The sequence below is a fragment of the Eublepharis macularius genome, chromosome 7 (genome assembly GCF_028583425.1).
Source record: "Eublepharis macularius isolate TG4126 chromosome 7, MPM_Emac_v1.0, whole genome shotgun sequence".
Classification (NCBI taxonomy): Eukaryota; Metazoa; Chordata; class Lepidosauria; order Squamata; family Eublepharidae; genus Eublepharis; species Eublepharis macularius.
Window position 1 is genome coordinate 85,495,381 of NC_072796.1, and position 144,179 is coordinate 85,639,559.

General features: G+C 41.8%; 1 protein-coding gene across 3 annotated transcripts; it reads right to left on the bottom strand.

Annotated features, from left to right (window-relative positions):
- Positions 1 to 14,473: 14,473 nt before the first annotated feature.
- PCMTD1 (protein-L-isoaspartate (D-aspartate) O-methyltransferase domain containing 1) lies at positions 14,474 to 106,506 on the bottom strand. Of its 3 annotated transcripts, none has more exons than XM_054984950.1 (7): positions 106,237 to 106,506; positions 74,319 to 74,742; positions 72,571 to 72,673; positions 28,995 to 29,166; positions 26,653 to 26,673; positions 19,563 to 19,686; positions 14,474 to 15,919 (listed from the first exon to the last, which is right to left on the bottom strand). In XM_054984950.1, the coding sequence occupies exons 2-7, from the start codon at positions 74,623 to 74,625 to the stop codon at positions 15,549 to 15,551; spliced, it is 1,098 nt and encodes a 365-aa protein (XP_054840925.1). In that variant the 5' UTR covers positions 74,626 to 74,742; positions 106,237 to 106,506; the 3' UTR covers positions 14,474 to 15,548. The 3 variants fall into 3 exon arrangements, with proteins under 3 accessions (XP_054840925.1, XP_054840926.1, XP_054840927.1); XM_054984951.1 differs by lacking the exon at positions 106,237 to 106,506 and adding an exon at positions 105,868 to 105,936; XM_054984952.1 differs by lacking the exon at positions 26,653 to 26,673.
- Between the last annotated feature and the right edge of the window lie 37,673 nt (positions 106,507 to 144,179).

The following is a 144,179-nucleotide window of genomic DNA, read 5'->3' on the forward strand; positions in this document are numbered from 1 at the left end:
CTAAGATCCCTGATTAAAAGGTAAAAGAGGTGAAATGTGATCTATCTGTAATATGCACAAAAGAAAAAAATACTAGAAATATAAGCTACAGAGTAAGTGGATTAAAAAGTGTAGAAATTAATAAAAGGGAATCTTGAAGGTATATGGGGCGCTAATTACATATACAATGGCTTTTTATATCTAGACGGATGATTATGTGTCTTGTATGTGAATCTCATAAATGCTTATGGCCTGTTGTAATCCCTCCATATATATTATAAAAACCCAATAATTTTTGTTTTAAAGGCCCCCTCTTACGGCTCTTACATGGAGGATTCTTGAAAGTGACATCAGCATCAAAGGTTTCTGCAAATTCTTTTGCAAAGATAACTGCTGCTGCATAACTGCTTTCTCTGTACGATTTGATAAACTCCCTCTATATTTCTTCATGAGGGAGATAGTAGTTACAATATCCATTGTAAGGCATTCCATAGCCTTACTTGCAATATTCACATGGAACAGAATGTCACATCATACTACAAATGATATCAAGAACTTGAAGTCTAGCAGTTGGTCTGCTAGACACTGTGCTTCATGGCAAAGACCTGCACCTGCTTGAGACAACTGCTGCTTCCATCAGAGCAGCATAAACTTCCTTTGTTGAATATTGAATAGGCTTCACACTGACAGTGGCACTTCCCCAGCAAGTGCCACTTAATTCTTTCACATAAGATTGGACACATTTTCTTTTAGTATCTGTTACTATTGAACAGAGGCAGAAAATTAGGACAATGATGCACTGTAGCACACCAAAACGAGTAATAGATTCCTTTGATAAAGATTATGTATTTGAAACTACCGTCTAGAAAGAGTGTGACTGCCCCAGGGTACAAATGAAGCTCTTTGGTTCAATGTAAGTTGTCTTGCCTGAACACCTTTCTTTTGACCCTTCATGTTGGCTCCATTATCATAACCTTGGCCACAGAAATCCTTAATGTATTATCCATGTTGTCTTCCTTCAGTGTTCTCAACAAGAGTTCCATAAGCCCTTGTTCAGTTGATTTGTGAACTGCCCTGGATTATAGGAAATGTTCTTTTACGCAAATTTTGCCTCCATCTTCATCCACAAATCTCACTGTAAATGACATTTTCAGAGGAACTTACATCAAACAATTATACTCCATAGTAACAATTCACACAAAATATTGACTTCTCCTTACTCTCTTCCCCATAAGATTTCCCAGTATGATTTTCCTTCACATATAGTTCTGCTGAAGGTACATACACTGGGAACAGTAATATAAAGGCTAATGAGTAAAAACAGCAGAAGTGTTTGCAGTGAAAAGTGATAGCCGACTTTATTATAAAAATGGTGGAAATTTTCTTAGTTGTATATATCTTTTGAATCAATGTTATGAATCAGAATAGAATTGATGAGGAAACAACAAAAATCTTCGATTATTTCTGTAGAATTTTAAAAATACTGTACTTGACAAACTGGGACCCTCCCGATTTAGAAAACAACATAACGTTTTTTTCCACATTAAATGCAAAATGTATACATTAAACAACTTTCTCACTGAAAACCAAGCAATTATGCTATGGCTGCATCTGCAAGGTGCTAATTTTCTGTTGCTTTCATGCAACCAAGAAAACAAAATTCACTTTACCAGAGTAAGCAAATGAAATGGAAAAGGGTGCTGTTAAAGAAAAAAAGGCAGAGCCAAAGGGGAGGGGCCAAAATTGAAGGAAGTGCAGCTGGAGAAACGTGCTGTACCAGTTATACTCTATATGATCAGGGCCCATGAAAACCTAGAAGTTCCCCTGATTAAAACAAATCAAAGTGAAGGCTCTACTGCCTAGAGGAACTTTGAAGAACACTTGGCTTTTTCTTAAAGAAAACTGAAAATATGCTTCCCCATGACTAAAAATCAATAAGGCAGTCATTTTCAAAAAAGGTCATTGTCAACTTATCTTGAGCTCCAAAGTTCTTCTGAGAGCACTTAAGGAAGCAGTGGTGAGACCTCTTTTTAAAAAAAATCTTTGGAACCTGCTGACCCATCCAGCTATCGCCCAATTTCAAACCTTCCGTTTCTGGGAAAGGTGATTGAACGGGCAGTGGTGGAATAGTTGCAGGTTTTCCTGAAGGATTCCTCTGCCATGGACTCATTTCAGTCTGGCTTCTATCCAGGCCACGGGACGGAGACAGTGCAGGTCGCCATCATAGATTATCTTCGTAGACAACTGGATCGAGGTGGGTCGCCACTGCTGGCGTTATTAGATCTCTTGACAGCATTTTACACAGTTGATTATGACTTGTTGACCTACCACCTCGCTGATGTGGAGATATGAGGGACAGCCTTACAGTGGCTTGTCTCCTTTCTCCACAGTCGGGGACAGAGGGTGGCGCTTGGGGAGAAATTATCAGCATGCGACTCGTTAGTGTGTGGTGTCCCATAGGGGATGATTCTCTCCCCTCTCCTATTCAATCTCTATATGCATCCCCTCGCACAGTTGTGCGAAGTTTTGGGCTGGGTTGCCATCAGTATGCTGGGTTGCCATCAGTAGATGGACAGCCAGCCTGACTCAGCCGTGGAGGTATTAACTAGAGCCTAGAGCTTTGGAAACCATAGCTGGATGGGTGAAGTAGAGTTGACTGAAGTTGAATCCTATGAAGACAGAGGTCCTGTACTTGGGTCATGGGCCAATGGGTCTGAGGATCTGGCTCCCAACCTTTGATGGGTTGCCACTTGTACCGGCATGAAGCTGGATACCTCTCTATCAATGGAGGTCCAGGTTGTGGTAGTTGTCCAATCCACCTTTTTCCCTCTTCAGCAGGCCAGGTAGCGTGTCCTCTACCTTTTGACCCATGACCTAACAACAGTGATCCATGCAATGGTCACCTCCAGGCTGGACTATTGTAACTTGCTCTATGCTGAGCTTCCCTTGGGTGTGACCTGGAAACTGCAGCGAGTAAAAAATGCTGCTCTACATGTCCTAATTGGTACAGTATATAGGGCACATATCACTCCCATCTTGCAGCAGCTACACTAGCTCCCTGTGGAATTCCAGGTCAGATTCAAGATTTTGGTCTTGACCTATAAAGCTCTGAGTAGACCAGCATACCTATGGGACCACCTCTTGCCATATGTACCCCAGAGAGCACTTAGAGCTGCAGATAAATACTTACTGGTGGTCCCCAGCCCTAGGAAGGCTCATTTGGCCTCTACCAGAGCTAGGGCCTTTTCAGTCCTGGCTTCCATCTGGTAGAACTCTGTCTGTTGATTCACAGGCCTGCCAAGATCTTCTATCTTTTTGGTGGGCCTGCAAGACAGAGATGTTCTGCTAGGCATATGGTTGAGGCCACTCCTATGCTACCTGGTAAGCTTCCCTGTCTAGAAGGAGCCAAAATGTCATCTTAGTCTCTATTTAAACAAACTTGAGCCTGCCCCCTCTGTCCTTCTCCCCCCCCCCCCAGTGTATTAGAGGCAGGGGATTGCTGTTGGTGAAGACCACTACCACGTGACTGTACTCTGTGATTTTATGATTACATGCTTTTAATATTGATTTTAAGCTGTATTTTATGCTTGATGTAACCTGCCCTGAGCCCATCTGCGGGGAGGGTGAGATATAAATCAAATAAAACATAAACAAACCAAGTAACTTCCCATTTGGACTGGTTGGTGCCAGCTCGGAACTGATCTGTTTGGGGTTTCCCTCCCTCCATTTTCATGAATTTTGGTCCATTGCGCACACATTGGCTGTACATATGCAAATGCACACTGTTCTTTTCAAGGGGTGGGGTGGGGAAACAAGGCTCTGGGGCAGCTGTTTTCATACTTAAAACAAAAGCAGTATCAATCATTAGCCCCTGTCCTAGTCTAAACCATTGATCTGCTGAGTTCTTCTTCAAGGACAGTAATACACACACACACACACACACACACCAGATCCGTAGAAGGCAAGTGTTGGCAGGTGAAGCAGCAGCAGCAGCAGGGGCATTCCCAAGCAGGAGAGTGCTTCAAGAAGTGCAGTGCAGCAACATTAAAAACAAGCCCGCTTCATGTTCACTTTTTTCTACAGTGCCAATAATATATTACCTTTGCATTCTACTGTTGCCTGTTGGTTTCATGTTTCCTTGTTCTTTGTAGTTTTGTTCCCACAATAAGGAGTGAATCCAAATCCTTCCTTTTGATGCTCAGTGTTTCATGGCCAAATGGGACATTCTCACTGCCAATCTTCTCCATTACCCAAGTACAGGCAGGCAGGCAGGCAGGCAGGCAGGCAGGCAGAAGGATTGGCTTGAATCCCCCCTCCCTGTTCAAACAGATCTGTTTAACCCATAAGTTTTCTTTTTGCTATGGGGGCAGGCAGGATTGTTTTTGAAAGGGGTTTGCCATTTGACTCAGAAAAAAAGAGCCATGAAAGACTATGGAAGCAATCCTAAATAGGTCTACTTAGATGTCTCAAGTTATTCAATAGTGCCTACTCCCAGGGAAGGATCTTTCGAATTGCAGCCATTGACTGAAGTTTTCCTTCCAAATGTTTCCAAAGCTGATAGGTGAGGAGGGGAGGGGGGGGGGTCTCCTCTTGGAAGGACCTGACTGTCAGGGAGGCAGAGAATGCCTTTTGCTGGTAGCTATGTGGTAGGGGGATGCACTCATGCACATTGGACTCATTCCCCCTTCCCATGAATAGATTTAACTAATAACATAAGTTCTTGCTCCCCCTCAGATCCGATTAGCACTGTTCAGGAAAGCTGCTGCCCTGCGAGGTGAGCCCATTGCCTGCCTGCTGCTGGAAGCTACAAACCAAAATGAAAGACACAATTTAGTTTCCCAGATTTGGTTCAGTGTCCTGGAAACTGTTTTAACAAGGTGAACCAGTAAGTTCTGGGGGAGGGGGGGTTGGCTCATTTTTTCTCATTATTCACACCCCTAGACCCAGCTCTGCCATGGAAGCTTGCTGGGTGACCATGGGCCAATCACATCTCTGAGCCTACCTTCCCTCACAGCATTGTTGTGAAAATAAAATGGATGAGAAGAAAATGATGTAAGCCACTTTGAGACCCCACTGGAGAGAAAGGCGAGACATAAATGAATAAATTAGTTATTTTAAGCTGAGTATCCAACTATGAACAAAACCAGACAGTAAATGTGCTGTTTCTCTCTTTGTATTCTAGAGATTTTTGCTACATAGAGATCTGTATGCAAATGAATTATTTTTCTATGCTGCCGTTGGAAGATACCTTAGCTTTAATTATGCAATAATGCTAATGTTTAGAATTTCTTTTCTCCTGTGTAGTAATACTGCCCTCTAGTGGTTTAACGTGTTAATAAATAGAAGCTGTTTCTTTTTTGACAAATAGCCCTTTCTTTTACTTACCGGATGAAAGATCATTCAAAGTGTTTTATAGCTTTTTCTCCTCTACAGTGTTCAAGCTTAAATATTAGTAACTTCATTTTGAATTTACTAATCTTTACCCTAATATGTTGGCAATCTTTATATTTTAATGAGCACATGTAGCCAAGACACAGCTTGATGAAAAGATTTGCTGGCACAAAATTGTTCCTATTCTAGTATGTCGCAGAAATTTTCGCATCTATTTTTGGTACTAATATAAAAGTAAACCATCTTGCAGAATAATATAAAGGTCATAAAAGTAATTCTTCTTAGCTTTATTAGGAATTATCCTTTGAGGTGCCAACATAATGGCATCAATTTGTCCAATTTTTCAGAGATTCCAGTTTCAGGCACTAGTTTGCTCTTCAACATATATTGACTTAGTCCCCTCAGAGTTTTTCCACAGATGGAAGGATTTCTGTGCAAATTTCTGGTCTCCTCTCCCCTGTGGTAGCAGGGGACCCTCAGGAACCAGATTTCAGGGGGCATTTCAGGACGTTGTGGGAGGGAAGAGGTGAGAAAGTTGCACTCAGTACATGGGAACCCTTTCCCCTGTGGAAAAACTCTGAAGGATCTAAGCCATTAGTAAGCCATGGTAAAGGCCTTTTCTGGCAATCATTTTGTAGCATAATAAATGCCCACATTACTAAACAGATTATAGAAGATCCAGTGCCGTCCGGGGAAAGCTTTTTACCAGAATTTACACTGCTGTGTTTCTGGGAGTGTGTGGCATACTCCTTACTGGTTGCACTAATAAGGCTTTTATGGGTTATCACAAATGAAATGGATGCTTAGTGCTTATAACATCACTTATGACAAGTAATACAACTTGTGTTCATTAGCTATCTGTAGAAGGTAAAGTAGCTAGGAGGGAGAAGCTACACAATTAGATCCCTCTCACCTGCCCAATAAACTGTTTACTGTGTGGTTTCAGGAGTATATAACCTAATTGCTTAGTTCCCCAGAACAAGTTAGCTGCAAATGTTATAGACTCTTGTAAATCAGCACAGGCACCAGTATTAACATTACACCTTAAAAAAACAATTTTAGATGGGGTCTTTTTGGCTAACCACATGCTACCAACTGTAGCAACCCAACAGCACTGACCTTCCCCTTTTGAAAAAAAAAAGTGCACATAATAAATACTCTCTGACATCAATATTTAGCTTGTCTTTAAATGCAGTACATGATTGAACAATACTCCTAGATGGTAAAAGAGACCACATCAGCAGAACTGATCTACAGTTTTATTGCTTCTTTTTTCTGTAGGAGATAGCTCCTCCAAACACCTTCTTTCCCGCATGATATGTCTCAAAGTGTCACAGTCTGCTTAGCTATTAGAAACCAAACATATTATCCATTATGTTATCCTAAGACTTGGGCAGAGCATAGGCACATGGACTTCAGAGATTTTTGACGCATCAATAAGCCTCATCAGAATGGGGCATTAGCTGGCAACCAGCAGAATTCTATCATAGAAAGCAACACAGGGCAATTATTCAGAAATAAAGATGTACAAAAATAATTTTCAATTGGTGGGTAAACAAAAGAATCAGAATACTGACCGATAAGCTTTTAAGGGATTATATGTTTATGAGATAAACAAAAAAACCCTCATGATCTGATTTTTGAAAAATAGAAATGTAAGGAAGATTAGCTGATACATTTCTATTCCAAAACAGTATTTACTTTAATACTGTCTTCTGGAAAATTGCTGGTCTCATGAGAAAAATGGAGCACCCTTATTTATAGAAAAAATGTAATTTATTATACATAGTTTTAAGCTTAAATTAATGGAACATTTTTCTTGATTATCATGTCAGAAAATACAGTGCAGAAGTTTAGAAACAACTTTAAAACTTTATACTATTTATGCACTTGATGCCTACCAACTGCTAATGTGCAATCACAACTTTATAAACAAAGCTACACCATGATATTCTTTAATATCATGTTACAAATCTAGTTCTGAACAAAATTATTTCCAGCAACTGGTCAAAAGGCTTGCAATCAGCCAGTTGTAGTGGGTACAAAAAGGGCACTAATGGGAGTGACTCAGCAGATCATGTGTGGCAGAGATGCCACATGAGAACTGCCAAGGTTCCCACAAAGAAACATTGCAACTAGCATTTCTGCAGTGTGTCCACTTGCTGCCAGTCATCACATGGTATATGGATTGAAGTGGCCTTCTGATTCTGTATAATGATAGGACCTGTTTGTAAGACTTATTTCATTCCATGTAGTAGCCGCTAAAGCTTTGCTTGTGCCTATTGGCTGTATGATGCAGGGGTATGATGGCTGTTGATGGCTGTATGATGCAGGGGTAGAGTCAGAAGATCAGATTCCTCCTCCTGGACAGGAAGCTCATTATGCCTAACAGTATGGTGATTGGTCCCTATCTGGTGAATAAAAGCTGAATAGCAGGGCCACCTGCAGAGAAAGGGTCTCTGCTTAATGAAACGACACCTCAGGTTTACAGAATAATTATAAATAAACCAAAACAGAAGAAAAAGAAATTCAACCTGAGGAGGACTGAACATGTTCCAAAATGAAAATAATGTTGAAAGCAGCTGTCTCTCAAAGACATCCTTGGGGGAGCAGCCTGCTGTAATCCTGGAGATCTCACAGAACCCCAAAGGGGGATAGATTTTGGAGAGCAGGCCAGGATTTTGGAGGGTAGGCCTCCACATCCATGACTCCTCTCAAGCCCTCATCTTATAGTAGTCTATTTTCTTTATTATGCATGGGAGATCTTACAGCCATTCAGACCTGCTGTTCTTTGCAATGGACACTGAAGGTGGAATTACCAGTGATCCCATCTGTTATTGTTTCTTCAACAAACAGTATCAGAAACGCACAGACACTTAATTGCAACCTATTTCTACAGTATTCACATCCTCAGTTCCTCCCACTGCACTTTAAAACAAACTATTTGAAGAATTTAGTACAACACAAAGCTTGGATTCTCAACCTACTTATCTACATAATCTCCGATACCAATGTAAAAAGAAAAAAACAGATGGTTAGATTGAGAATGATATATACATCAGGAGACTGTATGTGATAGTTATTCTTGTTAATTTATACAGTGGAGCCCTGTGTTCAGACACACAGAGCGAGTCAATGTGAGATAGGCTAGGGGGTTTGTGCATACCTAGGCCCCTAAATATTCAAACAGATTTAAAACAGACATATTCCCCTAAAACTCAAAATACACTGGAACTACATCAAAGACAAATAAGTGGGTTCTAGATCAAATAAAGCCTGCATTTCCCCTAGAAGCTAGAATGACTAAAATGAGGCTTGTGTACCTTGGTCACATCATGAGAAGACTCACTGGAAAAGACAATGATGCTAGGAAAGGTGGAAAGTGGTAGAAAAGGAAGAGGACTCAAAAGGAGATGGCTTGGCTCAATAAACTAAGCCACAACTACCAGTGTGCAAGATCTGAGCAAGGTTAATAAATGATCTGATGTTTTGGAGAGCGGTAATTCATAGACTTACCATAAATTGGAAGTGACTTGATGGCACATAACACCTCCCACGAAAGGATATGTAAGTACATTGACCTGATGATGCAGCAAACACTGGCAGAGAACAATGCACACATGTAGCACACATCTAGTATTTAAGTTAAGTGGAAGCAAGTGGTAAGACAAGATACCAAGGGAAGTAAAAAGGGGAAATTGGCATCTCCCAACAAATACCTGCTTGATTTTCTTGCTCACCAGCTCCACTGAGATGCAAGGCAAGAGAATACACAACAGGTGACAGCTACGTTTTGAACTCTTTCTCACAGCAGCCTCCTGGGTCCTCTTGCCTGTCAGGTACAAAGAGAGCTGCTGCATCCTCTTTGTGTAATATAAGTTCTTCCTAGCTTGAGCAGAGGGATTGCTCCCAGTGAGATCCACAGAACTAGGAAGCTCATTTTGTTTCAGCCTCTTCCCCTCTCCCCACCCAAAGATAATTTTTCATGGGTATACATGCTTGCAAAACTTAATATTTAGTGCTTTCCCCAACTGCTGAAGCAGTTACATAAACCACATATTTATACAGAGCAACATACATAGTGCAAGAATACAATGGAACACAGGAGCTGCTCCCTCCACCTACATGTTTGACTTAAGGGCACAGAGTCTATAGATGTAAAAACTGTACACCAATAGGTTTCATCCTTGTTATTGGAAGCACTGATTTTCCAGGGTTCTCAATTATGCGGACAGATACTCTCAATGCATATGGCACTGGGCACGCACTGTGTTTACCAGTGTGGCCACACAACCTATACATGTACAGTTTGTATGCATGTAGACTGTGTGTTTGTGTTGTGATGGATGCACAAAGAAAGTAACAATACCTAATGTGGAATCTTGGACAAGTGTAGAACCAGCATACACAATCTTGCTGTTCCCTTATATAGGCTTCATGGTATACATGTCATAACTATAATGCTATGTTCATGCAGACTTTTTATGTTAACTTGCAAATCATCACAAATATATCAGGATCTGCTAGGACACTGATTTCAAAGCCACTGACATTTGTATGAAATTTCATTGACTGTAGCATTAGTATGATTTTTTGTAAAAAGTGATATTTATTGTACTTTATATTTTTATACTATTGATTATAATTTAATAAACTTAACTGCCTGGATGAAGAATATATGTTGAAACGGGTTTATTTTGCTGGCTTCCCATCGCAGTTATTATCAGCAATTGTTTATATTCGTCCTTGGATTTCTACAGAAGAGTGTTCTACAAATAGTCTTAAGAAGAATGTTATACGACTACATGATGCTTTTTGCACATTGATTGGACTTTTTGCACCGTTTGTTAAAATTTATATAATGACTATTGGTTATACATAGTCTACTGGAGTGGTATTATATTTCATGGTTACACTTTATACCATTTAGGCTGTTATAAAATAGGCATTAACACTTTGGATGTGAATATAGGAATATTTATATAGCACTTTGCACTTTAACTTTGATAGAGTTAAAGTTAAGAATGCCTTATTTGATGCTTGCCTTCAAATTGCCTTCAAATTGTAACTTGTTTTCAAATTCTTGTATATGCCATTTCATCTGTGTATATATAATACATTGAAAAAATATATGTTATCTCTTTAAATTGGAGCAGTTAGTACGTCACGGCGTCTGTCTTTTGGTTTTTACTGATATTCTACAAGCAACGGCTCACCGACTTACCAGGGGGAGGCAGTTTGCAAAGCTGTGGGGATGAGGGCAGGCAGCAGAAGCTCATGGTGGTGGCCCAGCTTGGGACAGCTCCTTCTGGCCCAAGTGGCATGGAGGGAACTTATCTCTGGGCCAGCTCTCGGCCAGCCAATGAGGGTGGTGGGCCCGGTCAAGGGTGTACCCTTGCCCCTTTAATGCACAGCCCCAGGGCACCTCATACTCTCACCAGCGCATTGCGAAGGCAGTCAGCTGATATGTGGACAAAACAAGAGGGGGAATTCCACTTCCAATACAGGGATACACAGAAAGAAAAGAAGTGGAAGAAGCACAATCGTAATTACAAAATGCAATTATATTCCACAAAATTGCAATTGCAAACTCCACAAACGTGCAGAATCACAATTCTTCCGCTACAATAGGTAATGTGATACAAAAAATTCAAGCCGTAATACATGTAGGCAATAGGCTATGTAGAGGTACCAGTCAAAAGTCCAATTGAAGACCAATCATGGTCATGTTAAGTAACAGTGTGAATGCGTATACAAAAGGCAGTGCTGCAAGCAGATAATTGGTGAAGTAAGTGGATGGCAACGAGTATGAGCCGGCAGTCTTTCTTCGCTCGTTTCAGACTGCAATGTCTTTCTTCAGGCCACCATATCTGGAAATAACAATGCACAGTAATACTACAATTATCATGCCAATAGCACAAGATGTTACAAAATTAGACACCATTCAATTACTTACATCAAGGAAAAATTTTTCAGTCCATTCAATTCCACCAGGGTACCGCATCCATAATACCTTAAGTTATCCAATGTGAAACACGAGCCCTCCTTTCCCATATAAATACATCTCCTAATAGGTTAATTGAGACACGCCCAAATTATAAGGGTTCCATTGCACTTTTCCCCGTTTACCAATTACATATATTATATATAGTTTTTAATAAATATTTCAATAATAAATACTTGATAAGAATATTAAAACTTTTAGAATGTAGTATATTTTAAATGGGGAAGGCACCTAGAGAACCGGCGTTTAAGGGGAGGGCGAGAAGATTAAAGGGAGGGGAAAGGAGGAAGGAGAAAAGGAGGAGGAAGGATCATATAAGAGAACTTAAAGGGGACTATATAAGGCCTATTGTTATATTCATAAAAAGGATGAAAAATCGATGTCATGATTAAGGCCACGGGGAATCATAGTATTTAATCGAAAGATCCATCTGATTTCTGCTTGAAGGAGGAACTTCACATGATGTTCAGACTTCGATATCGTTTCCAAGACCGAGAAATGAAAGGTTCTGTCATTAAGATGTGTAGAGCGGAAATGTTGGTATTTTGTATACGCATTCACACTGTTACTTAACACGACCATGATTGGTCTTCAATTGGACTTTTGACTGGTACCTCTACATAGCTGATATGTGGAGGCAGTGAGGGGGATGTATCATCTGCCACCCCGACATTTCCTTCGTTTGGCGGTGTTGTACCATCCTGACGGTGTGCACCTGTCCAGCTGAGGACAGGGCATATGATTACAGGATATTCCGGATGGCCTGAGGTGTTGCTTGAAGCTTTTGGAGCTTTGGTGGGAGCCATTTTGGGGCTCTTGTGGTGGTTTGGGATTGGGCACCCTTCTGTTTGGGGTTAACATGGCCTTCATGCTCTGTTTGCCCATAGTGAGGATCCTCTTATGGGATCAGGGCAGCGAAGCAGGGAAGAGACAAGCCCAGCTCTATAGCTGTCAAGACATGCTCACTCCCTGGTGACAGGGGAACCACGCAGGTGTATGCCCATGTGCTTTCCCACGTACTGTCATTCCATGGTGCCCCACTTCAGGCCAGTCAGCCGATCAGGGATACACACCCTATGCACTGCCAATGCTCTATTAAAGCTGCAAGCAATAAAGTTGTGGCCTTTTATACCTCCCATACATTGTTGCTGGGTCTTCTTCCTCCGCCTTAGCCCTCTCCCCTCATGCTGGCAATGCAATCTTGCTGTTCCCTTATATATACTTTATTGTATACATGTCAGAACTGAAATGCTATGTTCATGTAGATTTTTTATGTTAACATCGCCCTTCCTATGGAAACAAGTGATGTGGACACGAACCATTTCAGACATCTAACCTATATGATTTCTTCAAACAGATTTTACTCAAGTGGCATGAGATCCAGTTACTACGTTACTTAAAACTTGTCAGCGCTCATTATAGGGAATCTTTGTTTCTTTTACTATGACTGTTTTGTATGCTACAGTGCTAAGCCCTTCCACTTTTTCTTATATTACACAAGAATATATACATACCTCTCTGAAGATCAAACTGCCTGAAGAATCAGTACTGTGAACAATTAGAATATCATTTACATCTTTTAAATGTGCAATTTTCAAATTGAACAAATCATTATGTGATGAAATCAATCAATAAATGGAGCACTAATGAGCTTTAATCAGCACAAAACCACCAGAAATATTTTGTTGTCATTATGTCAAAAGGTTTAATTTGGATTCAGTTTGCATTTTTATACTTTTATTTAAAAGTAAATATAAATTCAAGAATGTAAAATAAATCCACAAACACAAAAGAAGCATTGTTTCTGTGACGCCAAAAAATTACATAATGAATAATTACATAATGACTCACTTGCTGTCTATCTGAACAAGAATACAACAAAAGGGAAAATGCTTGAAGTCTATTCATCAAAAGCCACCTGTATAAAGTTTCTCCGTAAGGAAAATTATTTAATGTTTGCACTCTAAATGAACACAGAGGACATTATATGACATTCCAGCATTAGAAGATGCAAGCTGAATTTCAGAAGCCCTAAAATTTCATTCTATTTGAGATAAAACAGATATGCAGTATTTCCCACAGATCGACCTTTAAAATTTCTGCGATAATTTCACTGTATGGGAAACTCTGTTGGTTCTTAAGCTGTGAAACAAAACAAAAACAAGTATGTTTATTAGTATAAAGTAATTTTCAGAAACCAACTCAACATGTTGGTTAACACACCAAAAAAGCTTCCTTTTAATTAAGCTGAATTTTCAGTCAGCTAGGCAAAGCTTAAAATAGTAATTAAAGTAGGAAACCTAAATAATCCATCGAGTCCAGTGAGTTGGATCTAACGTTTCTGAGAATGGAGCAAGTTTATGGATGCGATTTTTATCAGTTTCCCGGTCCCCCAAAGCCCTCTGAAAATCTGCTGCTGAGGGTTGCAGGAGGGAGACTGCAGCAAGAAATAAACCTACTTGCTTTTCCTCCCTCTGGCTCAGGTTGAGCAAGTGTCACAAATCTGAACTCTGCCTATGCAAGAAGGATATTCCTGTTGTCACCATTCTTGTTACAATCCACCATACTGCATGCTATCCTATCCAGGAAAGCCCATCACCCTTAGCAGTGAATTTATATTGTAAGCAGGGCTGATGAGACAAGAAGCCAATAAAGATAATTTTAGTGAACTCACTCCGCCCTCAAAAGCATTGGATTCAACTCTAGTTGATATCACAAAATATGACTAGGGTAGAGTCCGAGTTATTTCTAACTACAAATAGCAGGTTGTGAGACTACATGAATGCTCAAATGTCCTGATTTTATTTTGCTTTAAGGATTTTCCATTCTATATTCATATAACCACAACAATAAGTTTTGCAGTTTTATCCATAAAGGAATGCTTTAGATTGGGCCCTAACTGATCAGGATAACTTAACAGCAGTTTGTACAGCACGTCTTGAACTCTATACTATCCTCATGGATATTTTACACTAAATATTAAAATGATAAAGCTAGTGAAAATTAGACTCTCCATCATGCAAAAAGATAAAACACTTGCAAACAATATCATTAAATACAAACAAAAATTGGCAGCCGGAACAAAGTAATCAAGCAGTGTCAGTCCCCAAGCTTGCAACTCTTTATTAATTTCAAAAAGGAAGAATATTGATAGCAAATATAAGAACCTTGCCTTATCTGAGATAAATAAGGAACAGAATTCACTTAAAGTGCACCTGCTGAACAAACCTTTAAAAATGCTACTATTACAACTATGCAAACAAACAGTACTGACTATTTTTTTTTTACATATTCTACTCCATTTAAGTACTAAATATAGTAGTTGAAACCTAAATTACAATCTTCTATATATGAAATATTCTTTCAGTACCATGAAATTTAAAAAGAAACTACTTTTCATAAATGGTGAAAAGTTGAGAAATCTTCACAAGTATCATAGGTTGGTGCTAATGACATAGGGTTGAAGTACTTTAAAAAAACATTATAATCAACATTTTTTTGTTAAGGCTCTGAAAAAAGCAGCCACTTTTCTTGAGATCTTTTGGCAAGAGATATAAAAGAAAGTGTAGCAGGGCTGACTGACATTTCTGATTCTGAACATTTATACTTTATTAAAGCCAGCTCATTCAGTGTCTGCACACAAAGTTATTGCACTCATGTATTCCTTGGAATACATTTACATCAAGAGAGTAACAATGATTGCAACATAGCCATGGTAAAATAAGAAAGGGTTCAAGTTCAATATGAGATGAGAAATGTTTGCATGTTTAAAAAATTTCTTAAGAGAATTTAATGCAGACATCCTATCGATGTCTGAACATTTTTGTTCAATTATTCACAGATACAAAATTTCACTAATGTTCTTCAATACAAATTTGTCAGGGCAAAAAGTTTTATCATGCAAACAATTAATTAGTGCTGCATACTGCTTTGGAATATATCAGAGTTAAAAGAGCATCTTTTTCAAAAGGTAACAAAAATGCATTTAAAACAGGAGTCTACTGCTGAATGCAAGTCCCTGTAGCAAAGTTAAGACAGGTTAAGGTTCATTTCATCACTGCAATTCGTCTTGCAGAAAGACAACTGGTATTTGTCCACCTATTTCTTAGTAAATGCTACATTTCAAGAATAATGGAACTATCAAGTCAGCATTATCACTTCTACTTTAAACAAGTTATTTTTCTCTATAGTATGTCAAGTAGGCTTTTAGTGATTCAGGGAGTGGTAAGCTCATTATTCTTTCCCGCAAGAGATTTTGAGGGGGTTCTTCGGGTTTCAGGACTTCACTGTGATCTTTCTCTTCTTCCTCTCTATTGTCTTCTTCCATCTTTTCATCTTCTTCACTATCTAGAGGCTGAGGAATGAGCTGATTACCTACAAACACATAGGTGTTAATCCTGCGCCTACGGCATCTTCTGCGTTTGCGTTTTGGTGGCGGTTTCTGAATAATGCCTTTGGCTTGCAACTCCTCATTTATATAGTTTCTAAGAGTGCGCCTAATATAGATCCGAGCCAAGTCCTGTAGATTTCTAACAGCACAGGGAGCTAAAAGAAAAAAGGAAAAATTATAATTGGCCCCTAGGTCAAGCATAAAGCTAACATAAACAATAATATAAAAAGATGAGGAAAACGCCAGTTGTTAAAGACACAGAATTTGGTGCCTTTTGCTGTCCCTCTTAGCCAATCACAATGAGAAAGACAGTCTACGGAGTCCTGTTGAATTAAAGCAAAATAGATTATTAAACAATGGATGAGCAATCCTTACATGGAAAGTAAAGGGTCTCCTCGTGCTCAATGCTCATCAAAGCTACAAAAGCAGTGCAAAGCAATTAATACCTTTTGGCTAATTATAATATTTGTTATCTTATTGGCTCGCAGAATCCAGGGGTCAAGAAAGGAGGCCCTCTTTCTTGACACCATCTGTCTAGGGGTACTCTAATTGGATGAAGCAATCCAGGTCAGCCCCATAATTGAAGAACTTGCAAGATTGCAATTTCTTTATCTGTCCTTGGGCTTGTTTCTCTGAAAGAAGGAAGAACATCTTCCTTTCTTCTGGGCTCATTCCTGCCCCCTCTTTTGCTAATGTTACTTGTTCAACGGCGCCCAAAAGTCACTGAAGCCGCTTCTTTTTGCAACCTTGAAGCCTTGAAGCCTGCAAGGAGCTTGGAAAGGAATGTGGCCCCCAGTTCTGCCGCCTCTCTCTTTCCCAGCCTTGAGAGAGATGTTGCTAAATCCGGCTGACTTAGTTTGCAACATTTTGCATTAACAATTCTTACAAAGAGCTTTTTGTATTAAAATCATATAGAATAATATAACATATGTGTGACATCTCTAGAGGTGCATCTCTACATCATGTTGCAAGCATTATACTGTTAGTTCTCAGTTCTCACAGCGTTTAACATGTTTAACATACATTCTTCTTTGGTCCTTTGTTTCAAACGTCATTTTCTTACAGGTTGCATTACAAATACTACAATAGCTCCTGGGCATAGAAAAAGTGCATATAATACTGAACGGCACAGAAATGGTATATAAAATCTCTTTCTTCAAATCCATATTCCTCACAGTAACACTGGACATTTTGAACTTAGTATTACTTTAAGAGGTAAGAACTTGTATGCTAAGAAAGGCATGCAAGTTCAAGTAACACTTCTTAAACACTGCAATATCATCTATATCATGACTCCCCAACCTTTCTGAGGCTGCAGGAACTTTTGGTATTCTGACACAGGGTAGTGGATGCAGCCATAAAATGGCTACCATGGAAAGCAGAGCCAGCCGCAAAATGTCAGGGAGTGAGGTTATGCATAACTCTAATAGAAACTCTTCAATATTTAAGGCAAAAGCTCTGTTTAACAGGATGCCTATAAAAGGACCATACTGTTCAATTTTCTTGTATTCACACAGCTTCCGTTCAGTTGCACAGTGAAGATTGTTATGCCGTGCTGAAGGGACATTTTGGTATTTGGACCAAATTCTATGGTTTCACCTTAGCGTTTTGCCCAAATATCAGAGCATCTCCAGCATCCCCTGGTGACAAACTGATGTCACTTCCAGGTGCATAGGGAATGACATTAATATGCCAGGATGCTGCTGATTGGCCACCCCCAATTTCTCACCATTTTTTCCCTTGTCAGCCAGCTGAGTGGCTGCAGGAAGCACCTGCTGGCAGTCGGAAGAATGGTAAGCCTGATTCTGGGGATCAGCTCTCCATTCACTCCCTCTGCTTTCCAGTTTGCTTTGGAGAATTCATTGATTTGAAAACAGACATGCAGTTTGAAGTCTGAATGTGTTCTCTCCCCTTCCTTATACGTATGTGTATATGTGCATCATTCACAAAGAAATACTGATATAATTGTGCAATCACTTCAAGATTCCTTTTTTGACAGTTTTATTTATTGCACATACGTGCTCATGTAAATCAGTAACCTAAAGAGTGGGAAAATGGTGGCAAGATGTACATGTGGACTAGTCTCAACAGTGTCTGAAAATCAAAAACAGAAGAATGGCAAATTGCTAACACTTCTGGGTACAAAATCAGATGGGGTGAATTTTATAAACATCCCTCACCTTTAGCAATTTAAAAAGATAATAAACAGGTGAATGCAGCTGGTTTTTGTTCCCCTGGGTTGTAATTTCCACTCAGTTTCTTGTCAGAAGAAAAATATTAACCACCTATTGTTAAGTGCAAGACAGCAGCTTGAGTCCATACAAAATTTTCCAATAATGGAAGGAGAGGTATAATTATGGCTGCAGCCCCCTCATGCTATTCTCAAGGTTTCCTGTTCCCCCAGAGCAGTATCTGGGGGAGATGAATGGGCTGCAGCTATCATGCTATTTCAAACAATCTTTGTTTCTTGTTTTTCAGGAAGTCAGTGTCATATATTTAAGTAGGGAGAGGTGGTAAATGCAGTCTTGAAATGAACATTTTTTTTTAAAAAAAGGTCAGCATTAAAGATGGGCACAAAATGAACCACGTAACAAAATTACATACGGGATGGCTGGTCCGTTTGTACCAAAACATGTGTTCCATTAGAATGCGTGTTTACGGAACAAACAAATTTTTACAGCCATTACATGGCCGGGTACGGAGTTTCACAGACCCCACGCTGGTTTCAGACCATTGGCTGCACCCAGCGTGGCGTCTGTGAAACTGACAGCCACTGCACAGGAGAAGGGGGCTGTCAGTTTCACAGACCCCGCACTGGGTTCAGCCAACCGTCTGAAACCAGTGCAGGGTCTGTGAAACTGACAACCTCTTTTCCTGCTGCCCAGGCTGTCAGTTTCACAGACCCCGCGCTGGAACAGCATGGGGTCTGTGAGATGACAGCCTCTTTCTCCTGCTGCTCTGGCAGCAGGAGAAAAAGGCTGTCATTTTACAGCCCCCGCGCTGGAACTGGCACGGGGTCTGTGAATCTGACAGCCCGGGCAGCAGGAAAAGAGGCTGTCAGTTTCACAGACCCTGCACTGGTTTCAGACCGTTGGCTGAACCCAGCACGGGGTCTGTGAAACTGACAGCCCCCTCCTCCTGTGCAGCGGCTGTCATTTCACAGACCCCATGCTGGAACCGGCGGGGAATCTCTTTTCCTGCTGCCTGGGCTGTCAGTTTCACAGACCCTGTGCTGGAACATTCATAATAGATCCCCCTACCCCCCAAAAGCAGGGATAATTTTGGGCTGCTTCAAGAGAAGGAAAGCAAGGAAGTTTACTGAAGAATCCAAGCCAATACCAGGAAATACTCAGCAGTAATTTGTATTTGTGCAATAAAGTGTGTGTCTTAAAAAAAAAAACATGAATTGAATGATACACATCTAATATTTTCAGTGAAAAACTAAAGAGAAAATAAATTAAGAATTAAATGTCTTACCCAAAAGTAACAGACAACTTGTACCTTATCAAAAGAGGTAAAAGCAATGAAATGTGTATGACCATTAAATTTAACACATTTAAATGCAACGTGTGTAGAAAGGAAGAATGCTGTACTGGCTTCGGGGGAGAAAGCGGTGCACATATCATTTTCCAATGGACTAGAGGTGCCCTTAATGTTAATATTAAAAAAGAGCCATTGGAACTCAGCTGTAACTAAGAATGCTAAGGCATTCTGATACACTTTTGTTCAGGCATATTGACAGAAGCACCCTTCTATAGCAAACAGTTAGCAAACACAAGGGAAAGGCATGATACTTACGCAGTCCCACTGTATCATTTTTGCTGTTGTCACTCTTGCTTGGTTGCACAAGTGGAGCAAATGAAACAGCAAGGATATTTTTACTTTCCCAAGTATTTTGTCCAGTTCTTAGAATTTGGGTTAGCTGCATGGAATCATTGAAAACGATTAAACAGAATCACAGTAAGATCAAACAAACAGTTTTCATCTATTCCGATTTAAATTTTTCACACTGTCTCATTAGGCTTTAGTTTAGGGGAAAAAAGATTTGTAAAATGATGAGCCCAAGTATATTATACTATATTCAGAAAGGTTTCATATCTTTCTCTGTTTCCTTTAAGAAACATTTACTAAACTCTAAAAAAAATTAGTACATATTTGCTAATGTAGAAGTTTGCATGTACAAATTAATATAATGCTAATATAAACAAAGGCAAAAACAGTGTTTCTTACCTGTAACTGTTGTTCATCTAGGTCTTCCATGCAGGCACACATGGGACTGCACACGCACAGGCCTGCCAACTTCAGAGATTTTTCAAAGCTCAAAACACTAGGGGGCGCCCTCACCTCTCAGCGCATACGCGCAGCCGTCTTTCCCACCGAAAATGGCTCCCAAGAGGCGGGGTGTGCCCGACGTACCCTCAGTCCTCTTTCGCCGCCGCACTACAAGGTAAGTACCAAGAGATTTAGCGGGGAAGGAGGGAGGGTATGTGTGCCTGCACGGAAGACCTAGATGAACAACAGTTACAGGTAAGAAACACTGTTTTTCATCTGCGGTCTTCCTGTGCAGTCCCACATGGGAGATTAAAAAGCTTAAATACCTGGGGGGAGGTGATAAACAGCTGTCACAGGAAGATTGAGTGTAGGATTGCAGTGCCCACTGTCGTTTCCTTCCTGTCTAGGACGTCCAGGGCATGGTGTCTGACAAATGTGTCAGCGGAGGCCCATGTAGCTGCTCTACAGATATCCTGCAGTGGAACGCCTCTCATGAGAGCTGCTGACGTCACTTGAGATCTGGTGGAATGAGCATGCACCTCCAAAGGACAAAGTAAGTTCATGGACTTGTAACAACAAAATAGTTCGAACAACCCAACGAGCTAACGTTTGAGAACTGGCCTTATGACCCTTCTTTGGGCCTGCAAAACATAAAAACAAATTAGAATCTATCCTAAAATCCTTAACCCGGTCTAAGTAAAAAAGCAGAGCCCTAAGGACATCCAAAGTGTGAAGGGCCCTATCTGCCTCAGAAGTATGTTCTTTAAAAACACTGGTAGTGAAATTTCCTGAGACATATGGAACTTTGACACTACTTTAGGTAAGAAATCTACCTTAGTTCTAAGAACAACCTTTTCCAAGTGGATCTTCAGATAAGGAGGCTCAGAGGATAACGCTGCCAGCTCCCCAACCCTCCTAGCCGAAGTAACTGCCACTAGAAACGCTACCTTAAAGGACAGGAAGCATAGGGGGCATGTGGCCAAGGGTTCGAAAGGTCTAGACATGAGCCTGGTCAAGACCAGTGGCAGAGACCACTGAGGAACCACTGCCCTCACCTGAGGGAATAAGTTATTCAACCCCTTCAAAAATAACTTGGACGTATAGTGAGAAAAAACAGTTTTTCTATCCACCGGGGGATGAAAGGCAGAGATAGCTGCCGTATAAACCTTAATGGACGAGTTAGACAACCCTGTCTAAGTTCCCAAAGGAAGTCCAGAACTGTAGAAAGCGGGGAGGCAAACAGATCCAAACCCTGTCCTTGACACCATAGAGAAAACCTATTCCATGTCAGAGTATACGATTGTCGAGTGGACAACCGCCTAGCATTTTCTAGAACATGCATTACTCCTTCAGAGAAACCTCGTCTGGGAGGATCAGCCAAGCCGTCAGTTTGAGTTTGTTCACATTGTGGTGAAACACCCCCTTCCACGATAACAGGTCCGGCTGAGGCGGGAACTGATACCTCCTCACGTGTAGTCTCATGAGTGCATGAAACCAAGGCTGTCTTGGACAGAATGGGGCCACCAGGATGGCCGCTGTTTTGTCCATTAGAATCTTGCAGATGACTCTGGTTAGGAGAGGGAATGGAGGGAACAGATAGTAGAAGTGGTCGGACCACTTTAGCTGGAAGGTGTCCCCAAGAGACTCTAGGCCGACTCCTCCTCTTGAACAATACCGGGGAGTCTTGTGGATCTCCTCTGAAGCAAAAAGATCTAAATCGGGAAAGCCCCAGTCTGAAAAGACAGGATGTAAATACACATCTTGAAGGGACCATTCATGATTATCACCCTGTAGCCTGCTAAGGCGATCAGCAACCATGTTGTCCACCCCTGGGATATGGACCGCTAATAGCCATACTGAATGGTCAATTGCCCAATCCCAGATCCTCATAGCTTCAATACATAGCCGGGCAGAAGCTGTACCCCCTTGTTTATTTAAATAGAACATGGTGGTAGTGTTATCTGTTAGGATCTGGACCGTCTTATTCTGAACAATATCAGAGAAAGAAACTAAGCCATAGAGAACCGCCCGTAGTTCCAAAAGATTAATGTGTTCAGTACATTCTGAGTCATCCCACATCCCGTGAGCATAAGACCCATTACAATGGGCACCCCATCCCAGAGTGGAGGCATCTGTAGTAATCGACACTTCCAGTTGCCTGCATCCAAACCTCACTCCTGCAAACAGGTTAGAATCAACCAACAACCAGTGTAAAGATAGGAGCACCTTACGAGGGATACTAAACTTCTTGTTCTGAGAATCCCTTTCTGGGCGGTATACAAAAACAAACCGGAGTTGAAGATGGCGCATTTTAAGTCGCACCAGGGGAATGACAGCAGTCGTTGATGCCATATATCCTAGTAACACTTGAATCAACCTAGCGGGTTGAAATCTGCACCGTTTAAACTTTCTCACCAAAAGTTTAATCTTATTGGCTCTGTCCTGGGGCAAGAAACTAGAATCCTGTACACCATCTATCACCACCCCTATGAATTGTGTGGCCCTAGAGGGAACCAACTTAGACTTTTTTTGATTGACAAACAATCCCAGGCGTAAACAAGTGGACAAAGTGATAGAAATTTGTTTCTCCACATCCGCAGTTGAATGTCCCACTATGAGCCAATCGTCAAGGTATGGGAAAATACAACAACCTTGCAACCTTAGGTAGGCAATGACTACTGCCACACATTTGGTGAAGACCCGAGGGGCAGTGGACAACCCAAAGGGAAGGACTCTGTACTGAAAAATGCGAGTACCGTAAGTAAAACGCAGGAATTTCTTATGGTCTGGGAAGATAGAAATATGAAAGTAAGCATCTTTCAAATCTAAAACACCAAACCAAGATTGATAAGGTATCAGAGTCAAGACCGTCTGCAAAGTGGTCATCTTAAATTTACGGGTCTGAATAAACGCATTCAAACCCCGAAGGTCTAAAACAGGTTGGAGACCCCCATCCTTCTTTTCTACCACGAATAGATTGGAATAAAAACCCCTAAGGGAGGAATTATCTGACACTTCTTCAATCGCACCCTTATCCAAAAGGGCTGCTAATTCAGATACCACCCCTGGTTGAGTACTCTGGGGGGAGAAAGTAGGCAATTGGAGGCCAGGCCATTGTGAAAACTCAACTTTATAACCATGTTTAACGATTTGTAACACCCAAGAATCAGAACAAATACAACACCATTCAAAAAAAAAGGGAGCTAGCCTGACTCCAAACAGAGGGTCAGGTCCCTGTAATAGTCAGAATTGCTTCTGAACATGAGCTGGTTCTTTAGCCTGTTGTTGATGGCCTCCCTGTTTATTCCTTTGGCCCAGCCTCCTCCGAGAGAAAGACGTTTGAGGGCTCTGATAACGTTGTTGAGACTGGTAGCCATACCCGTAGTAGGGGAGAAAATGCTGTGAGCGGCCTCTATTAAAGGGCCTATATTGAGATCTGTTGTAAGCCTGGTGTTGAGGCACTACTCCGTAAGAGCGGGCTGTAAGCGCTCTTAGATAAATATTCATCGGTCTTATCCGAGAAGAGTGTATGTCCTTCAAACGGGAGGTCCTCCACTCTATTTCTTGTCTACACAGGCAAAGCGGTCGACCTCAACCAAGCAAATCTACAGATAACAAGTGCAGAAAGTAAGACTCTCGCCAAAGTATCTGCCATATTTCTGGCCACACTGATCTGATGGCGAGATAAACGAACCACCTCTTCTTGGATCACCCAAAGGAAACTCCTTTGGTCCTCTTGCAAGTGCGGGACGAAGGTAGCTACCTTGTTCCATAACAATAACTGGTAGGCAGCCATCATGGCTGCATAAGTAGCGATTTTAATGGCGAAGGCTGAAGATGTATAAACCTTCCTGCCCATCGAATCTATTTTCCTGCTTTCCTTGTCCAACGGAACCGAAAGCGATCCCTGTTTAGGTCTAGTTTGCATATCCTCTGTTACGAGAGATGACGGAGGAGGGTGTAAAGACAAAAACGGGCATAGATCATCTTTGACCCGATATAAGTTCTCAACTCTTTTGTTGGTTGCAGGTGTGGAAGCATGCTTCAAATTCAGCCCTGTGAGGAGCTCAACAAAACCCTCGATCATAGGAAACGCAGTGCTGGGGTCGAACCAGAATAAATGTGCCTCAGAATCTTTTCGTTTGAGCGTGGTTCCATAGAAGCCACTTCCAACTCAAGTGCTTTCGCCATTCTCTGGAGAAGCTCATTATAGGCACGAAAATCATCCATTGGGGACGCTTCCTCTGAAGGTCCAAGAGTCCCATCCGGGGAGTCAGACAGAAGAGAGTCATAAGGCTGCAGACGGCGGCAGTTGGGTGTTCTTTGGATCCGATGGATCTGTTGGTTTAGATGAACCCGATGTCAAAGGTTTGGGTGGGACCGGATCAGTAGCTGCCATGGCACGCTGCCATAAGGAGGCCTGAAGCCGACCTGCGTGCTCGGCTTTGGCTTTCGGGGTGAACATATGGCAGTGTCTGCAAGCTTGTGTATTATGGGTCTCCCCCAAGCAATATAGACAATTAGAATGCCCATCAGACTTCGTCATCTTGCGATTGCAAGACACGCACTTCTTAAACAAAGCTTTTCCCGACATTCTTACAGTTTTGCTGAATAACGCTGGATAATGGACAAGCTAGAACCTCTCAAAAGGTCCCGAAACTCGAGCTCGGAGTAATAGGAATCCTCCCTGTAATGTCAACACGGTGGAGGAGATCTCAAATGAGAACCAAAATAAGGACTTTCACGATCCTGACGGGAGCCTCTCCTTTCCCTCAAGTGGCCTCTTTCACCTTGAGAGGAGCAGCAGGACCATGACTTCTGAGGGGGTGACCTGGACCCCCCGATGGTGTAGGGGGCTTGTCAAGTACAGGTACCTCCTCCTCATTAGGACCCTTCAAACGGGGAGTGCTTCCCCGAGATTTGATGGTCATCGGAACCACAGCACTTCTTCCTCGGTGGTTCGGAGTCCCCTGTAGCCTGATGGTCTGCTGGCCGTTGCAGGGTTATCACGGCTTTCAGGGCCTGTTTGTCGCGTTTAGAAGAATGCTTTTTCTTCTTCATTTTACTTAGGTCAGAGCCCGAAGCTATCTGAGAACTGGCCGGATCCGAAGACTCTGGAATACCAGGCTCGCTGCGGTGGTTCCGTTGGTCTGAACTCTTTCCGCTTCGAGGAGTCCTCGGTTCCGATGTCCTCGGAGTCAAGGAACCTTCACGACTCAAGTGAGAGCGTATGGTAGGTGGTTCTGAAGGGGCCTTAGGTCTGGGTTCCGACGGCATTGGATCCAACATTGAAGCCATCGGTTCCGAAGCGCTGCAAACCGACGCAGATGGCGGTGGTTTGGTGTTCTTCTTTGGATCCGACGGATCTGTTGGTTTAGATGAACCCGATGTCGAAGGTTTGGGTGGGACCTGATCAGTAGCTGCCATGGCACGCTGCCATAAGGAGGCCTGAAGCCGACCTGCACGCTCGGCTTTGGCTTTCAGGGTGAACGTACGGCAGTGTCTACAAGCTTGTGTATTATGGGTCTCCCCCAAGCAATATCGACAATTAGAATGCCCATCAGACTTCGTCATCTTGCGATCGCAAGACACACACTTCTTAAACAAAGCTTTTCCCAACATTCTTAGTTTCGCTGAATAACGCTGGATAATGGACGAGCTAGAACCTCTCAAGTCGGCAGCAAAAGAGGAAGTGAGGGTACGTCGGGTGTGCCCCGCCTCTTGGCGGGAAAGACGGCCGTGCATGCGCGCTGAGAGGCGAGGGCGCCCCCTAGTGTTTTCAGCTTTCAAAAATCTCCGAAGCCGGCAGGCCTGCGCGTGCACAGTCCCATGTGGGACTGCACAGGAAGACTGCAGATGAACTGTTACTTTTAGAATTTTTAGTACACAGTTATATTATTGACTGAAATCTGATGCATGCAAATCCATGAATTGCCTAGGGACAATAAGTACTTAATGCATATAGTGATATTTATTCAGAAAATGTATATGTCACCTCCTCAGAGACTTGCTATGACATGAATACTCAGAACTGAAAGATATGTAGTTAAATGGCTGCATATTACAGATCAAAATATTAAACATTCACATTGCACAAATTCTCTCAGAAGGGTTTCCTTTAGTATTTGAATTGGTTAGGATTATAAGACCAGGGTATGCCAGTTTCCAGTTCTTCTTTTATTCCTTGATACTGAAATGTATCTATCAAATCTAACAAATCAACCATATCCATCCAATTTTTCTTAAAAATACATTAAGCTGCTATCTTCTGGATAGACCAACAGTACAACTGTTTATTTCAACAAATCTTGCTTCAGTGCAGTGTTTTAATTTCAATAAATTGTCATCAATGATCACTGAACAAAAGTGGTATAATGTAAACCTCTCAATTTAGAAAAAAAAATCCATAATATCCTAGTCTATAACAACAGAACATGTTTTTAAATCGAACAACTATAAAGCATCTGTATGACAATTTAATTGATGGGAATGCTTACAAAGTACTTTGTTTACTTATACAGCAATGTAGGCTCACTAGGGATACAGTCAGCTTGAGCAAGTCATGTTTCAGTGTACCTAGATTTCCCTATCTGTAAACTGGAGATAATATACTCACCGTAGAAAAGCCCTTTGAGATCTATGAATAAAAAATAAGCGCTAAGTATTATTGTATTACTCAAAGTTTCATGCTTCTCAAAACATTCTGTCCTTGTGTATCAAAACCTGAGACAGAAAATGTACCAATGTGCCTGTACATGTTAAGCATTAAATCTGCCTTTTAATGTAAATATTTACCTTCAGTAATTTGTTGTTTCCATTGTGTGGACTTTTTAGGGCTAATGCCCAAGTTACCTGCGTGGTGTAGTTACCTTTTCCCTTGGCTGGATTCCTATATTGCTCCAGAAAGTGCTGAATAGTGAAAATATGTGGGAATTTCATATGTGATCCATCTGTTTCTTGGAATTCTATTAGTTGAATATTAGCAGAGTTTTGTGCATCCGGTCATAGGGTCTACACTACTATAGATACCTCAAGAAATTCTCTGCATAAAAAAAAAACTGATCATAAAGTTACAACCAGTAGTAGTACTGAAAAAGTAATGCCCACTAATCAAACATACACTAAATCAGGGGTCCCCAACATGGTGCACATGGGTGCTATGCCACCCACCCACACTTTTCCTGTCACTCACCAAGTGATTTCAAAAGTGGGTGTGACCAGGTGGGCCTTTTTGAGTTTTGATGTTTATGGTATAATGTTGAAATTGGCTTTATGTAAAGAACTTTACCTGTGCAAACAGTTATATTCTAAAAACACAGTGGGACTTGATTCTAAGTAAGTAAGTAAGACTAACTAAGTAAGACTTGCTTGCATGGCTAAAATGCTTAAAACACCTAAATGGAACTTCTATTGATGTCAACAGATTTTCCTAATTTGAATGTATTTTGATAATTCAGGTGCAAGTTGATATAACATAACTACATCAAATGTTGATCACTTTTCAATCATCATTTATGTTCCTATCAAAATATGGTCAGAATCTCTTACACTACACACCAGTGTAAGGAGTTCTCACCAGCCCTTTAGCATTGTCATAGGTTAGAAGTGGTTGGGCTCATGAAAGAAGGGCTCATGTAAAGGGGATAGCCGGAAGCAGCAGCACTTTTTCCTTTTAAGTGTGTTAGGTAACTGCTAAATGAAGACATTCTACTAGATGAGGACATATATATTGTGGTTATCCTATTAAACAGAACTTCTGTCTGAAATGTTGAAGATCTGCTATCAGAGTTACGCATTTTGTGGTTGGCTCTGTCTCCTGTGGCAGGCATTTTGTAACTGACTCCACCTCCCATTGCAGCTGTTTTCTGCTAGAGCCCACCACAAAGCTACCTTGAGGCTCAAAAAAGACTGACGACTCCTGCACTAAGAGCTGAAACAGACGAGACGAGTTCCCTCAATTCAACCTGGGTTGAATTGCCTCAAGGTTTGACGGGAAATGTAGGCATTTCTTCTTCCCGTCGCTCAGAGGAGGAGGGGGGAGGAGGAGGGCTCCTCTCGCCCAGCCGCCGCCGTTCCCAAGCGCAAGGGACTCGAGGAGCCTGGAAAGTGGCGGGGGGATGCTCTTAGGCTGGGGCGCGGCGGCGGCGGCACTCTTGCTGCAGCCGCCCCCCGCCCCCCCACCCCAGCCTCTTCCTCTTGTCCTCCTTCCTCTTGGCTTTCTTCTCCAGCGGTGAGAGAGGCAGCAGCGGCGAGCGGCAGCAGCAAGAATGCCGCCGCGCCCCAGCCTAAGAGCATCCCCCTGCCACTTTCCAGGCTCCTCGAGTCCCTTGCGCTTGGGAACGGCAGCGGCTGGGCAAGAGGAGCCCTCCTCCTCCCCCCTCCTCCTCTGAGTGACGGGAAGGAGAAATGCCTACATTTCCCATCAAACCTTGAGGCAATTCAACCCAGGTTGAATTGAGGGAACTCGTCTCGTCTGTTTCGGCTCTAAATCCTTACAAATGACTGAGCTTCAGCATAGGTAATCGATTAACATGATCCAAAGAATGTTAGTAAATTTACAATTTTGAAAATATGGGCAGACAACTTATTTATAGACTAGGGACAGAAGGACATCTAATCTTTCAATCAGCTTATTTTTGTGGTATACCTTTGCCACTGTACATGGTACAGCATCATCATAACATAACCAGGGAAAGGCTATGTCAGAACAAATTTGTATAAAATTTACAGGAACAGCCCCCCTCTTTCTACTAGGCAATACCAGGAACATTTCTGTAGGTCACAGAGGAATGGTGAGCTGTATGTGCCCCATTCCACTGTTTTTTGCCATTCTCTGGTTTAAGGTTTACAAAATACCTTTGTATTCACTGTACTGAGGCAACTGACAATAAGAGAGTAATTCAGAAAAAAAGCTTGTACATGACTACTATATTTTAATCTTAACATTTAAAAAATCACCTGATCTTCTATGGGCATAACTAGAATGCCTCCAACTTTCAATAAGATTTTCATGTAGTTCTCATGGTCTTTCTGGACACCAGCTCCACAGTAAATCCTGTCATACTGATGACTGTCAGATGATATCTGCAAACAGTTGCCAACTACAAACGCAGGTTCACAAAATTCAAACCTGCAGACAAACAAATTAGCTTTTTCAGTTTATCACACTAGAAAAGCAGCAACCTATAGCAGAATTTCAATGACACTTATCTGCAATCGAGAACACTATCTATATGCATATTATATTCTGTATCTTTACACTGCACTACAGTTGAATATGCTTAAATATTTGAAGCTGTGTCATTTCAAGAAAAGAAAACTTATCACAAAATTTAAAATTGGTCAAAAGATTAGTTGTTCCCCAGGAGGATTTGCCATTAAGGCCACCAGGGAGACTCCTGGTAGGCTGATGGCCTGGGCAGAGATACCCTGTCACTTGGACTGCCCTACACAAAATGGCTGGAAATCATTACCACCACTGCTCTACGCTTAGCAGCCTCTGTGAAGGGGTTGGGAGCTGCTGCCAGTATAAGTTGGTGGCCCCTACCCCCATACAAGGCAGGAAGATCGGAGCTGGGAAGAAATTATGGTAAGCCTGCTTCCTTCTTCTCCATTAGGGGTGTGTGGGGGGGGGGACAGGACCTCTTCCTCCTTCCCAGACCCCTCCATGGGGGGGGGGGCTTTCCACAGCTGTTTTTGCCTACCAGTCTACTTTGAGATGTTCAGTGGTTTTGATAGTGAGCAATTTACCGTAAGTTTGAAACACGGAATAATATTCTAAAATCAGTCAGTAAAATGTAATATTTATTATCAAAATAGCATTTAAAATTTATTTATAAAATATCTGTAGCATAGGGGTAGAGCTGGAGAGGCCTAGACAAATTCAGGGGAAAACACTTTTTTTCTGACAGAAATTCTGATGAACAGTGGAAAAAAAACCCTATGACATCCCCCTGTCTGGAATGAGTGAAGGACAAGGTTTTACTCAAAATACATAGTAAGAAAATTGTTATGTAAAGACAATCTACAGCATTACATAATGATGATTCCAATCTATACTGTAGACATACACTACAATTTCAAGAATTTTTTTTGTTTAAATGTAAATAATTTTGTTAGCTGCTTGTTTTAAAAACTTTTAATTTTCTCCTTGACAAAAGACTCATGGTTTCCGAACAGTGTTCCAACTAATATTTATTTTAATTTTCAGAACATTGCAATTAGAAGTTTGGAGACAGATTATGATTTATTTATTTTACTTAATTTATTGTCCACCTTTCTCATTGAGATTCAAGGCACATTGTAAAACTATAAAATAGAAAAATAAAGAAAAAACAAGTTTTTGTAATGAATGGAACTTACACATACTGCAATTGCATTATCTTTACAATACACAGAACACCTAATTTACTATCAATATAGTCCAATCAGGGTTGAATACTTTCTTGTCCTGTTTGTTCTAATGAAAGAGTAAAGCATGTGAAATGAATGGGACAAAAGTCCTCAACTTTTGCTGGATTGTAATGCATATATATTTCCATTCTAAAAAAATTTATGACGCCATGAAGATGCCCTTGTTCCATGAGTTTTGTGTTATGTAAAGATGTGTGAAAACGGCCATGTAGCTTCCAGTTTTTCATGGGAAGAGGATAATCAGAGTATATGCACCATTCTGCCACATACTCTGGTGGCTCCTGGCCTGCCTCCCCCTCCCCTCTTCCAGCCAGGTAAGCAGACCCAAAGACAGTGTAGTGTTTCCAGGTTCACCAGGACAGTGTAGTATTTCCTTAGACTGTTTGGGGGAAATGTCCTGAAAATACTGGACACCTAGCTGAAGGGGAGGGAGGAGAAGAGGAGAAAGGGGAGAAAGGGGAGGGAGCGGCAATGGTGGAAGGAGAGCCCAGAAAGAGGAGCAGTAGTGGAAGGAGAGCCCATTGACACACCTTACTTTTGCTGCAGTGAAGTGGAAAGAAAGTGCAGGAAGTTCTGACGTGCAATTCCCCTCTGCTCCCCTCCACTCTGGCATGAAGGGGTGACCAGGTTGGAGCCCTGACAGCAGTGCAACAGAGGAAGCAAGTCTGAGGAAGGAAGGAAGGAAGGAAGGGGAAGAGGCAGAAATTGCTGGCTGGTGTGGGGTATGTATGTGAAAAGAAATATTAACACACTGAATAAAACACATTAACAGCAATAGAATTTTGCATGCAAATATAAAATTGTACATTAAGTATAATGCATGGCATGACACTTGATATTCGATATTTAAAACCACAGTACTTGAGATCATTTACAAATGACAAATATAATTGCCTAAAAAGAGACACTGGGAGAACTGCAAATATTTCCAGACCACAGGGAAGGGCCCCCCAATTTGGACAGAGATTGTGATATGATGAGAAGGAGGTTAACTGTTTGATAAAAAATGAGGAAGAACCTGCTATTTGCTGAAAAATAACATACAGGCTGTAAAAGATTTGGGAACTGTTTGAGGTCAAGAAAACAGCATGAGACAAAACATTATTAAACCTCCTCTCATATCATACTGCAGCCAATCTCAATGACATCCTGGCTCCAAAACACTCTACACAAAAAAAACAAAAAAACACCCTATTTGGGGCAGTCATTCATTGATTTACCAGTGTATTATGTAGTTTGGTCCCAATGTTCTCATAGAATCATAGAATTGGAAGGGGCCATACAGACCATCTAGTCCAACCCCCTGCCCAGCGCAGGAGGTCAATCCTGAATTCTTACTTTGTTGGACAGAATTCTGCTTTAAAATAAAAAACACATTTGTAACATTCTGATAATGGCCAAATCAAAAATATTGTATCGTATTGTTTTCTAGAAAAGTTGTTTTACAAGGGCTAAAGGGGAATGTAAGAATAAAGTTGGCAACCTCTAGCTGGAGCCTGGAGATCTCCCCAAATTATGACTGATCTTCAGATGAGAAATATGAGTTTCCCTGGAGAAAATGGTTACTTTGGAGCATGAACTCTATGGTAGTATACCCCACTGAGGTCCCTCTCCTCACCAAACCCTACACCCTCGCTCCACCCCCAAATCTCCAGGAATTTCCTAAACTAGAGTTGGCAAACCTATGTAAGCAACAAGATATACAAGGGGGTATTTCTTCATTTCCTAGAGAACTACGCATTTTTCAGTTCTTACTGGCTATATTTACTGACTATAAATCTTAGCAGCTATCCAATCATGAGCATCATAGCTGGCCACTAGGGCTGCCAGATCCTGCCAGGTTTGGGGGACCCCCAGCCCCCAACAGTCCATGGCTTCTGCTGCTGCTCAGCTGGATGGCAGGGGAAGAAAGGGGGACACAGAAGCTTGGAGCAGGCTCTTCTATGTGATGCTGTGACATCACTGGTAATGAAGTGACATCACTTTCTGTCGCCTGGAAGTGATGCCATCACAATCTGGTTAAAGATCTGAAATTTGGGCAAAAACCCCAAAACAGTTCTGGCGTGTTGATGTCATTACCTGAAATGATAAAATCATGCTGATGCAAATGTGTGAAAGTAAGAATCCCCTCTATTGCCTGCCATCTCCCACTGCCAGTTGCTAAGGTCAACCTTGCAAACCTGCTCGCCACGGTATACAAAAAAATGGAGAGTTTAGACTACAGTATGCAAAAATGTGCATAAACTATTCTGAACGCACTATTTGGACCACCAATTCAACAAACATCACTCTTTCCAGGAGCTACATGAATTATTTGCTATGGCTGGAAAAAGGAAATTTCAGAAAATCAGTGAGATCTTTCTAGATTGCATTTTTGAGAAATATGAACATGTCTATTTAGCCAGCTTTCCATTGCTGTTAATGAGCAAAAACCATTTTTAAAACAAAATAAACTTTCCTACATAAATAACACAAACAGAAGTGGTGGTCTTCTTACAAACAGGACTTATACAAACTGTAAGGATTCTACAACACCCTGAATAGTAAAGGTGGATGTTTGTTATACCTCAGCATTTCTGCTGCCAGCCATGAGAGGCTCATTTTGCTCTGCATTCCTACAGAAAGAATATACTACAGAAGTGATATTAATATTCTCTTTTGTGCAAACTTCAGTTATAAAACTTCTCTCTACAATTCAGGGACAGTATCTCTGCCTGATAATTCTTATAATGGAGCAGAAGAGAACTAGTTAGCAAGGTCCTGGAATAAGCCAACAAGTTGTTAGGACAAAGCCAAGTCCCGCCATCTTCTCAGCTGTGTGGGGAGCGATCCCAAAAGATGCCCAGAAGTTCTCTCTAAAACTTGTATATTATTCAACTTGGGAGCAACAACAACAAAAAGATCTAAAGTCTCATTTCTTAGATCCCAATTCAATCTGAAAATAAGTTGGTTGCTTCTGAGGGTGAGCTCTGACTCATGAAAGATTATGCTGCAATAAATTTTCTTAGCCGATAATGGGTCACTGGACTTCTGTTTTTATTTCTCTGTAGAAATTATTTTTATCTATACATAGAAAGTATAGATGCTTGGGGTAGACAACATGCAAACGCAAAGAAATTTACACCTTACTGATAATTTCCTGCCTTACCGAATGTTCTTAGTAAACTCATTTGCAAACATGTGCATTAAGAAGAAAGGTTTACTTAGCATCATCTTCATGCAGAAAGTAATAGAGTTGGAAGCAGCTAACAGTAAACACATCTAATTTGCATTTAACATTAAAATATCTGGGTTGAAAGTTCAGAGGAGGGAAAGATTAGCAAATTTATTAAAATAATGTATTTATAACTTTACCTGATTCTATAATTTATATCGGGGTCCCCAACTATTTTGAGCCTGTGGGCAGCTTTGGAATTCTGACACAGGGTGGTGGGTACGACCATATGAGAGAGAGAGAGAGAGAGAGAGAGAGAGAGAGAGAGAGAGAGGTTCCAGTGCTGGGGAGAGGAGGGATAATTTTAAAAATACACTCAGAAAGAGGAGTGACAAAGAATAAAACTAACATGGGTGGCTAACACCACCGAAGCAATTTTTTTTAAAAAAAATCTGCATAGCCAATCAGATCTCTAATAGTTTATCAGAAGTTGTGCTGGTACCAAGTGAAAACACTTGATGGGCACCAGGTAAGGTGTTGGCTTTTGCCACATTCAGAACAGTCTGATTCCTTAATCTCTTCTCTGCTCCATTATTAACAGACAGCACTTAACTTGAGTTTATTATCCACTCACTCATGAGAACTTCTTCATGGAAATGTAGTAGTGTGATGATAAATTGAGAAAATCTTCCAAAGTGGATGAAATATATTTTTCTTTCATCTTTCATCCTGGCAGCCAGAATAATTCTTTGGTATTTGCAGAGACACCTGACCACATGCAGCACTCAGGCCAACTTTAGCCACTATAAAATCTATTTATTTAGTTACAGCTTATTACTTATTCATCATGTGCTGACACCCCCAAATATAACTCCCTAGAAACTTTCAAGTTTAGCTTTTGGGAAATATGTGAGGGAGTTGGATTTGTTGGTCATGGTTTATAAGCAAATTGGCTACCCTTATCCCATTACACTACCATTTTTGCCAAAGCAATTTAGTAATGTACTCAGAGCACAAAGACAAAAGAAATGCAAGTTTTAAAGATTTTAATTTAAGAAATTGCTATCCCACTTTGCCTTAAAGTCAAAGTTACTTGTGTGATATTATTTAGTTAGTTAGTTAGTTCGACTTATACCCTGCCCTTCTCACGAGCAGGCTCAGGGTGGCTTCCAACAGAATATATTGTAAATATACAATAAAACATTATTGCAAATAGCATAAATTCCAATATTAATACACATTAATACAAACAGTATAAAAATCCGGGCGCCATCAAACAAACCAGGCCACTACAGAGTCACCATAACCATGGGCACTGCCATAATGTAACTCCAGGGTGGCTGCAAAAAGAGGGTGTGGTGGTTAGAAGAGCGGACAGAACACTGGCCCCTAGTCAAAGGCCCAGCAGAACAGCTTTGTCTTGCAGGTCCTGTGGAACTGTAAAAGGTCCCACAGGACCTGAATCTCCATTGGGAGAGCATTCCACCAGGCCAGAGCCAGGGCAGAAAAGGCCCTAGTTGAAGCCAGCCGAATGTCCCTAGGGCCGGGGACCACCAGAAGCTGTTTCTCTGCAGGGCACAAGGCCCTGCATGGGGCATAATGGGAGAGGTGGTCTCGTAGGTTATGGAGGTTATGTCTAGGCTTTTACATCCCATTTTAATGAACTGCTGCTTTTTATTCTTTGTTGGAATAATATTTTTGGCACCAGCCTATGCAGTTACTCTGTTAAAGCCATTGACTTCAGTGAACTCAGAAATAAGTAACTCTGTTCAGGATTGTACTTTTATACTGTAAATAGCCTTAAAATGTGGCACAAAGGACTTATTTCAACTCTGAGTTAATCTGAATGATTTGTGTTGCCAAGTACCTCTCGATCATGTTAAGTATATAGCAGCTATTGTGGGCTCTAAGCAGTAATTTCAGAAACATGCTATCTGGAAACATGAAAGTGACCTGGAGTAAAGTCCTCTGAAAGTATTCCTTGTTCAAAATGCTAATATGTGGCTCAGTTTTATGGAAATGTAAACAGTCATTAGTATGCAAGAAAATGTCTCTTTGATGCTGAGAATAGAGATGGGCACGATCCAAAAAAAATTAACGATCCAGCTTATCGTGGATCGGGGCCGGCAACGATCCCAAATAAACGATCCACACCGATCATCTCCCGTTCTTGATCCGTGGATCGTGGAGGCAAAGGGTGAGGGGCGCCCCACTGTTCCCAGTGATACAGGAATGGTGGGTGATGCCGGCGGCATCTGTGTTTGTGTTTGGCCATCTGTGTTGGCCGTCAGAGCTGCCTATCAGGGTTTGCAGGGATGAGATTGGAGTGCCCATGGCTACAGAAGACAGGGTTAACATACCTGTAACTTATGTTCATCGAGTTCTTCTGTGCCGACACACATGGGTACTGCGCACGCGCAGGCCAGCCGCCGGAAGATTCTTCACCGCTTTCCTAGCTCCGAAGGGCCCGTTTGCCGCGCGCCTCAGCAACCGTTTCCCGCCCAAACGGTCACATGCTCCTCCAGCGGCCAACGGCCCCTTCCCTCAGTTCTCCCTTGCCGCCGCTCATCCAATACACAGAGCCATAACTCCGACTGAGCAACTAGAACTATAGCCCAAAAGTACAGCAATCTGCGTTGGAGTTCACAGCGGGGCAGGAGGGAGGGTTGTGTGTTGGCACAGAAGAACTCGATGAACATAAGTTACAGGTATGTTAACCCTGTCTTCATCTTCGTTCTTCTGTGCCTCCACACATGGGAGAGTACCAAGCTTCACACAATAAGGAAGGTGGGGTGAAATCCAACTCAATTTTATTATACAGCAGGAAAAAAGAGCAACAATATATACACACATATACATGTGGAAACATACCAACCCCACAACATCTAACAAGTACATATACATATACATATATATATACACTACATACAGAGACTCCGCCTTCCCCATCGGAGCAGATTAATCAGCATACTCCTAGGGAAACAAGGAGTGGAGGACGGCCCTAGCTACAGCCACATCCTCATTGGCATTAACATCAACAGCGTAATGTCGTACAAAGGTATCAGCGGACGACCAAGTTGCAGCCCTACAAATATTAGCTAAAGGTACACCCCTAAGCAGTGCCGAAGATGCCGCCTGGGACCGTGTGGAGTGAGCCCTGACACCCAAAGGACAGTCCACCTTAGCCGTGGCGTAGGCCCTTACAATGGCTGTCACAATCCAACGGGACACCGTCTGAGCAGACGCCCTGCGACCCTTATCCTTTGCCCCAAAACACACAAAAAGGTAGGGACTGTTCCTGAACACCCTTGTCCTTTCCAAATAAAAAGCCAGTGCCCTCCGCAGATCCAAACTGTGGAGGGCCTTTTCCCCTTTAGTAGAAGCTTCAGGGAAAAATACAGGCAGAGAAATCTCCTGTGAAAGGTGAAAGGTTGACACCACCTTGGGCAGGAACGAAAGACACGGTCGCAAGACCACCTTATTCGCATGAAAGCGAAGAAACGGGGGGTCCGCCCTAAGAGCAGCCAGTTCGCTGACCCGTCTGGCAGAAGTGATCGCCACGAGGAATGCCACCTTGTAGGAGAGCGTCCAGAGGGCACGTAGCCAAAGGCTCAAAGGGGGGCAACATCAACCTAGCCAGGACCAGGGAGAGAGACCACTGGGGCACAGGGGGTGACACAGGCGGGTAAAGATTAAGCATCCCCTTCAAAAACTGGCGGGACCGAAGGTGAGAGAAAACCGTGCAGCCATCCACCCGGTCGTGGAACGCAGAGATGGCCGCAAAGTGCACCTTCAGAGACGCCACACTAAGGCCCCGGTCCTTCAGTTCACAAAGATAGTCCAGGACCATCCCCAAGGGGCTGCACAGAGGCTCTACCTTCCTAGAGGCGGCCCAAGCCTCAAACCTACTCCACTTCGACTTGTAGGTACGCCGGGTGGAGGGCTTCCTAGCGTTCAATAGGACCCTCTCGACTGGCTCAGAGAAGCCTAGGGACGGGGTCGAATCCGCCAAGCGGTCAGGTGTAGTTTCCCGGGCTCGTGGTGGAAGAGCTTCCCGTGCAGGAGGAGATCCCGCCGGGGCGGAAGGGCCACGTAAGCATGGCCGGACATCTCCAGCAGCTTCGGGAACCAGAGCTGCCGTGGCCAGAACGGAGCCACTAAGATGCAGTCCGTGTTGTCCCTTTCCACCTTGCATAGCACTCTGGGTATGAGAGGGAAAGGCGGAAACATGTAATGTAGTCCCCGGGCCCAAGTAAATTGGAAGGCATCCCCAATAGAGAGGGGATCGCTCCCTGCCCGAGAACAAAAGATCTCGGCCTTGGTGTTCACCGATGTCGCGAACACGTCTATGCTCAGGCGACCCCATTTCCGAAAGATCGGCCCAACGTACTTTGCGTTGAGCCCCCACTCGTGATTCAGCATGTGCACCCTGCTGAGGGTGTCCGCCTGCACATTGTCCGACCCAGCCACATGAATGGCGCGAAGCGTCACCCCATTCCTTTTTTTTTTTATATAAATTTTTTTATTTTTCATAACTACAAAACACTACACCGCACTACACAAGACTATCACAAGGAAAGGGGAGAGGGAAGGGACAAAGGGGGGTGGAAAAAGAAAAAAGAAAAAAGGGGGGGGGATGAACTACAAACACTAAACACTACACTTCAATGTTTCCCTTCATACTGTCATAATACAAAAATAGCTCCATAGGATAATGATGGAGTGCTTAATCATACAGAGAATAAACATTTCAAATTCTGATTAAACTTTCCTCCCCCTTCTAGGTCCCGGACGCAGTTCTCTCTGTGCAACCGCTGTTGCGGTGCTCTCCTCCTCCTCCTCCCCCCCTCCGGCTCCTCCTTTTCTTCGTTCTCGGTGCAGCAGAGTTCTGGGTTTTTATTCTCAAAGTCCTTTAGTTGATCTTCTGATAATATCTTATAGGCCTGATCTTTATATCTGAACCATATTCCTTCCGGGAATAACCATTTGTACTTTATTCCATGGTCCCTCAGAAGAGCTGCAAACTTTTTATATTTAAAACGCCGTTTCCGGACTAGAAATGGAACGTCCTTCAAAATCTTGACTTTCAAACCCATAAAGTCCAAATCCGCATTGTATGAGTTATATAGGATGGTGTCCCGAATCTTTTTAAATGAAAAGTCAATAATGATCTCACGAGGCAACTGTCGCTTTGTTGCATATTTTGAAGAAGCCCGACGGACCTCCAAAATGGCGCTTTTAACCTCTTCTTTAGTCGTTCTCGCGGGTATCGCCAATAGTTCCGAGACCACCTCCCACAGATCCTCTTTTTCCTCCTCTTTCACGTTTTGGAGACGCAAAATTGTCTGCGTTCGTTCCATCTGTAGCCCGATCAGCTGGTTCTCAACCAGCTTCAGCTCCTTTTTTGTAGCCTTCACAAGTGACGCACTTTCCAGAGCAGACTTCTCTGCCCCCCCCGCTGCTGCCTTAATGGTTTTCACTTCGCTTTCAATTAAGCCCACCCTTTGATCAGTTTCGTTCAGCTTGTCAACAAAGGGTTTTATGGCTTCCACCACCGCCCTGCGCACCAACTCTTCGAGCGACTCCCCCTTCAAGGTAGCCGAGATTGACTTACCGAGAGCGGGACTTTGCTTCTTTGCTGCCATTTGGGGGGGGGCGCCAACAAAATTCTGGAACTCAACGAAGGGGAAGAACGAGTCTTTCAGATCAACCTCTCCTTCACTAACGCTTGTAGAACAGAAGGGATTCGCTTGTTTACGGGCTTCCGCCTGTTTCTTTTATTTGCCGTTTCTCGTTGCCCGGCGGCACTCGAGGCGCCGCGCACATCTGCCGGCCTCCATAGGGACAAACGGGCAATTCCCCCCCGCATTGATTCCGGGGAGTTCTTCCCGCCGCGTCCCGGACCCTGGCTCCCTCCCTGGGAGTCCTGGGGGCTAATCCTTGCGGATCAGCCGCCCGGTCAGGGTGCCCGGTCGTTTCCTCCCGGACCAGCCGAGAGGAGCGTCCGGCATGGCTGAGAAAACGAAACCGAATCGCGTCACCCCATTCCTGATTGCCCATTCCCAAATGAGCGTGGCCTCCCTGCAGAGGATCATGGACACCGTGCCGCCCTGCCAGTTCAGGTAATACATGGCGGTAGTGTTGTCCGTCTGCACCAGCACCTGATGGTTCTGCAAGATCGCTGTGAATGACATAAGTGCAAAACGAACAGCCCTCAGTTCAAGCACATTAATATGGAGACCCCTTTCTCTCTCAGACCACACATCCTGAACACATAGCTCCCCACAGAAAGCCCCCCACCCTTGCAGAGAGGCGTCCGTGGTCACCGAGAACTCAGGATGATGGAAACCAAATGGGGTCCCTTTAAACAAATTAATATCCGACAACCACCAGTCAAGAGAGGATATAATGGTCCTAGGGACAGAGAACTTAGCAGTCGGAGGATGCTGTAAGGCATTGTATCTCCTTACAAACCAATTCTGGAGCGGGTGCATCCGCAGCCTCGCAAAAGGGACCACCAGGGTGGCAGCAGCCATATGCCCCAGCAAGCATTGAATCATGCGGACCGGTTGAAAATGGTTTCGTTTAAACAAGGACACCAGGCCCTTCAAGGAACGTGCCCGCTCCGGAGGCAATAAAGCCTTGGCCTCCAATGAGTCGAACACTGCCCCAATATAAGGCACAACACGGCTAGGTGTCAGCTTAGATTTTTCAAAGTTCACCAGGAGGCCTAAGCGTTCGCAAGTGTCTAGCACCAATGCCACATCTTGCAGCAGCTTAACCTCCGAGCCCGCCGTTATAAGCCAATCATCGAGATAGGGGTAGATGGTACATCCCTGCTCTCGAAGAAAGGAAACCACAGGGGCCACGCACTTGGTAAACACACGTGGGGCTGTGGAAAGGCCAAAGGGGAGAACCTTGTAACGGAATACCCGCTGCTTGTAAACGAAGCACAGAAATCTCCTGTGCTCCTCCAAGATCCCCACGTGGAAATAAGCGTCCTTTAAATCCAGGACAACGAACCAATCCCCCCTCTTCAAAAGGGCAATTACAGCAGGCAGTGTGATCATCTTAAACTTGGTCACCCTTAAAAAGGCATTTAGGCCCCTAAGATCCAAAATTGGACGTAGACCCCCATCCTTCTTAGGGACCAGGAAGAACCGGGAAAAGAAACCCTTCTCAGACTCCACAAAGGCCACCTCTTCAACAGCACCCTTCGCCAAGAGGGACCTAATCTCATCCTCCAGCTCAACTAAGGTATTATTCACCACACTTAGTGGTGAAGTACACATCGGCAGTTCAGTGAATTCCAGCCCGTACCCTTATCAACAATCGTTAAGACCCATGAGTCAGATGTTATTGACTCCCATTCAGACAAGAGAGGTCTGAGTCTGTCCGAAAAGTTCAGGGCTGCCGCAGGGCCGGGCCTTCAGAACTGCCTTCCAGCCCCTTGCGGATCTTTTTGCTGGGGCGGAGGTTGAGATGAGCGGGGCTTGAACGGCCTACGCCTCCTGCCCTGGTGTTGCGCTGGTGTGTACTGGCGCTGCGAGGGAGGGTACTGCTGATAGTATGGGCGGGGTTGATATCTGCTGCGGTACTGGTAGGGGTTATACCTCGACGAGTACCGAGGCTTGAACGTGGACCTGTCCGCCGGGGTGACCCCCAGGGAGCGTGCCGTCTGCCGGTCCTCCTTCTTCTTTTTAAGCGCCTCGTCGGTGGTGGTGGAGAAGAGGGAGTCACCCTCGAAGGGCAGACGTTCGATCTTGGCCTTCACCTCCTGCGGGATGGCAGTCGACCGCAACCACGAGTGCCTCCTCAGAAGCACCGCTGACGCCATACCCCGAGCAGCCGTGTCAGCCGCATGACTCCCGGCATTCATCTGTTGCTTTGACAATCGTACTGCCTCCGTCTGCAGCAACGACACCACCGCCTTCTTGTCAGCAGGGAGGTCAGTGACATAGTTCGCCAGCTTCTCCCAGAGGTAGAGCTGATAGCCTGCCATGATCGTTTGATAGTTGGCTATCCGAAGGGCTAAAGCAGCAACGGAGTACTGACGCCTACCCAGTGCGTCCATCTTCTTTCCCTCCTTATCCGGCGGGACGGAGGAGGACCCCGACCTCTTGTGCTGAATCTCCTCGGCTATCAGGGATGACGGTGGAGGGTGCTTGATGAGAGACTGCCACGTCCCCTGTTTGATCTTATACATCTGTTCGATGCGTTTGGACGTGGCAGGCAGGTCAGATGGTGACTTCCAGACCTTGTCGATGATCTCCTCCAAGCCCTCCAACATAGGAAAACCTACTGTAGCCGGGTTCTCCCCATAGATTCTGCACAACAACTTGTCCTTCGTCCTCGGGACCACAGAAGACACGTCAATCTCCAAGGCCTTGGACATGCGGGCCATTTGGTCTGCATAAATCCGCAGGTCCTCGAAGGGAGAGCTGGTGGAAGGGCCAACATTGTCGTCCGGGGATGGCTCGGAGAACGACTCAGAGTGGTAGCCAGACCCTGCATCCTCGTCATCCTCATCAGACGCTGGTGCTGACACTTCCCCTTCTGGGAAGGGTGGAGGCAACCACTCACGATGGCCAGACGACGACGGCCCCGGATCCGATGACCTGAAGCCAGGTGGAGCCCCTTTCCACAGGCACCGATAGGCCTCCGGTAGACCTGAAGCCTGCTGGTGACGCGCAGCCACGGACCGCTCGGATCCGACCCGCTCGGATCCGACACTCCCCTCAGACCAACACCGCTGGCTACGGACAGACTGTGCAGGCGACGGATCCCTAGTCGCCTCTCGGATCCGACGATGCGGAGCCGGGGTCGATTCCGGTGTTGGCGAACGCCGTCCGCTCGACAGGACCACATAGGCCCCCGGATCCGGCACCTCTTCCTCAAGGAGGGGACGGTCAGGGGAGTCCAGGTGAGGTGATGGCGTAGGTAGAGACACCAGGACCACCTCTTCCGTAGACCGGCGCCGAGGGGACCGAGAGCGATGCTTGGACTTCTTAGCCCTCTTCTTCGGAACCGACTCGGAGGAGGCTTTTGGAACCGACGCCCTCTTGGTCGATGCCTTCCGCGCAGCCTCCGGTCCCGGGACTGTCGCAGGCCCTCCGATTGACGCCGGGGCTGACCTTATCGGATCCGACTCACTCGGTTCCGGCCTCGGAGCCGACCTCCCCGGTTCCGACCTCACCGACGCCGACTTATGCGGAGACTTCGACGACTTCGCCACCGAGCTTGCCCTTGACGCCGGCTTGCCCGCCGGGCGGGATGTAGCCACTGATTTGGAAGAGGCCACAGAGCCCGCTCGAGACCGGCCCCCGGCATGGGTGGGGGTTCGGCCAGCCTTCTCCGCGGCCCCCGGCTTCTCCGCCTCGGAGGGCCCAGGGGCGTCCAAGACCCGCTGCCACAGTGAAGCCTTGAGGCGGGCGGACCGCTCCTGCCTGGCTTTATGCGTGAACCCCTGGCAGACCTTGCAAGTGGGGACTATATGTTCCTCCCCCAGGCAAAGCAGGCAAAGGCTATGCCCATCCGTTTGGGCCATTTTAGCACGGCACTGGGCACAGTGCTTAAACAGGGCTGTAGAAGCCATTCCGAGGGGCAAACCAAAAAGCGAAGTCAAACACAGTCCGGGTCAAATACTCTACCAAGATCAGTCCGTCCAAATCACTAAGCAGAAGAGAAGTCAAATCCAGAATCCAAGTCAAGTCACGAAAAAGCAATCCAAAGACACAAACAAGCACGGAGCTACAAGCGAACGTTCTCCTCAAGCGGCGGCAAGAAGAGAACTGAGGGAAGGGGCCGTTGGCCGCTGGAGGAGCATGTGACCGTTTGGGCGGGAAATGGTTGCTGAGGCGCGCGGCAAACGGCCCCTTCGGAGCTAGGAAAGCGGTGAAGAATCTTCCGGCGGCTGGCCTGCACGTGCGCAGTACCCATGTGTGGAGGCACAGAAGAACGAAGATGAACACCCCCTTCCCCCTCCCTTCCCTGGGTGTCTTCTCCCAACTGGTGACTGCTTTGCTGCTCCGTGGTTGGAAGGAAGCCCTGCTGATCAAGGAAAGCTGGGCTTCCATTCGGGTTTCCAGGGCAACAGAAGGAGGGCAAACACAGCTCAGGAATTTTCCTGGCTCCATTGCCTGGGGAATAGATTGCTGGCGCCTGAGTGTCTGAATCCCCGATCCGAGCCCGATCGCCCCGATCCAGGCCCCTCCCAATCGCTGGATCATTGGCCGTGGACGATCACGATCCGCTGAGTAACGATCGCACAATCACCATTATTGTGGAGTTTTTTTATCGTAATGTGGATCGTGCCCATCTCTATTTGAGAATATGCAGATCAGAGAAAAGGAGTGCTCTAGAACACTCTATGATGGTGAACTTGAATGCAAGAATGCTCAAATCACTATTCAGCTAGGAAGCTCATTCACAGGCCTTCTAGCAGATCATACACTTCTTTCATACAGTATAATGAAGCTAAAACATTGCTGAGAGCTTTTGAAGAGATGGCAGGCTACTATGACCATGAACAATTTTTCATCTGCTGTAGACTACAAGATAGAAAACAAGATACATATTTACAATCCTTTAAAGTCTTTGGAGCATATTCTGAATCTTCCTTGTCTTTAGTTAAAGTATATTTCAAAAGTTCTTTCCAATGAATTCGAGTTCTGATTACTCTTAAAACAAAGGAGGGCATAAACAATGAAAATTAATTATGAGAAGTGCCTTCTTCCAACTATGTTTAGCATAGAAAGCGGCTTCATATCTGGACTCTGTCGAGTAAGCTATGTTGATCCATGTCTCATTAGCTTCAAGACTGGGCTATAGCAATGTACCCTATAAGAGGTTGCCCTTGTAGATTATCCAACAGAATGGATATAGAATGCAGTGGCTCATTTACTGAGCTAGGAGTAGCAGGCTCCCATGACACCTCTTTTCTGGAAAAGCCTTCCAGAGAGGAGGAGGATTCCCTTGCTGGATCAATTATGTTGGATTTTTTAAAATTTACTGGTTCCGGTCAGAAGTAGCATAAAATCATAATGCAAACAAAATAAAAATAACTAAAAATTAGTGAAACTAGGAAAATGCATGCCATTGTACCAACCAGGGCATGTTAGTCTCTCTCTATCAAAAGAGGACCTGAAACCATGATCTGGTAAGCCCTGTTTGTCTTAATTATTGTTTCATGTGATGTTTCAGTGTAGACATCCTAACTTAATCCTGGTTGGTCCTCAGGTTGTGACTCACAAAGAAATGAAACCAGGTTCTGTCATAGCAAGCCAGGATTTCTGTGACTGTTCAAGACCCTCCTGTCAAAAACTAAATCTAGGTAACATAAACCTTGAATATGCATTATATGTTTTTATGTCTGGAACAAGCCATTGTGTTTTAATATATATTTTGCAGTAAGGTTCAAACCTAAATTTTTAAGCAGCCTTCGTAGCTTTTAAAGCCAGCAGGGAATAAGCAAACTCCTGAAAACATAGGAAGCAGGACAGATACTGGTAAAGTACCAGTATGAAAAGGACCTCAGCTGATGCGAGGGGATGCTCTCCCCTCAGCTGAAAAAAGGGTAGGCATTTGAAAGCAGCAACACTTTTCTTGCCTCACTAGAAAAATGTTGCTGCTTTCAAGTCAGCAGCTTTTTTCAGCAGACGGGGGATCCCCCTCCCATCAGCTGAAAAGTGGCCAGGTGCACATCTCTACTGCAGAAAGCCCATCCCCAGTTGCCTAAGGAACGGATTGATGGGCGCCAGACTGTCTGCAGTGATGAACCGAAAAACAAAACAAACGAACCGGCCTGAAGTTCATTGTGGTTCATCAGAAATGGGCTCTGACGAACTGCTGGTTCACGAACCACAAGCTGGCCTGGTTCAGGATGAATTTTGGTTCGTATTTCGGTTCATGCCCATCTCTCTTTTTTTAAAAATAATTTTTTTATTGAATCTATACAAAATACAGTGGGTCACAACAGCAGTTGTAAATTTTAAATTACAGATAACAAGGAAATTGTACACAATAGAATAACAAGAAGTTATAACTGGTAAATAACAGATTACAGAGAGAGAATATACTAAGCAATATACATCATGAATGTTTACATAGCATAACAATATATAGCGGGAACGCGAAGACAACCTGCACATTTGCGTACATATGAAAAAACTAAACCTGGTAGGGAACTGTTATTTTCAAGGTACTCAAAGAATGGAAACCATTTCTCTATAAAATTTGTGGTTCTTGGAAAATGTTCTACTTGATAAACTATCATATAATTTTTCCAAAATGAAGTGGTCCCAAATTTTTGCATACCAGTTATCAATTGATGGGATAGTTTTTGATTTCCAGAGAGCTGCTATTGCACTCTTCACAGCCACTAATAAGGTAGTTATAAGGTCCATCCTTATTGTGGGGAAGCTAACCTGACATTTGTCCCATTGGTCTAAAAAAATTATTTCTGGCGACAGCGGGATGTTATAACTCGTTATTTGTTGGATTTCTTTAAGGACCTCTTTCCAACATTTTTCTATATAGTGACATCTCCACCAGCAATGAGCGAAATTTCCTTCCTGTCTGCATTTTTTCCAACAATTGGGCAAAGATGAAGACGAGATCTGGGATGATTTTTTCGGAGTTAGATACCACCTGTTGATTATTTTATAAGTTTGTAATTAAGTAACAATTGTTTCAGAGGTATAAATGTTGGAAGACCAAATTTGTTTCCAATTTTCTGTTGATTGGTCGATTTGGCAGTCTTGATACCACTGACCTTGGTATTTCAGCGATTTAGTTTTGTGAGTGGACAAAATTATGTAATAGAGCTTGGAGATCAATCCTTTACTGTTGAGTGTTGAAGAATCTAAAAGACACTCAAATTTCATCTTGGGAGAGGCTAGTATTTTCTTTAGATTGATTTGATCAGCTAGAGTGTTTAATTGGAAATACATACAACAATTGATTTTTTTGCTTGGTAAGATTTTCTAGTTTTGATTTCTCTAATAATCATTTATGGGAGGTTACATCAACTATTCTTGTTAAATTTACCTGCTTCCAGAATGCATTATCTTGTCCTGGTGGGAACCAATGTTGACAAGTAAAAGATGAATAACGAGAAATCACCAGTATAATTTTATTTCTATTCTGGTCCCACGCTTTCAGTAAAGAGACTTAGTAAATTTATTTTATATTGTTTTGGGATGGTCCATTAGACGTTTCCAAATTATGTCACTTATAGTCTTCTGTTTGAAAAGAGGTTGGAATATGTTTGCCCAGATTGGAGGGCCTGTGTGATGCAAAAGGTGTAGAATGTTAACCAATCTTGCAGTCGTTTGATATGAAGAGAGGTCCAGATAATTGAACCTTCCGTTCAACCTTTTCTGTCTTAATATGTCAAATGTGATTCTTGGCTTCTTATTTTGCCAAAGGAATTTGTTCAGTGTCCCTTGCCATTGATGAATTTGCTTGCATGGGAAAATAACTGGGATAGTCCCAAATAGATAAAGCAGTTTGAGGAGGACGAAACATTTTATTAAGTGGAACCTGTCATACCATGAGGGCTGTAACTTATTCCAATCACTAATTAATGATTTAATCTATTTCATTAGTTTTATGTGATTTAGTTTGATGAGTTAATATTGGATGGGATTGGTATTCCCAAGTAAGAGATTTATTTTGAAACTATCTGAAATTTGTAGACTGATGAGATTTGTTTGCACGTGGTTTTGTCTAAGTTGACCAGAAGAATGTGAGATTTTGATACATTGATTTTAAGACCAGCGATTGTTCCAAACTTTACCAGAAATTGCTGTAGATGGCCCAGGGACAAGAGTGGATCAGATATATCAACATGTTGTCAGTAAACATGCTGACCTTGAAGAAGTGAGTCCCAATATTAATGCCGTTTATGAGCTGATGATTTCTTAGTGCAATGGCCAAAGGTTCAACAGCAACTGCGAACAGGACAGGCGAGAAGGGGCAGCCTTGCTGAGTTCCTCTCTTTATAAGAATGGGATCCGACAATTTACTTTTTATTTTAATGTTAGCAGAGGAATGTGAGTATATTGAAGTAATTGCCATAAGGAATTTGCCGCCAAATCCCATATACTGAAGTATCATGCGTAAGTAAGTTGGTTCTAATGAGTTGAAGGCCTTTTCAATATCTAAGGAGAGGAAAGCTGCCTTTAAATTGTTTGATTTACAGTGAGATATTAAGTTCAATGTTTTGAATATGTTTTCAGTTATGTTACGGTTGGGGATAAAGCCGGATTGGTCTGTGTGGATGTAATTACAAATGAAGGTGTTCATGCGTTTCGTTAGAATCGAAGTGAAAATCGTATAATCATTGTTTAACAGAGAAATGGGTCTATACGAAGTAGGATTTGTGGTGTCTTTTCCTTGTTTCAGGATTACAATGATTGTGGCCATTGACCATGATGAAGGGATTTGTCCTGTTTCCATTATTGCATTGCAAGCGTCTTTGAGTGGGTTTGATAGCAAGGTTGCATATTTCTTGTAGAATTCATTGGGATATCCATCTGGCCCAGGAGCTTTGTTATTTTTTGATTGTTTGATAGTTCTTGATGGGTTATTTTACTGTCTAACAATATACATTGTTTATCTTCTAGTTTTTTGACGTGTTTGAGTGAATGCCAAAATTGGGATATCTTCTGTTGATCTGGATTCCTTGAAGTGTACAACTCACTATAGAACTCACGGAATATCTTAATGATGTTTGAAGTTTTTGAGTGTGAGATTTTATTTTGATTGTACATAAGATTTATGTAATTCACTGAATGCTTTTTTTAAACTCTGTGCAAGAGAAGTTTTAGTGCTTTAGGCGAGTTAAAACAGTGTTTTTGTTTGACGTATAACACATCTTTCTGGACCTTGCCGATTTATAGAGTTTCTAATAGCTTGCATTGCATTAGCAGTTTGTGATATACTTTTTTACTCCCTGTTTTTTTTGTGTTGTTCTTCAAGGGATTTACTGTATTTAACCAGTTCAAGTTTTTGGGCACTTCTCTGTTTATTGACTTGGGCTGATAAGGCTATGATATGACCTCTGGTGACAACTTTGATAGTGTCCCAGAGAATACTGGGTTTGACATCATTTGTTGTGTTGTCAGTAATTGCCCTTTCTAATGATTTTTCAGTTTCTTTAGAAGTATATTGCGTGGTTAGTAAAATTTTAGGTAGGCACCACTGTTTTACTCCTTGCTCCGTCCCATCAATACTTATCATGACATTAATTGGAGAATGGTCCGAAACTGAGAAAGCGTCAATTTCAGAATTGATAGATTTGTCAATTAGCGAGTCTGAAATTAAGATAGTCTATTCTGGTATAGACTCTGAAATGTGATGAGAAATATGTATACTTTTTTCATTGCAATGTAAATGTCTCCAGATGTCTATTAAATTATTGTTGTGTTGTTGTGTTTTTTTCCTTTTATTTCCTGGGTTGAAATTAGATTTATCAAGTTCGTAGTTTATTATGTAATTGAGGTCTCCCCGATAATCACCTCACCTTCTCGAAAAAGTGTTTTTTTTGCAGCGTTTTGTCTATGAATTGTAATTGGTTATTGTTTGGAGCATAGAGAGAAGCTATCGTGTATGTGTGGTCTTCTATCAGGCCTGTTAGGAATATATACCTTTGGGGTCCTTCAGTATTTTTTTAAATTGGAAGGGGGTATTTTTTGAAATTAAGATCAAGATGCCTCTGGAATTTGACGTACTTGTTGCGTGAAATTGAGCTTGAATCCAGGCTGCTTTCAAATCATTATCATGTTGTGGACGGTTTGTTTTGGCCAGGTAAGAAAGTGTACGCTTACGCTTAATTGGATTTCCTAAATGTAAGAGATAACTTTAATTTTAGAACACATAACTAGCTATAGAGTGAATTAAATGATTTGGTGGTAAATTAACAGCGAGAGCTGTCTAAACAAGTATATCCTGCAAACACAGCTAATTTTAGACTAGTAATAATGGAGGACTTAAAAGTAATATCGTCCAATGCACTAATCAAGACAATTTTGATTTAAAAGAATGAAATTAAAAGCTTTAAATTATGATGCTATGAACTTCTAAGTAGGCCTACTTCTCTGTTCTTACCTCCAAGCAGAGTTAGGAAGAGTCCCTTAATACCTCCCTTATTGTTTAAGTAATTTCAAACTCTAAACTACTTCTTATATCTTGACAGTAATGAAATACCAATCCTTTAATTAGATATATATAGAAATGAATTTTTAACTAATTGCTAAAGTTATACTAAAAACCGAACTTGCTCTTTCCCTTGTTGTAAACATCTGTTTAGTTACTGTTTGCAAAGGGAAAATATATGAATGAAAATAGTTAGGAGCACCTTGGTACTACTGTGTTAAAGACACACAGCAGTACTGACCTCAATCAATAACATGGTGCAACTAAAACAAAAATACAAGGAGCAACACACAGAAAGTTGCATCCACCTCTTCCCCAAATCTTAAACTGAATGGTAAACTTGAACGGTTAAATAGTGAGAATGATATTAACAGGCAAAATCTAATAGGGGTGCACAGGAATTTTACTCCCTTTTGCTGGAGACGGTGACAACGAGTGCAGGAGCTTACATGCTTCTGAGATGGTCTCTCCAGGTCCACTGCGATTTCTATGTTGAGTTCTTGAAGCAACTGCCATCCTGAATCTTCATCTGTTGCAGTGAGAAGTTTGCCTTGATGTTGAACTGAGAGTTTTGTGAGGTTTAGCCATTTGTATTTGATGTTCGCTTGCCGGAGAGCTTCTGTTGTTGCTTTTAAAGTTTTCCTCTTCTCTAGTATTTTGCTCGACAGGTCCGTGAAGACTGAAATGGGCTTACCTTCATGCAGAAGGGTTCCTTTTTTTCCTTGCTTCATCAAGGATCTTTCTCCTGGTCCAGTGATCTGACAGCTCAACTAGTATGTCCCTGGGGGAGTCTTTTGATATTTGTTTTCTCTCACCGATTCTGTAAGCCTTTGTTATAATTGGCGCAATGCCATCCTCCAGGCCAAGCTGAGATGCCAACCAGGAGGCAAGATAAACACTTAAATCCATGTTGTGTGTATATTCTTCCTCCATGCCTCTCAGTTTAATGTATCTTTATCTTACATTCAGCTCTAATTTTAAGACTCTGTCTTGCAGTGTTTCATTGATTATTTGAAGCTTTTTAACTTGCAAGCTAATGTACTCGATTCTATTGCAGCTTCCATCTTCAAACTCACCCTCTGAAGGTCAAGGCACAAATTGGCTAGCTGGTCTATTAGCATTTTAATTGTTAGAGTAAATTGGTGTTGAATATTTTGCTCTAACCTTAACAACTTTGAATCAACTTGCTCTGCTGACACAGGCTGCACTGCTTCAGGACTGTGTTGCGCTTCTGCCATTTTGGAAGCTGAGGTAATGGAAGGTTCTTGTGTTCCGATCTTGTTTTGTGCGGGGGGGAAACTCCTGCAGGTTTTTTGCTGCTTTAGCCTGGTTTTTCTTTTTGTCCGGATCAGGTTTCCCCATATTAGAGAGCAATAGCTAAGTTTTGCTTAGAGTATTGAGGCAATTTGGGGTTGGGGTGGACGGAGCCTTCTCAGCTGGCATCCATCTTCGGCGGCTCTGATGCCACACACCCTGGTTCGTGCCCATCTCTAACGCAGATACATGTTTTTTTTTATCCATATAGGTCCCTCAACTCTTAGCATCATCTTTTTGAGGTTATAAGTAGCTGCTAAGAGAAGGGGGAGGTGGGAAAAATTTGCTTCTGCTAGCCTCTTATACTGGTGCTGTACAGAATTCAGTCCAATGAACTAAGTAAAACCATTTTGTCTAATGTGAGTTGGGAAACTGGGAGAAAAAGCTGGGTGGTCCAACCCTTTACTTAAGTGATTTGTACCAACTCCAAATTGAAGTTTTTCTTGAAAACCAAAAACTGTACTCTTTGGAGCTTTGGCCACAGCCTGTTCTTATGAATTCTGTTTCCCACCTTCCCTTCCTCAAACTATTGTATTTAGCAGATGAACATGTACAGGGTAGATCTGTACTACATAGAAATGTTAGTAATGATCTTCTGTTCAACTGAAGTAGAAGTGATTCCAAGCTTGGTAGACTCCTCTATACAATTATACTAGGTGATATTACTGTATACTGAAGGTATTCATAACTGGGAAAAACTTCTTTTCACCTAATGCATACTGCCACCACATGGATTTCTCCTGTATAATTTTATTTTTTCTTATTTGGAAAATTTGAAAAAAAAACTAAGTCTGAGAATAAGCAACATCTGCTTAGCAGTTTCTTCATGAACTTTGCATATTTCTTCATTCAAGTAAAAATGAGATAATGATTTCAATATGTTCTTGCATGTAACCATGGATTAGAGATTAATTCTTCCACTTCAGAATCTGCAGATAAATGAATGGCTTTCCAAATAGTGCTGTTATTATAGCATGGAAAAAATCCAACAAGAATTCTCTTGCTGAAACAAGTAAAGTTGTGACTGACTGCATTCTGCCATTAGTGGATGCTTCCAGAATTGAAGATGATGTTTCTACTTTTTTTTCTTTGATAATTTATATTTTAGTTGTAAAACTGTATGTTCATTGGGCTGAAGTGTGATGAATGCCCTCTCTTCAGAGAGTTCCATGTAGTTCAAAAACTTCTTTTCGTAGCTGTCACTGAGTTGTAGAGGCAAGCGAGCACTGCTGGGAGACAGTAAGCTGACTTTATCTCTTATATATCTATAAGAGGAGACTGTCTTACCCGTAAGACTTATCCCAGAAGTAATACTAGGATTCTGGTCACTTACCCTTGTAGAGATTTCTTTAGAAGAATGGTGACAGTTTCATATGGCTCAGAGATGAAATGCAGACTTTCTTGCACAGTAGTGATCACATCAGCTTGTGCACTTGGGGGTTTGGTAGGTTGCTAGAAGGTGGGCAACCTAGTTTTGCCCTGCTGCTCTCCCTCCAAGACGAATATTCTACATCTAGAAGCTGACTGGGAGCAGAAAAAACAACACATTCCCCTTCAATAAACAAGTGAAGAGGGGCCTGACACTGCTACTTCTGTGCATTAAGATACAGCCTTAAGGATCATGCCATAATAAAAAAATACTGAAATGGAGTACATTAATTATGGAAAGATATTCCTTATTATGTATCAAAGTCATGGTAAAGCAGCTACCAAAATACATAAAACGTTTCTCCAAAGTGCAGCCTGGGGTCAATATAACCTTCTGTTTTGCTGCTTGAAGAATCTTTTCAATAGAAGCAAGATTTTTAAAATGGTGAAACTTTGCATTTCTTGGTTCTCCAAATGAAGTCTTTGTTCAAAAGGAGAACTAAATCTCTGTAGACACGATGGTAAATTTGATGACAGAAATGTTTACCAGAATAGATAAAATGCTGTGAACAATATCTCTAGGAGGGCAGAAGTGCAGGCAATTTTAATCTTAGAGTAAATATTGATCTAAAAGCCAAAGAAAGAATATAGAAATTCATTTTTGGACACATGAAGTATTCAAGATATCAGAAGCCTTTTCCCTAGGAATTTTGAAGCCCATTTGTTTTTTTTGCTTTTTTTTGCCAAGCACAAGCTAAAAATCCATGTTATGCATACAATTTTTAACATATTTTGTTCTATAAGTAATGAATAGTTTCTATAGGCAAACATAATCATGCTGCTCTATACAGCAAAAGTATGCTTGTTAGCTGACCAATGAAATTCAACATCCCCTGCATAAAAAATAGGGTAATTGTATATTAAATTATACCATATTTACTAGGTAACAGGTTACCCAGTTAAAATAACTTGACTGTAAACCATTAAAACACTTTAATAATTTTTCTTTGAAATGTTTTTTTGCAGGTTATTGAATCAGGTAAAGGAAGATGGATATTTTGGCATTTTGGATAAACATTTCTACTCCTATTTGATTTGCACATAAAAATCTACACCACAAAAAAATAGTAAGGCAGGTTATGTATACAATGGTTATAAATACAATGAAAGGCACAAAAATAGCACCTTTGAATACTTTGATGCAAAAAAGTATATATACTTAATCTTCACCTCCAAGCTTGCTCAGCTATTACAAGCGGGGAGGGGATGTGCCTAAGAAAGTAAAAGTGACAAATGATGTGCTCTCTGAAATTGAAGCAGACTGACCAACTGAAATGTGATTGTAATTGCAAAAGCCTACTTGCTTGTCTGCAGAAGCTGACAAACTACACTTGTGGCCAAAATTGTGGAAACCTTTTGGAAAAAGTGTATTTTTGAGGTTTGATGGCTCATAACCACTTTTTTTGGAGTAACACCATAAAATTATATATCAATGGAAAGATAATTTAATCAAGAATGTAATGCAATAACTTTTATGAAGGAAATTTTTTTAGAACAGTACTTATAAAGAAGAAAATTGAAACACATAGAAAAAATGAGTTATACAACAATTCTTACCATGTCAGTTAATACTTAGTTGGGTAACTTTTTGCTTCAATTACGGCCTTACAACACCTTCCCATGGAGTGAACCAAGTTTTTTAGTTCTGCAGCTGCTATAATGTGAAACCACAATTGAGTTACTGCTTCTATTAATTGCGGTTTATTGCTGGGTTGCTTCTCACTAACCAGTTTCTTTAGTCGGCTCCATAGATTTTCGATGATTAGGGTTAGGGTTAAGGAACATGATTATCTTGAAACCACTTTTTGCACACAGCAGCAACGTGGCACGGAGCTGAATCTTGTTGAAATGCTTCATTATCTTGGAAAAGATCACATGTGGAAGGCTTCAGTTTGGGCTCAAGTATTTCATTTATGTATTTTGGGCATTTATATTGCCATTTATCATGCAAATTCTGCCCACCCCTTTTGATGTCATACAGCTCCATACCATAACACTAACTGGGCGTTTCACGGTAGGTGTAATGCAATCAGGATGCAAATCTTCTCCGATTCTTCTTCTCACATATTTTATGCCATCACTACCAAACAGGGAGTTTTTGGTCTCATCACTCCAAATAACACTGTCCCATTGTTCCGCTGTCCAGTTAACATGGGTTTTAGCACAGTTTAATCTTTTCAATCTTTGTTTGAGAGATAACCATGTTTTTTTTCATGGGATTCTAGCATTAAGACCAAATTCCTTCAGTCTGCGCCGAACAGTCCTTGCACTCATCTTTACATTGAATTGCGCCATTTCATTCTGTATAAACACTGATGATTTCCTTCTGTCACCTAGGCTCAGTCTCTCAATTCTCCTATCATTCCTTGCTTATGTGAACCTTTTCCTGCCTTTACCAGTCTAGTTTTGTAGTGACTGAGTTGCCTTATACCTCTTCAAAAATTTAAAAATGCCACCTTTGGTTAAGTTTCCACCAATTTTTCTAATTTCTTCATAACTGTAACCTTGTTCACTTAATAATACTATTTTAAATCGCTTTCTGGGTGACCAGTCAACTCGTTGTGCCATTTCTTTAATTGTATTACATTTTACAAGCTCACTAAATGAAAGAACACAAAACAAACAAACCAACTTGATAGCAATCACATAACACACTGACAAATGACCTCCTCTCAGCTCCAATACATAACATCAATAGCTGAATCCTACTGTGACCTGATTGGCTCATTGCCAAAACAAGATGACACCTGATTGGCTCTCTAAACACTCATGCTCATTGGCTACATTTAAATGAAGGAAAGCTACTTCATATCAACCTAAGCAAGTTGTGCTTCCTTTTCCTGGTTATTTAGCTATAACATTTGATAGAATACAGATAATTGAACAAACTTTGTTGCATTACATTCTTGATTAAATTATCTTTCCATTGATATATAATTTTATGGTATTACTCCAAAAAAAGTGGTGTTATGAGCCATCAAACCTCAAAAATGCACTTTTTCCAAAAGGTTTCCACAATTTTGGCCACTAGCGTATCTCCATTTGATACAGGGTTTTAAGTAAGTAATACTACAGTTCTCCCCCACCCCCGTTGTAACACTACAGTTTCTAGTAGAGATGGGCACAAACCAAAATACGAACCAAAGTTCATGATGAACTGGGCCAGTTCGTGGTTCATGAACCGGTGGTTCGTCAGAGCCCATTTCTGACCAACCACCACAAACTTTAGGCTAGTTCATTTGGTTCATCACTGCAGACAGCCTGGTGCCAATCAATCAGTTTCCTAGGCAACAGGGCATGGACTTCCTGCAGACCTTCTGCTGATCCGGAATGGCCTTCTGCTGGCCCAGAAGTGACCATTTGCTGACCTGGATGTGATGCTTTCATGAACCAAATGAACTGGTTCATGAACCAGGGCAGGTTCGTAAAAGTTCATGGATCATAAAATGCAACGAACCATGAACCACAGAGTTTGGTTTTTTTTCCGGTTCATGCCCATCTCTAGTTTCTAGTGTTAATTCAGTTTCACACACATGTGACTTTCTTTTTAGTTTAAGGCAAATCACAGCTACAGACAAAAACTACCTACTCCTGGGTAGCTATCTGCTGTTCTCAACAACAGCAGAGCTACTAACAATAGCATTTTTGTCAAGTATGTATATGTATATACATATATCATATAGATGTATGTCAGTATTTGAGTTACTGCATTATTTATTACAATGTTTTAAATGGACCATTCAACTCCAGGTGCTTGTTACTTAGGCCAGTTATCATGATAAATCTAGTGGCACCTTAAAAACAAAAACATTTATTTCTATATGAGCTTTTTGCAGGTCAAAACCCACTTTGTCTGGCAGATGTGAAAGAAAATCATAGTGATGAATTTTTATGGGGTAGATGGGGGGAGGAGTCAAGGCTTGATGTGAGTTACACTATGAGTCTTTCAAATGAAAATTTCAGTGAACGGGGAAAGGGAGTTGGTGTAGAAAGGACAGGTATGAGTCCCACCATAAAACCAACAGAATCAGTGGTTATACCTACTGGATGGTGAGGGAGGTTGGAGGTTCAAATAGATAAACAAATGGTTTAAGTGAAAATTAACTGATATTTGTACTGTACAAGGTACAAGGTATGTAAAGCTTATTAAAAATAGTGGGTTCTGTAGTTCTATTAGAGATTACAGTGTCTAAGGAAACAGAAGACTGTTTAAAGCAGAATGACAGGTAGTGTTAATTTTTTTGATGAGTTCTAATTCAGCACCTTCATGTTGTACATTCCCTCAAAAGTTATTTTCACAGAACAGTGACTGCAGTATCCTCATAAATTAGTTATGTCTCATAAATAATAGGGATACTATGGCATAAAGTCTCAGGTCAGCCATCCCTACAGTGATAATGCCAATATTTGAGGCAATGAGGCATCCTGGGTTACTAGGTTTGTATATCATGGGTTGCAAGTTGAAAGTCCCTGGCCAAGGTTCCTTGGGTATGATCCATATCAATTTGTTTTGGTATATGAGTGGATAGTTGATTCATAACTTTTCAGATATTTCTGGCATTCCTTTGTGGGGATCTGTGGATAATTGTTTGTAAAATGCGGCATTGGAGAGTTGTCTCATGGCCTCCTCTATATAGTCTAATCCATCAGGACCTGTTCAATCTGCTTCTGAACTGGCTTTGGGTTGTCTTTTAGTGGGCTGGCTGGCTCATCTGCATGGAGAAGGACTATGGAGTATGCTTGCTTCACTTTGACTTGGACCAGATCTTCCCTCGGCTGGCTATGTAGGCAGAGATGCACTTTTTTTGTGATAGTTCAACTGCTCTCTCACCAGATGTTCACAGAAAATGCTAGTTGGATGCTATTATTCCGTCCCTATTGAAGTTTCTCTGTGGTGCTGCGAAGGTCAATCTTGTCTGCCGTGATGCTTAATATTTATATGAATCCAATTGTATAGATTGTCTGGAGGTTGGGTAGTCTCTTCAGTATGCCAATGATACCCAACACACAGTCTCTGACTGAGCAATGATGGGGTCCATGATAGGAAGCTATTATAAATATGTCAGCTAAAAAACAGAATCTGAGCCTAGAAAAGATAGCTGGTGATAGGAACAGAAAACTGGGGTATATTTGTCCATCCTCAATTAGTCTAGTGAGACTAAGAAAACATTGATCCAGAAGAGTTAGGTGTGCTAGTCTGTAGTAGCAAAATAGTAGAGTCTAGCAGCACCTTTAAGACTAACCAACTTTATTGAAGTACAAGCTTTCGAAAGCCACAGCTCTATTCATCAGATGCATCTGATGCATCTTTGTCATGCATTTGACAAAGAGATCTGTGGCTCTCGAAAGCTTATGCTACAATAAAGTTGGTTAGTCTTAAAGGTGCTACTGGACTCTTTACTAAGAAAACATTACATCTTTGAGCGTTTTAAAGTGAACATAAGTAAATCAGTTTTTCCCCTAAAGGATTTTGGGACATACCACTGAATCTATTTATGGCATTTGATAAGCTGCATATCTTAGATAAAGTTTGAATTGCCAAAGACATAATATCCACAAGTCACAAATCTGCAGACTTGTTCTAAAATAAACTATTTAGATCAACACTTCTACAGGATTTTGGACAATCCATTTCTGGTATCTTTCAAGTTGCAACTATAATGGTTTAATCTATAATAATGCTCTCAAACCAGAATTGCCACAAGAAAAATTAAAATTTGCATACTACTTTTAAACAGTTTTCTAAAAGATTTTGGGGTACTAGATTCAACTGCAAAATATACCCAGAGAATTGCTGCCAAAAAATTGGGTCCATTGTACTCCTAAAATAAAAACAATGCTATGTAGGCTAATTTAAAATAAACAATGAAAGTACACAACAAACCTTTATAATATTGCATCAGGATATTGGACCAGACTCTTCCATACAGGAAGCAAAATCGTATGATGCTACACATACCATGTAGATGTAACAACATATTGCAATCTTCACAGTGAATGCAGCCCAGTAACCCAGTCCTGTTATTATTTCAGTTATCAACAGTTTGTTTATGCAAGCTCCTATGCACAAGAATTCAGATTTCTTACACTTGAAATGTGCACACAGACATGAATCTTGTTGAACAGTTGCAGGTTATTGAACAGTTGCAGGTTATTTTAAGTTCCATGTGTGAATGTGGAATTGAAGGAAATGATGTAAAATAAGCAGAAGTTTATTTTTCTAGACTCTGTCTCATGGACTCAAGAGCAGCAGCTCTGCAAATCACAAGTACAATCACTACCACACAGCTGTCTGATAATGTGAATATTTGATGTGGATGGAAATGGCATAATTTGTGTACATTATTCTTCAGCAATTATAACTTCTAAAACTGAACCTAACAAAGAAACAACTTATGCACTTGAAGATATGTAAATAGAGTTCACAAATTCTTTTTATTATATAATTCATTTATTTAAAATATGTTTTGCTGCATTTCCACCCAATTTAGGGTTCTTGAGATGGCAAGAGTCAAAAAAATTAACAGTTTTAAAATACATAAAATATAAAACTATTAAACACAATTAAAACATATAAGGAAGAAAGATGGTTAGTGAGTGTGTGTGTGTCAGTGAGGGAACAAACACAACAGAAAAGTCTTCACCCATTAGTAGAAGACAGTGATTGAGGACAACAGATGAATCTCTGTGATGAGGGAATTTCATAATTTTGGTGACATGATCCAGAAGGTTCTTTCTTGGGTTACCACTTGAGCAAGGCCTCTGAAGATTACTGTAGTAGTTGGGTGGGTTTATATGGGAGAAGGTAGTCCCTTAAGGTATGCTTGCCCCAAACTCTATAGGGCTTTAAAGGCCAATACCAACATGAGCATCATAACTGACCCAGAAGCAAACTGGGAGCCAGTGTAAGTGGAGCAAGACTGGGGTGACACTGTCCCTACAACCAATTCCAATCAGCATACAGGCTGTAGCATTCTGCACCAATTACGGCTTTTGGACATTCTTCAAGGGTAGCCCATCACAGAGCACATTACAGTAGTCTACTCTAAATGTTACTAGGGCATGTACCACCATGGCAGGATCTTTTTTTGCCCAGGAAAGGATGCACCTGGCTTACCAGCTGAAGTCAGTTAAAGGTGCTCCTGGTTACCATTGCCTCCTGCTTTTTCAACAGGAGACCCAGGTCCAGCAGCACCCCAAAGCTATGAACTACAGAATAAAGCCTCCCAGTTCTAACCCTGAATGACAGTCCAGAATTATAACTATGACTGATGATATCTAAAGTTGTAAAGAGGTCCAGGAGAATTAGACTCCTCCGTTCGTCTCCCAGTGCAGGTCATCCACCAGAGTGACCAATGCCATTTTAGCCCCATAAGCAAGCCTGAAAACAGATTGGAAAGCATCTTGCTAGAAAACAAAGATTACTTTCTGCAACAACAGAAGAATAAGAAGAGATTGAGAAAATAATGGACTGTACTATTACTACAAAGCCTGTAAATTACATAGGAATAAATGTATCAGTATGAACCTATTTAAGGACAATTATCAAAAAATGTGGACAAGCATTACTGAAGACTTGCAAAGATGGGAAAAATTGAATATTTCAAGGCTAGGAAGAATTTCTGCTGTTAAAATGAGTATTTTAACAGCAGCTTTGGGGTGCCAAAATTGAATTTTTTGTTTCAAATGGTGCCAATTCATATAGATCAAAAGATTTTAAATAAGTGGCAGAAAGTAATAAATATTTTATATGAAAAGGGAAGAAACCAATAATAAGATTAAAGTACTACAGGATGAAAAAAAACGAGAACTGCCAGTACCAAATATTAAATTGGACCGCCAGGCAGTGGCATTGGTTTGGATAACCAACTGGATTATAAATCCGAGTAGAAGACATATCAAACTGGAGATAACTGATGCTAAAGAGGGTATTCATAATTATTTATGGCTTAAGAAATCATTAAAATCCATTCAAAAGCAAGACAGTGTTCATATACTAAGAGACAGACTACTTAAAACATGGTTTCAATGCAGAAAAAGATTGAGTCCACCAATTTCACCAATGATGTCACCAATAAATGCTTATTGTGATGCCACCACTAGAAACAGAATTGAACAATTCAGCTATGCATTTATGACAGATAAAGCAAGGTAATGTGAAAACTTGGCAAGAAATCCAGGCTCAAGGGAAAATATTCTATGGTTGATGTATCATTAACTAGTATCTAAGTTCAAAGAACAAACTCTCAAAGAAAGAGGAAGATTAAAAGAAAAAACGGAATCTGAATTACTAATAAAAGGTGACTTGAAGCATTTATTAGAAAAAAAATTATAAAATTCTACTGCAACACAACACAGAAATGAAACAAGTTAAAAACTGTATATTAAAATGGATGAGAAACTTTGGAGGAACCATTTCCATTAATCATTGGAAAGATCTATGGACCAAAGGTATTAAATTTACTGATTGCCAATTGTTAAGAGAGAACTGGTACAAAATGTTCTTTAGATGGTATACTACGCCCAAAGATATCGCGAGGATTAGTAAGGACTACAGTGGACAGTGTTGGAAATGTCAATGTATGGATGAAACATTTTATCACATGTGGTGGACATGCAAGGAAGCATGAAGATATTGGATAAAGTTACATGAAGAGATGCAGAAGGTTCTTAAGCTCAGGTGTGAGCTGAACCTGAAAAACATGCTATTAAATATGGTTGTTGTGGGTTTTCCGGGCTGTATTGCCGTGGTCTTGGCATTGCAGTTCCTGACGTTTCGCCAGCAGCTGTGGCTGGCATCTTCAGAGGTGTAGCACCAAAAGACAGAGATCTCTCAGTGTCACAGTGTGGAAAAGGTGTTGGCAGGTCATTTATATCCACTCAGGAGGGGTGAGGTTGAGCTGAGTCATCCTGTAAGAGTTTCCCAGGGTGTGGAATGCTAATGGCGGGAGGCTTCACTGTATCCTGAGGAGGTTCTTTTGCATATGGATTGGTGCTTGATGTGCTAATTTTCTCTGCAGGGCTATTGTCGGGTGTAGAGTGTTTTGTTAGCCTGGTGTTTTTCAGAACTGGAAACCATGCTCTGTTCATTCTTAAGGTTTCTTCTTTCCTGCTGAAGTTTTGCTTATGCTTGTGAATTTCAATGGCTTCCCTGTGCAGTCTGACAAAGTAGTTGGAAGTGTTGTCCAGTATTTTGATGTCCTGGAATAAGATACTGTGCCCTGTTTGAGTTAGGCTATGTTCAGCCACTGCTGATTTTTCAGGTTGTCCAAGTCTGCAGTGTCTTTCATGTTCTTTTATTCTTGTCTGGATGCTACGCTTTGTGGTCCCGATGTACATTTGTCCACAGCTGCAGGGTATACGGTATACTCCTGCAGAGGTGAGGGGGTCTCTACCGTCTTTTGCTGATCGTAGCATCTGTTGTATTTTTCGGGTGGGTCTGAATACTGCTTGAAGGTTATGCTTTTTCATAAGCTTTCCCATCTGATCAGTACAGTACAGAACAGAGCATGGTTTCCAGTTCTGAAAAACACCAGGCTAACAAAACACTCTACATCCGACAATAGCCCTGCACAGAAGATTAGCACATCAAGCACCAATCCATATGCAAAAGAACCTCCTCAGGATACAGTGAAGCCTCCCGCCATTAGCATACCACACCCTGGGAATCTCTTACAGGATGACTCAGCTCAACCTCACCCCTCCTGAGTAGATATAAATGACCTGCCAACACCTTTTCCACACCGTGACACTGAGAGATCTCTGTCTTTTGGTGCTACACCTCTGAAGATGCCAGCCACAGCTGCTGGCGAAACGTCAGGAACTACAATGCCAAGACCACGGCAATACAGCCCGGAAAACCCACAACAACCATAGTTCTCCGGCCATGAAAGCCTTCAACAATACATGCTATTAAATATTTTACCGAATAATGTGACAAAAGAACAGGGAGATGTTTTCCAGTCTAAGATGACAGTCATGAGAATACTAGATGTAGCAAAATGAAAAAAAGATTCATGCCCTGACATGCCTGAGTGAACAGACAAGATGCATGAGTATGCATCAATGGCTAAATTAACTTCCTATGTGCACAACAGACCAATATCAGAATTCTGGAAAAAATGGAAAGATTTCTTAGATTATTTATGTTAAAATTAAGATAAAGGCAATTATATTATAGAGATAAAATACAGAAGAGATGACTGATTAAAAATCATTGGCATTAAAATCTGGGTATAAGCAACTAAACAGAGCGGAAGAATGCTATTATACAATTTAGTTGTGCTATTATATACTTTAAATATATTTTTCTGTTAGTTTAAATTTAATTCAAATGTAGTACTTGTATAAGTTTCTATGCACTTTCTATGGTTATTCATATCTTTTTTTTAAAATAAAACCTTTACTCAAAAAAAAAAGGAAAGTAACTTGCTGAGCTCAAGTGAACAAAATAAAAATTGTATCTTTTGAATTTAGCTCCAGAGTCTGAAGATGGAATTGTCTTTGGATGCTACAAAGACTTCCACGGCATCTCTGAATTGTCTGGAAGCAAGCAATGATTAGGGCTAGAGATGGGCATGAACTGAAATACAAACCAAAGTTCATCATGAATTGTGCCGGTTTGTGAACCAGCAGTTCATTGGAGCACATTTCTGACAAACTGCGATGAACCGCTATGATTTTTAGGAAGGGTCATTTTTGGTTTGTCTCTGCAGACAGCCTAGAGTCAATCAATCTATTCCCTAGGCAAAGGGGGGATGGACTTCTGGAGGCCTTCTGCAGCCCTGGGAACACAAATGTCAGCCCTCCTTGATAGGCAGCTCTGGTTGCCAACCAGAGAGCTCCCATTCTGCTCTATGAGAGCAAAAGGAGTATAATCCCCAGCTCTCAGCCAAGCGGTTTCTTAGCCAAGCCCCGACATCCCAACTGCTTGCTGATGCAGCCGCCCACATTACCCCCACCCCCCATCACCTATTTAACCCCCTCCTCATGAGTCCCCTCAAGAATCACCCACCCTGTTGCAGAGACGGATTCCACTGGTGGAAGGCTTCCCGCTCAGACATCCCATTGGGGAGATGGACTCTGGTCGCCACAGCTCTCAACCAGGACTCTCTTTCCGTCTCCCTCAAGAACTTTCTTTCCTCTCAAAGATTTTTTTCTTTTCTTTCTGTCCTTTCAAAGAATATTTCTCCTCAGAGACTACATCTTTTCCCCCAATAAGATTTCTGTTCCCACAAGGTCTCCTTCCCCCCAGGATTGATCTTCCCTCATGGATCGCCTCTGTCCTTTCCTGTACATGAATATTCCTGTCTCCCCAAAGAACATCTACTCCTTCCCCCCAAGATGAACTTCCTCTCATAGATTGTCTCTGTCCTCCTGTTCTTTCAAAGAATATTCCTGTCTCCCCAAGAATATCTCCTTGACAGTCCCCTCAAAGAGTACGTCTGTCCCCATTCCAGCCTCAGAGCAGTTTTTCTGCTCCCAAGAACCGTACTTCCACTCTGGGGGCTGTCATTCTGTTCTCAGAGAAAGATTCTCTAGCTCCACCCTATGTTTTCATTGCAACTTTTTGGTGCTGCAATGTATTTCAGTGGAGCCAATGCAAGTCAGAGCAGTTTCTGTTCCCAGAGACCATCATTCCACTCTTGGGGGGGGGGCCTTCATTCCAGGCCCAGAGAAGTTTAGCTGGTCCCAGGGACCATCATTCCACTCTGGGGGCCGTCATTCCGTCCTCAGAGGAAGATTCTCTAACTCCATCTCACATTTGCATTGCAACTTTTTGTAGCTGCAATGTATTTCAATGGAGCCAATGCAAGTCAATTGGCATTCATGGTTCCATTATATCTAATGGAACTTTCCTGGGGGCACTTGCTTTGGGGATCTGTAATTCAGACATCAGAAATCCAATCTTCGCCAAACTTGGAGGGCGGCTGGAGGAGAGCCTGCTGAAGACTCCCTGTGAGTTTGGCATCTCTGACTGTCAAAAAGGCTGTTCTACGACCTCCAGAAGTGACATGATGAACCAAACAAACTGGTTCGCGAACCAGGCAAGTGAGTGGAGGTTTGCGGTTTGTGAAACACAATGAACCACAAACTGCCATTTTCCCAGTTCGTGCCCATCTCTAATCAGAATCTTCATATCACTGTTGTCAAGATTTTTCTTCTGTCTCTTTCTTCAATTTGTAGATCACTTTCTCAAAATAGTTAAGCAGCTGTGAAGAGAAAATTTTTCCCATGGCCCTGTAAGGTTTTCTTGTGCGTTTTCATTCCTATTGCATAGGCTTCCCAGCCATCACCTGCTCTGCTGTTCTAATACTCAGCTCTTTGTTTTCAACGTAGTAAGTCAAGAGTTCTAGACACGTTTCCCTATGACTTTCAGAAAGTTTATGAATGGGTGAAGACCACCAAACCTTACAGTCAAGAAGTCTTGATATTCTTCTTTTGAAGACTTCAGATTCGTGAGTTCCATGGGTTCACAGAGTAATACCTCCTCAACAGTAAGCAATGTTGATCAAATGTTGTTGCCGAATATTTACATTTCTGGACTTTGCTTAGTGTATCTTAATAACTGGTGCCTTTACTTGTCACTTCAGGGTTAATTCTACTGTTTGTATGACTGAATCATATCGAACCTTTTATATTGCTGCTTCACTCTTGCCTGAGGCAGGACTATCTATAGCAATATCTTGTATGGATACCGAACTGTTATCTGTACATTTATTAAACAACTTAAGTGTAAGTAATTTAGGCCATGACTTTCCATCTACATCTGCAGCAGGCAATGTTGCCAAGTAGGCCCCCTCCCCTGCTTTAAAGCCTGCCATGAACTGTGCTAAAGTTTCCTGCATTACTGTTTCACTGCTGCTACACAAAGATTGCTTTGCACGTGTGTGCTCTAATACACGTGTCAGTTTCCTGCCTGCGTGTCAATCACCCTGCTGCTGTAATAGACTGTGTAGTTTACTGACTCCATGTTTGGATAACTGCACAAAGGACTCTCTTTCTGGGCAGCCCTGCCCTGACCTGTATCTGGATTTCCCAGTGTGTGTTTGGACTCTGTTACAAGTGTGCCCCGTGCCTGCATTGCCATCTGCCACGGACCGTGCCTGTTCCCTGCTTTGGACTGTGTTTTAAAGTGTTGTTCCCCCTGCCTCCATGGAAGCCTGCCTCATATGGGCCCAAGCCACTGCTAGCAGCCGGGCGCCTGCCGGGGAAACCTCCAGCGAGCCTGGCTAGGCGCTCCCTGGTCAGTTCCCGCCTGGAGCCTCCCGCGAGCCGGTCGCCGAGCTTGCCCGCGCTACCGGGCAGCCTGCTATCCAGCCCCAGCCATGCCCAGCCGGCATCCATGTTCTCAGGCAGCCAGAAGACCCTGGGAAGAAGACTGCTTTGGGAAGCCATTTCGGCGAAGCGGGCACACCACGTCCGCAGCGAGAGCCCCTCGCCCCGCTCTGCATATCTTAGGAGCCGCCCCGGAGAAGAGCTAAGTGCTGACCATCCCAAGCACTTAGAGAATGCATCTCAAAGAAACCTCCGCATTCCAGAAGCTGATGACATCAGGACAAGCCCTGTCCGCTGGAACATCCTTTCAGCCCACTTGGATTTCCCCCTCCCTCTTTTGTCCCCTCTTCCTGAGGTGTCACTTATCACAATCTGATTACCAAAGTGGCCCATCTAAGCCATTCAGTAGCCCATTAGACCCTTTGTTTTAATCTGTGAGAACCACCAAGTACAGCACCAGCCCCAGGGTACGTTTTGGGGTATTTAAGCTGGTCTCCCAGACCACTCGGTGCTCAGGCCATTCCCTATCCAGACTTCCTTGCTGCCGTCTGTGGTTCCAGTGCTGGCATTGGACCACCACCCTCGCTGCTGTGTCTCTGCTTCGCTCCAGGATTGTGAGTATTTCCCTTATCATCATTGGGAACCCGCTAATGCGAACGTCTCTGTATTTCCTACTCTGTATTTCCTAGATCTTGTGTGTTCCTTGTATGATTGTGCAAGTTAGGCTTACGCCACACCAAATACACGTGTTTGGAACTTATTTGTTGTCTGCCTCTTTTTCACTAGAGTGTCTGGGATCGGGACCTCCGTAAACATAGGTTATGATCCGCGCTTAATATTTAGTTACAGACTGCTATAGCTAATTCCCCATTATAATAAAGAGCAGTTCTGGTAACAGCAAGTTTCCCTCTAGAACATCTGTGATCTGTAACATTGTCTTTGTTGAAGCTTTTATTTTGCCCCATGTATGGTTCTGGATCTCTTTACTAAGGTACCACCAGCATGGGTGCAAAAGCTGTGTTTGCCAGACATGCTGGTTTTGTTAGACATATGTAAAGTGTACAAATCTATAACACACCAAATTTGATATTACAGATCCTGTTGCAGGATTCATTGATTTTCATAGTTGGTATGTCCTGTATGTTGCAATAAGTGAACAAGTTCTTTTGAGTGGATAGCCTGATGTAGAATACTTGTAATTCTAAATGCTTTGCAGTCATTACTTCCCACCACTAAAACATCAGAACTATGTTCTATACAAAGATGGGATCCCTTGCTGCAGTCTTTTCTTCAGTCTTGTGAACTTCTGGGCCTTGTGATTTCTCTAGTCCTCTCTACAAGATGCTCTGCCTCCAGTCATCATACAGAGGAACATGAACAGGCTCTCAGGGTCACAGATATCATCTCATCTTCGCTGATGATAAATACTTGGTAGACAGATTTTGCCAGGCTGTCAGTTTCAAAGCTAAGTGCACCATCACGAGGAATCCTTCATCACAAAGATGAATACTGAGGAGTTGGGGTAACCAGACAGCAAAGTGGGGGGAAAGTTTATATCCAGATTTGGCTTGCACATGCAATATTTATTTTTCAGTCTGGCAGAGTGATAAAATCATGCCTGACAATAACAGAAGACTTAAGTTTTTCTTTGAAAGAGTTTCCTACTCACAAATAACGCAAGTATTTAACCTAACCCTGAACATATTTGTATTTAAAGACCTATTTCCAGGCTCCAGTACCTCTTCAGTATCAGCTTACCTTCATACCTGCCTCCAAGATGTTTAAAATCAGGACACAAGGACTGTTAGGAAATGGCCTTAAATGAGGTAGTTTCATGATACATACGTAGGATTGTGATACGTAAACATTCTGGGACTTTTTTTTAGCATTTCAAGGGCTGCCTATATCAGGTACAAAAACAAAATCTGTGTAATACCTTTCTTAGGGCCAATTTGACTGGTCCTAAAAAAGGGTATTACAGGGATTTTTTTCGTGTTTTTGGATTCTGTGTAGAACAATATGGATGTACAATTTTTTCGAGGTATAGCCTGTCAGGCACTGGAAATTGATTTAGTCCATTAAATCCTTTAGAAAAAAGCATTGGAATAATTTAATGTAAAAGTGGCATGCAAATTTTCTCATCTTGTGACCATTTTGGTGTTAGAGACACAGCTTGTCATATGCTAGAATTCATCCCTCTAGAAAACAAATCATGCCAAATTATACTTTAAAATGCCTAAATTTTCTTATCAAAGCGTTTTCCCCAGATCATACTAGATGAGAGTCACATACACCTTGTAAAAGAGCAGATTTGCAATTGCAGAATACTCCTGGATAAGCCACGGCCAGGAATGCTTTCTGCCCACTTCATCAAGCTTTCTAGCTTTTAACCCTTCCTGGAAGATAGGGGCTGGTGTATGCCTTGGAAATTGCTACTTTGGATTATTGTGATGTTGTACCTAGAGCAATGTCTTTTGCTTCATCTTTAGACTTTCCTTTCTAGAAACATCTACCTGTTTCTTAACTGTCATTGCTGGTGGCAAGTGTTTTGTTTGTTCAAACCCATGGGTCAGTAATGACTCGGTGCTTGTCCAGGGGACTACTTTTACCTACCTACTTTTAATGGCTGTTTGTTTCATTTTTTCCTTCAATTGTTGCATTTTTTTAATACTTACTTTATTGTTGATAATCTCTATTGCAATTAATTTGTAAGCTGCCTTTAGCATTCTGATAGGACATACTCCATGAGATTCATGCCTTTTAGGGATGCGAAAATTTTCTACATCATCATTTCCCCTCTCCTAGTCTTTTCTTTTAATGATAATGGGTCAGATTTTAACTCCTGTTCTGCTTGTGAAAAAAATGTTTTCTATCAGTTCATTCTGACTGTAGACCCTCACAGCATCTTTGAGATCCATTATCACTGGGTGGCTGCATTTTGAAAAGCACAAGTGGGGGGCGTGGCACCGGCAGCAATAGAGTCGGGTGCATTCTAGAGAGCTCCGATCCTCCCTAGCCCAACTTCCTGGCAGTAAGCAGCATAACTTTATCTCAGTCCTAGAAATTATGGGAAAGCAAGACTCAGACAAAAAGCAATCAAGTAAATCAGCTAAAAAACTGCAAGAATTCTTTTTGTCTCTGAGCCAAACAACCTTACAAGAAACGGTAGGCAGAGAAGGTGCCAAAATGGCGGACAGAACAAATAAACTCTAATGCCGATTCTTGCCACCCAGAAATAGATCTTTCTCCACAACTAAAAATTCTTAAAATCAGTTTGCTTGATGAAATAGCTCTGCTCCTACGTCCTATAAATGATCAACTATCAGAAATCAAGCAAGATTTAAGAAACACTAACAGTAAAGCGGAGGAAGCACTGGAACTTTGCAACTCAGCCCACAGCAATATAAAAGAGCTGCAAAATGCAAACACAAACCTCCAAGAGAGAGTTCTGCTCCTTGAGATCAATTCTCGGCAGCGAAACCTCCGATTCAGGGGTGCAGAAGAATCATTAACTTTAAATGAAAACCTAACATCATGGCTGGCTTCATGGCTAGCAAACGCTATTGCCTCTGAGGAGGGAGAAGCTCCACAAATTGTCAAAGCCTATCGTGTGGGCTCAAAAAAGCAAAGATCAAAACCTAGAGATATTTTAGCAGAGTTTGCTGACCAAAAAATCCGTAAAAAGATATTACTAGAAGCAAAAAATAAAGGCTCCATCCTGCTTAATAACACACCCATACAAGTCTTTACTGACTTACCTGGAGAAGTCTTGAACAAAAGAAAAGAGCTTAAAACAACAACTGAAGCTCTTCAGAAAGCAAAGATTCAATACAGATGGATAAACTACACCAAACTATCTGTCTACTATCAAGGAAAGCAATACACTGCAACAGATTCAGACTCGGGATCTTCCCTCTTGCTTGATCTGAATTTGGAAATCTCCATGGACATAGATAAGACATCACAAAAAAGGAATATGCCACAGGAATTTTCACCAAGCAAAGGAAGCAAAATTCCTGTTAGGTACAACTGAAAAAATAAAAGGAAAAGAAGAACTCTTATATATCCTTCTTCTGCATAACTAGAAATGTTATGCTAGTTACTACAATTTTTGTAAGCATTCTATGCTAGGTTTTAGGGAAAGGGGGAACTGTGACCTCTTTAGTTTAGCCTTTCGTTTTCAAGACTTATTTATAGAGCTTGTTAAAATACAAAGCAATATATTTAAGCCGAGCTCCTGCTTATTTTTGGGTAGAACTCCAATAGTTGGTGAGTGAAGTTTCACACACCAACTATAGGAGCTGGGGCAGCACATATTAAACTGTTAAATATATCTGTTAGAAGTTAAAATAGTTGATTTTATTCTCTGTATTACAAGTTGTGAAACTTTAGCTAAAAGAAGATCCTTAATTAAATAATAGTGAGGAATTTTAAGAGAGGAGGGGGAAGGGGAAGGAGAAGGAGAAGGGAGAGGGGGTGGTGGGAGGGTAAAGGGAGGTTTAATTAGTTTGTATCAAGAATTTAATAGCAATATTTAATAATCTTTGTCTTTGGGGGAGAAGGGAGTGGGGGTAGAGGGTGGGAAAGAGGGGAAACAAGAAAAAATATTATAGAGTTTATCAATATAAAAATAATAATAAATAACATATTTCTTTAAGTTTATTTGTTGAGTTAAAGGTTTATTGTTATCAGTGGAGTATTATTTTGCATTATACAATAATATAATATATATATTAGAAACTGTTACTTATATATTAATTTAAAGCCTTGTGACAAAAATAAAAATAAAATAAAAAAAGTTTTCTTAAAAAAAAAAAGCACAAGTTACAGCAAAAGAGGGTATTACACTCTGCAAGCACTGTTTGCCCACAGTGCTTAGGATTCAACCCACTTGAATGAAAGTTCTGATGAATTATGAGAAATTCTGGATATTAAAAACATGTTCAACTCAAACATAAAATAAGCCTATTTCATTATCATTTGTCCAGTGCAGTCCTAAACAGAGTTGCACCCCTTCTAAGCCCATTGACTTCATGGGGCCTAGAAAGTTATAACTCTACTTAGAACTGCACTGTAAATCTCATACCTTGTAAGAACCAAAAGGAAGGGAATTGCAGAAAATGCTGTGGGGGTTGGCAATCTCATACCTTGTTCCAAAATAATTTTTCATTATGTTTGAACAGCAAACAATCTCTGTTCAGAAGGAAAAAGTATACGCTACTTTTAGAAGTCTGAATCTGACCATAGTTGACCTTTGTTTGATTGGTTTCAATTAAAGATTATCTGAAATCCTAAAATGAACATTCCAGAGTAATTCCCATTACTATTAACAGGAATACTAAGAACAATGCAATTTCTGTTCCAGCAATTTCAACATGGCAGGAAATTCGATAAATTGTGTCAATGGACAGTGTATTTCAATCTCAGGAATGTTATGCCAACAGCATGGTTCCAAGAAGACAGAATAAATTATACATGGTGCAAAAGCAGCAGTAGATTTTAGGTGCTTTAAAAAGGATACAAATGCTAATATTGACATTGTTGTGTGCAATGGATCCTATGCTGTGGTTACATACAAACACTGAGCTTTGTAAAGTCAAGATATGATTTTCACCTATACGTGTGTGACTTTAGATAGCATTCAATGTGGATTTTTTTCCCATACCAAAATGGGCATGCTAAAACTACAAATGGTAGTTTTGAGAAATGCTGTAAGAAGGATATTAATGTAGTATCCAAGTAGGAATCAGCAATTATTACATACATGAAGTATGCACTGATGTACTGTTAGCTCCTTCTGCACCAGAAACATTAACTCCTCACTTTCCCTAAAGTTAAGCCGTAAAGCATAGAATCAGCTTGAATGCAGCTTTCCACATCTCTCTAAAACTCGATACTAAAATCTTTATTTTTGATACCCAGATATTTAGCCCCCTATACAATATTCCCACCCATGACAAAGTAAAAAGAATAAAAAGGGAACCGGGGCTTTCAAACCAGCAATTCAATGATCCTGTGCTGGACTTTTAAAAAAAATTAAAAAGAGGAAAGAGGGGAGCAGAGAAGAATGGAAAGAAGGGGAGAGAGAGTGGCTGGCTAGACAATAGTAGCCAATCACAATGCAGTAGGCTGGCAGGTGGCGGGAGAGAGGGGAAGAGGGTGGAATAAAGATATATAAACAATAAAAATGGAATAAAGAGTATGCGTAGGGAAACAGCCTACAGAAAAGCGGATTTTTAAAAAAAGTTGGGCTATAAGTATTCCCAGGAAAGATGTAGAAAAGCCACATAGTGGCTGGAGTGACTACTCATAGCAGCAAATCTAATGCAGACAGTCATGAAAAAAATACTGCAGTATGGGAATTGAACGAGCCAAACTGACTCATGCAGATTGAATACTTCAGCTTTTTTCTTCCAAGAAGAAGAGATGATCCAGTCAGTACTTTGTGCACAGAGAAGTGCACTACAGATCTAACAAAGTTAGGCAAGAAGGATGGATATATTGGGGAACTGAAACATCCCAAGACAAAACAAGGATATGATACATACTTGTGCCATACGACATAATACCATGAAAGACAGGCCAAGATTAACGATAATGCAATTGCTTTACAACATCCACTCATTCCTGTGAATATGTACAATTCAGAGCTTAGAGATACACACATCTCATTATGTCATTAAAACTTCCCTTAAAATGATAAAACAAAATATTGAAAATCATTTCAATAATGAACATGAAAATTTTAAACATATTACAGCCACAAAATTGAGCAGAAAATGTACTTACTTATCAAAACTATCACTACATTTTATGAAGCTGTCCAGTTTTTCCTTTGCATATTCCACCACATCTGGATGAAGTTCTATTCCATGATTTATTCCAAAAGGGCCTGTAAATCAAGCATCAGTAGTAACGTAAGGCTCACTAAACCATTAGTTACTTTGCCTATTGCACAAGAACTCTTATGTTACCTTTAAATGATATTAGGACTGCATTTGGCAGAGAAATAGGCAACATTGACAGATGAGTTTCCACTACTAGGATCAGCAATATTTAAGAGTGAGGATCTTATGCTATACAAAAAAGGGCTAGATAGAAGGAAGTTAACTTATCCAGCAAAGAGCAGCTATGTCTGTGGAAACTGCAACTGGAGTCCAATAACCAAAGGCTCAAGCTATGGAGGAGGTAAGAAAGAGCTGTCAATTCAAAGACTGCAATGTGTTTTGAATGAGGCAGAATTTCATTTAGGATGCCAAAATGCTTAAGGTGACCTTGTGAGGTCAGTGTTTATACAGAAACTTCATATTAAAATTCCTGTTTAAAAGTGGCAGAGATGGAGAACTGACTTACTCTTCCTTTGTAGATAGTGTAATTATTGGCTGTCTGCCACATTATCTTTTCCACTTTTTGACGGATACAAATAAATACCCACATCAATACAGAGAAATGGAAAACTGAACTTGGCTGCACAGAGACATAAGGAGCATAAATCGTAGCAGTACCCTTTCCAGCACTGAGGTTATGACTATTGCTGTGCATGTATACCTGTTATCAATATGAGACTGAATGTGGGGAGAAGATAATAATGTCATGTATGAATTGGCCCAAAGATACAGTACCTTACAAGTCAAAAGAAAATAAATAGCTGATTCACTGGGAAGAGAATGTTCAGTGAAATGGATTTAGGAATTTTCTTTCAGCTGGAACGGAGTTCTGGAACCTCTTGAAAATGGTCGCATGGCTGGTGGCCCCGCCCCCTGATCTCCAGACAGAGAGTTTAGATTGCCATGGAGAGCAATCTAAACTCCCCTCTGTCTGGAGATCAGGGGGCAGGGCCACCAGCCATGTGATCATTTTCTCCGAGGGCAACCCACTGAGTTCCACTACCTCTTTTCCCAGAAAAAAAGCCCTGGTAAAAACTATTAGGAAAGTTTGTCAATGCATGAATGGTTCATAATCTCTGTTCTGGCAGAGCTCTTTATTCTGAGACAGCTTCCTTTAAAACGGCCTTTGAAGCAACCTTTTATTCTTTTACAGTGAAATCCTAAACAGAGTTACTCTAGTAACACTCAGAGTATGCATCCACATAATTTATTCCACTAAAGTGCCCATGAAAACAGCAGTTCGCCACAAGAGGGAGCAGTGAGTCAGATGTCCTACTCCTATTTATGAGGCATAATCTCCAGTGTAGCTTTCTATTCAAAATCTATAAATCACTTAAGATTTTAAGAATCATTTTCCTATATTATCTGAATTCTTATCCATATCTTTTAAACATGACTATTTTAAAATATCTCATTTTTAAAACAATGAGGCAAATATAAAATACAGTTTAATTTATAACTTTCAAAACAGATTGTTTAAAAAATAAAAATAATTTAAGCATTTGAGACACACTGAACAATTTAACTGGAACTTCCATTAAAAACATACTAAACTGAATGGAAGTTTCATGAGCGCATGTTTATAAAACTAAGGTTACCAAAATTATGTCTATCATGTTGATTATTAATAAAAATGGAAAATGAAATTACCTAATATCAATCCCACCATAGTGCTTAAATAGCCAGTTCCACTACCCAGATTAAGAAAAGACAATCCTGGTTGAAGTTTCAGGGCTTCCATTACTTCAGAATATATGCAAGGTGCTGATAAATGTATATTTCCATGCTTCCAAGCCAAATCTTTATAAGCGTTGTCCCTATATCCTTCCAGATAGTAATCACCACGATCAATAGCTCTGAAGGCTTGTTCCACTCTCTCAGTGCGAATATATTGTGCTTCTTTCAAATTATCAATTAAATCATCATTGTCTTCTCCTGCACTCACAGCTCCTCCCATGATGATTTTGTCCAATAATTCACAATTAACTTTGCAAATACATTGGCAGATGCTTGGTTGATGTTTCCATGTAGAAAAGGATCCAATTCTGTGCAGATCAACAACTGCAAGTGAATCCTAAAAGATTTTAAAAACAATATGCTTTTATTTTCATCAGACATAAATAGCTAATTTAATGCATAGAACACTGAGTATTTTTTAAAATGATATTCAATTGTGTTTATATTTTGGAGTATGACTACATTTGAATTAACCCAAATGTTTTATGCACACTGGAAATTCTGAGAGTTTGAACTTTACAAAGTTCAAAAGCAAATAGGTGAAAATAAAGTTATCTTAGAAATATGCACTTCAGTTTCAGATGAAACAAATCTACTTTTAAAAAATAATAAATTCCAAACTTAAGTACTGATTCCCCTCAGGAAGAAGCTCTTTTTTTAAAAAAGGCCTCTTGAGTTACAGACTTGGGAATTAGATGCAGAGGAGTTAGCCGTGTTAGTCTGTGGTAGCAAAATCAAAAAGAGTCCAGTAGCACCTTTAAGACTAACCAATTTTATTGTAGCATAAGCTTTCGAGAATCAAGTTCTCTTCGTCAGATGCATGATACAGAGACTGGTCTCTGTATCATGCATCGGACGAAGAGAACTTGATTCTCGAAAGCTTATGCTACATTAAAATTGGTTAGTCTTAAAGGTGCTACTGGACTCTTTTTGACTTGGGAATTGGCACTTTGCCTTCAAATCAGTATAATTAATGCTGGACCCAAACAAGATGGAAGTGATATTAGTCAGCCAACTCTGGATGGGGTTGTTCTGTCTTTGGCAGACTAGCTAAAGAGCCTGGCACTAGTAAATATTGCTTGTAACGAATCAAGGGATTATACAGAATTGCAGTGAACCCTTCAGTAATTCTAAAACCTAGTATCAGTGCTGATATTGGGGAAATACAGGGAAATATCATAAACAAAACACTAGGACTAAGCCTCAGATTGCTCAAGCAACAGCCTTGTCCATCAACTTAGGTTACCCTGTCCTCCTTTAAAAAAAAAAGGACAGTGAATTTACCAACTCCGTAGCAAAATTGGTGCAGGAAGAATTGCACCAGTCAAGAAATGAACAGAATTAAAAAAAAATGTTTCCATCTACATACATGCCATCGAGTTGCAACAGACTTAGGCGACCCCAGCAAGGTGCTTTCAGGGCAAGTGAAAAGCAGAGGTGGTTTGCCACTGCCTTCTGCTGCAAAGTCTTCCTTGGTGACACACACACACACACACACACACATCCAAGAACAGAGACCCCACTTAGAGCCAAGCTACAAGTGACGCCTGACACAGGTTGGACACTTGTCAGCTTCCCTCAAGTTTTGATGGGAAATGTAGGCACATCCTGGTCTTGCAGCTGTAATGGAGAGCCAAGCTGTAAAACCAAGATGCCTACATTTCCCATCAAAACTTGAGGGAAGCTAACAAGTGTCCAACCTGTGTAAGGCGTCACTTGTAGCTTGGCTCTCAGCTTCCAAGATCTGATCAGACAGGCTATACCATGCTGCCTTCCCTTCAGAGTTTCAATCTACAACTTGTTTTTAAAAAATCCTCTGTATATTGTATTCTATTTAGATTCTTACAACGGCGGGACCCGCAAAGACTTCCTGCATTATTTCCTTCTTTCCCTTCCCTGAAAGCCCCCATAACGTCTCATCTTTTCCTGCTTCCTTTCCTCTTTCCCTCCCACCAACCAACCTATCTTTTACCTACCCTCTGCCAGCTATTTATTTATTATTTATTTCATGTATAGCCCACCTTTTTCCACAATGGGGAATCAAAGCAGTTTACATCATTTTCCTCTCCTCCATTTTATCCCCACAACCCTGTGAGGTAGATTAGGCTGAGAATGTGACTGGCCCAAGGTCACCCAGTAAGTTTCCATGTAAAGTTGCCAAACTTCAGCTGGGGCTTAGAAATCTTCTGGAATTACAACTGATCTCCAGACTACAGAGATTGGTTCTGCCTGGACAAAAGGGCTACTTTGGAGAGTGGACTGTATTGTATTATACCTCACTGAAAAGTGGGGATTGTAAACTCGGTCTTCCAGAATCTAGTCTGAAACTCAAACTTCTACCAATATTGGTTTTCTTGTGGTGGCTGCTGTTGAATAGTAGCAAACAGCCATATCTGGGTTAATCATGCAAGTTGCATAGTATCGATTTGTTCTGTGACTGCTGCTAGGCTTGGTCCTGATAAGTCCTCCCTCAAAGGCTGAAACAGCCCTGGAAAGGGTTGCCTTTCCCCCTGCCTTTTACTGACAGAAATTAAGGCTTCAATGCTGGCAACCCCCACAATTACCACCAAGAGGACATTCATTCCTTAAAGCTATAGGCACTGCATTTATTATTTTGGTAGGTTTTAATCCCCCAATGTATTTATTGTTAGATTTCAGATATTTCTGCAATCCTGGGGCTTTTCCCAGGTTTGTAGAAAGAACTATCTATTCTGTTCATGTAGGGTTGCCAGTTCCCCGCCCTCGCCCTCCTGGCCAGTGGGGGGAGCACGCCTCCCATGCACGCTCCCAGGTGGTATGGATACGTTCCTGTTTGCCACAGCTGCCTGGATTGGGCCTGTTTTGGCCTGGATTAGGACACTGCAGCACATGACAGTGCTCCTGCGTTCCACAGTGGCCCAATCCGGGGTTGGCTGCCACCCCTAGCTCTGCCCAGGCTCTTAAAGCCCCACTGGAGGGCAGGGCTGGCTGGTCTCCACCTGCCACTTTTGCCCTGCTGGGATTTGGGTGTCTCCATCCCAGCCTCTGCCGCTGCCCCGGGGCTTAGCTGCCAGACAGCTTGTGCTGGGACAACTTCCTTGCTCACCGCCCCACTGGCCTGCATGGTGGCGTCTCCTCCTGCCACCCAGCTGGTCCCAGCAGTGGCTTCCTCCCCTGCTGCCCAGTTGGTCGCTGCGGCAGCTTCCTTGCTCACTACCCAGCTGGTCTCTGCAGTCTCCCTTGCTGCCACCCAGCAGGTCTCAGCAGCAGCCCTGTCTATCTCAGGGACTCTGATGGGGGCTCCGACGGCTCCTGGCTGCCTCCCAGCCCACTGAACAGGTGAGTTGGGGAGGCTGGTCCATTGGGCCTGAATCAGCCCCCTGTGGAGCACTGGCATACTCCCAGGGTGGTTGCACGATTATGTCACTTCCTGGAAGTGACATCATCATGCTTGCCAGGAATGCACTGCGCACACGCTCCCCAGCAAGGTGAGTGCCAGGTCTTCAACCTCCTGGTGGGAGGTTGAGGGGACCTGGCAACCCTATGTTCATGGCTTCTTTCCTCATGGGGAAAATGCTCCAATCTTTTGATCTTTTTGTATGTCCTTTTCTACAACTTTTCTATTTCTAGGATACCTTTTACAAGGTCTGTTGATCAGAACTGTACACACTATCTCAAGTGCAGCCATAACACAATTTTTAAAAAAAAAATCATTACAGTACTGGCTATTTGTCTCACTTCCTTTTCTAATACTCTGCTACAATGAATTTATCTTTTTACACTGTTACTGCAAACTGAACTTTTCAACGAGCTAGCCAAACAAACAAGATCTCTTTCCTTGTTCATCTTAATCAATTCAGACATCAGAGTTGCAGCAGGATGTCTAATGCCTGCTGGCATGTCTCTTAAGAACCTCCTAAGACTCTGGGGCTTAGGAACTGGTCCTGAGTGTCAGGGGGTGATAGTTCAAGTCTGGTCTAGGTCTTTTTGGTTCCTTTGCCCTCCTGTTTTTACTTTTCTGGGGAAAGGGTGTTTGCAACTCAAAATGGGTGTTTGCGAGTGGATGGCACTTTTGCTATCAGTCAGGCCCTCACAAGCAATGGGGTGGGTGTCCCCTCTAGGCTGAGAAGGCTTCTCAAGCCAAGTGCCTCTGTCAGGGAGCTGCAGTGGCAAGATCTTTCAACCCTGTTCGCTGGCTTTCGATGAGGAGTGGCATTAAGAGGCATTGGCTGCATTTGCAGCTGAAGATTGTCTGTACTGCAGCCACCACTCACAGAACTGTTAATGGCAGCTGATATGTAATTAACAGAAGCTGCTGATATTTCTATGGATGCTGGAGAGTTTGCTCTCCTGCCTGTGCCTAGCCAGATTCACCCATTGGCATTTCTCCCTGTGGGAAGTCCTTAAGGAGAAGACTAACGCTGCAGAAGTTATGCAGGCGTACACCTCCACCACGGCACCAATTAGGATTGCACTGCTCATCTGTTATTTAATTACCTCAAACAATTTGGTGTCTACATAATTGTTCTCACTACACACCAAAACATTTGTATAATTTAACAGCACAGATTCCAATCCCAGTCCTTGAGATACCCTAGATTCCTCAATTTATTCTTATTCTCAGCTTCCTTGAACCTGTTGATCTAGAACAGGAACTTAGTTTTTATTGGATATTACTACTTTTACCCAGCACTCTCTGATGATAATCAAAAGATTTGGGAAGCCATTTACTAGATCAGCCCTATGTATACTTTCATTGAATTCTCAAATATCTCCAAAAGACTTCTGAGGAAGGACTCCCTTTTGCAGATTCTTTACTGATTCTTCTTTAGCAAGGCTTGCTTTTCTATATGCTTAACGTTTTTAGCTTAAACAATGCTTTTTATGAATATACACAGAATTAACATTTGTCCAACAGGATTGTAATTTCCTGGTTCCCTACTTAACCTATGCAGATGCACTGGTTCTCTTCCTATCCTCAGGAAAGGAAATTAATTTTAGAAATATAACCATCATTCTTTATTTCAGCGCATTCTCATTCAGCTGAAACTTATGACACCAAATTTATGTATCAATTACAAATATATACTTAGATGTTAGAGAATGCTCCTGAGAATTTCAATAGGCTTCTAGTAAACCAAGTATCTGGCAATGTACAACCATCCTTGGGATAAAAAGTAGAAAGAGGTTAAATTTATTCTACTAGCTGTTCTAAAATATGCTGTAGAATACCCCAGAAATACATTTCCATATACAAGAATCAATTTAATAATATTCCTCAGGCAAAAAGATATTTAACTCTACGGCTTGAATTGATGCATGATCCTCTGTATTGCATATTCCTAACAAACTGAATCCATATTATTCAAAATAATTAAACCAATTAAACAGAAATTTAAAAAATAACATTATAAATCAAGCTGATCAGCTAAAGAAAAAATACCTTGTCCAGTACTGGGTGAATCCCAAGAGTAACTGGGAAACTACTACCGCAGGAAGGCCGAGTTTCCATGGGACAGCTTCCCTTAAAGGGACATCACCGCTTTCACAGCAGGTCAGAAACATCCCATAGCAGCTTGAAAGCCAAGGTGGGACTGCAGAAATAGCCACAGCAGCTAGGGTTGCCAGGTCCAGGTTGAGAAATTCCTGGAGATTTGGGGGGCTCTGCTTGGAGAGTGTGAAGTTTGTGAAGGGGAAGGACTTCAAGCAGTGTATAATGCCATAGAGTCCACTCTCCAAAGCAGTCTCCAAAGCTGATCTCTATGGCCTGTAGATCAATTGTTTGTACAGCTTGCTGCAGTACATTTTAAAGGGGCTTGGTCCAGTGAGAAATCCCCTGTGAGGAGTCTCCATGAGCTGTGACAAGACAGAGCCAGTGAAAGGAACAAGAATCTGGGGATGACAATCCCCTCCCCTCTCAATTCTAAGACCATCATCAACCCCAGAAGGGGTGATGCCAGGAGGAACAGTCAACTGAGCCCCTTCAACCTACCACTGGAAATATTACTTACACAATGCTTTGGGTTGCTGTCTAGAACTAGAAGAATCTCATGGAATAGAAATACTGCAACTGAAATCTCCACAAAAGAGATAACGTTGAACACTATAGTAAAGTATCTCTTATAGATATTAGAGACCAGGAATGGTCATACTGGAAAAGGCATTTCTTTACTTAGGATAAGCACAAGATAGAGATTTTAAGGCATTAACTAGCACTTTGAATAGAACACAGAAGTAAATCAGAGCCAGTACAGCTATTTAAGAACTGGTGTAATATTCATCATGCTTAGCTTCCATTAGAGACAATTTGAAATTCTGCAACTGCTGAAGCTGCTGAATTATCTTCAAGGGTGGAACCCATGGGGAACACATTATTAATAAATCCGAGATTTTACTTGGTTGTAGAACTCCTGTGTCTAGTTCTTTGTCACCAAGTAAAAGACACCGGCCATCATCACACGGGCATCTGTTCCATTAAATTTACAGCATATAGCGTCATCGCTGATATTGGCACAGCAACGTTTCTTTGGGTCACCTTGTGTTTCTTCGCGCTCCCAGCTGTCCACACCTAAGCGCTCTGTGCCGTTCTCTCTAATGGGCACAGAAGCAGCTCCTCCCCCTTTTTCAAAAAAAATTTTGGCGTTTAATTCCGCTATAACGGAATAACATTAGCTTCCTAATCTACTGCTGTTTCCTGAATAATCTGAAATCCGTGTGCACAACTGAAGTTGTTGTCAGCTGGATGAGGCTGCAGTCTTCTGCGCCTAAGATCCTCTCGGTAACACAAAACTGAAAGCGGAAGTCGGATAGAACGGTTGCGGAGTTTAAAATTTTCCCGCACAAAAAAAATAAAGGCATTATATCGCTATAACATCGTAATTAAAAAAAACCCGGAAAATTACTGAACACGGCCATTTTTAGCGAGGTGTGGTTTTGGGTTAAAATAAAAATTTCTCTAATGGCAATTCAGTCATTTTTACTTGTTTTCTTCAGCAGAAAATTTTCATTGTGTGATGTCGTTATAGCGATATAAGGACATTATTACAATAAAAAAAGGGGGAGTCGCGGGAGAAATGGATTCTGGGATTGAGGAGAGAAAAAAAGGGTGGGCCTATGGCGTGGCGAGGTGAAAAACATCGATGTGAGGCATTCACACTGAGGCGCAAAATATCGCAACTATCAAGCACAAAGCAGAAGAGAGAAAATCGCATCAGTGTTGGAATAAGGTGGGAGTTTGCCGGGAAATTGCGCCATTTTTACGCTAAATAGAAGCTCATGTGATGATGGCCACTGAATGCTTACTAGAAGCTATAGATAACAAAATGCATTCCTTGCCTTAGACATACTGATGTGAAGGCCGGGGTGCAGGGTGGAAAAAAATCAACGATTTAAAAATAAATTAATTTTAAAAAATTGGATTTTTCTTATTTAAACCGGATTTTTAAAAATTTAAATTGGATTTTTTAAATAAAATGTTTTTTGAGGAAAAATCTATCTAAAGATAGTTTTCTATAGTCCAAAGGTTATCATCATGAAATAAGGATTAGTTTTTAATTATGCAGTATGAGGCTGTATATTCATGCAATGTTTAAATTTTTGGTAAACAACTTCCATTAATCCATTCACAATGTCATGCTCTTCCAGAGGTTTCTGTAAGATTATTAGGCAATTTTTCTATCTAGTAGATATTATCACAGATGCTTGGTTTTACAGTTCTCAGAACTGTGAATTTGTGTCTACAGAGATCACGTCTCTTCCTCATAGCAAAAAGGTTATAAAATAAACATATACAGTTGAGAAAAAGACCTTCATCCCATTGTTTCTTTGCAAATCTTACCTCTTAAGTGCTAAATTTAAAAAAAAAATTCAACGAATAGAAGATTGTTCGGAGTAGAATAGATCTGGACAAGAAACTAAGTGTGAGGAGTCTTTATGTAGAAAAGAATGAGTCTTTATGTAGAAAACCATGGTTTAAATCTAGTCTTACTGACTAGTGATTTAAATCATGATTTAAATTGATTTGATTTAAATCAAATCCACCCTGCCGGGGTGGGTAGGAGAACCTTTTTCTTTTTTTCTTTTTCCACTTGAAAAAAAGGCAAATGTTGGGGCGCACTGGAAAAAAAAATCTCATGAGAAATAATCTCTTTTGGAATGAGTTGAAATACTTAAGACAAGGTTTCATTCACTCAAAACATGTTATATGAACATAAAGACAATCTAGTGCATTATATAATAACTCCTATAACAACAACATTCGGTTTATATACTGCCCTTCTGGACAACTTAACGCCCACTCAGAGCGGTTTACAAAGTATGTCATTATTATCCCCACAACAAAACACCCTGTGAGGTGGGTGGGGCTGAGAGAGCTCCAGAGAACTGTGACTAGCCCAAGGTCACCAAGCTGGCTTCAAGTGGAGAAGTGGGGAACCAAATCCAGCTCCTCCAGATTAGAGTCCCGCGCTCTTAACCACTACACCAAACTGGCTCTCTATGTGTAATATAGACATATACAACCTATATTCAAGAAGATGTCCATTGTTTAAATGTGAAAAACTTTGCCAAAATTATTAAACTATAAGATGTTTGATAATATAAGAGTTCAGTTTTTTTAATGTTAGAAAGTTTAACTTGAAATCCAGACATGTTAGTAGTTCTATCATGAGTGCATGCTGACACTTTCCTCAGTGAATTCTCAGAAACAGCACAGCTCTTGTTTAGCTGCATGCTGTGTATGTTTTTGTATTTTCCTTAGCTTTGTCACAACTTTAAGCCGGCAGTTTGGGCATTGGAATCAGATCCTTTTGGGGAGAGACAAAGGCCTGTGTGCCCAGTCTCCTCAGTAAAAGGATTCCCATAAGGAACCATGGGAGTGAGTATGGTGGTACGCTCCTAACAGGGGCTGCCGGGGCATACTCACTCTTAGTGGCAGAGGATGCCCACAGGGGTATATGCCACTCATCGATCCCCCGACCTCAGCAATAGGCTGAGGGGGCGCAGCATTTCATCAGCTGGCAGGTGGGTCAGCCAATGCTCCCTATGCATCATCAATGCTCCATAAATTGTGTTCCAATAAAGTTGTGGCCTCCTTTTAACCCCAAGATGCGGTGTCTGTGGTTTTTGTTGCCGTGCCTCTTAGACCTCTACAAGTATGAGAGACTACTGGAAAGGAATCCCTGATGGGGTTATTCCTGATTCTAGGGAGGATTCTCTCCAACCCCTTAGACCTTAAGGGAGAAGACTCCAGGATCCTCATCACCTTAGGGAGTCTTCTAGGGTACGGCTCCTGAGGAAGACCTGCTGGGGAATTTTCACGTCTTTTAACAGCTCTCCTTTCTTCTTAGCTGAGGGAGAAAACTGATAGCTCAGGGTCCTCAGGTGGAAGGCTTAACAGAGATATGTGCTCTTAATGGCCCTTGCCTTCTCTTTAATATGGGGGGAACCCCTTTACCTATCTGGAGTCAGACCCCCACACTGGAATGCCTCTCTTGCCCATCTGAGAGTCCAGCCGCTAGATTATTTATTGGTGTACCTTCAGGACTTCTTTGAATTTCTTATTTCCATCCTGGGCCATGCCAGTTCATTCGTCAAATAGTAACTATAGCTGCGACTATGTAAATAGGGGGCATGTAATTTCTTTCCCCTTAGTGGTGGAAAATGTCATCCAGTCATAGTTGCCTCTGTAACACTGTTCTTTTTTGGAGGTCTCCCATCCAATTGCTAACCAAGGCCAACTCTGCTGAGGTACTGAGATCTGATGAGATCTGGCTTGCCTGGACTAACTAAGTCAGGAGATGTGATAAGGTCAGAATTATCATTATTCCCCCAGAACTGCTAGGTAATTGAGACTGGTTTACCCAAGGTCAACCACCGAGTTCAAGCAATTATGGGACTCGAACCAGCAGGGTAATGATTGGGCCCAGCACTTAACCTCAACATTACAGCACTTAACCTCAACATTACAGCAACTAACTTCAGGCTTCCTTGCCTGGTGGATGCAAACCCAAGACCTTTTCCCTTTCACTAGTCTCTTGAGAAGCCCGGGAGTAGGCCAAGGCCTGGGAGCTCAGCAAGTTTAGGTTGCAGGCTTGCACGCTCCGAGGCCTGGAAGGAGACTAGGCCTGCCTTTGCTGACATACCACCAGCAGAACATTTTCCAGGCATTCTTGCCTGATGGGTCCAGTCCCCTGGGCATTTCTCTTTCACTGGCCTGCTGAGAGGCCCAGGAAGGGGCTGAGGCCTGGCAGTTTGGAAAGTCTAGGCCACAGGCTTACACTCTTTGAGGTCTGGGAGGTAGCTAGGCCTGCCTTTTCTGACATTCTGCCATGCAGGCCCTTGGGCCTCCAAAAGGAGAAATGAAAGTGAAAGCATACTTCACAAGTCCCGGTTGAAAAAGAAATAAAGGAGGGCTCCCTTTTATTTAGGGCAAGCTGGCATTGAGGCTTCTGCTACTCTTTTCTCTTCCCTCCTTCCTTTCACTGTCCCCGTTACCTGCAGGATCAGTCTTACCACAGTTCAGTCGGGGCTGCCAGGGTTGGAGCAGGTCCTCTGCTGCTGCTGGAGGCTGTTCCCTCCAAGCCTGACGGAGTTCCCGATAATATCAGTCTCTACAACAGGCTACCGCGGACTCAAACACCGCACCCTCTGGTCATCTGAGGGGGGGGGGGTTCCTCTCAACCTGAAGGTGGGGAACCTCGGTGGAGTTTTGCAGTTGTGGCTATGTAATCTAGGAGAACCTAGGGACCTCCTGCTCTAATGCTTGCCGTCACTCCAAGTAAAATGGGGGTGGGGTAGGCGGTAGGGACTTTCCTTTCCCCTGCAAGCTCCACACTGCCTGTGGCCTCGGCCTCACTGAGTACTGGGATTACAGGCATGCGTTGCCACGCCCGGCTCATCTCTGGCAGTTTCTTCTTCACCAGGATCGCTGAGCTCTGCAGAGTGTTGCTGAAGACGTCCTGCTCAAATGGCAGGGCCAGAAAGACTGGTGATTCCAGGGACAAGCCCCTCCCCTCCAGGATCAAAATAAGCTGACTGACCCTGCCTTTGGAAGGGAGGAGCTATATCCCAAAAGTAAGGACTGCCCCACTCCTAGGACCTTGCTTTAAAATCTTGTCTCAATAGATTTAGCATAAGCAAAGTACAATAAGTAGTGTTACATACATTTTCTCATGTGTGCAAGTGCCAAATAAAAAGGTACCTATGACCAAAAAAATCAACATACTAGCATCAGAGAGAGGATAAAGAAAATCTGTATTCTTGGCTTTTGTATCCTAGGGCTATTTCTCTGAATATGCTTGAAAACCAAGGAGTATGTTTGTAATGTTTTGCATTTAAATAGTTTAGATTTTATTTCTACTTGCTAATGTGGGTTTTTTGAAGCTGTTAGTTAAAATGCAGGCCTCTGAGGAAAGAAGGAGGGGGGCAGATGGGTAAGTGGAGTGTAATCTGATTGGACAGCAGTTGAACCTAGTGGGCAAAGTATCCATTCTGGGCAAAAGAGGCAACCTGAAAGGGGTTTTATGCTAGTTCAGTCAGGCAATCTGTGTGTAGCCTGAACTGTCTATGTGTTTGAGAGAAAGTGTTTGTTCTGATAAGTTCAATGAAACTACATGTTCCTGAGACAGTCTGTATCTGTGTCGTGTTCTGAGAAATTCTGTCTTAAGTCAGGCTGTTTATATATATCTGAGAGAGTGATTAATCTAAATCAGGCAAGCTGTGTGGAAAGGCCTGAGTGAATCTATGTCTGTGTGGATGAGAGTTTATTCTGCTGGTGAAGACCTGTGTGGAAAATTAGCCTGTATGACTGAATCTATGAAAATACCTTTAAAATGAGATTATATTTAAAACTGCCAAACTTAAGAACTAATCTGAAACAAATGTGCTTATTAAAACTCAGCAATCACACTTATGTACTTATTAATACATTCTATTTTTGTTTAAGAAGAAAAATATCCTTTTTTACCTCACAACCAACCTCACATGCTTATCGTTCTGTCAAACTATCATCCATAACAAAACCTTCCTCTAGTGCCCGTTAAACAGAAGAAAACTAAGGCAAAAGCCTTTGGTGGCAGAGAAACCTTTTAGGGAAGCAAAAATATACAGGTCACCCAAACAAAATAGAAAAGGTGTTCTCAAGGTATAAGCCTGGGTAAAGCAGAGAATACCTAATCTCTGTGTGAGTGAAATTAAAAAGTGTGTTTGCTGTGAGTAGAGCTCTCCTGAGGTATAAGTTTAAAATAACGTAAAGAGCTGAATTTAAGGTCCAAAGCCAAAGGTTTAAGGTTCAAACAAACAGTAAATTATTACAGGATATTATCAAAACTAAGTGTTGGTTGCCAGTAACAATATTTTTTTCATTTTTTGAAACTAAAGGCAAAGCAAAATTGCTCTCTAGAGAATCTATAAATGACTTGCAGAACTGAAACAGCAAGATTTGACTCCAGGGGCACCTTAAAGGCTAATAAAATATTCAGGGTGTATACACTTTTAAGAGTCAAAGCTCCTTTCATCAGATCATGGGCAAGTTTTAACTCTCCAAAGCTTATACCCTGAAATTCCTGGTAGTCTTTAAGATGCCACTGGACCTGCTGTTCTACTGTAGACGAATATGGCAACCCACCTGAAACTATCAGCTGAGCTAGGTATCATAAGTTGCTAACTCTCTAGCCCAGTGATTCCCAACATTGGGGCCACAATAGCACCTGCCAGCATCTTTCCTGCAAACAATTGTTTTGGGTAAGTGGGCAGGGAAGGTGGGACTTTTGCCCAGGAGGACTTCTGATTGGCTATGCAGATTCAAGAAAATATTGCTTCACCAGCAGCTGCCTGCTACCACAACACAAAGATATTCACTGTGTGACTGAAGATAAGCTGTATGTATGCAAAAAAATATTTTCTAACAAATTTAAAGGGCTTCCTGCTAAGTAGAGCTTCTTCCTGAAATGCTGGAGAAGTACTATTAGATAGTTTCAGGTAAGTAGTCATGTTGGTCAGCAGAAGAACAGCAGGACTTGAGTCCAGTGGCACCTTAGAGACCAACAACTACCCTGTGACAGAATTCCAAAGGTGCCACAGGGTAAAAAGGTTGGGGACGTCTTCTCTAGCCTATCATAACTAAAAAAAAAAGTTTTTGGAAACTAGATATTCAACAGTATATAGGAGAATATATATACTCCTATATATACTCCTATATAGGAGAAATAAAAATACATGACTATGTTATATGTTCCTAATAAGCAATTGCTGCAATTTTGTATTAAAACTTAGCTCATATGACTGTATGAAACAGTTAAACACAATTAGTGAGACCAGTATCATGACTTTGAGCAATTTTTCTATGATGTACTCAATCCAAGGACATTTATTATTATTCCTTAACTCCATATAAGTGCTTCCATAAACTTGGTTACTCCCTTCAGTCTCAGCACATTAATAGGAAATTTGCTAATTTTGGTGGAGTTATCAAATGCTTGCTTACATAATCATTTTCCATGGCAACAGTTAGTAGGCTTGCTCCAACTGTTTATTTCTTACACAGACAAAATGTATTCATCTTCTAATAACAAAGGACTAAGCTGCATTATGGATAGCACCTACATATTGAGTAATTATCATTTTCACACATGCCCAGGTTACTGTTGTACTCAAATCAGGCAAGAAGAGAAGCACATTATGGTGCAGTTCACCCATAAAGAAACCATTGTTTGTAGTTACAGAAAAGAGACCAGGAGATCCTGAAAGTCACATGAACCTTTCTCTTCTACATGCACCATAAATTAATAATTTTTTCCTTTCACAACAATCTACTGCTTGTGGTTACCAGCAGTGATGCCAATATCCCCCCAAAAAATTAGAACAGGAAAAATGTCTGGAAAATGTGAAATACCTTAGAGTGTGGTGTAGTGTTACTTTGATTTATATTTAGTAAACAAAAGAGTACCCCACTGTTAATTTTATGTTCCAATAGCAAAAAATACTTGAACTGAAATATTCAATCAATCAAGTGATGTTTAAATGTTATATTCAGACAAGCTTTCAGAAGAAATTATTTTATTGGCCTTCTTCCACCTTAGTTTAGTCTGGAAGATGGCCCCTACCATGACTCAGCTTATCTGGCCAACTGGATCCATGGTCCAATGACTTTGAGAACAGACTACTGTAATGCACTCTACATAGGTCTCCCGTTGAAGACAACATGGAGACTACAGCTGGTGCTGAATGAGGACACTATATAAAGAACTGAGCAATGACAGTTTATCTAGAATTTGATTTGTCAGAATTATGGCATGTTAGTTAGACTACTATTTATTTGTGTATAATCTAATGTCTAATGCAGTGATGGCAAACCTTTTTGAGCCCGAGTGCCCAAACTGCAACACAAAACCAACTTATTTCTTTCAAAGTGCCAACAGTGCAATTAAACCTGAATACTGAGGTTTTAGTTAAGAAAAAAACAACTCATACAGTTGTCCAAACTAATTAACATCTCTCTCTCACTCAGGAGCCACGACTGAAAGTAAAGCAAGTTAAATCAAAGCAGTTTGCCCTTCTTTACACCAGCAGCCCTGCTTGCAAGCACTCTCTCTCATTCAAGAGCCACGACTGAAAGTAAAGCAAGTTAAATCAAAGCAGCTTACTCTTCTTTAGAAAGCCAGCCCCAGCAGCCCGGCTGCTGCTTCCGCTTCCTGCTGCTAAAGAGACAGGCAGCAGGGAGGCAGCCTTGAGGAAAAGGAATCACGTGGGCAGGGCCAAAACCCATGTGATCTCTGCTCAGAGCTACTAGAACACCATTCCAGGCGTTCCCCCTCCAGATGAGCCCTGGACCTAGCAATTGGTGACTTGGCTCGCGTGCCCACAAAGAGGGCTCTGCGTGCCAGCTGTGGCACACGTGCCATAGGTTCGCCATCGCTGGTCGAATGTTTCAATTTCCATCTTAAATGGACAACTTCTTATATTGTAATTGCCTCAATAATCTCTGCAGAGATGCAAGAGCCTAACTGTTTCCCAATACGGGGAGGGCCTGCTAGAAGAAAAAAATATAGAATGCTCTGTTTGGCCTAGCTAGCGGAAGGGGAGGTGACAGTGAGAAATGGATGTACTTTAGGGTAGCCAATTGTAAACTCTTGGTAAAGCAAAAAAAAAAAGGATTTTATAATATGTGACCACACAAATATTTGCTAGTTTTAGGAACTACAGGGATTAGAAACTTGTCATGATTTTTACACTTAGCCAATTCCAATCAGTTGTATTTGCACTTGACTTAAGGTACGTTTATGCCTAATTACTGAGAAAATGTAAGCAAGGTTATGTCTAAAAATAAATGATTACATTCTTGATGTCTGAAACTTTATCATCTGGCTATGAATTTAACACATTATAAACCTTTTTTCCACACATCCATAAAAAAGCAAGAATCCAAACAGCACTTATTTGCCAAAAAAATTGTGTCACAATATAACAACAACATTTGATTTATATAGCTCCCTTCAGGACAACTTAACGCCCACTCAGATCAGTTTACAAAGTGTGTTGCTATTATCCTCACAACAATCACCCTGTAAGGTAGGTGGGGCTGAGAAAGCTCTGAGGAAGTAACTGACCCAAGATCACTTAGCTGGCTTCAATTGGAGGAGTGGGAAATCAAAACTTGCTCTCCAGGTTAAAGTCCTGTTGCTCTTAACCACTACACCAAACTGGCTAAAAGCCATTACTGTTAGAGGAATAAATAAGTGCAACAAAAGGCATTTGCAACACTGATGTTCAAACTAAGCAAAAGTGAAAACAAAGCAATTATATTGTTAAATCACACTTACTGGGCAGGATAGGTTTGCTATTGAATTCCTCTACACCCAAAAAACACATCATTATGTTGGCACAATATTACTGTTTTACCAGCTGTACACTTTAGTAGAACCGCTATGCCAGTAGACCACCACCAGCACAAACAGCAAATAGAACAAGACTGGAATGTAGCAGAGGATGAGCAAAGCTTAACTGGAATACCAGGAGTCTCTCTTCTGCTGAATGAATGCTTTCCTCCATCTACAGAGTCCATTTACTTAACAGGCTATGTAGCTAGAATTAACCTATGCAGGGATTACAGAGGAGTGAAATAAGTGTGCCTAGGTCAAGACACTGACCACAAAACAATCATCCTAAATTCCTCCATCTGCAACCATGTGGTTAAAGTGTTGCTATCAGTAACAGAAAGTGGGGAGCCCTATAAAAAGGAAATTCTGTTGGTAGGTGGCTCTGCCAGCCATGGGGGAGGTATTAAACTTGCTCTGGATGGGGTACACTCTGCCTTTATTGTATTTATAGCTTAGGTGCTCCTAAATTCTGAATTGTTTGAGGATAATAAAGAAATGCATGAAGCACCTGATCACTCTTCAAAGTTACCCACATTTTAGAAACTTTCAAACTTGAGTACTAAAATGTGTTGAGTATGGTGCTATTAGGAGCACGTCTGGAAACCATAACTAGCTAAGCACATGGCTGCTAAATTATTAACCCAGAATTGGTGATCATCATCTACAAAACCATTTAATTCTACAACCTGAGTATCTTAAGATTTGTATTCTTCCATATAAACCTGTCTGGTAGCTAAAAATATCATCTGAAACTCTTTTCTGTGTGCCCATCAATCAAAGTTATGCTGTTGACTACCTAAAAAAAAATCATTGTAGTAGCATCTAATTGTGGGATATCATCCCGAAGAAGGCCCATCTGGTGCTTTTACTTCTTTAAGGGAGCCGATGTTATGTTGCATGGAGGAGGTAAGGAGATTCCTGCATAACTTCACTGCTTTTACCTGTTACAATGTTGGTGTACCTTTCATGCATGCCAATTTCGGTTTTCGATCTACTTTAGGATACAGTTACTTATCATTGTTTTATATTTCTTTTTTGGAGTGTACTTAAATGATCTTTACAGAAAGATAATGAATTATCCGCTGCCATTTTCTTCTAAATAATTAGTTTGAAATAATTGGCAGAGAACAGTGCACTGATTTTCCTGTGTTTCCTCCTCCTGCTTGCAGTCCTTTTCAGACATGGGAAAGAGCATTCCTAGAATCTAATGGTAACAAAACACACACACAAATCCCAGAGGAAGCTGGAATAAAGAGGGAGAAGGAGATGGTTGAAATCTCCCCACTTCATCCACAAGTGCAGATCTACTGATGGAAGATTTATCTTCTCTTTCCTTCCTCTCTGCATCACCTCCCCAATCTATACTAAGTTTTGCCCGTGCAGGAAGCATAGTTCTAAAAATTATAAATGATTTGCAATTGTGGGTGAGCAGTGTAGTGGCTAGGGTTGCCAGTCCCCTGCTCCCACCCTCCACCTACCTGGCCAGTGGGGAAAATGCACCTCCCGGGGCGTGCTCCCAGGTGGCATGGTGTGCTCCTGTGCACTGCAGTGGCCTGGTTCAGTCCCAAGTAGGGCTGCTGCAGAGCACAGGAGCGCTCCTGAACCCCACAGTAGCCCGAATTGGACTGGATTTTGGCCAAATCAGGCCACTGTGGAGTGCAGCAGCATTCCCACGCTACACAGGGGCCCAATTGAGCCCAATTCAGACCCAAATCAGGCCCCTGTGGAGCACCAGAGCACTCCCAGTGCTGCTCGTGGCTCACATGATGATGTCACTTCCTGGAAGTGACATCATCATATGGGCCAGGAGCGAGCTCACGCACAAGAGAAGGACAAGGACAAGGATGGTGTCGGGCCTCCTACCTCCTACCCAGGAAGTAGAGGGACCTGGAAACTCTAGCAGTGGCCTAGTTTGCAAATGATACCAAAGTATTCTGGATGGCAAAACACAATGAAGATTGTGAAGAGCTACAGAAATATCTATCTAAATTGAGTGAGTGTACAACAACATTGCAGATGATGTTCAACGTTAGTAAGTGTACAGTGATGCACACTGGAAAGAAGTCTTAACTTTAAATATACACTGATGGGTTCTAAAATGGCTGAGACCAAAGACTGAAAGAGACCTTGGGGCTGTAGTGGATAGCTTGATGAAAACTGAACTGAAATACAAACCAAAGTTCATGACGAACCAGGCCGTTTCATGGCTCGCGAACCAGAAGTTCATCAGAGCCCCTTTCTGATGAACCGCCACGAACTTTAGGCTGGTTCATTTGGTTTGCTTTTTGGTTCATCATTGCAGACAGCCTGGTGCTGATTAACCAGTTTCCTAGGCAACAGGGGATGGACTTCCTGCAGACCTTCTGCTGACCTGGAAGTGGCCTTCTGCTGGCCCAGAAGTGACAATTTGCTGACCTGGATGTGACGTTTTCACGAACCAAACAAACCAAGGCAGGTATGTGAAAGTTCGTGGTTCATGAAATGTGATGAACCACGAACCGCATGGTTCGGGTTTTTTCTAGTTCGTGCCCATCTCTACTCAGGGGCACTCAGCAAAGTTGATTGGCAACAAATACAAGACAAAAGAATATAATTCTTTTTGCAGTAAGTAACTAAATTGTGGCCCTGACCTAGAAAGCCGAGGCAAGCCTGCTCTTGTTAGATTTTGGAAGCTAAGCTTAGGTTAGTAATTGGATGGGAGATCTCCAAATAAGGTGGTTGGAGAGGCAGGCAATAGCACGCCACTTCTGTTAGTCTCTTGCCCTTAAAACTACAGCAGGGATCATTATAAGACAGCTATGAATTGACACCATTTTCCACCACACAATTAAACTGTGAGAATTACTACAAGTGCAGGTAGGGATGGCCACAAGAATAAATAGCTTTTAAAGGAGATTGGACAGATTCACGGAAGAGAAGTCCATCAATGGCTACTAACTGCAGTAACTGAAATGATCCTCCATATACAGACAATAAACCTCTAAATACCAAAGCGGGGAGGCAACAGCAAGGGAGAGCCTCCACCTCTTTGTTTAACCCTCTTGGGTAACTGGTCAGACACAGTATACAACACCATGCAGGACTAGATGGACCAGTAGTCTGATCCAGCAGACTCTATGTCCTTAACCAAAATGATTCCCTTTACCCTCCCTTCCAAAAAATGCTTTTCCTCACATCACTTCTAGGCATTGTCCATAGTATTACTGGTATCACGAGTTTGAAATTGGTCTTACAGATCTTGAACCCTCCTCCAGTGGCTGTCATCTAGCAATTGTCTGAGCAGGTTTCCTCTGTTATTGAGAGTGGATAGACTATTTTAATGGCAGACGTGTATTCTCTGAGGGACCCTATATTTTATCTAGAAAAAGGGTGATTATTTGTAGGCTGTTGCAGTTTGGGATGCTCTTTGTGATTTGACCCACCAGTGCTTGTGGCTGCAGACATCAGCAGCTGTTCTCCTCAGCATTGGATGATGGTGACAGCTGTGCTGGAAGTAGTGCTGTGGGCTTTGTATAATACTATAGACTTCGTTTCATGATGTTGTCATGGGTTTTTGCCATCATTGAGTTGACTGAAGCCTTCTACACAGGGCTAATGTGGGGATGTCAATGATGTTATGAATTGTGGATGGGATAGAGTACGTAGGAATTTGAGGTAACAGTTTTTGTTGCTAAACTGTCTCTTTACCTTCATTACTGTGCCTCTAACAGGCTGGGAAAGCATAGAATCTCAATGTGTTATACAAGTGTTAACTCTAACATAGAAGCAGACATTGTAAATGAACAATACGGTTTTTTTGAACCTGAAGCTTAAAACATACTTGCACTCAAGACATTTCAAAGGTATTATATTACCATTGAATTAAATGTGAGTGTGTGCCCTATCTTTCCCAGGAGACTCTAGGAAATGGTCAAAAGAGAAAGGGAACAGATTACAGGGGAAGCATGCTGGGTTCTACGCCCAATATGAGAGAAAACGGCAAAATTGCTCGCCCTTTGCAACCCCTTCCCCCAAACCCAATACAATTCCTTAAAAACAAGTACCAAAATCAATAGCTTATAGTGAAACATCTCCCCTGAGATTTCCCTTATGAGGTATAGTGAGGTAAAAGCTTGAAAAAAGCAAGACATTTTTGGGGAAAGTTATGGTCGTCTCATGTATCTCACTGATCTTTATTATTGATATTGACTTCTTAATAGTTATTCTGATTCTTGATTTCAATTGTCCAACCATGACTTATCGATTGGTTATTGTCAGATTCAGCTATGAATGGCTATTGTATTGCTTTTATTACAAACTAGCTTGATACTTGCGCTACTACTTTAAATCCAGTTGTAGTACTTATAGGTATGTAACATTTTTTGGTTTGTGGGGTTTGGGGTTTTGGGGGGGGGGATTGGTTGATTTTGTAGTAGAATATCATAGTACCCGAGCTTGACAAAGGTGTTTGAATAAAGCGAAGCATGTTATCCCTATTCAGGAGCCTTGTACCATTTTTCTTCACCTGTCTGCGGTATCCTTTACCTTATTTTTACCTCAGAATACAGACTTCCACAGCTGAACAATCAGAGAGAGGGGGGTGCAAGCAGGCAGGAGCCTGCCAGCCACACAGGAAAGCCAGGCCCCACAGGGAGATTGGCAACCATAGTGAACTTTTAGGGGAAGACTGTGAGGTGTGTTTTACCTCAGGACACATTCAATGACTCCCAATGAGAGATGGGCACAAACCAGAAAAAAACAAACCATGCGGTTCATAGTTCATCGCATTTCACAAACCATGAACCATGACAGTTCACGAACCAGTTCATTTGGTTTGTGAAAATGTCACATCCAGGTCAGCAAATCATCATTTCTGGGCCAGCAGAAGGTTACTTCCAGGCCAGCAGAAGGCCACTTATGGGTCTGCAGGAAGTCCATCCCGTTGCCTAGGAAACTGATTGATCGGTGCCAGGCTGTCTGTAGTGACGAACCAAAAAATGAACCAAATGAACCAGCCTAAAGTTCATGGCAGTTAGTCAGAAATGGGCTCTGACGAATCACTGGTTCACGAACCATGAACCGGCCTGGTTCATCATGAACTTTGGTAAGTATTTTGGTTCGTGCCTCTCTCTACTCCCAATAGCAACTGCATATTGTTTAGAATGTGGGGGAGCGAGGACCAATCAGGCCGCATAAGCAAATAAACTCTTGTGTTCCAACTGTCTGGGGGGGAGGGGAATGAGTTGTGGAATGTTGAGAGCCCCAATCAGCCTGCATATGCAAATGACCTTGAAAGGCTGGCCCAATCAGGGAAGAGTGGCCAAGCTGGCAGTGGGCAGGGGCACAAGCAGGCAGCAACCTGCCAGCCACACAGGGAAGCTGTATCCCTTTGGGAAAACACATTTTACCCCTTTTTACCCCCTTGGGGGGAAAATTTCTTAAAATCCCTTCTTAATGGGTGTTCACATCATGAAAGCAATGTTCTTCCCAAATTTTATGTTTCTAGGTCCACGGGTTTGGGCTGAGTGTTGATGAATCAGTCAGGACACTTGTCTTTATATATATAGATTGCCTTGGGAACCATTATGGCTCAAAGGGGTTATTAATCTAATATTAAATAAAAGATAGATTTGGATAATTTAAACAATTTGAACTACAGAAAATAAGTCAACGATGGTTCAAATTTGTTTGTGCCTGAAAACAAGGGGGGGGGAAGTATTATCCTATGCTGTGAGTCTTGAAGACACTTATAAATGTAAAAATCACTAACAGTGCTCTATAATCATAAGACAGAAATAATAGAATACAGCTCCTACCACCGTCCCTATATTTAGATCTTCAAATAAAATTAAGCCAAGAATTATATACTTCATGGACTCTCCAAAATTCACCTAAACAACTCAGCCATAAATAACTTTCTGAACCTCAGGAAGGGACACATACCTTTTACCACTTGGAGAAAGTCATTCTTAAGACAGTTCATCATTTCACCCCAAAGCATTGTTCAAATTGCTTTACAGGATGGAACAATCAGCAAAGCTTAGGATGACGACCTGAACTTGTGCCACTGGAAATCACTTACAGAGAACACAAAGAAAAAGCACTAAAAAAAGAAGAAAGAAGTGGAAAGAAAAACTATATGAAGGACGAAACAGTTTCTTCGGCTGGTATTTCCATTTATATTTGTAAGACTAATTCAGGGAATACGCAATGGCTAAGAATGTGAGTTAAAGTCCCCAGTTCGCCTCATTCACAAACTTACAAGGTGACTTTAGGGAAGGCACTGTTCTTATAGATGCATGCCCCATCTGCAAAAATGGAACAACAGTCTTGGCCTATGATTGTTAGAAGGAGTACAAAGAACAGACACAAAACATTCTATACAAATAAACAAAACACACTGTACACCTGTAAAGAGCTATACATAATTCTGCTGAATTATTGTTTGGAGTTAAGAAACTGTACACTATAAAACTGGGGGTTGGGTGGCAAACATATTATAGCGCATAAAATACTTGAAATTTCACAAATATACCAAAGTAAAAAATGTCAAGCTATTTTAACAAAATAGTATGGGAGCTAGAACTTACAGTTGTATTCCAAAGGAGTTTTCTTTTGTCAGTTGGGAAAATAGAAAAAAATAAAACAGATGGTAATGGAAAGTAATCATATTGTAATCAATTGTATTTGTATCTGGGCCCATATACACCTCAGCATGAGCATGCGGGACCTAAAAAGCTCATATTTATAAAGGGGAAAGACTCAGAAAATAAACAACCCCATGATATACTTGAGGGCTATTAATTTGGTTATTCAGTTACACTTTCACTATTGAAACATTCAGCATTCATAATTATGTAATAGTAACAGAAGAAGCAGGTACAGGAGAGTCACAGTATCTATAGATAAACAAAAATTGGCTACCCTTACTTATTCAATGTATACCTCATTCTGTAATGGTGAATATTTTCTTGAGAAGCTTAATGTAACTTAATTTTACTTTTCTAATCAGACAATGTGTCTGCATGAATGATAGCTTCCAATTCTGAACTTTCACTTTGAGCTTCACGGGATTCAGAGAACGGAAGTTTTGTATGGAGTAAAATATTTTTACTCAATTATTCCTTCATATTGTGTGTGGGTTTTAAAACACTCAGTTTATTTCACATCATAAATATGAGAGTTTAAAGAAAGTAATAAAAAGATATGAGACAATGTTGCATATATTTATTTAAATCATTTATATCTTGCAATTTCAGGCAATATTTGGTTGTCAAGGCAATTACAATGTTGGGAAAAAACATAAGAGAGAAATAATCACATTGTTTAAACAATCATCAATAAACGTTTAAATGGACTTCCGGTTTGGGATTCATGGAGGTCTAACGCAGCTCCACTTGCGGAGCTGACCGGACTGCCGTTTTAACCGGCCGGTGGGGTGAAAATAGCCCGCGGCCGACTGCTCTCAGGCGGGGAGCAGGCAAAGAACGCTCAAGACCCTAGGGTGAGCTAGATCTCGGACGAGGGGGGGCTCTACACAACGGGTCCCCTCCCGATCCTTGAGGTCCCACCTTGCGACGGGTCGGCTATAATCTCTGCGGCAGTTTTGGGGCCAATTCGGCTGGCATAAGACCTACATACCCAAGCTTCGATTGGGGGAAGAAGCTGAGAGGAGAACTTAAAATCGAAACAGCGATTACAACCCGAGAAAAGTGAAGAGAAGGTAAAGATCATTATCTTCTGATACGGGACAGATTGAGAAAAACAGAGAAGGAAAAAAGTAGATTTTTAAACTGCAACAGACTAGTGAAAAGGAGGGGAAGACTCGGCAGGAATTGTATTTGAAAAGAGACTAAGCTTAAAGAAGTTATTAAAGAAATCGGACTATTGTTTTGAATACCTGTGGCTTGGGAGCTGTGAGAAAAAGACACCATCGCGAGATCTGCTGTGGGAAGACGGGAGACAGGAAGTGCGTAATAACAATAGAGTGGCTGGAGAGAAGCGGCCCTTGCTGGAGGGCAGGAAGTAGGGAATCGCCATTTTTGAAAGGGGAAGGGTCGCGGCTTCAGCGGAAGAGGAAGTAGGCCATCTTGGATTACAAAATCATAGAGAAACCATAGAGAAAAGACGCCCGACATTTTGGACTCTTTAAAATTTAATTTTTAAAAGAAGATTGGGACATTTAAAACAGAAAAACGTTAAATTTTACGCCACGGAGTTAAGGAAGAGAACGGATTCGTGGGAGCGAGCTAAAGCAAGCCCCACGATGTCAAAAAAAGAGTGGCAATCGGCAATAGAAAACCTGGATAAAAACTTGGATAAAAAACTTTTAGATATGATTAAAGAACTTAAGGACACGAAATTGGAGCTGATAAAAGAGGTTAAAGAGGTTACACAGACAGTAAAATCGGAGCTGTCAGAAGTGAAAAAAGGCATGGAAACAATACGAAGTGAATTACAAGGAACGCAGCAGAGAGTTAAAACAGTAGAAGACGCGATGGAGAATTTAGCAGACACGCAACAAACAGAGATGAGATTGGTGAAGGGGAGAATGTCAGTTGCAGAAACTAAACATATGGAGAAGCAGCTACGTTTTCGCGGCTTGCCAGAAGTGGAAGGGAAGTCAGCGCAAGAACAGATGACTGAGGTGTTGGCTGAATACCTGGGGAAGGAGGAGGAGGAAGTTGTGGCTATCCTAGACGTGGCATACCGTGTGAATTCGAGAATTGCAACCCAGAGGAAATTACCAAGAGATGTGATTGTGCAGTTTACAACACGAAATATGAAAGAGAGGATTGTGACAAAACAGTTTCAAGATCCATTGGAGATTGATGGCAAGAGGATTATTATAATGAAGGAACTGCCTAGATCAGTGTTATTGGACCGGAAAAAATATAAAGTGCTAATTCAGATTTTGAAGGACATGAAAATCAGGTACAGATGGGAATTACCGGAAGGTGTGTCCTTTGAGTTTGGAGGGGCAAAAAAACGCATCAGATCTGAGCGAGAGATGGAGCGATTTATTAAGGACAATGAAAAAGACTTACCATCAAGACTATGAATATGGAGTGTAAAGTATTATCTTGGAATGTAAATGGACTAAACTCACCGAATAAGAGGAAAAATATTTTTCACTGGCTACTAAAACAAAAATGTGATATTGTTTGTTTGCAAGAGACCCATATTAGAAAACAGGATGTAAAATATTTAAAACCTGGAAAATTGGGCAAAGAATTTGTAGCGGCCTCCAACAAGAAAAAAAGAGGAGCGGTGTTGTACATAAAAGAGGAGCTACAGCCAAAACTTGTTATGAGAGATACGGAAGCTAGATTTGTAGCAGTGGAATGCATTTGGAATTTAAAGAGAGTGTTGGTAATCGGACTTTACGCACCTAACGGTGCAAAAGAAAGCTTCTTTGAGGAGTTAAGGAAGCATTTAGACGATCTTGCATATGACCAGATAATTCTTGCTGGAGACTTCAATGGAGTGACAGACTTGGAACTAGACAAAAAGACTACAACGGCACAAAAGAAAAGAGGACTATTGCCAAAGCTTTTTTTTGAGTTGATTCAACAAGAGACTCTCGAAGATGTATGGAGGAGAGAATATCCTAAAAGTAGACAGTTTACTTTCTATTCTGCAAGGCATTCTACATTATCAAGAATTGATATGATCTGGGCCTCAAAAGACTTAGCGTTATGGACTAAGGAGGTAGAAATAATGCCGATGGTAGGCTCAGATCACAACCCAATTATGTGGAAATTTGGAAAAAGGAGAAAAAGGAAAGCATGGAGAATAAATGAGGACTTGTTACAGGAAAGAGAGAATATGGAAATATTGAGAAGAGAGACAAAGTTTTTTATACAATACAACGTGAATAAAGAAGTACCAACCAATAAAGTTTGGGATGCTTACAAGGCGGTTGTAAGGGGCATACTAATGGACTTAAATGGTAGAGCAAGAAAGAAGAAAGAGGAGAAAAGACAAGAGATTGAGGAGAAAATAAAAGCCAAAGAAACACAGCTAAAAAAGAGACCAGGGAAAAAGAAGGTATACCAGGAAATCAAAATACTTCAAGAACAGCTAACAGCAATGAGTAATAAAGAATTGGAGTGGAATCTTAAAAGACTGAATCAAAAAGTGTTTGAGGGTGCTAATAAACCTGGAAAGTACCTGGCATGGCAATTGAAGAAGAAAAGGGAAAAGAAAATAATAAATAAAATTTGTGAAGACAACAAAACGTATTTGGAGCAGACTACCATTAGTAGAGCCTTTTATAAATTCTACGCTAAGCTGTATAATAAAAAAGAAGTAAACAAAGAATCAATAGCGTCATATTTGGAGAAAACCAAACTTCCAGAAATCTCGGAAGCTTGGAGAAATAAGTTGAACAGTGAAGTAACTGACGAGGAAATAAGTAAGGCAATACAATCTGCAAATCTAGGAAAGGCGCCAGGGCCAGATGGACTTACGGCTAAATTTTATAAGACAATGGCTAATGAACTGGCACCATTCCTAAAAGAAGTGATGAATGGGGTTTTAAGGGATCAAAGGATTCCAGATACTTGGAGTGAAGCGAACATATCATTGATCCCAAAAGAGGGCCAAGACCTGACCAATGTGAAAAATTATAGACCTATATCGCTACTTAATAATGACTATAAAATTTTTGCGAAGATATTGGCGGAGAGATTGAAGGGGTGGCTCTCGGAAGTCATAGAGGAGGAACAAGCAGGCTTTTTGCCAGACAGACAAATAAGAGACAATTTAAGGACAGTGATCAATGCTATTGAATATTATGACAAGCGTTGTGACAAAGAGGTTGGTTTCTTCTTTGTAGACGCTGAAAAAGCGTTTGACAATTTAAACTGGGACTTTATGTTTGCCACTATGGAAAAGCTACAATTGGGAGAAAGATTCATCAGAGCAATTAAGGAAATTTACAGAGACCAGACTGCAGCAATCGTGGTGAATGATGAATTGACCAAGAAATTGACGATAAGTAAAGGAACAAGACAAGGTTGCCCGTTATCTCCATTGTTGTTCATTCTAGTATTGGAGATTCTGATGATACAAATACGTCAAGATGAGGAAATTCGTGGAATAAAAATAAAGGACTATTCATATAAGGTCAGAGCATTTGCGGATGACATAATGTTAATTGTAGAGGACCCATTGGAGAACATGCCAAGAGTGATAGATAAGATCAAGGAGTTTGGAGACTTGGCAGGTTTCTTCATTAATAAAAAGAAGTCAAAGATACTATGCAAAAACATGACTAAGCAGAAACAATAATTGTTAATGGAAACAACGGATTGTGAAGTAACAAGTAAAGTGAAATATTTGGGAGTTGAATTAACTGCAAAGAACATAGATCTATTCAAAAACAATTATGAAAAACTATGGACTCAGATAGAGAGAGACTTGATTAAATGGAATAGATTGAATTTGTCATGGTTGGGCAGGATTGCAGCAGTTAAGATGAATGTGTTACCAAGAGTAATGTTTTTGCTACAGACAATACCAATCATCAGAGACTCTAAACAATTTGAAAAATGGCAGAGGAAAATATCAGATTTTGTTTGGGCAGGCAAGAAGCCTCGAGTGAAAGTGAAAGTTTTACAAGATGCAAAGGAAAGAGGCGGAATGCAACTGCCCAATCTGAGACTTTATCATGATGCAATCTGCCTAGTTTGGTTGAAAGAATGGATGACATTAAAGAACAAGAAACTACTAGCCCTAGAGGGATATAAAAAAATATTTGGATGGCATGCATATTTATGGCATGACAAAGTAAAGGTCAACTCGATGTTCCTGCATCACTTTGTTCGGAGAAGTCTATACATAATCTGGAAGAAGTACAGAATTTATTTACAAGAAGGAACTCCTTTGTGGGTGGTTCCGTATGAGGTGATAGACCCGAGAGCTGTTGATAATGAACAACAATGTTTAACGTACAAAGAAATAACCAAAACTGAAGCATCTAAACTCAGAATAAAGACACAAGAGGAACTATCACCTAACTACGACTGGTTCCAGTATAGACAGATCAGAGACTTATATAATTCGGACTCTGTAAAGGGAGGTATACGAATAGAAAATTCGTAACTAGAGCAGACCCTTCTTAAAGAAGATAAGAAAAGAATATCCAAGGTATACCAAGTACTGTTGAAGTGGTATACCGAGGATGAGATAGTTAAAATACAAATGGTGAAATGGGCTATAAACTTTAATAAAGAAATAACAATGGAGGCATGGGAATACTTGTGGAAAACTACAATGAAGACAACGACATGTACTAATATCAAAGAGAACATCTACAAAATGATCTATCGTTGGTACATGACACCAAAGAAGATTGCGCTAGGGAATTCGAATACTTCTAATAAATGCTGGAAATGTAAGAAGCATGAGGGCTCCCTCTATCATATGTGGTGGTCGTGTGAGGTAGCTAGGCAGTACTGGGGGGAAATAATAAGAGAAATGAGTGAAATTTTACAATTTCAAATTAATAAGAACCCAGAACTCCTGCTACTGAACTTGGGAATGGAGGGAATTCCAGCCCAATACAGGACGTTGATATTTTATATGACAGCAGCAGCTAGACTTCTGTACGCGCAAAAATGGAAAGTACAAGAAGTGCCAACTATTGAAGATTGGATTTACAAATTGCTGTATATGGCTGAAATGGATAAGATGACAAGAAAACTGAGAGATCTGGACTCAGGGCAGTTCAACACAGACTGGGAGAAGCTGAAACAATATCTGGAGAAGAAATGGGAGGTGGGAGGAAAACTGTGGCAGTTTGAGAACTACTGAAGCACTGAAGTAGAGGGGGGAGACTTTACCGGGAGGAGAAGAGATAAATGTGAATCAATAAGCAGTCAGATTAATAGATTGATATATATATAGATATATATAGGTTAATAAACAGAACATAGAGAAAATAATTAACTATAAGGATTAAATATAAGGATTGATTAACTAACAATATTTTCTTCTTGGCAAGTTTTGTACCAAACTGAATGTCTGTAGATATAGATGGGTCAAATTGATTGACTACGTGATGAGAGATATATAGAACTATTACAAAGAGACAGAATGAGTAATATATAGAGAATAAGTCAAATTGTTTGATATAAATGAATGTATGATTTATATGGTTTATGATATATAGAAATATTTGAAACTGAAAAATGGGATAAATTGTTTATCTAAGATGGAAACAAAGACTTACAGTTTGGGCATACAATGTTAAAAATAGTCAAGGATGTACTGCTTAGAATAACGGAGAATATATATTTGTTTTAGATAGAGGAAGCTAATAAAAATAAGGGAAAGGGGACAAAGGGTGGGAAAGCTGTTGGAAGTCAACAAAAAGGGGGGGAAAGGGAGGGGTTAGAGATGAAAAAACTGGGGAAAATTGAATGTGAATGTAAAAATAATGTTCTAACCCAATAAAAAATTTTTCAAAAAAAAAAATAAACGTTTAAATTATTCAGCAGATTTAGCAGCAAAGATATTCTAAGGGCACTTTTAAAACCAGGAAACAGGATATCTCACTCTGTAATAATACTATTTTAGCAGGAAAGCAGCTGATACACATAGACCAATAAAAAATCAAAGTGTCTGCAGAAAAAGACAACACTAGTTGAATGGATGTGGGGAAGGAATTCTACAAACAGGGTGCCCCAACAGAGAAGATCCTGCCTCAGGATACCCACCTTACTTCAATAGAGGGTGCAAACAGAAGAGAACCTCTAAAGAGGACCTCAGCAGGATGGCAGGCACACAGAAAGTCCTTTGGGTACCGTGGTCTAAAATCTTTAGGTCTTTGCAGGAAAACTGGGAACTAGTCAATTACCTATAACTAACAGTAGCCTTGTTACTGGATTTTGTACTATCTGAAGCTTCCATCTCATCTTCAACAGTTGCCCCATATAACACATGCACAGTAATCTAACCTAGATATGAACAGAGTATTGATAACCATGGTCAAATTGTATGAAGACCTTACAACCACATTGGAGGAGCAATATGCAGACTCCCAGATTTCATTACTGCTACAAATACCTAAAGATGTTCCATTTTCTGCAATATTTGATTTATTTTAATATTTAGTCATTCAGTTAAACTGCAATAAAATTGTTATAAATAGTATTTCTCTTATGAATCCTGTAGAGATTTTCAGCAGTATGGAATATGTAATACTATTATCTAAAAAAAACCCTTCAAAATATTTCATTCAAGTCTCTGAAAGATATTTCAAAAAAGGTTTTTCTCCATTTCAAGTCTCTGGAAAAAAATTAAAATTTTCTCTTCGGTTTTCACATTTCAGTTCTGAACTAGTGTTTGCGCATGTTATATACTTCATATTGTCTTATGCTATATACCAACAGTTACAGTATACCAATGCTAGTATCATGATTAAGGCATGCCCACATGATCAGATGACCTCTACAGTAATGTATCTTAAAGACAGTTCACTTTTCTTCTAATATTATTAGCAGTTTATATAATTTGCCCAGCATTAGCCAGCATAATGGGCAACAAATACCACAACTTTGCTACATACTTTCATACAGAAAACTTCAAAGTGTTATGCCATTCCCATCACCACTCCATACAGTTATAATGGACATTCACATAGTTTCTAAATAAGTATGAAAAGAAATTGATCACTGGGACAGGAGGACATGGTGCCACCAACACAAGTGAGAGCACAAACTTCAATCACATATGCATCTATTCCTTCTGTCTCACACTATTTTTTTCTTTGCTTTTCTCCTTAAGGTCAAAGATCCAGCATAAAGGCCTCCGATGTTTTCGCACTCATATGATAACAAAACACTGATCCTGCCGCTTGTTGCATTTGCAAGAAAGGCAAAAATTCCTCCCCTGCCCACTGTGAAACTGACAGTCCCAAACTTCTAAGGAAATGATAGAGAGACTGATTCCCTCTTCCTTATGCCAAAGAGAGAAAGAGCGCAAATAGCTTCTCTGAGCTTCTCTGAAATCATCCCCCACCCCCCTTACAGGGCTCAGAACCTACTCTGCAAGTTGAAGGGGAAATGTGACAAGTTCTTGCAGGGGAAGCTCTCTGAGGTCTTTTGCAAGAAGACGACAGCCGATGACTTAGATCTTTCGTTGGCCAGAACCACCACCTCAGAAAATAAGCCTCTTTTTGGTAGCTGACGGAGGGAAGAGGCGCCCTGTGGGAGCGAGTCCTAGGCAGAGAGGAAGGGAGGCTAACGAAGAGATTTTTCTCAACTTCCCTCCACCCCTTTTCACCTTGTGACATGGCGAGCTGGGTGCTTTTTGTCCTTTTGTTGTGACTCATTTGGTTTCTTCCTCTTTGGCACCTCCTCATAATGAAGCCAACTAGCAGTCAAAAGGCAGAGCAAGAAAGGAACAGACGGCGGCGGCGGCTCACCAACTTGTTTATCCTTTTATAGTCGCTGTTACGCAGCCCTCGCTCAGAGCAGGGAAGGGCCCGCCTTGTTAGCAGCTACGCTCGGGGGGAGAGCGGGGCATTCCTCCCACCTTCCCTCCCCCCCACCGCGACCTCTCTGGGGACCCTGGCTCAGAGAGAGAAGCGACATGCGCTCCTGCTTTCCCACCACACGTACCTGGTTCCGCGGTCAGGCAGGACATTTAACCACTACGCAGCAGGAGCCCCTGAGCTCCCTTCCTGTCCCTGGTCAAGAAAGGGAACGTCACAACCACTCTGAAGTAGAGGGGGGGGGGCGACGGGGCCGGGAGGGGGGAGTGAAAGGGGCGTCTCGAGATCAGCCAACAGTTCGTCTCGCGCCGCTGAGTGCCTTTCGACGGCCTGCGGAAGGCCAATATCCCTAGCCCAGGACGCTCGGCTGGTGCACAGCCGCGCGTCACCGGCTCTGCCCCCGCCATGAATGCGTGGCGCCTCCGACAGCCGTTACTGCCGCCCTCCACGGGCAACTGCCCTTCTGGCGCCCGCTAGCCCCTCGTCAGACACTCACCCTTCCGCAGCGTCCTCTGAATCCGGCAGGCGACCGGAAAGGTAGTAGAGGGGGAGGGGGTGTTTAAAAAAAACAAAAGAGCGCAGGGGAACCGACGCGCAGCAAGGTCTGCTTGGGCGCCAATTGTTTTCAGTGTTGCCCACTGGGCGAAAGGGGGGGGGATGGGAAGGAGCGAGGAGGAAGAGCCTCAAGGCTTAACCTCCGCGCCGCCTTCACACGACGTCGTGGCCGGCTGCGACTGTTTGTGTTGATGTGAGAGACGCTACAAGGCCTGGGGGAGGGGCGCCGAGCCAAACAGCTGAGAGGATGTAAACACAGGGATCACGTGGCCGCGCCGCAGCCTGGGAGGGGGAAACTCCGCCCCTCTCCCTTCAGAAGAGGCATGGTTTGTTGGTGCTACGCAAATAGCTGCAGGCTCCGCCCCGCAACCACAGGCCAATAGGAAGGTAAAGAAGCGGCGTCCGAAGCTGCTGTCGTCATACTTTGTGGCCAATGGCGGTTTCCGAATCATTGTCATTGTTTTTGTATGATTTGTCCCTCGCCGAGAAGAGAGCCTTTGCTTTCGAGCAGCGGGTTATGGCGTGATTAAAGCTGACGCTTTTGAACCGTCTCTTCGTTCATACCCTTGAGAACAGAGCTGACTTAGACGAAAGGTTTTCATGCAGATGCTTTCATTCATACTGTATTTTACAAATCCATCCTCCCGTTTTTCGTACCATGTTTCTTGTGTTCCTCTTTAACTCAGCTGTAGATATGTGCTGTCAAGGCGCAACCAATTTACGGTGACCCCAGCAGGGGGCTTTCCGGGCAAGCGAGAAACAGAGATGGTTTGCCATTGCCGCCTTCTGCAGAGAAAAAAACAGAGGTTTGTCTATCCCTTATAAATGAAACTGGCACAGGAGGAGCATGTTGAAGGTTATAAGATACCAGAAAGTTTATTCACAGGTATGATGAATAGTTAGATAAGTGGGCAGATACTTAAAAGCTGAAGTAAACAGGAGGGGTGTTTTTTAACAGATTACTTCACTGGTTGTGAGGCACAAAACACTTGGTATGGTTTCCTTTCTTAGGTTGCTGACTTAGATGACAGAGGTTGGTGTTATCAGATTTAAACTAACGTTCTTTCTTGATTTGATGCTCCTTCGTAGGTTAGGTGTTCCAGTTTATGCACACACACACAGCACCCCTTCCCTCTCATTGCAGACCTTAGGGTACTCCACTGAGTTAAAAACGTTCAGATACTGGACAGGAGTTATACCAAAGCTGTAACCTTGTTCCTCTGGCCAAAGGGGTGACTCTTTTCTGCCCTCTTCCTTGACCCACTACAAGTTCCCAGATCTCTTGTGTTTCAGTAAGATTTAGTGCTGTCTGCCCCACTTTAGTACATGGACTTCAAGTACAACTACTTCAGAAACTGGATATTTTTACTGTAAAGGAGGATGGAGTTAAAGCATTTGTACTGCTGACTTGCAACAAGTGGAAGAGAAGATACTGTTTTGTTTCATTCCTCCCCTTAAATCTTAGGAACATAAGGTGGTTAAACTTCTTCATAATACAGAGATAAACCACACATTTAAACACCTAATCAGAATGAGAAGCAAAGATACCCAGCATGGGATTTTGAGGTCAGGCCACAGGAAGAAGGCAAAGGAGAAATACTTCCAGCTGTAAGAGCTCAGAAGTCAATACTGTAAATATTATCTACCTGCTTTTGCTAATGGAGAAATAATAATTAGCTGATTGGAAAAAATGCAAGTTGGCCAAGAATCAGCACCATCAGCACAATGGTAACGTTAATAAAGAAAATATGATTAGTTTCAAAGGGACTGATTGTCAATGAGTTCTATGGCAACTTGGCTGAAATATAATTATTTTAATGAATAGGTTGAAGATTAAGGTAAGAGTTTTGTGCTTCGTTGTACATAAAACTACTTAAACCATTTGGTTGAAGATCAGGATAATATAAAAATAATATTTTTGTGAAATTATTGTATCATTTAAAGATTGTATATTTGTGGACAATTTCATGTGTAAAGGGCACATTGACAGTATGTATGTTATTCAAGAATGTAGTTATTCAACTGTAATAAGTTCATGGACTTCAGTGGACTTAAACTGCAATAACTCTTCATAGGGTTAAATGGTGAGACACCTAAGTAGTAGACATCACTTTAAAAATCTTGGGTTTTTTTTCTTTTCTCTATGACCCTTTTAAAATTGGAAGTAGCTGTAAAAAAGGCACTTAATCTTGTGAGAAAACAGTGTAGTCATTAAACTCGTACACATCTGAATTTTTTCAAACATCCAAATAGTTGGCTGAATGATTAGCTCCATGTTCACAACTGGCGAGTAGGACATGAGCCAGCAGTTGATCAAGCATAACGATTATTAAGTAACTTGCGATGGTGAAGGAGCCATGATAGAGCAAGACAGCCATACACAATGAGATATAAACTGGCCCAGTATAGTTGTTGGTCATGTTGTGTACTTAACAAGGTTTTGTTTTTTTTTTGGCTGGGTCATTATATTCCAGTTTGTGGCATTATCTAATCTAATTAGTATGCATAATAAAACTTAAGTGTCATGATGAGGAAGCTACGCAAAAGGTACAAAATCAATAGGTAACTTTATTATAACCACAAAACTCCATCAGGAGGAAGCCATGAACTGAACTGGCTGTAAGCAAGAGCCGCATTGAACTAGAAGTGGATACTGAAGCTGCTGCTGTTAGAATCTGAATTCCAGCACATCATTGTATGTAGAGAGAACCAAAACACCTCAGAAGTATTTTTATTTATAAATCTAGATGCAATTTTGTTCCAGTGGATCATGCTGACTCTGTAAGGAATACTGACTCAGTAATTTCAGGTAGGTAACTGTGTTGGTCTATACTAGAAGAGCAAGATTTGGGTCCAGTAGCACTTTGATGACAGCTAGTTGGTCTTCAAGGCGCTACTGGACCTGAATCTGACTCAGTGGTGTGAATCTAGTGTTGTCAACCTCCAGATGGGACCTCGATATTTTCCAAAATGACGACTGATCTCCAAAATACATGATCAGTTCCCCTGGAGGAGATGGCACTTTATAGTGTGGACTCTATGGCATTACATCCTTGCTGAGCTCCCTTCCCAAACTCCACCCTCCACAGGCTCCACTCCAAATCTCCAGGAATTTCCTAATCTGGATCTTGCAATCCTCCATGGATCCTATGGTGCCCTTCTATTAACATAAATACCATTATGTTGGTGAAATGGCTTTTTAAACTTAGCCCTTTGTTCTTAGTGCACAAGGAAAACTACATTGTATCCTGTACCATTTTCTGTTTGTACAATGTATCATGGATGTGATTTTGCAAGGAATTGATTTCTAAAGTACTTCAGGGGTCCTATTAGCCTTAGAACTGCAGAGTAGGGTAGAATTGCTTTCTGCCATTGTCTCAAGCCAAAAATTCCCGGGAAGGGAGTGGTAGTAAGCTTCCAACAATAAGGATCAGTAACCTTTTATTAAAGGAAAATAGTTCTTACAGTTCATTTTCATTGTAAATTTAAAAATTTAAATTTGATTAAAATAAACACTTCTCTGCAATAATTCCTTTGTAGTTATACACACAACAACTGAAGTGGTTTTAACCTTGGAGCACTAATATTATAGTTGTTTTATCTATTTCAGTTCACAATTGCAAAAACTTTGCACAGTTCTTAGCTTTAACTCTTGTGTAACACATTTCCTGTTAATGGAGCATCAATCAATTGGTGCAACACTGGTGGATCACAGAACACTCTGCCAGTGTTTCAAAGGATCCTCACCAGTAGCTAGGGCCCAAGCATTATTTTTTCAGGCCTAGTATAAACTTAAAATATGCCCCCCTCCACAATTCCTCACCCCAAATATATACAATCTCATGAACCATGAAAAAACGTTAATTCTGGAATTACTCTCGTGCTCTACATTTCTGAAAAATGCCAGCCTTTACTTTAATAATAACACCCGGCCTAAGAGTCCTACAAACTTGATATCTATTGTGTAACTTTTTGGTCATTATCCTTTTGTTCTTTTTTTTTTTTTTTAGTTTCTTAGCGATTATTTTTTTTTCCAGGTAGAATTTTATCTATTTAAACTATTTATTTATTTAAACTATAAATCATAACATAATAGCTATAAACTGTAAACAATAAACATATTAAGAAAAAAAAACAGCATTCTAAACATAAGAGACACTAACAATACATATATCTATATAATTAAAAAGAAAACCCTAAATTACACTACAGGTTGAGTTCCGATTTTCTCTACAACAAGTATATATCCTTTCTAGAGTTACATTTATTCTAGGTTAGTCACAAAACCCCTCTTTTTTTCTATTGTTCATGTTTCTTAATCCATAAATCCAGATGTCATTCATGGAAAAAGTCTAAAAACGGTTTCCATTCAGTCAAGAAGTTAACTAATGTCCTTTCTCTAATCAATGCAGTAAGGTTTTTTTTTGTTATTCTGATGGAACACCATGGCTGCAAACATTAGATCAATTAACTTTAAGGCCCTTTTCTAGCTTTTTTCTTTGCAAAATCATGAATTATCCCCACCCCATTCAGTTTCTACTGCAAGTTCAAACTCGATAGACAAGATGGCTAGGTGGTTTAACCATTCTTGCTTCATTGTAGAATGCCTGTAAATAGATGAGTGCTAGCTTGCTGAAACTTCTTTCAGCTTTAATCACAAGCACTGGAAAATTGCAAAAACTCTGTAGGGCAATGTACCCTTCACTGAAAATTAGTTGTTTCTTGTGCATTTCATTTAATGATATAGGAAGGAGTCATTCATATTCCTTTCCAAAAGTAGACCTGAAGATATTTTTTAGGTACAACATTTCACAAGGAAACTTCTTAGAAAAATCTCTAGGATTCATTGAACTACAAATTTAGAAGCTTTTCCCAGATCCCTAGGCACTACTTTCACATGTTTTAGGACTGAATGGAATGTAAAAGAAATGTTATTTACTGGTTTGAATCTATGCTCTGTTGTGCAGCTATTGTCCAAACTTGTGTTGGAAATATTTCTTTTGAATAAAGACTCCGGTTCACCAGATATGATAAGACATGGTTCCTCAGACTCATATTTCTCGTAATGAAGATGTTTCTGTTTCATCTCCCTATTCTTTGGCTGTTGAGCCAGAATTCTGATGTCTTTGGCTACAAAAGGTGTTTCCTGTAGAATTTTGGGGCATTAAATTCTAATAATACAATCCTGAGTGGAGGAGGGGAAAGTGCTCAGGAAGCCGACTAGGAGGTATGATGGCGTATCTTGCACCTGTGCCATCGTAACCACCTCCTACAATGGTTCAGCAGCCTAGTGCTGCTCTGCTCATATTCCTTGCCAGTACTCAGCAGCAGCAGATAGAAGCAGGTGGAACTGGGGCATAATCCCTTGTGCCAGCAGGCAAGGGGGCAAGATGTGAGTTAGTCTGCTCCCTAAGCCATTTAGATCATGGGAATGCCCCCAACAGCAGCGGAAAGTTACTCCTCAAATAAAGGTGACATAGCCCATTGGTGTCAATTGTAAGGGAAAAGTCGCCTCCCTGTGCACCTGGCCCTGCCCAAGCAGCCCAGCAGAGGCTAGGATGCCAACTACCACAGCGACCAAGCCATCTCCCCTCTAGCTGGGGGGGGCATGAACACAGGTAAGTAGGAACACAGCTAGAGGCTCTGTCTGAGAGCCCTCTGCTGTGGTGATTTAGGGCATGAGGCAGGAGAGCATGCACACGGTGGCAGGACAAGAGTATGCAGGGGGAAATTTGTGAAAATCTGGGTGTACTTTGCCCTCATCCATGAGAGGAGAGCTAAGTCCAGAATGTCTAACAACAACTTAAGTTCTCTTGACCTCATCCTTGCCAAACACAGAGGGTAGATACACACCCTGCCAGCTGCTTGGCTGAGCAACTCCCACTGCCTATGCACAGGGCCCCTCTCAGACCAGGTGCCTCTGTGAGGGTATGGTGAGCATAATGTCAGGCTGTGGGTGACAGAATATAGTAGACAGGTCTCTGTACCATTGCAACAAGAAGTCCAAGCACTTGGTTAAATGGTTTTATTCAGAAATCCAATCATTTCCATATATATGTCCATAGAATTACTCAGAAGCAAGAAAGCATCTAAGCAGCACACACTCCATTGACAGGAATAGAAACCTGAAGAAAGTACATCTCTAAATACCCAATCATTTCCCCCCTCCCACCTAGACCACAGGTTTGCGCGGGAAACGGTATGGGGATTTCTTCCAGGGTTTATACATCTGCCTAAACAGGACAAAAGGCATAAGATTAAACTGTAACATTTCAGACAGTGCAAGGTTGCTTCTGGGAGCTTCAAAGGAAGGAGATAAGACAGCTGTGTTCTCAGGATGCTTGGGAAACGAAAGTGATGTTTAGAGCATTTGCCAAATGACATTAAGGTACAGCATTAGCAATACATAGAACAATGACATGGATGTAGGGGTACAGACATGTCACATAATCTCTGGGGGTCTTCACATCCACTCTCGGCAAGAGAAGGGAGTGACATTGACAAGCACCACGAGATTGGGCTGTCTGCAAAGTGGCATAGCCTTGACAGCCCACCTGGCCCTGGTGGGAAACAAGGGGACCCGCCCCTCTAGCACCCAGGCTCCCCCCACCAGAGGGCTTCCCCCAAGCTGGGGACCACACATTGACTGCACCTTTGCTTGCCATTCACAGGCCGTCCAAATGAAACATTGTGACCATTGGGGAATGCTTGTGGAGTTGTCAGGGTGACAGGGGAATGTGCACTCAGTGCTGAGGCCCTGCCATGCCTTCCCAGGCTCAGCTGCCTCCCATAAATATCCTGAGGACAGAGCTGAGTGGCGCCACAGATTCACGTACCATGGAGGTGAACAGATTGCACTGTAAGTTGTTTTATTCAATTATATCGGCAATGAGAGCTGATTCAAGAGATATTTCTCTGGTTTGTAAAGTGTTATCTCTGTCCCCAACAGAACTCATTTAGAGGGGGAACGCACCGAAACGGCGTTCCAGTAGAACTGAAAAGTGGTCACGTGAGTTTTGGCCCCGCCCACGTGATTCCTTTTCCTCCCCTCTGCCTCCCCTCCAAAGGAGGCTAAGCTGCTTCAGTTCATTCTGCTGCGTTATTTTCATTCGTGAGAGTGAGAGTGAGTGCAAGCTGGGCTGGTGGGCCAGGATCTCCAAAGGAGGGTAAGCTGCTTCAATTCATTCTGCTGCTTTATTTTCATTCGTGACTCATGAGAGAAAGAGAGTGAGTGCAAGCTGGGCTGCTGGGCCGGGATCTCCAAAGGAGGGTAGGCTGCTTCAATTCATTCTGCTGCTTTTATTTTCATTCGTGGGAGAGAGGAGTGAGTGAGTGCAAGCTGGGCTGCTGGGCTTGGATCTCCAAAGAAGGGTAAGCTGCTTCAATTCATTCTGCTGCTTTATTTTTATTCGTGACTCGTGAGAGAGTGAGTGAGTGCAAGCTGGGCTGCTGGGCTTGGATCTCCAAAGGAGGGTAAGCTGCTTAAATTCATTCTGCTGCTTTATTTTCATTCATGAGAGAGAGGGGGGGAGTGCAAGCTGGGCTGCTGGGCCGGGATCTCCAAAGGAGGGTAGGCTGCTTCAATTCATTCTGCTGCTTTATTTTCATGCATGACTTGTGAGTGAGTGAGTGAGTGAGTGAGTGAGTGAGTGAGTGAGTGAGTGAGTGAGTGAGTGAGTGCAAGCTGGTCTGCTGGGGCTGGCTGTCCAGAGGAGGGTAAGCTGCTTTGAGTTCACTCTGCTTTATTTTCAGGAAATACCTGGAGGTTTTTGGGGAAAGGGGCCTGAGGGGTGGGTGTTGCCTTCTGACACACTTCTGGTGATGTTAGGGTTGTGTGACATATGCTAATGTGTTATGCTAATGAGTTCCTACAGTTCTTTTTCTACAAAATGACCCCTGGTCTCCAATCTTTTGTACTAGAAGCTAACCATCAATATTAAAAAAAAATGAGCTTATCTACCTTTTCAGTGATTCTACTTGTGATTCTGTTTCATGTATCAAGTTCAATTCTAGAGCACATTCCAGTGCTTCTTGGATACCTGGAAGGTGCTTTGTTGGTGGATGGAGAGCAGCTTTACATGCATGCCAGTGTCTGACTGAGAGTGGAGTGTTCAGTGAAGCCTGCCTCTTACAGTCTTCCACCTCACAGGGCTAGCACTAAAAACACAAAGTTGCTGAACAGAACCAAAAAATGTTAATATTTTAGTACAGGCTGCAGCAGGCTACAAAACTGAGTAATGGGAACCACAGTGAGAGTATACAACAAGTTCATTTTTGAATATAATTGAGGCCTGAACACTGTTTTATTTTCCCTGACAGCCAGTACGGAATCCTTGACCTCTAGCAGACCAATTGGCTGGACCCATCTGGCCAAAGTCACATGGAAATCAGTCCAGTATTTCATGATGTGCCCACAGATTCAGACTGCCCTTTGCCGACCTTGATGATAGCCCTTTGACATGACATGCTGCTGGTACCGACAAGTCCAGGAACATCACACAGGATCCAGCTAACGTCACCATGAACTGGAACAATTTGCATCAACCTGTGGCAACTAGAAAGAACAAAATCAGTGAGGAGCCTGGGTTCCAGACAAATGTGCCCTCTATGCCTTTATCCATGCCAACCTGCCTGCTGTTGCTGGAGGGGAGCCCAAGAAGCCCATGGTGCCAGTTACCACACTATTCCTAAAAAGTGGGCCAGACCTGTGCACAAAAAACAGGCAGCTGAAAGGCCTCCCTTGGGGGTACTATACCTCTGTCATCATTGACCCCCTGCTCTATGCCCAGAGGAAGGTGAAAAATCTCCAGGACCTCTGGGCCAATCAGACCTGGAGGAAAATTCCTTCCTGACCCCAAACTGGCAATCAGCATTACCCTGGGCATGTGAGAAGGGGCCATGAGTCCTAGATCTGATACACCCTTCTTGTGGGCTGTCAGCAGACAGTCTGCATTGACTGGCCAGTTCCAAAGGAAATGAATCAACCAAGCCAGCAGGTGAGTGAGATCCCAGAAATGAGGGTGGTTAGGGAAGGGGGGCAGCCCAAACCAGACCCCAGAAGTTTCCCACACAGACCATGGGCAACCATCGGTCTCCTGTGCCACATCATCAATTCCCCAAGGTCTCTGCCCAGGGATGAGCAGCTGGCCCCTGCCCAAGGATGGGGGACCCATGCCCAGATGACCCCTCTTGGTGTTGGGGCCAAGCCCCTCTTTTCCCAAAAAGACCCAATCATGTACAGCTGTGGCTATATACATCTGCTGGCAAGCCGATCTGCCTGAACTAAGGCCATGAACTAGCAGCCACAGCTAAGAGGGCCTGCAGGGAGAAGAAAGCGACCCGAACCAAGAATTCTCTTCAACTCTTGAGGTGACAAAATTCCTGCAGTTCTTAAAAGCAGAAAGAAGCAGGAGAGCTCATAAAAATGAGCCTCTGTCTGTCGCCATTGGGGGAGGAGTCCATAACCTATCTCAGGAGGCACCCAGCATGCAATATCAGGTGGATTGGGGAACTGTTTGGCTCTCTTTAATTAAAGAGTTGGATACTTCCCGACTCCTGAAGATGCAAGAACCTCTCGCAAAGCAGAACTAAGGTGGCCAAAAGCCAATTAAGTCAGCAAGGGGGAACTTTTGTAAATGGGGGATAATTTGTAAATATAATTCAACTGTCTATCTGTGCTAGGACCTATTCTCTTTTTCTTTCTGTGCTATTCAAGAGGAACGATATTGTGCTTTATTTTTCTCCTTTTTCTTTTATTTTCCACCTCCGGAAAACAACAAAGATGTCTGCTACTTATCTCAGCATCAACACATCAAGCAAGTTATTCAGTAAGTGACACATAAAATAATTGGGATTTCCTCTCTGACCAGCAAGCCACTGATAACTACAGAATGTTCTTAATCACATTTGGAACTCAGTCAATATTTTATAGAACTCTCCTAATTGAATTTAGGGATTTTGCCAGATTATTTCTTTTCCTTATCCTTTCACTTTCGACTTGCTTTATTGAACTTTGTAAAAAAGAATTAAGACAAGTGATTTTGTAAAAAGACAATAGATTTTAATACCTTTCATTACCAGCCTAATCTGAACTGCAAATTACCTAAAAGGAAGGACTTAAAAGTTCTTAAATTTGGAGATAACCAAAAAAGCGGGGGTGGAGGGGTTCCACCAGTTACTACCTCCTGCTCGATTAAGAAATGGTTGCAGTTACGAAGCAAACCCAAGAAGAAATTATACAAAGAATTTCCCAAAGGATAGCCTCCTCCCTTTTAAGCAAATTTGAAAGTTTGTTAAGCAAAGTAAAACAAGACTATGGAAATACTTTAGTTAAGATTTGTCAATGGGACCAGGATTCTCCAGAACCAAATTCAGAAGACAACGTACCAGCATTGCTATCTCAGCAAACTGATCAGTCTAAACATGACCATGGACTTGAATCGCCTTTAGGTCTGCCCAAAATAAATCACTCATCTCAAGGAATCAAGCCATCCAAGAATTTAAGGAACAGTTCAAGGAAATTACTGATGTGGGAAATGGAATTGAATTCATATATTTACTACAAGCAGTCTTTGAACTCAGAAAAGATAATTTAGGCTTCTGGGGGGACTATGTGAAGATTTATGGTGTGTTTGACCCAGGAGGCCCTCCCCACTAAGACCCCAAGGATTACTGTGAAGATCAACGGTGACTTTGACCCCCCTACTGAGATCCCAAGGATTACAGATATAAAAGAGATACTGAGGGCATATATTGTTATACGCCATTATGGTTGACTATCATGCAAAATTGCCATCAATTTACTTGATATATAATAAGCAAAATTAGAGCATATATCTATAGGTCACTCCTTGATAATTTATTAAGATCCAATTTATTTTTGATGGAGTGGGAAATTCTAGCTGCCACTTTATTTACATATCTTCTTAAAGTAATTGTCAATTTCCCCTCCTTTTTTCTTTCTCTTTTTCTTTTCCTTCTGAAATATTTCTTTCTTTATGAAATACCATTTTCTAAGTAACTTTGTATTATATTGTGTGCAAAATTGTCATTAATTTGCCTTATATATAATAACCAAAATAATATCAAAATATCAACTTATGATATTAAAAGCTTTTAAGAATGAGCAAATGCTGAAATCAAAATATGGGAAACTTCCCTTTAGACAAACGTAAAATTTAAAAGAATTTTTCTTCTTCTCCCTGTTGGAATATCATTTATCTTTTTGTGAAATACCATGTGTATTAGTAATTTCTTATTACCTTGTGTGCTAATGGATTAATATATTAACAACTCAATCCTAAGAGGGATAGGGAAAGTGAATAGGGACCTAACTAAGGCTAGCACCAGCGGAACTGGCTCCTACGCTGGTGTAAATGCCTTTCCGCCGGTGGCAGCCCAAGGTGTGCTAACGCTGGCGGGCTGCCACCGCCGGGAGCAAGAGGCGGGTGGACAGAGGAGCAGAAGTGGCACAGGGCCCTGCGCCAGCATAGGAGGGGGCAGGGTGGAGGGTGGGACCAGAGTTAGGTCACTTCCTAAGCCCTTTCAGCTGAGGGAATGCCCCCAGCGGCGCAAAAGACCTACACAATGAAAACATAAGGTGTAGCCCATAGGCGCCCATTGAACGAGGAAAACTTGGCCCCCTCTCCGAGCGCCCAGCCCTACCCCCATGGCCTGAAAGAACATAGGATAGGAAGTACCATGGGGGCCAATTTGCGTGCGCTTCTGGCATGGACAAGCCCCCCTCCTCACACCCAATCACCTGCAGATGCACCCTACAAAGCATCTGGATGTGCTGCCTATGACCTCAGGTAAGTGATCACACAGCTGAAAGCTCTGCCAGTTTGCCTTATGCAGTGGGTATTTTGAACACGAGGTGGGAGAGAGGGTACCCACAGGGGTGGGCACTGAGTGCACTTTAGGGACTTTGCGAGAAAACTGGGAGAACTTTGCACTCACACAAGGGAAGAAGGGCAAAATCCAGAATGTCTGGCTAACAATAACCACTCAGGTTTCCTTGCAGGTTATCTGACTCTGAAGTTCCATCTCAGTAAGGAGCGAGGTAGCACTTATAGGTAAGAAGGAGATAGGGTTGTTGCTAACCCAGCTCGCTGATTTGTGCTGGCTGCCCCATCACCTGAACTCGCCTGACAGCTAGCTTTAGCGGGGGAGAGGACGGTGGCGGCAGCCCCTGCCTGCCCCAGAGGCAGATGCCCAGAAAACTACTCTTGACCAGGTGTTTGTAACTACCTGCTAACTTTCTCCCTTAAAGGTAAAATCACCCCAAGGCAGGGCGCTTCCTCGCCAGAGGGTCTTGCATCAGCTGGTTGCTAGCTGCACCTGTGGAGCTCCCGCTGCTGTTCTATACTATGTGCATCGTCTCAGATGTTGGAGTGTGGGCTCGACTGAGTTACTTGCTGCACATCTGTGTCTTTCCCTTGCAGGCATGTCGTGACTGTCCGGGAGACAACCAAGCATGTCTGCTTCAAACACCCCCTCCCCAATCCTCTGCGAGTGTCATTCAGATCCAGCCCAGGAAGCAATATCTCAAGGCAGCCAGCATCTCCTCCCCACCCCTGGGAGCGCAGAATGAGGGCTGCTGAAAACGCGTTGGCTACCGAGGGACAGTGGCACTTTATCCAGTTTAATAAAATGTGTTGAGAAACAACAAACTTCTGTGTTTGCGTGCCTGACTGACATTGTCATTAGCCCCTCTCTCAATACCCTGTCACACATGTCCATTCACACATTCCCACTAATGAATCAAGCAGCACCCCGTCCAGCCTCCCTGCCCTCTTCTCCCCTCAATGTAACTTCAGGCAGAGGGGTGGGAATTGAACTGTGGCCCATAAATGTCTGCAGGGAGGGGGGGGGAAGTGCTGAGGACTTTCATTTTCTGATAGTCTGAGCTGCTGGCATCTGATAAACCAGGAAGATTGTTGCTGCAGGTGGAAAGCTGCTGCCAGGGAGTGGGGGATGAGTTTGCGGAAGCAGGGATGGACTTGGCGTGGGGAGGGTCTGTCAATTCACTCTGGGGGGGCATCTCCCCATTACTGGGACATGGCTGACAAGGTCCAGCCTCCATTCTTGCTTTGTAGAGATGCAGTGATATGTTCAAGTTGTGCAGCAGCAAGTCTGAGCACGCTTTTCATTCCCCTCGTTTCCAAATGGCCTCCCAGTCTCCCACATAGTTCCCAATGGGCATTCCTGTCACTCATTGACGGCCCCGCCTCCCCCCACCTGCTTCTCCAGAACCTGGGAACTACTTAGGGTTGCCAGTCTCCAGGTGGTAGCTGGAGATCTCCCAGAATTACAGCTGATCTCCAGGCAACAGAGATAAGCTCCCTACTATCTGGCCCTACTTTTCAGGGGGGGGGAACCTTTTTCTTTTGGTGGTGGCATCGATGGGGGGGTATTTGCAGGTGCACCAAGCTGCAGCCACCAGCCTGGCCCTCCCCATTGGCTGCGCCACTGGTTGCCCCTCGCCTGAATGTCAGGGGAGGGGTGTGGCCATTGGCTGGTGTGAGCGGGGTTGTCAGGGGAATGGTGGGCGGGCCCTCCCAGGGGCCGCTGCATCTCGCCTTGCCACACTCGGGTGCCGGTGGGACTATCCTGCAAAAGTCCTTAGGGGGCTGTGCAGTGGCGCCCCATTTACACCCGTGCATGAGCAATGACGCTGTCTGGGGGGTTAGGATTGGACTGTAAATACATAATAGCTAATTCTCTTACTGAAGACTAGACTTGCTGACAGAGGGGAAAACTCTTTTTTTATAGTAGTCTATATATTTGGTTACTTATATTCTTGCTTAGAATAACTGTTAAGTTTTTCTATTCCTTTTTTCTTTATACTTTGTTTTGATATTTGCATATATTGTCCTTATTATATCCTTTTAATTATGATTTCAGTGGAAGTATAATCTGTATTGCGTTGGACTATCTGCTTGAAATTGAGGAAGGGGTGTGAAAAAAAATAGTTCATGTATTTTACTTATATTTTGTACCTACTGCAGTGTATTATTATTATCCAATGTATTTCACAGCAAACAATCTGTTAAATTTATTTAATATCTTTCTGTATAAGGTTCTATGCACTACTATTGTTCTTTTCTATTTCTTAAATAAAATAAAAAAAACTCCTGCAGTTCACTGGAAATGAGTCCAGGCCTCTACTCCATCCAAGAGGCCCTTGAAGAAGTCTTTTGAGGTCTGTGATGCAGCTTCCAGAACCTGCTATATAGTGGGATAAAACAACTTGTTAGCAGACCAAACAAGAGGAACCTGTGCATGAGGTGCCTGGCCTGCTCAAGGGCATGAAGAGTGATCACTGAGCGGCTCTTGTCTATGAGGTGCTTTGAACAGAAAGGGCAAGACCCAACCTGCCCCAATAATCTTTCTGTCTAGGACAGACCACCACCTGCGGAAATCCTGAACCACTGCTGCCTGTGCTGCAGACTCTCTGGCTATCTGGCCCCAGACCTGAAAAGTAACTGAATGGTCAGAATGTACCACTCGTGAGGGCCATAACTAAGGCAACCATAAACAACACCCTCTGTCTTCCTGTGGCCCATTCTATGAAGGTACCGATGTTTGTTCTGGTAAGGAATCTCAGCATCAACAAGACCCAGCCAACCAGCTGGCCTGTTGAGACTAGATCTTGGCAACAGGGGACCCAAGGAGCACTGGAAGAGGCCAAGGAATTCTGAACAATGCACTTGGCCAGAAGGGCATAAGGGCACTAAAGCCTCAAGGGCGTCTGCTTCCGACTGCCAGGCATTGATAGGTGTACATTGTTGAACAGAACTCAGGGAATGGGAGGTGAAACCATTAAGAAGGTATTGGCCTGGCAACCGCTACATTGGGCCCAACCAAGATCAAAGGGATAAGTATCAAGTCTAACCTCACATCTGTGAATAATTAAACGGTGAACTCTTGGGGAGGTGAAGGCCAGGTGGCACCGATCCTCGGCTCAGCAAAGGTAAAAGATTATTACAGAGTCAGCTGCTCAGAAGGAATATGGGAGTTGCCACTTATCCTGAGTAGGTCACTTTGGGTTCTCCTGAAAATAGAAGAGCCTGGCCACCCTCCTTCTGAAAAAACCTAGAAGTCAGCCATAGTCAGGATCTGCCCTAGAATAAATTGGGAGACTTGGTTGCCAAGAGGAAATATTTGGATACCTTGGGAAGAGTGGTAGGAAGCTACCTACTGGAGGTGAGTTACTTCAGGTTGAATAAAGCAGCCTTGGAAAGAGGGCAGGGAGGCCCACCTGGGAGTGAGCCACCACATTCCTGAAGAAAGCCAGTGTCTCCATCAAACCACTCAGGATCCACCTCATTTGGATCCACTTCAAGGGTCAGTATGGATATGATGATAACCTGCCTAAATATGAAAGCTGCACATGTGCAGTGGTCCCTCATGCAGTGAATGAGTAAAAAGAGCTGCAACCAGCCTGCGCACTTGGCTCCTACTCAAAAGGTGAAGGGTCTCCTCCCACTGACTGGGTATAACAGGACTAACAGTGCCAGTGTTGTCCACTGAAAGTGGACAGTTGAGGGCAGTGGCCGCACGCCTGCCTTCATAACATTCCTCCCCCTCGACATTCTCTAGAACATGCAAACTAGGCCGATGAATGTCAAGCTTTACTAATAAGTCTGTGGTGCAAAACCCACAGGTACCCTGGCCTTCCTGCCTGATGTATCAAGGTAATACTAACATACATAACATACATAATACATAACATACATAATGGGCAGTGTAGTATTTGCTGCAAAAAAGGATATGAAATATGTGGGATACCACTCTATGAATGCCAAGCCTGCTGATTTTCCACAAGGAACGATGCCAAACAGCTATTGTTCAGAAGCAGCCCTTTATACAGGTATATTTGTAACTATATCCATCTCTGTGTGTGTGTTATTTGTGGGGGGAGAGGAACTGACATCATCCTCTGGAAATCTGTTGTAGTACCATGAGATCTCCAGTCACTGTCTGAAAACAGGCAGCCCCGTCATTAGACAGTGCTTCCCTATGGTAAAGGCTAGTTCCCTGGGGATTAGTTGTAAAACCAGGAGATCGCTGGCAGCCCTAGCCTCAAGAGAGTGTGCCTATGCTGTGGAAGCCAATGGCTACTCTCTGGGAGTGCCAAATGTTTGAATTGTTCTACTCTTAAATCCCTATCCTCCTAGCTTCAGATGCCAGGTAAAGAAGACTAGGGATATGACAAGGTGAGGTAGGTATATTAAACTGGGCATTCATCCCTGTCTGCTAGCTGGCAGCCAGTACAAGTATATCAAAATCACATCCACCAGATCCCTCAGGGGCATGTCCCCCTTCCCATGCATGCAAACGCTCACTCTCTCCCTCTTACACACACACTACACCCCTTTCAGATCAGAGCCCCAGCACTGGAAGCAGCCTGGCACCAAGTTCAGGACATGACACCTCTTAGGGCTGCCATCTCCAGGTTTCTTGGCTCAGGCAGTCCGTCTCCAATGCTGATCATAAGCCAAGTGTCAAAGGGTGGGGAGGTATCTCCTACAAGAGGGGCAGTGGACTGGTGCGGTAAGCACACCTCCCAGGTCTTCAGAGCCAAGCTACAAGTGACGCCTTACACAGGTTGGACACTTGTCAGCTTACCTCAAGTTTTGATGGGAAATGTCGGTGTCCTGGTTTTACAGCTTGGCTCTCCATTACAGCTGCAAGACCAGGATGCCTACATTTCCCATCAAAACTTGAGGGAAGCTGACAAGTGTCCAACCTGTCAGGCATCACTTGTAGCTTGGCTCTCAGTCTTCTTCCTGCCCCTTGCCACTTGTGCCAGCCAGCTCTGTTTCGCTGGCCCAGTGTTTGAATCTGGGCGACGTGGGCTCCACCCCCACCATGGCTGCTGTAAGCCCACACCAGCCTCTAATATGGTGGCCACCCAGCATCCTGCCCTCCTCCCGCATGGCCTGCAACTGATTCCCCCAGTTAAGTCTCAGAGTATGTATTTCTTCACTATTTTCTTCCTCCAGTTCTAGAATTACCTCTGGAATGGCTACATTCATTAAGGTAGTCTGAAAACAGGCTGCATGAGTCGATATATTTTTAAATATGTAAATGAAAAAAACTGGTAAAATGAAAATATGTGAGAAGTATACTTTGGCTAATTCAAAATCACACTAAATCATTCTCAGGAAATACTTCTGCTATATGACAGAAATTGATTAATGTTAGACTATTACATTACTTAACAAGCTACAGCAAATATCATTAATACTTTTAGTTAGTAATGCTATGAATGGTATGTTATTTTTATTGTGTTGCTGAGAATTTTTCTAGTAAAAGTTTGAAAAACGACTTGATAAAAATAGCACCTCCATACTAAGCAGATATGCTTCCTGAGTAATTTAATGTAAAACTTTTGCCCAGCAGCCTTGCTAAAGCACCACAGTTTATTTCCAGGTTGTGCAACATCAACAAAATCATTGAATTCCAATTACAAAGCACTTCTGCAAACTCAGACATTTTTTCCCTGTGATGACCTCATTCCTTACCTTTGAAGCTATACTGAAGGATGTATGGCTAAACACCTATAACCAACATGAAGCTGTACAATGATTGTTCCAGGAAATGATATGAACCGCAAACATAAGACATAAAAATAAAAACACTGAATTCTTAATTAAATCCTCCACTTTTTCATCACTAATTCATATAAATGACTCTCATTTCTTATCTGCTACTGGCAAGCAGTAACTATGAATGGCAGAGTGCAGATGTTGGGATTCGGGGTTTTATCCTGAATCAGAATCCCGAATTGCACACCCCTATTCACTTGTTCAGTCAGTTAAAGCAGCTTCCAGAATAGCAGAACTAAATTGGGAAATAAAACGGTAACGATCTCCACCACCACAGAAAAGTTAATATGTTTAGTTTTGGTTCTTACCAGCCTAGCAGCTGCACAGGTAGGCAGGTCAGCAAGGCAGCATGGGCAGCAGCCTGCAAAATCTTGTTTCCCTTAATAGCAAGTCTGCATGCTACCCTTAATTTTAATACTGGTGGCAGAGAGGGGAATGTGTGCTGTGCACATGAGTGAATTTTCCCCAGGCAGTCTCCTTGCCAATTGGGTCATTGAAAGGGGAGGAGCACTGATCCCTCTCCCCACCCATAGACTTTAGAAACATCCATTCAGTTTAAATCGATTGGACGGGGGAAGGTGCTGTGCATTTGGCTCTCTGTGCAAACTGGCTGTCTGTGCTGAGAGCCAGTTTGCTGTAGTGGTTAAGAGCTCTAATCTGGAGAGCCGAGTTTGATTCCCCCTCCTTCACTTGAAGCCAGCTGGGTGACCTTGGGTCAGTCACTGCATCTAGGAGCTCTCTCAGCCACACCCACCTCACAAGGTGAGTGTCATGAGGATAATAATAACACACTTTGAAAATTGCTCTGAGTGGGCATTAAGTTGTCCTGAAGGATGGTATATAAATCAAACATTATCATCATCATCATCATCATCATCATCATCATCATCATCATCATCATCATCATTATTATTATTTGGGGGGGGATGCCCCTCATCATGGGAATGCAACTATAAAGTGCTGGGAAGCATGGCATCAACAAGCAATAGTAGGATGCAAAGGCACCTTATTGCCACTATTATAAAGCAGGGTTTTAAAAAATTTCACTGTGTTGGTTGGCAATGAAGCACTCTCCTGCTTGGGTGGTGAGTTACCATTAGAGATGGGCACAATCCAAAAAAAAATTAACAATCAAGCTGATCGTGGATCGGCGCCGGTGACGATCCCAAATTAATGATCCACACCGAGCATTTCCCATTCCCGATCCGTGGATCATGGAGGCCAAAGCGGGCGGTGCTCTTATTCCCAGCTATGTGGGTGGTGGTGGCGGCCACCAGGCCTGGCGGAAACAGGGAGATGATGACGAGCCACCTCCCCTCAGGTCCCATTCAGCAACACAGGAGGTCTGTGTTTGGCCATCAGAGCTGCCTATCAGGGTTTGCAGGGATGAGATTGGAGTGCCCATGGCTACAGAACACCCCTCCCCCCTTCCTCCCCTGGGTGTCTTCTCCCAACTTGTGACTGCTTTGCTGCTCCGTGGTTGGAAGGAAGCCCTGCTGATCAAGGAAAGCTGGACTTCCATTCAGGTTTCCAGGGCAACAGAAGGAGGGCAAACAGAGCTCAGGCATTCCCCTGGCTCCGTTGCCAGGGGAATAGATTGCTGGCACCTGAGTGTCTGGATCCCCGATCCGAGCCCGAACGCCCCGATCCAGGCCTCTCCCGATTGCTGGATCGTTGGCCGTGGCCGATCACGATCCGCTGGATCGCGATTGTGCGATCGTAATGCAGATCGTGCCCATCTCTAGTTATCATCCTGCAAACACAGCTTTGCCAGCCAGTTTCCTGCCTGTTATACGGGGACATTGTCTTTGTTTGTTACCTTACCCGTATCAGCCCTTTGTTGTTTTGCTGTATTGTGGGCTATGAGTAATCTGGAGGAAGTATTTGCGTTTTCAGATGCAGAGCGGGATAGAATCCTGAGAAATTATTCTCCCTTTGTTACTGATAAGAAAGATAATTGGAGTAACTTGGAATCTCTACGTGTTAAACAAGCTAAAATGAAACTGCATGTCTCCTCTCTAAGTCACTATCATGTTACTAAAAAGATTCCTCGGGAGTTACTTATTTATAAACCACCTGGCATCTTCCAAGATAATGAGGATTTTAAGTCCAGGTGGACAGCTATCCTCAACAAGTGTTCCATGGACTTAATTTTGTTGCTAGTGTACACAGCCCAAAATGAGGTAGATGCAGTCACAGTAGAAATTGAGAATTTCTCTTCGTCTCTTAAGGAGACTCTCACTGATGATGAATTTCAGGTTAAATTACGAGAATTGGATAGAGACATTAAAGCATTTGAAAATAAAATCAAGGAGGTTAAGGTTAAGAAATACCATAGGGACTATTGGGATTATGAAATGGGCACGGTATATGAATGGAGAGACAGAACTAAAAGGAAGGATACCAGGAGGAAAAAGGTCACTTGGTCCAAAAACTATGTCTCTGAATATGAAACTTCAGACCCTTCAGAACCGGAGCAATCAGGAGATGAGGGATCTTCAGGGAGGCAATTAAGGAGCCGCACCATAACATGTGATTGAGTTGTTTTTTAGGAAAAGGTGTAAGATCACGGAGGGAAACCAAGAGGTAGACCTGGTCTTCAATTTGTCATCTAGACTGTTGTCCTATGATGAAATTCGTTTATTAAATAAAGGGTTGGGCTTTGTTCCCTCACCCCGTTATTGTAAATTCAGGACAAGGGTAGATCTGTTCAAGCTGTCTAGACTTTTAAAATTATGGATGCATTTTGGGGAAAATGTGATTCCCCAATCAGGTTTGGGTAGCTTTAAGGGGAAATCATCATTTACCCCTGTAATTAATGATGCAAGTATTGCCACCTTTGAACGCATCATTAATAGGGAGATTGAGCTATTAGAACAATCAAGCCACCCCAAATGGAATAATTTAAGCAACGCGGAAAGACAAGCTCTTAAAGATTTATCCTTGGACAGAAACGTGATCAAGCCTGCTGATAAGGGCGGGGGCATTGTGATTTTGGACACAGCAGATTACCTTGCGGAGGTAACCAGGCAGTTAAATGACACTACCAGTTACCGCCGGATGGGCCAGGATCCCACCAATTATATCAGGAATATCTACAAGGTGACAGTAGAGGAGGCGTTGGTGCTGGGGGTAATCCCACCAGAGGTCAGTAAGTTTCTAATTAACAACAACCCTCGTGTCCCATGTTTCTATATCTTACCTAAGATTCACAAAGAGGGGAGTCCACCTCCTGGTATACCAATCGTGTCCGGAAGTAATTCAATTCTTGAACCTTTGGCCCAATTCGTGGATCACTATTTACAATCTTCGGTGACCACGATGCCAATTTATATTAAGGACACTAGGGAGTTTATTAAGTTGGTTAAGGGGAAGCCATTACCTCCTGGGGCTACCACGCTTACTATGGATGTGACTGCTCTTTACACATCTATACCTCATGGGGACATTAGAAATGTGGTTGAAAGAACATTAATTCAGACCGACCTTGCAAAAGATTTTGTTATGTTTCTACTGTCACTATTGGATATTTTTGTAGAGAACAATTATTTCCAATTTTGGACAGACTTCTTTTACCAGACAAAGGGAGTCGCAATGGGATGTGCAGCGGCACCTTCCACAGCCAATTTATTCATGGCTCACTTGGAAGTAGACAGTATACTTAATCCCGATGTTAACCCATTTTTTTCTAAGATCAGTCTATTCAAAAGGTACATTGATGACATCTTTTGCATTTACTTGGATGACACATCCATTAATTCATTTGTGGAATGGATGAATATGATAGACATCAATATTAGGTTTACCTCCCATAGCAGTACTCGGTGCATCAATTTTTTGGACATCATGATTTACAGAACAGAGGGCAATATGATTGGAATCCGTCTCTTTAAGAAAAACACTGATAGAAATTCTTATCTGTATTTTTCCTCGCATCACCCACACCACCTTAGGCATAATTTACCTTATGGCCAGTATTTAAGAATCAAACGGAACGCTACACAACCAGCGGATTATCATGTTGCAAGGGATTCCCTGAGTCGTGAATTCCTTTCCAGAGGTTACCCAGAACCAGTAATTAGGAAGGCAGAATGGAGAGTGGCTTTAAGAGCAAGATCAGATTTATTTAAAGAAAAGGAGCCTAGGTCTGACACATCCCTTAGATGGGTGGTAGATTACACACACTTGGCCAGGAAGATTAGTAACACCGTTAAGAAACATTGGCATTTGGTTAGCCATATACCTGGCTGTGTACAACCACCATCCATAGGCTTCCGTCGTACCGCAAATTTAAAAGACACACTGGTCCATTCTCGCTTCCCTGAGGATGACACTGGGGATTTACTACCAATAGGACACCATAGATGTAGGAGATGCAATGTCTGCAATCTGGCAGCAACTGGGACTACTTTTAAGGTGTCTTCATCGGGCAGAGAAATTTCTCTGAGACACTTTTCCACCTGCAGCACAAGTGGGGTGGTTTACATAATTGAGTGTAGCTGCCCACGAATTTATGTAGGGAGCACTACTAGACCCATCAAAATTCGCATCCAGGAGCATGTCTCACGTATAAAAATGACTGTAGGGAAGATCCTCTTACGCCCCATTTCTTGGAACATCATAATAATGAGAGGGAGTTTAGATTTTTGGTACTTGAAGTACTTAAACACGATAGGTCTAGAGATCTCAGTAAAGAGTTATTGAAAAGAGAAGCTTTTTGGACCTTTGAGTTGGATTGTCTAGGGCCTTTTGGGCTGAATTCTGTAATTGAGTTCTCCAGTTTCGTGTAGCTGGGGGCTGTATGGCTGTTATCTAGTCATTAACTGCATAGGATTGCATCCCCCATTGTAGGTGTTAAAACAGGGAGCATACAGCTTTAAGAGTTAGGAGCCTGGCTCTTTATATACTTGCTAATTGGATAGCTCTTTACCAGCTGTTGACCAAACTGCATGTGGTCTTGAACTTTTGTCTTGCTGGCAAGGAGTGAGTATTTCTACAGGGTTCCAAGGTTTTGGGGTACTTTGCATTGTTTCAAATCTGTACATTGCATGTATGCTGTTTTTGTAGCTGTTTCCCATGATCAAGTGTGACCACGAAACAGAAACGTAACCGGAATTCTGTCGGGACACCATCAGGGATACCACAGATTCATGCATGGATTTTTCCATTCGACACTCTGGACTCTGAAGAGGTTTATCATTCAGCTCAGACCGTCAGCATATAAGTTGTAGCTCCAGTAGATTGTAAGGAGCATGTGTAGCTCCAGCAGATTGTAAGGAGCACATTACATATTTCTTGGCTTGAAAGCTTCAGTTCCCAGTGAGGAGGTGTGTATTTATTTATATAATTTCTGCATGTAAGCTCCAGTTCTCTGTAAGGAGCTACATACACAGCATACAGATTGTGAAGGTCTTAACAAACTGTTGTTGAATTGTTTGAAGTATGGTTAAAAACACTTCATAGTTTGTTATACGGGGATGTTGTCTTTTTTAGTTTCCTGCCATTGTCTGTGCCCTCCAGGGTCTTTTGATATTTGCGTGTTTTGTGCTGAAGGAGAAACATGTTGGATCGATGGGCTTTTGGACAAGGAGGGGCAAATTTGCAGCTTTTGCTTCATTAAGCATAAATAAAGCCTTGTTTCTGACCCCCCCCCCAAAAGAACAGTGTGTATGTGCATAGCCCCACACTCACCTTGACTTCTTTTCCATCTTCAAGCTTTATTCATGGTCTGTGACTGAACTCCATTGTTGTGTGTGTGTTCAAACTTGGTGAGTCAATCAATCATTTGGAGGGAGAACTGTATTCTGAGTGATTTTGATGCCATTAAGTGCAAAAAGAGCTGCCCCACAGCCTCATTTCCCCAACCCACTTGAAAAGAACAGTGTGTGTCTGTGGAGCTAATACCTGCCTTGTGCACCCACAATAGGCCAAAATTTATGAAAGCAAATGGAGCATATCGGAGTCAGCCCAGCCAGAACAAACCAATAATAGAATGGAATTCATCTGAAACCCCAAGAACTGAAATTGAAATGGAAATTTTCTTGATGCACACCCCTAATATTTGGTCCCCTATGGCTGCTTTTAAATATAATAAAAGACATCTAAGAGATCTAGAATCCTGAAACAGCAATCTGGCATAGAATGGTAACCTGATCCTTTTTTCATTACACATCTCTCTTACATCTTCCAAGTGTACGTGTTTGTCATCTATGTGTTACGTCAGTCTGAGTTCTGGCAAATAACACACGGACACCCTCTCTTGGTTGGAATGGCCAGAACTTTATTGGTTACAGCTAGATGGAGCATTGGCCAGGCATATGGGCGACGGATCCTCATTGGTATCGGAAGGCCCATTTGTTGTCCTATGCATATCACTCCAGCCCCATGCTGGTGCACAACAGCAAGCATTATTCTGCCGGGAGCCATGCTGGTTGGCCATTGCCTCCCGATCTGTAGGGGTGAGCTACCCAAATGCCCCACTCACCCTTGTTGGGATCCGGCCCAATGTCTCAAACCAGCCAACCTGTAAAGTTATGACAACAACCCCCCCCTCTTGCTGCCCAGAAAGAGTGGAGGGTGGGTGAGAAATGTGCTGCTCCTACCGAAGGATCCTCAGGAATGGCGCTGACCACATTGCTAGACTGGAGGAGGACTGGCCGCTCCTCCTCTTCCAACCTGGCCACGCCTCAACTTCATACTTGCCCTCAGTGCCAACTCAGCCCGCGGTGAGTCTGTGAACTTCTTTTGCTCTTCACTGTCATAGGTGTGTGCATTATAGCCTCAAGGGCTGAAAATGGAAATGCTGTCTGCACCAACCTGTTGTTTAGTTTTGAAGTTGACTAACTTGTGATTAGATGGGTGATTCCATGTCAGGTTCATAGCTGCTGAGTTGATCATTCCCTTCACTGTGTCTTCCACCTCCTATGGAAATGAAACGGAACAATGAGATGTCAAATAACTGTCAGAATGGAGGGTTTTGGACTGCTCCTGAATGTCAGAAACCACTCTGTTTAAATTCAAAGCATTGAATATGTATATAAGCTGATGTGGTTCTGGCTGGATTTTAATTAGTAAAATCCCAGCTGGTACTGCTAGTGGTTTTGTTGTTGTTGTTGTTGTTGTTTTAATTTAGGATGAAAAAATATGGAAAGAGAGAGATTCTGGTCCCAGTGTTTAATGTTTCACATTTCCAGGCTTCTGTAAAGGTAAAGCTCCAATATTACAATATTCTTACATAATAACAAAATATTTTATTTAACATAGATGGGAAAAGTCAGGTCATATCAGGGTTGAAAATTTCTGAGGTAACTTAATATAAGTAACTCTCAGGTAAAATCAGTACATGTACAAACATAAGGACTAATGTTTTAGACTAATGAGAGTTTCTTAAGCTCTTCACAGTTGCTTAAATATGTTTAGAGGCTTTTGTTCCAGTGTTTTCCCAAACACTCTAGTACACTTTCTTTAAGTATTCTCTTACTCTTCTTGGTTTCCAGAAGGCTGGTACCCTCTTTCCAGCACCCAAACTCCTTCTCTTGAAACATTAGTATTTGCCTTAAGTTTTTAACTGACCCTTAAATTCTCCAATGGCAGTTTCTAACCAAACTGTACCAGGGATTGCTTCACTCTTCAAAGCTAACTCCCTGTTTGACTGGCTAGGGAAATTCTCCTTTCACTAGAGATCTATTCCCCTTTCTTTGGCCCAAATGGGAGTCTGCACCTACTTCCCAAATTTCCTTGCCAACTTTCCCTCAGTTTTCCTGTCTGTGTTAAACTGCTCTCAGTCAGGACTGAATCTCCAAACTGTCAATACTTGACTTCTCTCAGTTGGGCTGAAGTCAGCCTGGGAAAAGTGATGCCGGAGGGTTCTGCAGCCGTGGACTCCAACCTCACTGAGAATCCTGACACTATCATACAGTGTTGCTGGATTAGTAATACCATAAGCTTCAGGTGGCCCATCACTATAGTATTTACTATATTTCTGAAAGGTTTCCTTTATTACAGCTTAAAGAATTGTGACAAAAATTATGAGCAATGAAATGCTCCCTCTGTTGGCCACAAAGACATTTGCATCATGGAATTCAAATGATAGTACAAAATGTTTAAAATGTGACTTTTAAAGTGTTCTATGTTTCTGTTACGACAGTAATTGATCTTTTAAAATAAATTATTTTTAGCTTTATGTCAGGAAGCCAGTGTAATACAAATATTTTAATGTAATGTGCTTTACATATTGAACAGCATTTATATGTAACTGCTTGACCCGAGGGTGGCATATGTCCTTATATGGGTAGGATAAAAGGGTTTTTTTTTAAAAAAATCAAGATATATGATACAGAGCTGGTTTTCAAATGGCATCCCAGCATTCATGGAGGAAATAAAATGATGAATATTATGTAGGAGGTTCCTAGAGGAATTAAATGGATAGAAAATTGCTTATCAATGGTACATTTCACACTCGTTTTTTAGAGCGCGTTTGTACCTGTTCCACATCCCATGTTTGCAAGGTTTTCACACTTAAAAGCAGTCATGGGATGCAGTCTCGCTTTTTGTCCGCTGTATCCCCGATTTTTCCCCCTGCGGACATACCCCGATGTTTTTTTAAGTTTGCTGCCGACTGGCAGCTGGCCCGCATTTTGCTAATGTGAACACTTTTGCCTCCTTTTTGCTTCTCTTCTCCCCCCTCTCCTTTTCCCTGGGAGCTGATTGGTTTGTGCAGAATTAACCACTCCCACCCTCCTCAGCTCTCTGAACTCCTTGTCCACCATTTTTTTTAGTAAAGCGAGCTGAGGGTCATAAGGCTGCTTCTTCGTTGGTTTCCTTCCTCCCGGTATGCATGCTGTTTTATTTTTTTTCAAAAGCCAGGAATGATTCCTAAGCTTGCTGCTAATTCCCTGCTAGCTTTAAAATCAAGGAAGGTGTTAAATAGCTGCTTTCTCCTTCCTCCCTTAGGGTATGCACACACATTCTTTTTTTTTTTAAAGACAAGAATGGGTTGCAACATTGTAATGTTCCTGCACTTTCTTCCTGGCTTTAAAAGCCAGGAAAGGATTAAACGGCTGCTTTTCCCTCCCTCCCAGGCATGTTTCAGACTTTGCCAAAGAGGGGGAAAAAACCCAAGCATTTTGCACAGCCCTTTGGAAACAAGCCTCTGTTTCCTGGGAGGAGATTAATCGGCAGCATTTTAACCCTTTCCTGGCTTGATTTAAAAAAATGAGAGTGGTATATGTTTTCCCCCAGAACTCTGCCACCAATTGCCTCTCCGGTGGGCAGGGGACGGCCCAATCAGCAAAAAGGGGGGAAGGGTTCCAACATTGCAACGTTACTACGCATGCTCAATTTTTTTATAAAAAGTGTGACGTGAATTGCAAGGCCCCAAAAGCCCAAAATTGCACCGAGGTTTTGAAATGAAGCACAGACACCAAATCGAAATTGCAGTGGACAGTGTGAAATGAACAGGTGCAATGCCGAAGCCACTGCGATCGGGGCGAATGCTCATAAATGGCGGTTTAAACCGTAAGTGCGAAAAGGGCCAATGAAACCTCCTCCATTGTAATTATGTGCTGAAGCCAAGCATGATCTCTATTCTCAAAAAACTGCAACAAATCCCCACTTTGTCGTGGCCTTCCTTTGGTCCCGACTCCCAACCCACAGTTTGAGAGCCACTATTACACAGTGGGTTAGGCTAAAAGGAACTCGCCCAACATCACTTAGTGACCTACACTGGCTGTGGAAATTTGGTCCTGGCAGAGAAATCCTATGCAGAGTTACTCCAGTCTAAACATATTGATATCAGTGGACTTGGACAGCAGTAACTGAACATAGGTTTTTATTAAGTCTCTTTGGTAGGCTCATGTCATGTATGATGCTTGGGGCCATTTGTCACCTTCCTATATATCCATGCCAGACATTTGCTATCAAAAACCTGTCTGACCTCCCTTCATAAATCAGTTTGGGATTAGCTAGTCACTTCAGGTCCAAGTAGGATTCTTTTTAGAAGGGTTTTTTCAAATTGGCCAGGAGAAATTTCTTTTTTGCTTGTTTCACATTTCTTGTGAAAGGTGGTTATGATACATAGGCCTAGTCTCACTGAGACTAATTAGACATTAGTGAAGGGGTAGGCAGAATTAGTATGGGTTAGGTGCTTCAGTTTAATTAGTTTGGCAAATGTCTGTGGATTGGGAGGGAGCTAACCAAACCTGACACTGCAGGCTGACTGCTTCAAGAGCCTAGGTGGGTAATGTCTCAATTAGGGTTACCAGTCCCTGGATGGAGGTGGGGGATCCTCTTCTGCCAGCCTCAGTCCCCCTCACCCCCATACCACCTCTCACCTGGCCACTGGGGGAAACGATGTGGGAGGGGCAGTGAGTGGCGAAGCAGTCTCCCACATGCTCCAGAGCACTCCCATATTGTGCTGGGAATGACATCATTTCTTGTGTGTTGTGGAAGAGACAGGTTATTCCAATTTAGTCTTTGGGGCCAATTTTTACTAAATCAGCCCTCAGCATCTCCTGTTGCTTTCTCATCATGGTGGGAATAACATGATTCCTAGTGTGACACCAGAGCGCTCTAGGGCACACACACGCTTTGTGTGCACACAAAAAGTACAGAAATACTGGCATACATACATCTGTTTCCCCATTTGGACCAAGGGGCACCTGGCATCCCTAGTCTTGGTATTAAACATGACTATCTGAACCTGAACGCTGATTGGCATAAGGAGACTGAAGACTGGCATAGGGAATTGTGTTGATAAATAGTCTCTCAGCAGGAAAGAAGAACTGGTTTGTGGCAAAACAGGCCTGCAGGCACATTTTTCTGACCAAGAAGATATGGACCTTATTCTGCTGGCCCAGATCTTAAGCCACTAGACATTATTGGTGAGTTAATGTCTCCAGCTTTATTCCACCCTGCTATAACACACAAGATTTTTCTGCCACCATCGACCTCGAATCTCTGCAAGAACAGTGGGCTGTAGTGAAGTAAGGAAATAAATAATTAGGTTGGGATTTAGTCCGGTAACCTGTAATCCAGATCCTTTCTTTCTGTCTCTCAAGAGACTGTTCTCCAAATCAGGACACTCTGTCTAACTCCAAACCACAATGAATGTAGTGGAAAATCTTGGAAATATCATTTGTACAAGTATTCAAACTTATCTTCTCCTTGTATCTTAGTAAGCATGAACTAGGTTAGGCCTAGGGATCACATGGTGTTGTCAGTCTCCCAGCTCCCATTTCTTACCACAGCTCAGAAAGGTATTGGGAGGAAAATAAAATAAAATAATGGCTGTTGGGCTATGGGGTGATGTCACTTCCATGAAAACTCAGAAGTGATGTCACACTCCTCTGGAATTGCTAGAAACCGAGCAACAATTGACTAACAATTCCTCCACAAAGGACCAGTGGTCTAAAACTTACCCCTAGGATGCTAAATTAAAAGATAGGCAAAAAAGGTCAAAGTTTCCAGATTTCTTATTTAGGCTCTGTTCATGCCTTTGCCTTTCTATACCATCTTGTTAGCCTTCTTGCCTTCTAAAGAATTCTAAAATTTTACTGCGATCTGACCTGTGATTAGAGATTCTCTGTATAGTCTATGAGACCACTCCACTACTACCTTCTGGAATACATGCTGCTTCCCCATATAACAAATTCTATTGTGTTTTGGGCTACATGTATTAACACTTGAATTGACACCTTGCTACCTTTGCTGACTGGAATTTGGAAGACATTTACAAGGAAAAACTGTTTCTTCAACTGTTTGACACCTGAAAAGTAGTTAAAATTAACTAGTGAGTGTTCACATAATGTAAATTCAGCATTTACTTTGCAATTTTGTGAACATTTACACAGATATCTGAGGTAAAGTGTCATTTCACTACATGGTTATATTACCATTCCAAGTCTGAGCCAGGTGGCTGTGCCCAAACATTAGAAAACCCATGCGGTAGCTGTGATGACACCCCATCTCCAGACCTAGAAACTTTCACATACACACACCCATACTTTCCCCCCCATATAATTGAAGCTTTTGGCTTGACTTATGCTGCAATCCTAAGAATGTTCTCCTGAGAGTAAGCCCCATTGAATAAAATGGGACTCACTTCTGAGTAGACCTGCTTAGGATTGCTCCCTTAGTCTTCTAGTTCTCAATTAGGTCAATGCTTGGACTTAGGGTGCAACCCAACATTCACTTGGCTGATTATGAGGGGATTATATTTGTTTATTTAGCAAGGTTTTTACCTTGCCTGTCTGCCCTTACAGAGCAACCAAGTCAAATAAAAACACAAACATTAAAATATCTTAATAAAAGGCATTAAAACTAACATATAAATGCATCACTGAACAATTTAAAACCATAACTTAAAAATAAATACAAAAGATTTTTTAAGAAGTTAAAAACTTTAGGGAGGGAGCAGGGATCACTGAGGGAATGCCAAGCAAAACAAAAAAAGTCTTCACCTGTTGGTGGAAGACAGCAACTAAAGGGGACAGGTGAATCTCCCAGAGGAGAAAGTTCCAGAGTTTTGGTGCCATGAAGTTCCTCTCCCAGGTTGCCACCTGCCTAATCTCAGAAGACGGGGGCACCTGAAGCAGGGGCTCCAAAGATGACTGCAATGGTCAGGTAGGTTTGTAAGGGAGTATGTGGTCTTTCAGGTATGTTGGTCCAAAACCATATATGGCTTTAAATGTCAGCACCAGTACCTTGATTTGTGTCTTGAAACAGATTGGAAACCAGTGTAGATGGGCCATGAGTGGAGTGATATGTTCCCTGTGACCCACTCGAGTCAAGGGAAGCCCCCTGTAGAGCACATTGCACATTGCAGTAATCTAATCTAGATGTAACCAGGGCATGTAACATAATGCCCTGGCTGGCTGACCAGTTGAAAAGGAATGCCTGATCACATCAGTCAACTGATTATCCAACAATAGGCCTGGGTCCAACAGGACCCCCAAACTATGGACCTGTTCCTTCAAGGGGAGTGTAACCTCTTCCAGAATGTGTGACATCTTAAATCCTGGGCCAGATCTTTCATTCACCATCTTGTTGGGATTAAACTTCAATTTATTAGCCCACATCTGCTCCAAAACTGCCTCCAGGCACTGGTTCAAGGTTTCTACAACCTCCCTGGGATCAGCTGGGAGCACAAGATAGAGCTGAGTGTCATCTGCATAGTGGTGACAACCCAGCTGAAATCTCCAGGTGACCTCACCCAGCAGTTTCACGTAGATGTTAAGAGTATGGGAGACAGGATAGAACCTTGTGGGACCTGACAGGCTAAAGTCTAAGAGACTGAGTTGTACTCCTCCAACACCACTTTCTGAAACTTGCCATCTAGGCAGGACTGGAACCACCACAGAACATTACCTCCCAATCCCAGCTCAGAAAGGCAGTCCAGAAGAATACCACAATCAATGGAACTAAAAGCCACTGAGAGGTCCAGGAGAATCAAGAGAGACATACTCTTCTGTCCATCTCCCATCACGTCATCCACCAGGGTGACCAGATGAACAAGCGGGATTTTTACCTAATAGACAAATTAAAGACAATCTGAGAACAGTAATAAGTGCTATTGAATACTATGATAAGCATTGTGATAAAGAGGTTGGTTTCTTTTTTGTAGACGCAGAAAAAGCATTTGACAATCTGAACTGGGACTTTATGTTCGCCACCATGGAAAAGCTGCAAATGGGAGAAAAGTTCATACAAGCAGTTAAAGGAATTTATAAAGACCAAAGTGCAGCGATTGTAGTGAATGACGATCTGACAAAAAGACTGAAAATAAGCAAAGGCACAAGGCAAGGCTGCCCATTGTCTCAATTGCTGTTCATATTGATTTTGGAGATATTGATGATCCAGATACGAGAGGACGACACAATCCGAGGTATAAAGATAAGAGAGTTTACCTACAAGGTCAGAGCATTTGCGGATGATATAATGTTGATCGTAGAGGAATCAATAGACAATATGCCAAAGGTAATAAAGAAGATAAAGGAACTCGGAGATCTGGCTGGTTTTTTTGTAAATAAAAAGAAGTCGAAGATACTATGCAAAAATATGACTAAATAGAAACAACAAGAACTGATGGAATTAACGGACTGCAAGGTAACAAACAAAGTAAAATATTTGGGAATTGAACTAACTGCAAAAAATATAGACTTATTTAAGAACAACTATGAGAAGTTGTGGATACAAATAGAGAGAGATTTGATAAAGTGGAACAAGCTGAATTTATCATGGCTGGGCAGAATCGCGACAATAAAAATGAATGTTCTACCTCGTGTGATGTTTCTGTTACAAACGATCCCGATTATCCGAGACTCTAAACAATTTGAAAAATGGCAAAGAAAAATTTCGAATTTTGTGTGGGCAGGCAAGAAACCACGTGTTAAAATGAAAGTGTTACAGGATGCGAAAGAAAGAGGTGGCTTGCAACTGCCCAGCTTAAGTCTGTATTATGAAGCAATTTGTTTGACATGGATAAAGGATTGGATAACGTTGAAAAATCACAAACTTCTGGCATTGGAAGGTTATAAGAAAATATTCGGATGGCATGCATACTTATGGTACGATAAAATAAAAGCGGACTCTCTGTTTCTGCATCATTATATTAGAAGAAGCCTCTTCACAATTTGGAAGAAATATAAGATGTATCTGGAAGATCAAATCCCCTCTTGGGTGGTCCCGTATGAAGTAATAGACCCGAGAACTGTCGAGAACGAACAGCAATGCTTAACCTACAAGGAGATAATACAAATACAACATTTAATGCCAAAAATAAAATCAGAAGAAGAATTGTCTCCTTGTTATAACTGGTTTCAATATAGACAGATTAGAGATCTTTACAAATTGGACTGTTCAAGAGGAGGAATAAGAATGGAAAACTCAGAATTGGAAGAAGTAATGCTACAAGAAGATAAGAAACAAATTTCAAAGATCTACAAGATACTTCTAAAATGGTATACTGAAGATGAAGTAGTGAAAGTACAGATGGTGAAGTGGGCAATAAATTTTCATAAAGAAATAGCAATGGAGGCATGGGAGCACTTGTGGAAGAATACAATTAAGATTACAACGTGTACGAATATTAGAGAAAATGTATACAAGATGATATACAGATGGTACCTAACACCGAAGAAAATTGCGCTGGGGAATGCTAACATGTCAGATAAGTGCTGGAAATGTAAAAAGCACGAAGGATCATTATACCACATATGGTGGACTTGTGAAGTAGCGAAGCAGTACTGGGGAGATATAATAGAAGTAATTAATAAGGTGTTACAAACCCAAATAAATAAGAACCCAGAACTGCTGCTGCTAAACTTGGGAATGGAGAATGTTCCAGTGCAAAATAGAACATTGTTATTTTATATGACAGCTGCAGCAAGATTATTGTATGCGCAGAAATGGAAAATGCAAGAAGTACCTACTGTAGAGGACTGGATTTATAAATTGTTGTACATGGCAGAGATGGATAAAATGACAAGAAAACTCAAAGACCTGGATCCGGGACAGTATTTGGCGGACTGGGCGAAATTGAAACAATTTTTGGAAAAAAAATGGGATGTGAAAGGAGAACTGTGGCAGTTTGAGAATTTTTAAAATAAGACATTTTAAACAGAAGAGAGAAGTGACTTTACCATTAAGAATTTATATCTATTTTAATCTAAGCTTAGATTATAATATAGTAGAAAAGGGGTGAAATTTGGAACTGATTTTGTAAAGAATAAGATAGGGAGGTTAGGATAAGTAATAACTTTTTTAGAGTATATGAATAAGGAAATAGTTAAATAAATATATTGATGGGGTATACTATATATACTATAATGTTAGTGGATCAGATTGTATATTATATAATGAATGTGTAGTACGGTGTTGTATGCTGTGCCACATTGGTGGCAGGGCACACAGTAGGGGTTTTAATACATATTACAATGACAATAGTATATTTGATAGAATATATGTTTAAAAGAAATAGAATATGTTTAAATTAAGACTTCTGTTATATATTATACTATATTATACTGGTCTGCTATATTGAGGAGTATAAGATCTATACTATATTGATAGTATAACTGATAGATGTATATTATACTGATAGAATATTTGATAGCATAATTGATAGAAGTATATTATATTGATAGGATATTTGATATATATGATAGAATACCTGGAAAAAAATTAGAATGTGCTTAGAGTAAGGGATTTATTAAGTAATAAGAGGGGTTAAGGGTTGGAAAGCTGTTGGAAGTCGATAGAGAGGGGGGAGGAAAAGGGTGGGGGATAGGGTTAATTAGATATTGAGGGAATGTATGTATTGAATTTGAAAAGTATACTCACCAATAATAAAAAAAAAATTTAAAAAAACACCAGGGTGACCAAGGTTGTGTCAGTCCCAAACCAGGTCCAAAAACCAGACTAGAAGGGATCTAAACAAATTGCCTCATCCAGGAAACTTGAAGTTTTCCAGACACAACCCTTTCAATTACTGTGCTCAAGAATAGCACATTTGAGATTGGTTAAAAGTTATTAAGATCTCCAAGATCCAGAGTAGGCTTCTTTAGAAGTGTGTACACTACAGCTTGTTTTAAAGCTGGAATGATCACCCCCTCTTTCGTGGAGGCACCTCTTGAACCCAGTCTACCTGGCCCCCCAGCAGAATTAATTAGGCATAGTGAAGATCATACAACCAGGTGTTAGGCCTCAAACCTCCAAGGATCCCGTTCACATCCTCAGACTGAATAAACTGAAAAGTATTCCAGACAAGTGGACAAGTTGATACCCTGGCACCATCTGACCTTGTCACTGCTAATATAGAGCCCAAGTCGGAAGGGATGTGAGAGAATTTATCAGGAAAGTGCTGAGCAAAACAGTCACAGCAGGCCAACAAGCAGTCTACTTTTTCCTGAAGGCCAGATCCCGACACGCCTCTGACTACTCAGAAATACTCTACTGGCTTACATTGTGCAGATGTAATGGTGGCAGGCAAGTATTGTTTCTTTGCTGCTGTCACTGACAAGGAGTATGCTTTAAAATGAGTTTTTGCCTTTGTCTTCCATTTTAGTTCTGAGTCTTCCTCCACTGTCACTCTAGCCATCACCTTTGTCTTTTCATTGCCTGTAGTCCCTCAGTAAACCAAGAGGCTACCTGGCTACCTAGAGAGAGGGTGCTTGGGAGCAATTGTGTCAACTGCTTGGGTCATTCCATCATACAAGAAGACCACCAGAGCATTGACAGGAGCATCAGTCGTATGAAAGGGAATTCCCCTAGAGCCATCTTAAAGCCATTCTGATCCATCTGGCTTTGGGAACTTGAAGGAGAATGACTTAAGGAAAGCAACTGAGAAACAGGCATTTTTCAGTGATATGCACTATTTGATTGTTTCTTTGTTTTATTTTTCTCTGGCCCTCTCAGTGTTACAATAACAGTTACTGAAGAGCTGGGCCTGAGAAAATGTGACAGTTATAAAGCAGGTTTTTTGTTTGACTGATTCAGACTTGTGATATAGTTTCAGGTGGATAACCATTCTCCCCCCAAACCCAATAATCCTCAACTCAGACAGTTGGCCAACAGTTAAATAGCCAAATTCCTTCTCTTTTTTTTCTTTCAACATTTTTCCAATCCACTGTTTGAAAGTGGTTGGTTGAGGCTCCTGGAGAGTCTATCATGGTAGCCTCTAATGGAACACACTGGAGTTTTGATAAATTACAACTCAACTGCTTTTAAATTAAAAAATATTTATCTTAATCCATATTGCATCTTCTTCATCTGGGATGTGTGGGAGCAAATATATATTCATTTGGCTTTCTTCATACATCTCACTCAAATTGTGACCTGAAAGAATATTTGTGTAGCTTGGAGAAGCTATGGAGAGTCTTCTGAGTGTTAAAGACATCTTGATTTAGTTTGCATATATGAAAAGAGATGGGAATAATTCCAAATCACAAATCTGGTTTGGGAAAACAGTCTACCTAGAAGCAGCGACGTATTAAACAGATGTGTGATGGCTTGCCCTCCCCTGGCATCATGTGACTGGTAGATTTTTGAGAGTTTTTTTGAGAAACAGGGACTCCTCCTCTGTGGAGGTCTGAAATGAAGAATGAAAATAAACGAACTGTGATGTTTTTACCAGAAAAGCCATAGCAGAATGTGTAAAGACCATACACAATCAGCACAAACCAACCAAAAGATGGCATATGACTACAATAGCTTTGCTTTGTGAAACAGACCCACAACAATATATCAAATTTGATTTAACAAAATTGACATCAATAGTTTCAGCTCCTTGTGACATCCCCCTAGTGCAGATTGTGTCACTCGGAAGGCTATTAACTGAATGTTGTCTTTACAGTTGATCATGGTCTGGGAGGTACCATTAAGCTACAAGTCCTGACCACGTTTTCTGGAAAGGAAACACTATTGGAACGTCTAAGTGAATCTGCTTAACACTGAATTGAAATGCTATATTTGGCCAGAGTCTGCTGCCACAGAAGTAGAAGTATGTGTGCCTATGGATTGGACACCCAACAGAGAAGTCATGAACAGGGACTTCAGAGATAATTGGTGATAAACACTGGAAGTGAAATACAACAGGTGCTTTGTGCTATCTGTGAGGGAGTGAGATTGCTTACCTGTTCTGTAACTGATCATTGCCCAAAGTGCTATTGTATCTCTTTAAACACTTAGACCTGGCATCTCTATTGTTTCAGTTTTAGCAGCTGTCAGCTGTTGAAATGTCACCAAGTTATTGCTTATCAAGCACCTCTAATAGCATTTCAATAACATTCCTCTCCATTGATTGTCATGCTTTTAAAATGATGTCCTCATTAGACTTGAATAGCATCTTATATTTCTTATTGTTTTTTTCAATATTTCAGATCAGCTTCCTTTTGCAGAAATTAATGAGGCTAGCCTGTGTTTGTGCCTTCTGTGTTAAGCTTCATTACTATTTGGCATCCAGTGAAATATATGTTCCACCACCCACATCCTGAAAGCTTGAACTTTAGTATTTTATTTTATTCTCATTTATGCTCCTGTGCAGCAACTTCTGATAACATATTGTGCAGATTTTTTTTAAAGCACAGAGTTTACTTCCACTAACTATATCCTTCTCACCTAGTATTTTCCTTTGAGCTATTATTTCGCTCTTACCTTGATTCTTTTCAATTTGGTTTCAGGTCTGGATTTGGGACAGAGGCAGCTTTAGGGGCCCTGGTAGAAAACCCCTGTCTTCAGATGGAAAGAAGAAATGAATAGTTATTGTTATTAGATCTGTCAGCAGCCTTTGATATAGTGGACTGTTCTGCTGAGGTGCTTGGAATGTGAAATGGATTTGTATGGAGCAGTGTTGAGATGGTACCAGTCCATTTTATCAGAGAAGTCATAAAAGGTTTCAGTGGGGTGTACTGCTGAATCGTCACCTTGGGAACAGACATAGGGGTGTCACAGAACTGTCTCACACATGCTATTGAATATCTGTGTAAGACCCCTTAATGAGCTTGTCTGAAGTTTCAAAATAGGTCGTTATCAATGTTCTGACAATACCCAGCTATATATTTTTCTGAATTAGCCAGCAGCGGTTGCTGTTTCTATATTGGCCTGGTGTCTGTATGTGTCAAGTGCCTGAGAGACAACAACTGAAGCTGAATCCAGATAAGACTGAAGTGATGTTAGTTGGAAGGGTTATCGTGGCTTAGATGGGATTGTGTGTTTCACTGTTCTCCCTACCATTAATGGCATATGCATTTCACTGAAAGAGCTTAGGAGTCTTACCAGATTCTGGTCTCCTGTTGAAGAAACAGATGGCCATGACAATGAAAAATACTTTTCTGCAACTATATCTAGTTAAATAGAAAAGAGTCTGGTAGCATCTTTAAGACTAACCAACTTTACTGTAGCATAAGCTTTTGAGATGCATCTGACAAAGAGTGCTGTGGTTCTTGAAAGATTATGCTACAGTAAAGTAGGTTAGTCTTAAAGGTGCTACTGGACTCTTTTCTATTTTGCTACTACAGACTAACATGGCTCCTCAGGATCTATATCTAGTTAAGAAGCTGGCTCTCTATTTGCAGATGTCTGATCTGGCCATGCTGATCCATACTTCAGCAACCTCAAGGCTAGATTAATGTAACATTGCCCTTGAAGATGATCTGGAAACTGCAGCTGGTGCAAAATGTGGAAGCCTATTTGTTATCAGGGAATAACCAGTGGAACCATGTTACCCCTATTCTGAAGTCCTGTCACTGGCCCAATTTAATATGCTGGTGCTTAC

Coding starts and splice junctions, on each gene's coding strand:
- PCMTD1 (XM_054984950.1), bottom strand. CDS start 74,625: ATGGGAGGAGCTGTGAGTGCAGGAGAAGACAATGATGATTTAATTGAT. Junction 72,674..74,318: donor TATGGTGGGATTGATATTAG/GTAATTTCATTT, acceptor CTTGATTTACAG/GCCCTTTTGGAATAAATCAT. Junction 15,920..19,562: donor AAATGATACAGTGGGACTGC/GTAAGTATCATG, acceptor TTTTTCTTTTAG/CTCCCTGTGCTGTTAGAAAT.